The 142,836-nt window shown below is 45.6% G+C and overlaps 4 protein-coding genes across 5 annotated transcripts in view; 3 read left to right on the plus strand and 1 right to left on the minus strand.

Moving 5' to 3' along the window:
• Positions 1-4,191: 4,191 nt before the first annotated feature.
• PDLIM4 (PDZ and LIM domain 4) lies at positions 4,192-46,653 on the plus strand (the record flags this gene model as incomplete). The annotated part of the gene is made up of 7 exons (XM_082291332.1): positions 4,192-4,284; positions 17,958-18,109; positions 26,445-26,529; positions 38,726-38,904; positions 41,538-41,695; positions 45,414-45,534; positions 46,449-46,653. 7 exons carry the CDS (start codon positions 4,192-4,194, stop codon positions 46,651-46,653), a joined length of 993 nt encoding a protein of 330 aa, XP_082147458.1.
• A 10,178-nt stretch (positions 46,654-56,831) lies between these two features.
• On the plus strand, positions 56,832-78,835 carry SLC22A4 (solute carrier family 22 member 4; the record flags this gene model as incomplete). The annotated part of the gene is made up of 10 exons (XM_082291763.1): positions 56,832-57,224; positions 63,251-63,354; positions 64,993-65,147; positions 68,756-68,927; positions 70,863-70,989; positions 72,911-73,005; positions 73,991-74,205; positions 74,860-75,042; positions 77,451-77,586; positions 78,714-78,835. The coding sequence occupies 10 exons, from the start codon at positions 56,832-56,834 to the stop codon at positions 78,787-78,789; spliced, it is 1,656 nt and encodes a 551-aa protein (XP_082147889.1). The 3' UTR covers positions 78,790-78,835.
• A 3,873-nt stretch (positions 78,836-82,708) lies between these two features.
• Positions 82,709-110,017, plus strand: LOC309578518 (organic cation/carnitine transporter 2-like; the record flags this gene model as incomplete). Its single annotated transcript, XM_082291224.1, has 10 exons — positions 82,709-83,101; positions 91,598-91,701; positions 94,252-94,406; positions 95,758-95,929; positions 96,896-97,022; positions 100,555-100,655; positions 103,465-103,679; positions 104,942-105,124; positions 105,577-105,712; positions 106,280-110,017. 10 exons carry the CDS (start codon positions 82,709-82,711, stop codon positions 106,365-106,367), a joined length of 1,674 nt encoding a protein of 557 aa, XP_082147350.1. The 3' UTR covers positions 106,368-110,017.
• Positions 110,018-142,770: 32,753 nt separating this feature from the next.
• The window catches only part of IRF1 (interferon regulatory factor 1), a 6,813-nt gene continuing 6,747 nt past the window's right edge, over positions 142,771-142,836 (minus strand). For both annotated transcript variants that reach the window (XM_082291142.1, XM_082291143.1), the window contains exon 10: positions 142,771-142,836. This exon is cut by the window's right edge and continues 940 nt beyond it. The gene's annotated coding sequence lies outside the window, so the exon portion shown is untranslated.

The following is a 142,836-nucleotide window of genomic DNA, read 5'->3' on the forward strand; positions in this document are numbered from 1 at the left end:
GATGTTGAGGTTTTGGATTTTTTTTTTTTTTTTAACTATTAAGTAAAAGACTAAACTGGAACCCTTGAGAATCAGTTGTATGTGAATACTCTTGGGATAGGAAGGCACCAGAAGGGACTCATTCAGGCAATAGAAATGGAAATTAAGATGAAAAAAGTCAAGGATTACTGATTAATGTAAGAAAGGAAAAGAGGTTGTACTCTGAGAAACACTGACTATTGGGAGGGCAAATTGCACAAATGCCATGCAATATTGCTTGGAGTTTTTTACTCCCACAAGGATTTTGAATTCATGCGATCAGCATCACTTTCAGGGACCTTTTCTAATGACAAATATGAAGAGGAGTAACCAGCATTAAAACATACAAATGACCATTCACAACAAATGATTTTCAAACATAAACCATGAGCCTCTGACACACAATTTTAACAGGAGTGTGGCTGTTGGTCGGGCCAACCCACAGGCTAACAGCTATTTTGGTGCTTAAAGCTACTTTTAAATCATAGAACCACAAAATGGTTTGGGTTGGAAGGGATCTTAAAACTCGTTCCAATCCCCTGCCATTGGCAGGGATACCTTCCATTAGACCAGGTTGCTCTAAGCCCTGTCCCACCTGGCCTTGAACACTTCCAGGGATGGATAACTCATGACTAACTTCAGCCACTGAAATGGCTCTAAGCAGAAACAGCCAGAGCCCTGATGACAATTTGTACAAGCAAGACAATCTCCTGACCTGGAGAAGAACCATCAAGCCATAATGATGCTTTAAATCACTCTCATATGGACAGATGTTCAAAAAAAAGCATTGAAGGGTCATTATCAGGACTCTCAGATAAACACAGACCTCTGCTAGATATTGGGAGGGTGGCAGATGGAAAACGTGGATGTTCATTCAAAATGGGACACAAAGATCCTTAGTTTATCCAGTCGGTCTGTGATAACAAAGGAAGGAAACTGAGAGTGTCACTAGGGGCAAAGTAGAACCTGAATGGAATATTCAAAAAAAGAAACAAAGAGGTGATAAGGCTTTGGGGTGGAAAAACACTGGAAACAAACACCAAGGGAAATATCAGGGAGGGGAAAGATAAAGTGAATGGAGTGATGAGATTGAATTCATGAACATGTTTGACCTCTCTTTGAATAATGTGTGGTCTTAGAGCTTGCTATAGCACTCGGCTGAAGAATGAGCATGTTGGCAATACTTTACTTCAGCTGGATGTTAAGGCTTGCTCCCACAGCAAGGTTCAGCTGCTGTTAACTTCTCAGCCAGAAGTAGAATTCCAATTAGTTTTTGGAAATGACTTAAAGTAGAATTGAAAAATTCTCGCTGAGCAACCTGTTCTAGAGGAATGTGTCCCCGCCAATGGGCGTTGGAATAAGTTGATCTTTAAGGTCCCATCCAACCTAAGCCATTCTGTGACTGATTCTATCAAAGACAAAACCAGAAATTTATGAGCTCACTTTAGGTGGTTGAAGTGAGAGCTGACTGGGTTCTTTGTAGACTGCAGTTATGTTTGCTTTGCTCAAAGCAAGCATATATGAAAAGGTGTGTGAGCAGCTGTGAGAACATGGGCCACCTGTGAACTAAGGACCTCTTTAGCTAATGTTCTCATACTCTGCATCCTACGGAAAAACATCTATGACAGAGGGGTACAAAATTAGTTCCTGATACAGTTCTGAATCCTGAGGGCTGCTCTGCATGTGAACACTTTCCAGCAGGAGCAACTTAAATGCAGATAGTTTTATTCAGGGTAAAACTGCCTCCACACAGCATAGTGTATTCTGGAATATAGTCTCATTTGGAATAAGCACACCCACAAATTTATACCAATTTAGCTAATTTTGTTTTACTTGGGTTAAGTTTTAGATGAGCTGTCAGTTCTATGAGGGGTGATCTGGGCTGAGCATTCAAAAAGCCTTGAAGAGAAAGTCCCTCAGAGCCAGCAGTTTCCTGTCTGCTTTTGAAATGAATACTCTAGTGGAGGGGATTTCTGTGTTTTGATCATCTATTGCCTCTGCCAACGAATTACTTCGAACCCCTGAGGCTTTGCTGCACAACGGAGCTGCCCCTCACAGCAGGGTGCAGTTCAGAACCCAACCAGAGAATGGAGCTCCAGTGAATGGCAGTGGGAAATATTTGACTACAGAACTGCAGGTTTGTTTTTTTCTCTTCTTTTCTTCCATATTGTTTATTGTTGCTACTTTCCAGTAAACTTAGTGCCTTTCACAGAAAGAATTTTTTCTTTTCCCTTCCAAGAAGAAGGAGATGCTGGTGCTGACACGCTACATTTGTGCACATCTTTAACTCTGTCCTTCAGGGAATCCTCTTCATCATTTTGAACAGTGAAAGCAGGAGAGGTGGGACATCAGCCAGTCCTCCAGCTCTCTGTGAGAGAAATTTTGCTGTTTGGCTGGGTGGATTTTCTAACACAAGCAAGCAAACCTCAGACCAGCCTACTCCCAGGCTTCTGCAAGCTGGGTGATACCATGCAGGAATGAGGAGGTATGATTCATCACCCAGACCAAAGCCAGGCTTTGTAGCCTCTCTTGGTGGAGGCAGGCACTTACGAGGAACAAAGAGTAAGGGAAAGCTCCGCTGGTATGGGCTGCAGCTGGACCTCTCCTCCGCAGGCACCTTTCTAGCAAAGCAAACTAAGCTTATTGTGTTTCAGGTTCGTGACACAGCATGTAGACTGTACTCATGCTGCTAAATCCCAAAGCTGCAGGACAGCTCAGGAGCCTATTTAAAAGTCACATCTCCCATCCTTGTCCCAGACCAAAGCCCAGTAAATGGGCACAGCAATGAGCCAGTCACACAAACCTTCCTGGGTCACGAACAAAGAGACTTTGCAGCAAATGGCACATAAATCACACTTGCAGAAACCAGGCAGCGAGAAGGTGCTCAATGAAACTGGACTTTTAAAACAATGAATACTTTGTTAGGTCCTTTTTTTCAAGTGGGATATTCCAGTCCTTTTTTTTCAAGAGGGCCCTTTTCAGAAAGAAAAGGAAATTGTACAGACATTTTGAGATTTTTTCTCAGCTTCTGGGGGACATGCTGAGCAGCTCTACTGACCACTCACCCCACCTCCAACCCACTGCTCTGTGCCTGCAAACCATCCCATTAAACACCACTGGCAGCATGGACATCTCCATGGTGCTCCAACAGGTGCTGTACCACCAGGAAACTGAGATCCTCTGCAGTGCCAGGTGCTGCTCCAGAGACCCCTGCAAGGACACAGTGATGTTGGGGTGCAATGGCCATGAAGATGCTCTAATGGCTGGAGCACCTCTGCTGTGAGGCAGACTGAGAGACCTGGGAGTGTTCAGCCTGGAGAAGGCTCTGGGGACAAATTAGAACCTCTTCCAGTGCCTAAAGGGGCTCCAAGAAAGCTGGAGAGGGACTTGGAGCATGAGCCTGGAGAGGCAGAACAAGGGAGAATGGCTTCAAACTGACAGAGGGCAGAGGTAGACTGGATATTGGGAAGAAATTCCTCCCTGTCAGAAGAATTTCTGTGAGGCCGTGGCACAGGTTGCCCAGAGAAGCTGTGGATGCCCCGTCCCTGGAAGCGTTCAAGGACAGGTTTGATAGGGCTTGGATCAACCTGGTCTAGTGGAAGGTGTCCCTGCCTGTGGCAGGGGGTTGGAATGAGATGATGTTTCAGGACCGTCCCAAATGAAATCATTCTGTGATTCTGTGATTATTTTCTTCAAAGTTTATCTTTTGCCCAAGTGATGACCATGAAGGCTTCACAAAGTGCTTTAAACCAAATCTGGTTATTTTCTTGAACTTTTTTTCTCCTTCAAGAGACTTACTGTAATGAATAAAACAGTCACAATCAAACGTTTACTGACCTACTGCATTGTTTTCCTTCCACTGCAGAGGATGAAACTGCAGTGAGGGGGGCTTTGAGCACACCAAACGTATGCTTTACTACTAGTAAAGTACTGAGACTTTACCACAGCGAGCAGTCGCTCCGAACCCCACTTACAAAACGCTTCAGGAGGAAATCCGTGCTAAAGCTCCCCCAGCGACGGCCGGGAAGGGTCTATCCCTCCTCCCCGGCACGCCCTGCGGGCGGGACGTGCCGGGGAGGCGGGATCGGTCCGTCCCGGCATTTAGAAGTTGCGGCTGGTGATCGCGAGTGGGAGCTGGAGCCGCCCGTGGGTAGGGAGTGTTCCACTGCCGCTATGTCCCACTCGGTGGTCCTGCGTGGCCCTTCGCCGTGGGGTTTTCGTTTGGTGGGCGGTAAAGATTTCAGCGCCCCGCTGACCATCTCCAGGGTGAGCTCGGAGGGAGAGCGGAGAGGGGAACGGAACGGAGCGGAGAGGGGGCCGGCCGCAAGTGATGGGCGGCGGGGCGGGTGGTACCCGGAGTCGGGCGGACTGTACCCGGGGCCAGCGGGTAGCAGCGCTTGGACTCTTTTGAACTCCAGATTATTCTGTATACACCCAATACACTCAAATAAGTGCTTCCCTCTGAGCTTTGCACTGTTTCGGCTGCTTTTCCCAGTGTTACAGCGTTCTCCATGCTTTATTTTTTTGGATGTTAATTCATAAGGATCTGCTTTCAAAGCTTTTAGTGTTCATAGAGTTTGGATTCTTGCCCTGGACTGAGTTCATAGGCTGTTGGGGTTTTTAAAGAAGGCATGAGTTAAGTCAGCAAGAAGTTTCTCCATACAGGCTGCAGCGTTCTGGGGTCTCTGTGGGCTGGTAATAATTACTGTGTAAGTGTACTCACACTTGTGTTCGACCTCACAAGTATGTATTCTGGAAAATTCTTTGCTAAGACGCCGCAGATAGCTTAAAATAGGCGTTATGTGTAGATATATGTGAAAACAAACCATTCCCTGTGCAGGAAGGAGCGCAGCGAGGTGGTGTGGTGGGCTATGTGATGGATGAGGTGCTGTGTGTGAGCTGGACACATTCCCGTGGGCACTACTAGTGTTTCCATCATCGTCGGGCTGCTCCGGGAAAGGGCTGGATACCCCAAGCTGCTTTGCCTTCCCGGCATGTCAGGCTGTGTACGATTGCTGAGCTCCCCTGGGCAGCTGCCGGTTAAGTTCTGGAACAAACCCTGAGTGCATTTGAAAGGAGCTATAACTTAAAAATACTGTTGTAACGTACACAAGCTGTTTGCCATCTTTTCATTTGTGTGCCAAAGCTGTGACGGAAAAGAGAAAACACGTACCCTGAGTTTCAAAGAAATACTTATGGAAGAGAGCATGTTTTAAAGAGATTTAGTTTGTGTTCATATATGTCTATTGCATAGCTTTGTCTCTGTTTTTACTTAGGGCTGTCCCTTTCCAAGTGCTCCAGTGAGGGCTGTTTTGGAGGAGTAACTGGGGGGCTGTGCTGTGAGAGGGGGCACTTGGCTTTTGGGGCTCAGCCTGAACCGTCTGGGCATGGGAAGTTCTATTTCTCCCCTGGTTACATGGGATGTATCACAAATCACTTCCCAGCAACTGTAGAAATGTTCCTGTTGTGGAAATGAACATCTGAACTCAGTGGAGGGAGCCTGTTTTCCTGTTACTTTGGAAAAAAAACTGGTTTAATATTAAACAAGAAAAACCTAAATCTGCTTCTGCCTAGACAGGTGGCTTGCCAAATTTCTTGCTTGATTCAGCAAACCTGGGAGATGTGAGGAGGACGATTCTCATTAGGCCAGTCTTGCTGTGGATCACAAGGAGTTGTAATACAAGAAGCAGATGTAGGGTGTTATTCCATTTGGCAGCCTTTTAAATTGGATCCTTTTTAAAATCTGCTCCCACTGAAGGGTGGGGTGATGTGCCATACTCTAACGGCTGCTCCTGAATGATGGTAAACAACTTGCTAGGATGTAAGTGTAGGTTGCTCTGCTTGGGCTCTGGTCTCTAAACACAAGAGAAGACATGGCTCGCTTTACAAATAGTACCTGGAAATGTTATAGCTGGGGAAGAATTACCTTTTGCTACAGCTCCTGGCCATGGGGATGCAGGAAGGGGCTGCTGGAGGGCTCCCTGGGGAGCCTGAGCTTTGCTTGGTGGTAGGTCTGTGCAACCCTGCTACTGTGCAGAAGACTGATCATGGCTGTTGTATTCCCTCTTATTCTGTAATTGTCCAGGAAATCTATTCTTTCTGGCTTGAAACATGGGCAAGGGGGCTTCCTGTCTCCAGGAATGAGAAGCCTACATCCCCCTTGCCTCGGCTGGCTCACGGCAGGAGGGAGGTTCTTGCTAATTGTGGAGGCTTTCAGCTGACTTCTGCTTCCTTCAAAGTGCCTTTTTTCTTTACTTTCAATTTTATTTGTTTTATACTAAAATGCCATTAAATTACAAACATCTTTGTAACAGCAGAAATTCTGCCAGCAAATCATTTGTGGTTTGGGTTTTGAGACATCCAAAGCCACCCACATTCAGCTCTGGGTGCTGGAGGCTGGAAATAATGGAGCAGCTGGAAATAGCCAAAGAAGCTGCCAGGCTGAGCTGAGGAAGAGGCACAGTGATGCGGGGCAGAGAGGTGTCCAGCATGAGACAGGGGGCAAAGCTGAAGGTGGTCCACAAAAGTGTCTTGTGACAGTTTTGTCAAGAGATAAATGACAGTATATGGATTTGGTAGCATGAAACATGATGATGACCCCGTCCTGCTTTGGTATGGGACTTGCCTCGCTCACAAAGGTTTACTTTGGCCTTTAGCCCCTGTGAGATGGCTGTGTCTGTGCAGGTGCTGATGGTGTTCAGTCTATTCCTTGCAGCTGTCTCAAATAGGCTCATGACATTACGCAATGGCCTTTTTTTTCTTGAAAACAGGTCACTTCCCTCTGTGATTTGATCAGCTTTAAGTGACATGGGGTAAGGATCTGATTGCTCTGCTGAGCTCTGCCCTGGAGAGGCCAGGGCTCCAGGTGGAGTGTTGAATTCCTCAGTAGTAAAGATAAATGCAAATCCAGAAGGGCATGCTTAGGGCATCTCTCTCATGCAGTCAGATGAAAAATTAGGTATGCTATAGCTACCCTTTTATCCCCCATTTCTTCTTTTATATTCAGGAGGACCCAGATGAGCAGGGCTGGAGTTTGCTGGGCCAGTTTGGGGGCATGCAGCCCTGGAGGGTGATACTGGTGTGTTGTCAGCACTGTGTAGGGGATGGATTTGTAGCCCCAGCCTGTGCTCTTGGGGGGAAATGCAGTTTGTTTTATACCCACTGTTACAGTGAGCTAACACTAGGTGTAGGACATCACATCCTTAATATCCTAAGGATATTTATAGGGGTAGGGAATGATCTAAAAGATCTCCTTCAAGTTGGCCTTAATGACTTGACAGAAAGTGGTTTTAAGACTTAATTAAATTTCTGGTAGCAAACAGCTGCTTTTTCCTTGGTTGAGCAGGGTAATACTGAGTGCTGTGTTTGCCCTCTGTGGGAAAGGAGGTTCTGTGGCTCTTACTCCAGTGACAACATTCCTTTTGACCAGCAGCCATGGCTCAGGAACAGGAATGAAATAACTCACTCGGCTGTTCTCACTGTTGTGCTTGTAACCACATTAATGAGTGCTGTGGTTCTGTGCAGGATCACAGTTGATCTACCCCTTGCCCGGGATTAAAAGATAATCAGTCATTAGCGTAACTAGAGGAACTGAATGCATTTAATCACTTGAACTTGCTTGTTCAGCTTCCAGAGCAGCCGATGTCATCATCTGCCCAGTTCTGCCAGTGTTAATCCATGCACTTGCTGCTTTTGAAATCATAGCTAAATTACTTGGTTAAACAGACAATTGACAAATAAACCAATTCCAGGATTTTTTGAATGAGATTTTAATACAATTTTTCTTTTGTCTGCTGGCTTCAATATTGGTTTACCCACTGGTCTCTAGTCGAGCAGCAAAAATGTAATTTTCAGCATTGGCTTGGAACTGTAACACAAGAAAGGTGAGAAATAATTGGTCTGCAATCCATTACCCAGGTATTGTTTGAGTTAAGGTTGACTTTTAAACTTCAGCAGCTTTCACATTTGAGCAGAGATGTGTCCTGTTAAAGGTTAGGATACTCGAGAAAGAATTCTGCTGAGGAAGGAATTCCAGTAAAAGTGATTTTGTTGACTCTGTCAGGGCAGATCCAAGTCTATGGTGTGATCCTGTGTGAATGCAGAGAGAACCCACTCAGTGGTATAATATCTGGGGAGGCCTGTGAGATTTGTTCTTGTGTGGGTGGAGATGGCTGAGCAGAAGGGACTCCCCAGAGCTAGGGCTGGGAGTAACAGGTTTGGTTACCCCAGGAATTCCATGTGTGTTGGTGGAGAAGGTAAGAATCAGAGACAGCAGCAAAAGGAACAGGGCTTTTCACTTTGATTTCCATAAGGTTTCTATTGGTTTCACATAATTCTTTTGTATTTGATAGTTTATTAGATGGAAGTGATGCACTCTCTGGTCAGAGCTCCCAAATGGACTGAAGAAGCCACTCTGGATTGCTGAATTCCAGAACTATGCCCCCACCTGATTTCTGCTGACTTTGGTGGGTTTACTGCCTGTGTAGAGCTGAGTGACAAAAGCTGTCCTTCAGTTGGTTGCATAGTAATGTTTGTTATCGTATTTCAAGTGAGATAATTTTTTCAAGTGGAAGGAAATACTTCTGCTAGTCAGTTTTTGTTGTTCTCATCATTCCTGTAAACTCGGGGGCAAGAGGTCTGGGTGGTTACGTGTGAAGCTGTGCTGGTATAGAACAGTTAATCTGAGCTACAGATAAGAACTAACAGAAATATGTCACAAATGTATTTGATGCTGAAGTGTTTCTATCACTGAGGCTTTGCTTAATAACTGAAAGAGAAGAATAAATACTTGTGCTGGTTCAGGAGACAGTAATGGTGGAACATGCTGGAATGAAAACCTAATACTAATTACCGTAATTAAGCATACTGATAATCCCAAGTGGGAAAGCAGGTGGAAAGAATGATTCATGTAGATCTATTTAGGCAAGGTCTGACCTTGGGACAAGTTAACAAAATACACCCAGCACACCCTCGAAAACACGCCAGGCCTCTGCCAGGCTGGACGAAGCAGTATGGATTCAGTGTCCCTGGGTATTTGGGATTAGGGATTTGTGGGTTTGGGGTTTTTCTTCCTCCCCCCTTCTTTTTATTTAAATGGTGGTGATGTCAGTTTTCCTTGAAGATTGAAAGACTGCCTGTTGAGACAGGTATTCAAAATTATTTTGTAGAAGTGTGCACTTATATTCCACTTGATAAAGTGGGTTAAAGAAAATAGTTAAGATAACAGGCTTACTAGAACAGCCCTGTTGGTGTAAGAAGCATACAGGGGGAAATATGTGCAGTTATTCTTTTTTCCCTAAATTTTTTTTGCTATATAACACAACAGATATTTATAATCCTGGTCCTCCTGAAATTGGATAAATCCTTTAATTTTAATACAAATACGCCATTATGAATTGTGTGGAATTAATGCAGACCAATGCAATTTAATTTCATTTTTGGTAGCTTGGGGACAAAATACATGTCACAAGTTGACAAGAGTCACAGGAAATCCTAGAAGGAGCAATATAATATTTCTAACTGAATTTGTTGTCTGATTTCTGAGCTCACAAAATGCCTTGATGGTTTTCAGATACCCAAACGCTTAGTAAAAACATTTTTATTTTTTAAGTCGTATGTGACCACAGGTGCTAAAGTGTGAAAGAAAACAGTAGCTCTCTCAAGATCTAGCAGTGCTGATAAAAAAGGTTAAAACAAACAAGTTCACAGAAAAATACTCTGCTTGATTTGTTGTCAGTGCCAGATGTGTGCCAGAGCAAACCCCCTATCTTACCGAGCTTGATCATGTAGTGGGTTTGTACACAGCCCCTAACACCCCACTTACCCCAAGCCCTGGTAGATAAGGTTGTGTTTGGTTTCTACTTCAGAATTTACACAAAAACTTCAAACACAGTTTTCACTGTGTTACTTGAGCAACTGCAAAGATGTCAAGTCACAGTGTGGCATCTGAGGAGCTTTTACAGCCAAGAGAGACTCAAAACAAATCCCACTTTCTCCCCACAGAGAACACAGCTCTATTTGAAAAAAATAGAAAGTGGTGTTCAAGAGGATTTCAGCCAATGAGTTTTCCAAACACCATAAGGGATGCCTCACAGCCTGTACCACACTCAATCCTTCTTGTCAACCAGAACAACTTGCATTCACATCCATTAAGCTTTAAGTAGCTTTACATGTTGTGTGGATTAATAGCAGACTATGTGGCAATGACATTTTACAGCCCAAGCTTCAGAAAGAAAAATATACCAGATTAAAGAACATTATTTAAAGTTGTTATTCTTAATTATCAGATATGGGCAGTGCACAGCTAAAAGAGAAGCTGTCTTGAACAGTTGACTCCAGGACTGGTCAATAACACCAGAGGACACGGTCAGCTGGGAGGTTTGCAGGATGCTGACACTGCTCTGCATGCTGTTGTTTACCATAAGCAACAAAACATTTTAGAAGTCTTTAGCATGTGTAAAGCTTCTGGTTCAAAAGACCAAGCCCTGCAAAATACTTGACATTCACCATTAAAGTGGGAGAAAGCAACTGTGTAGCAAAGGCGCAAATCCCTGCAGTGTATGATTATTAACTCCTGAGTGTGCTGCAAGATTGAAACTACAGGTTTGCTCACCAACTATATTAAACTTTTTATGTTGAAGAATTGTCTTCTCTTTGGAGATCACTCTGTGTACACTTTCCTTTTGTTGGGAAGGAAAGTGTCGGCCTGCCTTCCTGGCCAAGAGTCAGATGGTTTGGAAGGCAAACTCCAAGCAGTTCCCCCATGTCTTCTGCACAGCGCTTAAGGCTTGCTCCTGAGAAGGGCTCGAGAAGCCCTGCTGCTTGTTGATGGGTGTCTGAGGGGGAAGGTCCTAAACCTCTGAAGGAGATGAAGCAATTCTGGTTGTGAAAAACGAGGTTCACTCTCCTGTGAGAATTTAAAGGGTTTAATATAAAGACAATAAGAGACACATAAAATAAAGCAAAGAGGTAACGGCCGGGTGTCTTGGCGCTCTGCCAAGAGCACACCTGCTGCTCGAGGTGAGTCCTTTTATACAATTTTTACTGTCCTTTATGCATATTCAAAGTTTTGCCGGAGCTGTTCTGCATGGCCACTCCTTGGTTCCGCCTTTTTAGAGCATGCGTATTCTTCTGCCTTGCGGTTTTATTTCTTTTGATTCTTGGACTTGGGCTCGCTAGGTGAGAGTTGATAGTAGAGTGGATCTCTCAATTCTCCAGACAGTCAGGGCTGATTGCAGCTTTGGGCCTTTTTGCCCCCCGGGCAGAGCGGTGATAGTGGCTCTCGGACTCTCCTGGCCGCCCGTTCTCGGGGCGGAGCAGCCTTTGGGGCCTTTTGTTCCCTGGACAAAGTGTTGATCAGCAGCTTCTCGGGCCTCATCCTCTGTTCGCTTGGAGGTTATCTTACCTGCTCACACTTGCTAATATTCTTGCTAAAAAGGAAGAAAACTACATCCACACAGCAAAAGCATTTCTAACATTATATAATATTCACCTTAATACTTGCGAGAAGCCAATATTACAATACATGTTTATAACATGGTCATAAACACTTCGTGTGATGCTGCTCAGTCTGGTTTGCGCAGAGGCGTGCAGTGGTGTGGTATGTGAGGGACTGGCAGTGCTCCGAGCACACCCACATCAAGGGCTCACTGGTGTCCCCAGGGCAGGCTGTCCCTCCCTGGCCTTGGTCCCTATATTATGGCAGAGTAAATATAAAGCAGATTTAAGTGTAGTAGCAGCTGTATTTGCTGAATTGGGCTGTTCTGTGCAGTAAAGCAGTACAGAATCTGTAACCTATCTTTGGAGTGGCCGTGACCAGGACAGGCAGCGTGGGGAGTGCTGCTGGAGTTGTGTGCCTGTAATAACCGCGTGTGCTGGCTCGAAGAGAAGCCTGGAGGTCTAGCCACGCAGCCTCTGATTTACAACAGCACACACAAAAGGATCAGCGGGGAGGCGCTCCTCACCTGAGGGAGCTGTCCCTTGAGCAGAGTGGGAGAGCTCGCAGGCTGAGGTGAAGAAGTGAGAGAGGGGAGACTCTCTGTGTAGGTTCCATGCAGAAGGTTTATTTAAGTGAAAGAATGTGAGGAGGAGACATAGAGCCAAAGATCTGAGGGTGTCCAGGGATTTTATAGTGGGGTTAGGAAAGGCAGGGATAAGGGATACAGCCAATGGGATACTTGACAGGAGGTGGGGTTGAGGCTGAGGGAACCAGTGGAAATAACACCAAGGAGGGACTTAGGGAAGGAACTAATGGGGTGTTAAGTATGATAGAACCTTCTAGAACTTATACATATTAAATTAAGGAAAATGAATATACAAAGAATTATACATAATATAGGGAGGAGAAAGCATTAACCAACCATACAAAAGTATGCAGATAACTGAACTGGGGGATTATGGGCTCTCACCCATACGAGCCGGGGGGGAGGATACAATTTAACAAGAACCAATGGGGGAAACCGGGAGGCGGGAGTTACGACAAGGAGCTAGTGAACAACCGAATAACAGAGAACTTTCTCGAACAGGGGGAGGCGGTTTGAACCTGGGTACTGCCCAGGGGGATGCGGCTTAGGCTTCTGTGCCGCCCACCAACCCACCCTCATTGTCACTGTCCTGGGTGGGGAAATTCACCCAAGGGAGAGCCCTGAATTGATTGGCATTCAGCTCTCCCAGCCCAACAGTGGGCTGGGTCACCGCAATGTGGTGGTGATGCTTGCAGTGCTGTCACCGAACCTTCTGTGGTGACAGAAGAGGGAGAGGACAGTGAAAGAAGGGCTGTTCACTGGGAGCTCTTTATTTAAAATTATCTTTTTCTTAAATAGAGGAACAATAGAGGGTGTTGAGATGGGCACCAATATTGGACTTCTGGTATTTTTTGAACCACAGTGCTATGTCGACGACATAGAAAGATATCACAAATGAGACATATCCTGAGGGGATTAGGAGGAATAATATGCTTATTAGAAAAGAGGGAAAAAAGTACATTCTGGCTTTCTAGGGGAACAAATCCCTGCAGGAAGCACCCGCCACAGGCATGCTGTGTGGGTAGGGGCTGCTCTCTGGGATCTCAGGGGTCTGGAGCTGCTCACCTGGGGCACGTGCTCTGCAAACAGCCCCTTATGCTCTGCTCTAGGGTATCATTCCTGGGCAAGTGGTTTGTTTCTTTTAGTGTTTTCTGTTTATAAGTGTTTCCAAGCATCTTCATTTTTTGAGAGAGAGAAGTGAGGAAGCAGCTGCTTGTTTTTGTGAAGGGGTTAAACACAGAACATTGTTCTCTCTTTATTTAATTTTGGGAGAGCAGTAAAGCTGTCAGGCATGCACACTGCGTTCCTGGAGCGGCGGCCGTGCTGTGTGTGCACGGCTGCCTTGGGCAGAGAACACACCAGTGCTTCTATGGGCATAAAAGGAGCTGTGAAACCACAAGTGCCAGTGACCTACCCAGTACATGAACTGGTTCTGTACATATTTCATGCTTGGTTCCTTCCTGCTGAAAATACAGCAGTGCTTAGGTGGTGGGTAGCACTGTGGGCTTTGCTTAACCGTCTCATGAAGAGCTCGACACCAGCTCACTCCAGCCCTGCCCTAGTCCCTGATGACAGGTCCACTGCACTGGACCCATTCTTCTGAGTTGCTTTGATTCACTCGCAGAAAACTTGGGGGAGTGGCCTTAAAGTGAAGCAAGAAAGACTTCGATTAGATAGGAGGAAGAAATTATTTCTGTGAGCGTGGTGAGGCATTGGGACAGGTTGCCCAGAGAAGCTGCAGCTGCTGCATCCCTGCAAGTGTTCAAGACCAGGTGGGATGGGGTTTGGAGCAACCTGATCTAGTGGAAGGTGTCCCTGCCCCTGGCAGGGGTTTGGAGCAAGAAGATCTTTAAGGTCTTTTCCATTCCAAACTATTCTGTGATTCTGTGAAACCATCAGCTCTTCTGGATTGCATCCCAGGCTGTGCCTCAGAACCTGCTGAGCACCAGGGATGGCACAAAGGAAGAGGCTGGATGGCACTCCTGGAGCAGGAAGATGCAGAGAGAAGGTCCTCTCCCCTTTCTGTGGGATTGGCTTGTCTGTGTTGGGCAACTTCATCCGAAGTCTCCATTAGTTGGCTTTGGATTTATGTTGTTGGGAAAATACCTTTGCATGCAGGACAGCATGAACCAGGAGTGTGAGTTAACTGATGGCTGGGCATTCACCTCAGTGCTGCTTCACTGCTTCCTGAAGTTATGTCTTCGGGGGCTCAGAGCTTCCAGAGGAGGTGGGGTTCTTGTCTGATTGAAAAATAAATACCTTTAGGGGAATTGTCATAAAAATATTGGTGTTTCTTTAAGCCTGTGGTGTTTGCTGTGGTTTTGGCTCTTGGTGCTGTGCACTTAACTGCTCTGAAGGTCTGTTGAGGTTGCTGTCACCCCATGGTATGACAGAGGTCTTTGGGAGCTACATGGCCTCACAGGGAGCAAGACCCTCCTGAGCTGCTGATGGTGTGAGGGCTAAGACCACCCTATCCACCCACAGAATTCCCCACCTGAAACACCAACACTAGCGTGGGGCCCCGCTGCCCTGGGGGTTAGCAGGGTGTGAGGGACTGGGCTGACTCATTGCTGATGTGTAATTGCCCTGCCCAAGCTGTTCACTGGAGAAAAGCACACAAGCAGCCCAAAATCCTGGCAGGCACCAAGCCCAGGCAGGATGAGGCATGGCACATACAGGGCGCAGTGGGCACCGTGGGACATAGCCTGCGTTAGGCCCTGGTGCATGAGATGGGACTTGGCTTTAGGGTACTCACTGCTGCCTGTGGTGGGTAGATCGTTCACACCACTCTGAGTTACCTATCTGTTGGTCTGGGCTTGGTCTGTGTACATTCAGCATTGATTTTTGAAATGGTTTGTTCTTGGCACAGATGGAGAACTTCAAAACCAAATAAAATCTTACCACTGTTTTTCTTAATCCTTTCCTGTCCTCAAACCTCAGCTCCTTTGGAGGCCCCTTTCAAGAACATGGGGCTGCAGTGGCTCAGTGCAGGTTTTCTTTGCAGTGTTTTTAACTTCATGACATACCTGATTATTCTCAGACTTGTGTGTGCTTCCTTGATGTCACACACACTGTGGTTCTGGCTCAGGGCAGACCCAAGGGCTCTCTGGAGAGAGGCACAGGTGAGTGCCACTGATACAAGCTCCATCCGAAAACCTCTGCGCACTGCCAGGCTCTAATGTCATACAATCACAGAATGCTTGGGTGGGAAAAGATTTTTAAGACCATTGAGTCTGGCTGTTAACCTGGCCCTGCTGAGGTCACCACTAACCATGTCCAAAGCAGGTAGAACCCCTGCACGAGGATTCAGGCACAGCACTGACCCATAACCAGACTTGTCCAGCTTTCTGTGGACTGTTTGGTGTCAATGGCTTTGCACAGCTGTGGGTTAGGAGAACTTAGTCTACAGTATTTTAAATATTATTCACTGAAATACAAACTTTGCGCCTGACAGGCATTACAATAATGATTCCTAAGCTGTTAAGACACCAATGCTGTATCTCAAATGGATTCTTGGTGTGCAGCTCTGTTTCAAGCCCTCGGTCATCTCCACAGCTAACATAAAATGCTAACATGAAAATACTGCCAAAATAATTTGAAATTTGAAAAGCAGAAGCTAAAAGTAGGAAACAGCTAAGAGTCCCATTTTTGGAGATCAGCTTATTCTTCAAGAAAGCTACAACCTGGTTAAGATCAGTGCAGGGGGAAGAATGCATCAGACATCTAGACAGCACTGAATAGACAAGAACAAAATACAGCTATCCTGGGTCAAGCTGAAGGTCTGTTAGTCTAAAAGCTAGCTGGCAGCCAGGGCTGTGGGGTGAACACTGAGGGAAGCAGATAACAGCAGGCAAGAGCATGGAGGTGCTTCCTTGGAGTTGCTGGTTGAGCTTCAGGCTCACTTTCTGATGAGTCTGGCAGCTTCTGTGGCTGTAGAAGGACCCTAATGCCCTGTGAATGGATACAGGGGTCCAAAAAACCCTAACGATGCCAGGGGAAAAATAATCCTGTCCTGCGTTGAAATGTCCTGTGTCAGAGCTAATCTAATGTGTGTGGAGCTGAAAGATATCTCCTGTTGTTTGCTCTGAGCTGAGTCATTGGGCAGCCCACGAGGGGTTGGCCTGGGCAGGTTTGTTAGATCCAAACAGCCCAGCTGAAACTATTGAAGAGCAAATAGCAAATACTGATTTACTCTGACAATGCAACAAAAGCTGTAACTTGGGCTGCCAGTTCTACTTAACTGTCAGAAGTGGTTTGGAGTTTCTCAAACACCTTCAGGTTCATGTTTCGGTGGTGCCAGTGGCTGTGGTCACTCAGGGAGCAGTGCAGCAGGCCCATGTTACACTGGGGACTGTCTGTTTCTCACCAGGGGCTGTTGTGGTAAGACTTACATCCTCTTGAATTCCCTACAAAAGTAGAACAAATTGTCCCTGGAAATACTCAAGGCTGGGTTGGATGGGGCTTGACGCAACCTGATCTAGTGGAAGGTGCCTCGGTGTTGGAACAAGATTATCTTTAAAGTCCCTTTGAACCCAAGCCATTGTAGGATTCTGTGAAATCAAGATGTAAGCTGGGATGTGTGCATGCCTTCTTTCTAAGAAACCACCTGTTTAATGATGGCTTGTGGTGGTTGGGGGGCTTCTGGACACTGGGGAACTGCCCCACTTGGTCTTACTGTCTGAAAAACTGTACCTGGTCTGTCTGGTTGCTGTCATGCACTGTAAGCCATGTCCAAGGGGAGGTGGTAGGTAGAGCAGTGCTCCTGTTGTCTGGATTTCTCAAGGAGGGTGGGACAGAGACCCACCACCTAAGACAGGGAGTTATATCTGTGTAAATCAAGAGTAAACAGAATCAAACCACCAGCTTGCTTTAATGCAGTGACACGTGAATAACCAAAAGTCAAGCTCGCCATGACTTCTCAGTTGATAAAATGTGTTTGGTTAGCAGATGCTCTGAAGGGGAAATTAGAGGGCAAACACATAGCTATTAAGAGTTTAACCAGACATGTTTACCTTTTCTGACTATACCTTGCATCATTTTATATTATTGTAAAAATTAAAACCACATTTGGGATGATGGAAGGATAAATGAAATGAAATTTCTCTAGAACCTCTTTTATGGGCTCCAGGATTGATCTTGTGGCTGACCACAAACAGTACCTGGACCTGTCATTAGTTCCTCAGGAAAAAAGTTAGAAGTTTTATAAGGTTCTGGCACGCCTACAAAACCAGAAGGAAAGAATTGTGGAGGCTTAAAGAGCCATGTGATATTTATAGAATAGAATCATGGAATCATTTAGGATGGAAAGGATCTTAAAGATCCTCGAGTCCAGCTGTTACCCCACCATTGCCAAGGCATGTTCCCAAGTGCCACATCTGCTAAATCCCTCTGGGGTTGGGATTGGTGACCATGCAGGACTAGAAAGAGACACGTCATTTGGATGACAGTCCAGGAAAAGTGGTGTCAAACACGACCTCTCCCCAGGCAGCAGTCAGGGAATGGCACTTCTCCATGGGTGGTTAATCGAAGGGGAGGGTTTCATGTGCTCCTTAGGGATTGACTCTTGCAGCGTCATGAAAGGTCTGCAAGCCAAAGGAGTGTGAAGCATGTCTCTGGAAAGAGCGTATTGCATTTATTTCAAGCACGAGACAAATGTGAGGAGGGGACCTCGTCACACAGTAGCTGGAGTTGACTGAAATCCCTTATTTCAGAGAATGTTGTTGCAGGGGATGGCCCTTGGAGAACTGGGGCATACCTGAGAGCTCTGACATCCAACCTCAGGTAGATGCCATTGGTGTAGATAAAACGTATTCTCCAGAAATAACTATTCCCTTTACCTGCATCTTATTCCAAGAAACTGGACTTCTTTTAAAAAAACCCCAGCATTCTTTTAAGTAACCCTTTTATTTTTCCCAGATTAACCCTGGAAGTAAAGCAGCCATGGCAGACCTATGCCCAGGAGACACTATTTTGGCAATTAATGGAGAGAACACGGACAACATGACACATCTAGAAGCACAAAACAAGATCAAAGCGTGTGTGGACCAGCTGCTGCTCTCTGTGAACAGGTTGGTTCTCTCTGATGTCCTCCTGCGTCAGTTTTGCTCGGAAGGCTTTTGGCTGGCCCTGGAGCAGATGTGCTCTCAGGCTGGGTTCTTGGAGCATCCCCATGGTCTGGATAATTGTCATGTGTTTTCAAAAACAGTAAAACAAAATTTTTTTTAATGGATTACTGATAGAAAAAGTGGCTTGTCCAGGCTGTGGCCTGAGTTGAATCTTTGAGGTTGTGTCAACTGAAGCAAGAGTAGCATGGGAATCATAATCTCCTCTGGACAAACCCTTCCACTTCATTAACATCCACCCATCATTTTAAGCATCTGTTCAATGAATACACTTTTGAAGGTCCTGCCAAATGAACTTTTTAGGGTATTTCAAAGCAAAATGAAAGCGTGAGTTTGGTATTGGGGGTTGGGGGTCTTCTGGTTGTTTTGGTTTTTTTTAAGTTGGAGCAAGTTTTTTTTGTGTGTGTTGTGGTTTTTTGTTTGTTTGTGGGGTTTTTTGTTTAGTTGGTTTGGTTTTCTTGGGGGTTTTTTGATTTCTGTTGGAATTAATTCTGTAGCAAAATCACAAATTACCCAGGCAAAATGAGTGCTCCTTATAAGGTTCACAAATGGCTAATATTATCTGTAATAAATTTAAATAAATGGATATAGTTTTCCACTTCAGATTAAGAAGTCATTTCCTGCTATAAAGAGCTATCATTTACTGTTTATACTTTTCTTGGAAAACCATGTAGTTCTGACTGGATGCCTGGGCAGCGGGGAAGGAGTGCTGCCATAAATGGAGCAAACCCTCTGTGATTCCTCATGGTTCCTCAGACAGGCATCTCTGAGCTGCCTGTCTAAAGCAAAGTCCTCTGAGCTCAGCCCATGGTGTACAGGTGATGTGGCTTCAGTATTACAACAGAAAGAAAATAAGGAAAGCAAGCAAAACCCCTTCACACAGGTGGAATTTCCCATAGCCAAGGAAGGTGGTTGTTTTGCTTTCCATCTGGAGCAGTTTTAGGGAGACTAGGTGATTTTCTACCTGCAAGAGGACCTGGGCCCAGGGCAGGACCAGGGTTCCTTTCCCGACTGTCTGCAGGCTGCTGGAGCTCTCCTTGGAAGAGGTGGAAATCCATATGTAGTGACAGGAGGTTTTGATGAGCCACCAGCTGCTGGGGTGGTCTGGCAGCAGAACAGCTTAATTGGGAGTTAGAACCAAGTTTTGCTGAAAACAGTTTTCACCTGCAGCGTGGCAATGTTTTATTCTTATGGATGAGGGTTTCTGCTGTGTGAATTGACAGACTGCATTCCACCTTTCCACTTCATTTTAGCCACTGGTATCAACTGGTGGGATTTTTTTTTTGGGTCAGATTGGACCCTTGAATATCTCTGTGAAAGTGCATCTCCTTTCCTAAGTGTTGATTCCTGCACAGGGCAGGGATTGTAGTCACAATGGTCTCACAACAGTGTTGGTATGTGCCTTGCTGGGTTTAGGGATGATGTCTTCTTGGTTTTCCTGAGACACAGAAATGTTCATTCATGACTTCTAGATGATCTGGAAGATGCTGTGTAGAGGGGCTGTGGCTTCAGGTTGTTTTTACCCAACTGTACTTACCAAGGTGTGGATATTTTTAACAGTGAGACCTTGTGTTACATCCAGAGAAGGTGAATTCTCTGATAGAGATGTGGCTGGTGGTGGCCCACAGCCTTGCAGTGGGTGGTCTTTGCTAAACAAGAGGATTGCAATGGTTTTGTCAGGCCTTAAAGTCTTCATAAATGCAGATTTTAAAGACTTTTTTATCTTACAGTCAGGCAAAAATAAATTCTCAGGGCTCTACAAGGCAGGAACAGATGGTGAGGGGAGGAGCTGTTCAGCATGGGGTGGCTCTTCTTGGATCAGTTTGGTGGCTTCTCCAAGGGCAGAACTCACCTTGGCTGTGCTCAGAGATGTCCATGAAAGTGGCACTTCTCTTGACAGAAAAACTGAATAGTTTGTTTTTTTATGCAGTGAGGACAGCAGCTCCAGTGATGCGCTATTAGGTCTATTTTTAGTTTGGACCAAAGTGAGTGCACAGTGACTTGGTTCTTGGATCTCTCTCTTGTCTCCCAAGTGACCTCTTGGATCCTGTTGCCTAATTGTTAGTCATTGCTGGAAGCACATCTGGTGTTCTCTCCTAGGTGTGAGTGGATGCCTGCTCCAGGATCTGCCTTCTGGAATGTGGGGTTACCTGGTCCTGCTCAGGGAGCCATGTCCTCTGGCAGTGATGAGGGGTTTTGTTGGTTTGTGTGCATGTCCAGCCACTGCTGTTTGTCACAGCTATGGATCAACACCCTGGACCCTGCTCTGAGGCTGAGCTCCAAGAAAGCCCTGCCTGTGGGCGTGTGGATTAGTATCTTTTCCCCTGGGGAGAGGATGGTCTTCAAGCAGCATCTTTTCTGTACACTGCCTTCAACAAAATACAGTTTGCAAGTCAACACAAGGAGATTTATTTTTAAATGTGTTTGTCTGAAATACATTTGAAATAACATGCCTGTTTGTTGTATGTCTTTAGTGGAGATACATGAAATTTGGTGTTAACTCTGTTTTGTCAAAGCAAGGTTCCTCCATCTGGGCATGCGTGGGGATGAAGAAGAGGGCAGGGAGGTGCACAGTGCTGGTGCTGTCTGGACTGCTGCATTCTGTGCCCTTTCTCCATCAACCCTTGACATTATATGTTACTGAGATAGAGAACAAGATGGGTTTTGTTTTCAGACTCTGGTCAGTAAGTGCCCTTAGACTAGGAAGTTCAGTAGGAAAGTCAGAATGTGGGAAAAACAAGAAGGGGGAGTTACTGAGTGGCCTGACCAAGACCAAGTATCATGCATCAAATAAAGGTAGCCATAAAATTGGGTTGGAGCTGTGTTTTGATGAAATCACTACTTGAAAGCAGAGGGTTGAGGACCTTGGGTGTGGGACGGTAGACCTTGTGGCATCGCTGTTCCTGCTGACACAGATTGCCGGGAAACCCTTGGCAGCTCTGTCTAGACAACCCATCTGTGCCAGAGGGCCAGGGTGAGTCCCACAGCTTTTTCTGAACCTTTTGTTGTCTGCCAACTGGGAGGGTAAAGGCTTGTGCTGCAGCTTTCCTGGAGAAACTGGCCCTATGCTGGCATTGGGAAAACTGCTGGCAAGGGGATGTCACAGCTTTTCAAGCATGTTGGGCTCCGTGGCTCTGCTGTGCCACTGGAGCCAACAGTCAGTGTCAGTATCTGTGAAGCTGCTGCTCTCAGGCTGGACTAGCAGATACTTCCTTTTTTTAAAATCTCTTTGTCTTTTATCAAGGACAAATCTCTTGAGGGGGTTTTCCCTCCTTCTTCACACCCTCCATTTTCTAAATCCTTTCTTGGCCAGACCCCGACCTCCCTGAAGTTAATGGGTGTTTTGTCCCTGGCTTTTCTGGGTCCTGCTTTGCCCCAACATGTGCAAGGCTGTCTTTGGGCAGTGAGGCTGTGAAAGGCAAAGCAGCACAGGGGCCTTACTGTTCTGAAACAAAGTGGTTGAAAGTCCTCATTGATGCCTATATGGGCACTGATGTGAGGTGTGAGGAATTACTTGGGCATCCCTGGAACAAGGGCTGGATGTTCAGGCTGTGGTTAATGGCTCCAAAATGGGAGGCCAGGAGTTCACATGGGCTTACTGAGGCTGTGGGGGAGGCAGCGATGGCACTGATTAAGATTTAGTGGGATGGTTCAGACTGCCCTGATGATAAATTAGGCAGCTGTTCCATCATCATCTTCCCAGCTGTTGAATCTCAAGCCAAGGTAGCATGGGATGTACTTTGCCTGCCTTAGTGCAGGAAGGGTCAGGCCAGTTATGTGGAAGCTGGTTGGAGAAGATCGGGGGTCTGGAGCAGCCCCATGAACTGCTACTCACAAACACCTGGCAAAATTTGTTCTTTTCACTCACTGTGAAGTTGCTTCCAAGTTACACAACAAATTCCTTAAGAGGCAAGAAGTGTGTTAGTGTGTTGTGCCAGGGGAGGTTTTGATTGGCTGTTAAGGAAAATTTCTTCGCTGAAAGGGTTGTCAAGCCCTGAAACAGGCTGCCTAGGGAACTCGTATCCCTGGAGGGATTTAAAAGACACATAGATGTGGCACCTGGGGACATGGTTTAGTGGTGGGCTTGGCAATGCTGGGGTGACAGTGGGGCTGGATGATCTAAGAGGGCTTTTTCAACCTTCACAATTTTATGATTTCCAGTCCAATCCAATTCCAGCCCTTTCTTTTGGTGATAGCACTAGGGCTGTTGTGCACAGGGTCAGGTTGATGCTGGAAGACTGGAAGCATCTGCCTGGCCCCAGGTGCAGCTAAGAACCCCAGGGTGGTTGAGTTGAATTTATTTCCTGACTGTGGTGTCAAAGAATTAATCCTCAAAGGTTTGGCTTTGATTCCTTCTATCTAAAATAAATCGTGGAAGCAGTTTCTTCCCCCTTTGTTTGGTGTGTATGCCAATGCTGAGTCTGCTTGGAGAATTGACTATGAAGATTCTCTGTCTATTCCTGCTCTTTGTACAGAGATGGACTTTCTCTGAAAGTTTCTGTGTGAGAAAGCCCAGCAATGAATCTGCTGGATGTGTAACCCTAACAGTCCCTGGAACATCACGTAGTTGATGTTCCTTCCGTCTCCCTCAGCTCCTGGGGATTTTGTTGGGGTCTGTTAGCTGTGAGCAGCACAGGCAAGCTGCTGGAAGATGGGAAGGATGACAATATATGTTCTCAAGTTTCCAGTAAAAGTACAACTGAAAAAATGAATCACAGCTTCCCCCTCTGGAGCTCCTTGAAGACTAATAGAGAGGAAAACCGGCAGCTTTCCAGAGCAATACACAGTGGTTTCAGCTGAGAGGAATGAAGGAGGAGAAATCCTGCAACTTCTTCACACAGTCTGGACGAGCTGGGTCCTTCGGGGTGCTCAGCAGAGCTCAGCTCCTGTACTGCTCACCTGCCTTGCAGAGGGTGGATCCAACGCCTTAAGGTTATCGTGGTGAGGTTCACGATCCTGGGAAGTTTGAAGCATCGGCTGTAGCTGCTTCTAGCCTGAATTAAGCTTCTAGAAGGCTAATGGTCATATCAGTGATAACAATCACTTGTGAGCATCATGATGCGCCATGGTGGGAGATGAAGAGCAGATGAAGACAGGACCGTGGAGTCACCCCCCAAAGAAAGCAGGTGAAATATAGCAACATGATTATTCTGGTGGTTTGCAGCTGCATGGTCACAGATGGCAGTGACCTGGATCCAGACTAGCACTTCCCAAGTGATAAATGTTAGTTTTTAAGGGGATGGAGAAATTAGAAATTTGGTAAGACACAGGAATTCTTGCAACTTAAAAGCAGCTCTACAAATGTTGAGAGTGAGACTTGCAGATCACTACCAGGTGAAAAAACATTCTGGTAAAATATGTGAGCATATGCAAGTAATCTTTTGAGAATGACTCTTAAACTTTCAGAAAACAAATGGTGGGATAAAAGGTGTCTGCAACTTTGTTTTTTTTAGTGATGTTCTGTTAATGGGTCCATTTCCCACGAAGCCCTGTGTGGAAGGCCTTGCACTAACCTAGGAGAAGGTATTTTTCTTGGGATTGTCCTAGCTGCCATTAAGAGAGCAAAGTGGTGTAAGTGCAGGGTAATGATTTTCACATAGCTGCCTTTAATCCCCTATAACACATCGGAGAACACTTTTCTTGTCCCTGAGCTGTAAATTAAGCAACTCGGAACATTTGAGTGATGCCTCATCTGTTGCCTGTGACGTATGAAAAGTGTGTTGGGGTTTTGCTGTTGCCTAAAAACAAAGCTCTGACTATTGGTAGGGCGACCCTGCTGCTGGGGGTCTCGGGGTGACTCTGCTGACCCCTAGGTACCCACTGCTCTGGGGCTTGTTCTGGGAGGTGCAGGGCACCCGTGTGCTGCTGGTCCTGCTGGAGCTGTGGGCATGGGGTGTTCCTGCAGCCAGGGCTGGAGCATGAGCTCCAAGCATCAGCCCCTCCTGTAGTAGCTGCCTGTAGCATTGTTCTCTCAGGCAGAGTCATCTCTTAATTATTTTGGATTATTTCAGATTACATGGTATTTTGCTGTTCCCAGGGAAAAGAGGAAGTCTCCCTGTGTAAACATAAATGCTCATCAAACTTACAACTTGACTTTCTTTTTGGTGAGGCTGGTGTTTCTCCCATTCACCTTTGCTTTGCCTTTCAAAGTGCCAAGTGGAGCCCAAATTGTGCTGTATCAGCTTGTTTGAGTATAGTTCAAGTGAAAGCTGGGTCTAATGTGAGCCTGGTTTTGTTCAGGCTGTCACTGGAAGCTCTCAGAATTGGTCTCCATTATACCAAGAACTTCTGGTCACTCTGCAGAACTGATGGTGAAGCCTTGAGTTCAGTCATTAAAGCATTAACTGTGAATGGGCTTCTCCATGCAAACTGAAGTCTGTCCATGTCTGTCATTAAGTGTAAATATACCCATAATGACTTTTAGAATGCACAAGTTTATCTGCTTTCTGGTACAGACAGTGTGATCTCTGTCAGGGATATGGAGAACTGGGAAGTGTGGGCAATACTGGTGACTGAATGCCCTACCTTCACACAGAATGAACTTACTGCTATCGCTCTTATCTTCTGCAATCAGAATCACTTTCTGAAGCTCTGTTCTTATTTACTGGCAGGTTGAAGTCTTTTGGGATGCTTTAAGCTGTGCTTGGCATGTGGGTTCCAGAGCTGAGTGGGGGGAAAGTTATCATGGACCCTTCTCGGGGCACCGCGAGCTCTCATCAGGCTGGCTCAGGAAAGCATGGAAATAATAATGGTGATCCCTGCCAATGTAATTAGGCATTTCCACTGTTCTGGGCCTCCAGATCTGATTTTCAGTGTGGAAGCAATATACACAGCAGTGGATCGTGGCAAAAAGCAAGTCAGGGTTGCTGGGAATGCTGATGTTCCTGGGAGGGACTGTTTCCTTTGTCCCACTTGGAAAGACCAATTTATAGTGAATTGTCCCAGCCTAAAATCAAATAACTACAGTAAAGATAAATTATCAGAACAAGATATCTAGCTATGAGAGAGAGTAATCATTCCCTGTTGAAAAGGCTATAATGGCAGTACTGAAAAAAAAAAAAGCTGAAATCCTCAGGGGTTGGATCCTAGATTTGGAAAGGCAGCTTTGTCTGCTGACTTGTGTAGTTGTGAAAAAGGTAAAAATCACATCAAGAATTCCTGGGTTAAAATCATGCTCCTTATTTTTCAAACTTAGACTCTGCAGATAATTAAAGTGAAAGTGAATGTGGTATGTGGCAGGGGTGAGAGTCCACAGTGGATGCTTGGATGCATCTGTGCCCACGGAGCAAGACCTATTTTGGTGAAGTGGTGCATATACAGACTGCGATGATAAACAAAATAGTTCGCATGTTGAAAGCTGTATCTTGAACTTAATGGAATTTCCATCTTCCAACTTAACCTTCTTGCATCCTGAAAAGCCTGTATATGAACCTGCTGGACCTTGCCTGGGCCCCTGCAGCTCCCTCATACCCTGAGTGTTGGAGATCTATGCTGGAGATATGTCTCAGCCATGCCCCCAGATGCCTTTGTGGGGAAAAAATTGGTCAGGCACATGGAAAATCTTTGGACAGTGACAGTACTGTGCTCTGCCTTGGCAGGACTGAAGATGCATTTCAGAATGGAAACTGTATTTTTAGGGCTTTTTCTGTCTGGCAACTATTAAAAGGGTCAAGATGATTCATACAGGGTGGTGTAAGCCTTGTCCCTGTTTATAGAATTCCTGATGTGGTCTAGTACACAGGCCTGCCAGGGATTGCATGTATGTATGTATACATTTATCTATACACACATGTAATCAGAATACCTTCTGGATTTGGGGGCAGAATAAAGGGACAAAGCCAGGAATATGAAAAACAGGAGCCACCAAGAGCCTGTCTTCTGATTTCTTGAACCAAAATAAGTTTGTCTCTTAAACCCCAAACTGAGACAGAGCCAGTAGTTCAAGGATGATTTTGAGCTTCGTGGTTTTCATAGCGTGAAACTGTCATCTTCTCTATTTACCATTGTACTGTTTCTGAGGATAATTTTGGACAAATGCATATATAATATAGGCCTGCCAGGGAATTAATATGTACTATATATGTGTTAGGCTTTTTTTTTTCTTTTGTGGTTTGTTTGTTTGGGTTTTTATTTAATTTGTTTTATTGCTTTTTTGTTTTGTTTAAGGAGCGTGTTTCTTTCTTTGGGATTTTTGTGGATTTTGTTTGTTTGGAGTGGAGTGCTTTAGTTAGGGCTTTTTTAAAAGCAATTTAAGTAGAGTTTACTTAATTTCCCACTGCAGAGCCGAAGGGAAGACGTGGTCACCCCCTGTCCTGGAAGATGGCAAGGCTCAAGCGTACCGGATCAACATCGAGCCAGACCCTCAGGTATGGCAGCTGCAGCCCTGCACACCTGCTGCTCTCCCAGCTTGATTTTGAGGAGAGGACATCCATGTCTGGAGTCTGGAAAGCCCTGTGCTCTGCCTACAGTCCTTCCAGAAGTGAAGGACTTTCCATGTGTGGCTTTAAAGTCCCATGCAGGTCTGTCTGTGCTTTGCTGGATCAGGTTGCCAAGGACACAAGGAGGCTGGGCAGCACTGACCCTCCTGAAGCCGTGACCAAGCTCAGAGTCAGTGTTATTTTGGATGGAGCTGTTGGGAGTCCTCTGACTGCCTGGTGCCTGCCTGTCCCGGGATACAGCATGCGCAGAGTCTGTCTGCATCTGCCTCAGCTGATGTGCCTCTTGGCTGCTTCCAAAATCTGTTGCACCATCTCAATCCCATGACAGTGATTCACCTCCCATGATGGTGGATTTCTTTTTTTTGGTTTTTTTTTTTTTTGTAATGTTCTCATCTTTTGCCTTGGTTTTTTTTCCTGTCTCACTCCTCTCTGCTTTGCAGCTTCTCTCTTCCCTCTGTCCTCAGCTCTGTTCCCTGGAACCTTCTGCCTATATCCTGCCCTGCCTTACTACCCCATCTCCTGCAGCAGCCAGGCGGTGAATGGAGCTGAGCAGGTCTCCCCAGCTTTCCTACCCATCTCTTGACTTACGGCTTGTTAGCAAGGTCAAAGGTGACTCTCACTCTCCTTTGGCTTTTTGATGGAAAGAGGCATGGGGTTTCTTTTCTTCTTCTCTGCTTATGAGGTACTGGATTGTCAATTTTTGCATGAGCTGGTCCACATTGTAGAGATATCTGGGGAACAAGGAGGAGACATGGGGGATAGATAGGCAGAGGGCAGCTCCTGCTGTCTGGCTGCCCCTTGAACGTGTGCTGAGCTGATGCACATGCTGCCAACTTTCCCAGGGCACCCGAGGTCAGGGATGGCAGGGCTGGAGCCTGCTGAGGCTTCTCACTGCTGTAGGTTGACCACCCCACCCAGGGCAGTTGCAGAGGTCCTGGGGCTGCCTGCAGCCCTCAGAACACCAAAGTAATGTCAGTTCAGGCAGACACAGTCCCCTGTGCCTGCCCCAGAAGCACTTGAGCGCTCTTTGGCTGACTCTGAATGTTCAAATATTGCTCAGATGGTCTCCTTCTCCACAGAGGTGGTTTATGTCGTATGCTATTCCATGCTTTTTCTTGAACCCTTACAAAATGCCTGTGTGCAGGATCTGCTGGTTTAGCTCAACTGCTCCTTTCCGGAGAGGCTTGTGTCCTGATGAGGGTGCCAGGGTGCCCCCTCAGCCCTCATGTGGCTCAGTCCAGAAAGAATGCAAGAGCTGCAGGGGTGGAAGAGAGGGAATGGCGCTACAAGGAATGGTGTTTCCTTCAGTGAGGAATGGGGAGAAAGCACTGGCAGCAGAGAGCCCACCGAGTGATCAGGATGGGGCGAGATCCTCCAATGAGAAATTGACCAAAGCGTGAGGCCATTGAGTCTGCTGGCTGTTCCAGCGTTGCGGAATTTGCAGATACTCTGCATTCCTGCTGGGTAGAGGCACAGCACAACAGCAGCACCGGCAGAGCTGCTCCAGTACCGGACACCAGTGACATGTGGGACTGTTTGTCTTTCCTGCCCTGACTTACAGCACAGGGTGATGTGTGAGCTTGGGCTTTGCATTCTGACCATGTTTGCTTCATTTATCAGTTATAGCCATCTTCTCTGACAGATATTTTTTCTTACTAGACTTTAATGTGCCCAAACCCTATGAATAATATTAAATGAGGAACAAATGTGCAGCAGTTCCACTGCCAGATACAACATTTCTGAGGTTTAATGCAGATTGGATTTGAATCTGACTATTAATATATGTTACATATGGATCTTTTTAAAAATTAGACAGTTTTGTAGAATATAATGAAGGGGATAGGGATGGACTATTCTGTATCTAGATGTACACTGAAAATATGTAAATCTGGGGAGTAGATGTGTAAAGCAGATGTGTTTGTGGTAGGGCACCGAGAGAGGTGTGTGAACAAGGGTACACAAGTACAGGCAGCAGATCCTTGCTCTTGCTCTTTTTTTTGGTGCCTGTTTCCATATGTTGTCTTCCTTAGTGGCTTTTTGGGTTTCCCAGAGAGAAGGTGAAGGTGGTTCCATGCACACCTCCAGGTTGTGGTGCTTGCACCCAAGATGTGCTGGTTGACTCTTCTCCCCAGATGGCCTGTGCCTCCAGTGTGGTTCATGTTGACAGCCTGGGACACATGCCAACAGCTGTGTGAACTCAAGTGTTGTCACTGATGTCCTCTGACCTGTGTGAGGCTGAGGTTGACCATCAGCACCCAAGAGAGCCAACCCTTGCTGCAGAGCTCCCAGGCATGGCTGGAGTCCCTGTGGAGCAATGCCGGGTGACCCAGGGCTGTCCTGTGCTGTGTTCATTCAGCCCCTCTAGCAAAGGCACTTACTAGATTGTGCGAAGGAAAAATCTCATTGTAAAGTAATAACTTTGCTCAATATGTGCAACCTTAGGTGCACTTCCTTGCATCTGGAAAAAAGCAATCTGCTTTGAAACACAGGGAAAAATTTCTACTGGAATTCTGCCCTCAAATCACAAAAAGAGGTTGGGGGTTGTCCGTGCAAAAGATTTTGAGAGTTTTACCCCAGTGGCCTTTGCAGTAATGTGGAGCACATATCCTTCCTTCCTCCAGGTTTTTACTCTGTATGCTTTTTCATCATCCTGAGCAAAGATCTGTTGAAAATCTTGACTTGTGACTACAGTAACTCTTGCTGGAGGCCCTGAAACGTGAGCTTAAGCAGAATGCCTCAGTCTGAGTGATTTGTTGGAAAATCTGTGTTTCTGTTATTACAATTTAGTTTGTTTAGGTATAATCTTTGTCTTGAAGGCAGTGAAATTTGTAGTTATCTTCTGTGCAAGAGAACTTGGAAGGTATGGAGTGGCCAGTGAGTTTTCCTCTCCCCTCTTTCTAAATCTGTTGTGGTTTCTCAGTTGAGTTTTGTGGAAAATCCCTACTCAGAGTCCAAGAATGTAATCAATCCTCCTTATTAAAACTTTGATTAATGCCATGACTGTGGGGAATAGCTGCCCTCAAACTGAAGAAGCTGGAACTGGAGAGCTGCTTTTTCATAATTAGCAGAAATAATACGGAACAGGATGAGTGAGTTACCTTCAGGAATTTTTTTTTTTACTCAGGCTTTGGTTGTCAGTTGGTTTCACTAGACAAATCTGTCCTTAACAGCAAGGATCTACAGAGGAGGCCACAAATGCAGTGACATTCAGACTTGCATCCTGTCCGCTGGACACGGAGATGGGTGGAGGTGGGACCCACAGGCATGCTGAGGGCAGCTCAGAGCTTTCCAGCCAGCAGTCAAGATTTCCATCATGCAGACATGACATCACTGCTGATGTGTTAGGATCCCCAGTCTCACTTGGCATGGTGTTTATGTCCTTGTGGGCATGGGCCCCAGCCACTTCTCCCCAGCAGATGGGGAGAGTGGGAGCACCTATCCGTCAGTTTCTGGAGATCCCACTGATTTTGCTTCCTGTAGCATCAACTTGCTAGTCAAAATACCCCTATGCAGTGCTAATAAAAAGAGAACATATTTATTTTCTTGTTCATTCTCAAACTGCCAGAATCAGCAGCTCTCTAGCCCAGGGGGGCTGGAAATGCAGGCTTTGGGCTATGGGGACCCTGTCAGTGCTGATTGACAGTAGATCAAGCGTGTGGGTGGGAGAATAATTGCAGCAGAAATTAAATTGGCAGCGCGTAGCCAGAGCTGGAATAGGATGCGAGTCCTCCCAAATCTGGATGCTTTGCTGAAATAGCTATGTGGGGTGAAAGGCTGGGTTTCCGCTGGCAGTGCAGACAGGGAGAGGCACTTCCCAGAGCAGTCTGTCAGGAATGGCATCCTGGTGCTACTCAGCTGGCAGAGCAGCCCCCATGTCATTCTCAGGGGATGGATGAGGGAGGTAGGTCAGTGCTCTTGGATGTCTCTTGTGCTGCGTCCTGAGCAGTGGCTTTCCCAGCCCGACCACCCGACTAGGGGATGAGCTCTGGGCAGTGGAGAAGAGCTGGTCTCTCCACAGCGTCAGGGGAGTTGCACAGGAATGATGAGAAGGCTGTTTCTGCTCATCACTTCCGAATTATTTTTCCTATGTGTTATCTGTTCTTGACACCCAGCTCTCAGTCCACAAAGATTTGTTGTTAGTTTGTCCTGACTAAAATCAGGTGCAAGGCGTGTGGCTTGCCATGTGAAAATGCCAGCCAGAAGGGGGTGAAGAGGAGGAACTGGGGCAAACTTGCATTTAGTGTAGCTGTTTGAGCAGCCTAATCCAGTCAGTGCAGGAAACCCAGTGCTGGGTGTGAGCCAGGCCAGTGGAAATGTGAATACACCTTTGTTTGTTCTTGCCAGAGGGGCTCAGATGTGTGTGGTTGCAGGACTGAGGAGCTGCTACCTTCTGTTGCACGTGGCATCCACCCAGCATGGGCTCTGCAGCATCATTCCTAGGAGTTTTTCATACTTGCCCTGACCTCACAAATAGTATCACTGCTGATCATGCTTGCTCCTAATTACACAAATAAAATTACATGTGGGCTTCAGGGGAGTCTGAGCCTCTGGTGCCCCAGCTCTGGGCACCTAGGGACAGCAGTGGTTGTCCCGCAGTAGAGCAGGGAGGGTACTTTGCTGCTAACATGTCCCTTAGCACTGATTTTAACATCTTTAAAAATGTCTTAAATATGCTCATATTTGCTTTTTGCTAGATCTTTTTTCTTTTTTTTACTAAGGGTGAATGTCTCCTCACTTAATTAACTGAGTAATGGATTTAGTTTAATTTAACTTTAATTAAATGGAGTATTTGTTTTAAGTTCTCAGTGGGTTGCTGCCGTGCAGGAAACTTAGACATAACTTATTTTCAAAAGCCTGGCATAGGCCATGCTGAGTTCTGTGAGCTGGGGGTTAAAGCCTCCTTGCTGAAGAGGTGGAATTTCCTTTCTCAAGGCAACTGACCTTCCTTCCTCTCCTGCTTGCAGGGCAGGATGGGCCGTGCCTGCTTCTGGGAAAGGTCTTGCTGGGACCCCCTGTCCCAACTGGCTGGGCATGAACCAGCACTCTCCTGATGGAAGGAGGGAAAATGTCTGCCTTGTGCTTTGGGAAAAACAAAGGATGAGCTAATGCCCTGGCACAAATGCGGGTTCCTTTCCATGGGAACTCGCAACTCGTTTTTGAGGACTGATTTAATAGCAGAAACATGCTTAATCCTGACAGCCATTGTGGGTGCATCAGCTGTGATCTCCGGGTGCTCAGGCAACATTTCACACCCAGATATTGGGGTTTTACACCACAAAATACCAGTGATCTAATTTACTGGGTGAAGAGGTTACACACTCATAGCTGTGCACTTGTGTTTACTTTTTCCTGTGATATAGTATTGCAGCATTTGAAAGCAGAGGATTTTTCTGAGTACCACTGTAACATCTTGAAGCTGTAATCTTTTATGTGAAATTCTTTGTGTATGTCTTATATAAATTAGCATCAAGTGAGTTTCGGTAGTCCTGGTATATGAAAGAGGCAAAACCACTATTAGGATAAAGGAGGGAAAAAATGGGACTGGAAACTTTAAAATGGTGTTTTCTTCTGTCCAGGTAACTTGAATAATTTGTTCTCATTGAAGGTACATAGGAATTATACTGAAATGATAACAGTGGGGGTTGGTTTAGGACAAAACAAAATGCTGTTGGATGAAGTGCTAACACAGACATACACTGTGTTATTTTACTTGGTAACATCAGTTTCAGTGATGACTCTGTTAACACAGGTAAGGAAACTGCTGCTTGTGTACTCAGAAGTGCTGAGTGTTTGGAAGCACAGGTGTAGCTCAGTATTTCTGTTCTTATCCATCAGGAAAAACAGCTTATCCCCTCTCATTTTTCCTTGTGTCTCACTTAAAAGGAATTAACTGCTCTTGGAGGTCACTTGAGTAACCGGCTGGGATGACAGATGTGGAGAGAGCCATTCCCAGTGGTGCAAGGGGGGATACTGGATGGTGGAAGGATGCTCACTGTGGTCCTTCGGGATGATCAGGCTGAAGCAGCTACTCCCATCCCCTAAAGCAGCTCATGCCACAGAGGGCTGGGAAAGGCTGAGACGTGTTTTTGAATCGACCTGAATTTATCTTTTTATATTAATGAGGAAAAAAAAGGTTGGGGCATTCCAAAATGAAAAAATATGTTAACCTATTGCTTTTGCTGTGTTTTCTGGTGTACCTTACCCTGGTTTTTACAGAAAGAGGTGTTCAGATAAGCCATTCTGGTGAAGTAGGCACCTTTTGGTTTTACGCATGTAATGTTTGTGTAGCCTGAAGCTTAGCTTGTTGCCAGTGAAGCTTTTAGTTTCAATTAGCTACTGATAATGATTATGGAAAGAAAATCAGAAAGTGTGATATGGTAACACCTGAAAATGCAACAATTCCCCAAATGAGGGAGAGGAGAGAGACAGTAAGCTGGAAAGCATGAAATCAGGACATAGTCCGTTAGTGTTAAGCTCACCAGCTTTGTCCTATAAGCCAAACACCAGATGGTGAGAAAAGTGATTCAGTGGAAGCATGGACTGAAATAGAAACAGTAGCATCTTCCCTGGGAGAAAGGGGGCAGGCAGGAGGGCGGGTGGACACTTGCTGTGGTGGTTTCAGGTATTTTTCCATCTGTAGTGGATATTATTTTCTGTCAGTGGGAAAGTTAATCCAACAGCAGTCTGTGCATGGTGGGGGCATCAGTCCAACACCTGCACTGAGCAATGTCCTCCTGTTCCTGAGCTTGGAAGGTGACCCTGAAGACTGGGAAGTAGAAGGAAAGTCCTCTCTAGGGTTTAGACTGTTGTTGAGCCTAGCACTAGTGAGGTAGTCACCTGGCAGGAGCTTGCTGCTGCTGCTGGGGAAAGGAGGAAATTTCAAGGCTCTTCTACCAAGACATTCATACAAAGCTCTCCTCTGGCTGCTGGGTAAATACCGCTCTCACATTTGATGTTAAAAATGTGCCTTCTGCACTGCTGCAGGCAAGATAAGTGCAAACACATTTTAATCTTGACAGGTAACTTTTTTCCATTGCTGTGGATTTTTAAGAGACTGTTGGGGAGCAAGGTAGCTTATGGGGTAAAATCCTTGCATTGCAGCTGGAGTCTCTCCTGAGCTCTTTAATTTGCATGGGGGTGGAGCTTTTCCCTGGAGCTGTGGGAGAAAACATCCATCAGAGCCCTGCTGGTGGCCATCCACATGGCCGCTCCAAGGTGGAGAAATGTTACTGCTCTTTGACTGTGAGAGATTTGCTCCTGGGTTAAATGTGTGCTGGCCTTGTGCTATACCTTGTGCTATACAGAATCACAGAATGGTTTGGGTTGAAAAGGACCTTAAAGCTAATCTTGTTCCATCCCCCTGCCATGGGCAGGGACACCTTCCACTAGACCAGGTTGCTCCAAGCCCCATCCAGCCTGGCCTTGAACACTTCCAGGGATGGGGCAGCCACAGCTTCTGTAGGCAACCTGTGCCAGGGCCTCACCACCTTCACAGGAAAGAACTTCTTCCTAATATCCCATCTAAACCTGTCCTCTGTCAGTGTGAAGGTGTTCCCCCTTGTCCTGTCACTGCATGCCTTTGTGCAGTACTGCCTGGGGATATGGGTGGGCTGGGGCTCCACCAGGCTCCAGCTTGAGTCATGTTCACATGAACATTGTCTTCAGCCTTTGTACGAAAAGACCATCTGATTTTAAGAGTTTGATCTCTTACTTTAAAAGATCTGAAAAACTAATTTGGTATTATGTGACAACTGTGAAAGGAGTGTAGTGAGAAGGATGTGATGGATAAGGTTTTCCTTCAGACTGTGGTATACATTGAAAGGGGAGCTTGGCAGAATATTTGAAATTTGTCTTGTAAAATAACCCACACACTCAGTTTATCCAGTCTCAGTAAATGAGACTCAACCTTTTTCCTTATCTCTTAATCTTCTGACCTGAGCGAAGTAATGGGATCATACTTACTGGAGCTTTTGAAAGTTAAATTGAAGGCTCCTTAGTCTGTAAAAGCAGCATATACACAGAACATCTGAACTGTGCTTATAGGGAAATACGTGTTAAAATGAGTGTAGCTTTTAAAATTTATCCTTTTCTCCAAGCTTTGGGAGCAGCCTTTGTTATAAGAGTTCCCCATGGGACTTCTCCTGAGGCTTTTGTTGGAGAATCAGTCCTGTTCCTGTGGCCATTGGCCACAGTGTAAATCACTTACTTGCATTGAAATTAAATCCATGCTGTCTGTCCCATGCACCCCTTCTGTGGGGTAATAATAAGATTTCTATTTCTGGGACTTTTGAACTGGTTTATCAGAGATGAAGCAGTATCTTTACTGTTGAAAACCTGGGGGAAGGAGAGGAGGGACTGCAGCATTACAGTTGTCTTCTGTGCAGAGGCCGAATCTTGGCTTGAGGGTGTCAGGATGTACTGGGATATGTCTTCAGGCTTAATTGCTTGGCACATTTGCATGATAGAGGACTTGAAATAATGAAGGCAGTAAAACTTCATCCTCAGAAAGCCCTCTGCCAGGAGAGGCCAGAATCAATTGGGACTCAATTACCTAAGCTTGGAGCAAGGGAGGAAGAAGCCAAAGGAGGAGCTGGAGCAGACAGGCTTGTCCTGCTGTTGCTGGATGATGGACACAGGTCACAAGAGGCACCTCTTCTGGGTGACTCTATGGCTGAAGGGTGCTTTATCTCCTGGTGTATAAATAGCATTGCTTGTGTCTGTAATTCAGCATTTTGGCAGCAGATATTCAGGTGACACTGGCCCATCGTGCTCTGTTTTTGAGAAGAGATCTGAAGACAATCAAACAGAAAACTGCTTTGGGCTGAGCCAAGCGTTAATGTCCTTCAGCTCTGTTTGAGTCTTATGTGTTGTGTGAGAACAGGACCAGCACGCCCAGGATTAGGAAAATAAACAAGGTTCAGGCAATTCCTGTGGGGATGAGCTCCCACATCACAGGGACAGAGCTGCTGCTGTTCCTGACTGGGCAAATCTCCCCACCACCATTGCACAAATGGGCAGATGGAGGGTAGATTTGGGGCTTGGAGGTGTAATCTAGGAGATGTTTCCAGCTCTGCAGCTGGTGAGTTTCAGTGCATCTAAGGTTTCTTAGATGCACTGAAACCATCATTGCTCAAAGCTCTTCCAAATCATGCTGTGGGTGGAGGGGCTTGCTTGGAGGTTCTAGGAGCCAATGTTGACCTCTCAAATTAGCAATCTTCAGTTTTAATCTCTGTCTGGTAGTCTAGAAAAAGGAGATTAATTATTTTGTTTGTACTTCTGGTCTTTTAAAAGTCTAATTTATAACACACTGAAGTGAATGAACTTTAAATGCTTTGGATTGGAATATGAAGTCTGATGTTCTCTAAATCTCTGTGGTCTCTACAGCTAAGGACTTGCAGTTGAAAAAAGGTGGAAGGACAAATAGGATATTTCGCAAAATGCATTTAAAAAAACCACCAAGCATGAGAAAACAAATTGGGAGTTTCTGGTTTGTAGGCTAAAAGAGTTGTCCTTGGTGAAAGTCCACAGGCCACCCTTAAGAAGGGTTTGTGAACTCAGTTTTTAAAAGGCCGTAAAAAGCAGGAAGAAAATTCAGCAAAGAAAAGCAAATTAGGTCCCAAAGGGGGGAAATTTGAACTGATCTTGAATTTGACAACTGAAAAGAAATCCATCTGGTTCTGGGTTTCTGAGGGTGAATGTGTGAGTGTTTTGCACAAAGCAACGTCTTGCAGAGGTCTCACAGCCTTTGAGGAAGAGGAGACTGAGCTCTGATCTGGGAACAGCTTTTTGTGCTACCGGAGAAGCCTCTTGATCCCTATGGATGCTGGTGGGTCACCTGTGGCTTTATAACATGACTGAGCAGAGGAAAGGTGAGCTACCACCACCATGAACATCCTCCTCCCACAGGGACGGAGAGCTAGTGGCAATTGGGGATGCCAAGCAGTGCAGGAAGGACTCTGTTTTTCTGTTACATCACTGGCCTTCCATGCCTTTTGGAGAGTGCCCAAGCAATAAGTTTTAGCTTTACAGCAACATTTGGTCTTGATGTACAAATTGCTGAGCTTAACAAGGACAAAGGGGCAAGGCTTTACAAACTGCCTTGGATTTAAGCAAGTCCATGGAGATGATGGTCTGGAGGTCCTTTGCTGGAGGTCCTTTGCTGGAAACAGCTGCCAGTCCCATGCTCCCCAGCAAATGTCTGGATGGCAACCAGTGTGCAGGAGCACATGAGGTCAGAGGAGAGGACCCTCTCCTTCAGCCACCCTGGACGGAGTGTGAATCTGAGCCATGTGGCACAGATAATTAAAGGTAATGGCTTTCATAGCTCTCAGTGCTGCCACCCATATGGACTATTGCTTTTTTCCCAAAAAATCTTTATGATCCTTCTTTTCCTATCTGTGTCATGGTTGAGTCTTTTCTTTATTTCCCTTGAAATAATAATGTAAATCTGGGAATTAGAAACCCATAGCCTGCTTGTATATATATTTGTTTTAAGCATATGAATTGAGGAACAGTTAAAATTATATTATTCCTGGCAGCAAAATTCCTTTTTTAATAGATAATTTGAAGTTATTATATTGGAAGCAGTTTTCCCCACGTGTGTGTGCATGTATGGTGTGGAGGGAACTGTGCCAAGAGGGCTCCAGGCAGTTTCTGAGCTGGGGAAGTTGCTGGGAGCTTGCTGGATTTCAGCTGATGGTAGGGAAAAAACCTCAAAGGCACCATCTTGCAGTTCTTAACTAAGCTTGGTTTTATCAGTGGGTGTTTTGCCTTAGGAAGAACTGAAGGATTGGACTTCCAAGACCGTTTTCTGGCAGGATCTGTTTTTTACTTCTCTTAGCTGTTCGTTTTTACAAGGTTTGGGAGTGCCAGTGTGTTGTCCTGTGCACCAGTGATAGACGTTTGTTTCCAATTAGTATTTATGGGATTATTTTAGTCAAAAGTAAGCTTTGTATCAGAGCCCCACAATATGCACTTTGTTGTTTGTTCACAGGATGGTGTTTTATTTCCCTGCTTGGTTTTTCATCAGCTTCAATCTACTGAGAAGATGATGGAAGGCAGCTCTGTTGGGGAGCTGCCCTAGAACAAATTAAACCAGATTAAACAGATTCCAGCTTTTTACACAGCATCTATGTCTTTCATCAGTCCAGGCATGTTTGTGACTCACATGGCTGGAAATAGCAGCCAGCGTGTATCCATGGGCTGTGTCCAGCTTCCTGCTGCTTTTCCCAATTGCTGGAATTAGCTCCTCTCCCCATAGTGAGTTTTTGCAGGTAAAGCCTGGCTCAGTTGACATTAGCAGTAGGTACTGCTTGGTTTATGGGTGTGGATGGGACTGACTAATAGCACACCCATATACATAGAATTCCATGTGTGTGGAATAACACATAGGTAATGTTTGACATTGGTAAAATGGTAAAGTAATGGGGAAAATTTGTAGTTTAATGGCATCTGAGTTCCTGAATTGAGGTTATATGACAAAAAGATTTCTACGGTTTACCTTGGGGACTTAAAAAGCAAATGGAAATATGAATACAAAGCTAAACCCTTGACTGATGTGTTGCTCATACTGTAAAAGGCTGATCTTATCTGGGGAGAAAACCTCCCTAAACGAACATGGATCTGTGTGGACATGGATAGCTGCAAGTGAAAATCCCAGGACTGGTCCCTTGGCCTCAGGTGTTGCCCAGCTTACAAGTGGAGCTGCCTAGCGTGGATTTATCCTGTTTTGCTGATGGAAATGGAAGTGATGGCCCTGAAGGCAGGAGCACAGCAAGTGCCCTCAGAGTGATGGAATGTGGAATAAGAAGTAGACTCACTTAAAGAGCCTTTCTTTTAAAGAAATAGCAAATACACTTTTACAGGAGAGTAAATGCAGAATATTTGGCAGTGGCTCACCATGGAGAAACAGCAAGTTCATTTGTTTGGGGACCAAGGGGAGCTGTGTAGATTCAGCGCAATTTAACTGAAGGTCAAGCCTGAATTTTCCTTTTCGTGCTGCACATGCCCGTTTTCCACAGCACACATAAAATGTTATTACTGCAAACTGCATGTCCCAACACAGCCCCTCCATGTACATCACACATTATAAATTTTAGGTTTTTCTGCTTTCTTTCTCTTCCAGGACAGTGGCCCTGCCCAGAGCAGGAGGTCAATTCCCCATGGATCTGGGGGCAGCCCCATGGACAACAAGCAGATGCTGAATGTGCAGCATCACCAACCAACCCGGCTCCATGTGAACAACAGCTCTGAGTCAGCGCTTCCAGGCCAGCTGAGTGGACTCCACATCACTCCTGCCCACAGGTAGGACCAGGGCAGGGCTTGCGTTCTGTGTCTGCTGCTGTTCCTGCAAACTCCAGTTCAGGGAGTGCACGGAAGCTGTGGTGCTCCTGAAGCTCCAGATATCATGGAATCTTAGACTCATTTCAGTTGGAAAGACCTTCAAGATCATCCTCACTAACCATTGACCTAACTTTGCCAAGTCCATCAAGATGCTGGGCTGGACCCCTGCTTCACTGATCAAGTGTAGGTGGGAGGAAAAAAAAAGAAACTAGCCAAATAAACAAAACAAAGGAAAAAAAAAAAGGTTTGGAAACACCAATTTCTGAACAAAACAGCCACATCTACCTAGGTAGCAACTGCAACATTGAATTGAGGCTTGTGATGCTGATGCAATGCTCAGGTATGCATCTTGGTGAAGGTGCTCATTCTCCAGATCTCTGTTAAGACCCTTCTATTGCTGATGTGAGTAGGTAGATTAGTGGCCCCTGGGTACTGGGATTAATGCTAGGGAAGACAAGAGGAGGAGAGGTTTAAATTGCATATTAGCAAAAATGTCACCAAAAAGGTTGTCAAACCCTGGCGCAGGCTGCCTGGAGCAATGGTGGAGTCGCCATACTTGGAGGGACTTAACAGACATGTGGATGTTTCTCTTGGGGACATGGTTTAGTGGTGGCCTTGGCAGTGCTGGGGGAATGATGTGGCTTGATGATCTTAGAGGGTTTTTCTAACCTAAACAATTCCATGGCTGTGAGTGTCACAGACAATAATGCACTGTTTATTAAAAGTGTATATCCAAGGCAGGATGGAAGGTGCTGCCCTCCTAGGAGTGGGGATCACCTTGCCACAGACCCAGGAGCCAACACTTGCCCTGGAAACTGGAGATACCGGCTGAAAAGATGAACTCCAGTAACTGGGATGTTTATATCTGTTCAGTACAGCTATCCGGGAGGCTGAGGAATAAATAATACTCCTAGGAAAGAAAAGGCTTTTGTGTAGCCAAGAATGGTTTGGGTGGATAACTCAGACTTTGAGACAAGCCAGGTTGTGGGCTGGGATGCTTTCACATGGCTTATGAGGATCTTGATTTATGTTCCTCCAAACTGGCAAAATATCCTGCAAGAAAGTAATGTCTGTATCACATGCAAAGAGAGTTTCTTTTCAGCTTGGGAACTCTGTGTCTGCATGAATCTGTATTTCAGCACAGCTTATTCCCTGTGCTGCTCCAGGAAAGTTAATGAAGTTGGAAAGAGGAGAACTGCACAAAAAATACAGAGAACAAAATCTGGTGTTATCTGCAAGTGAGCCGAAAGCCAGGACATTCACTTGGGTCTTTGAGTAGAATTGGGGCAGGAGTGCGTTTTCTTTGAATTGGTGTTTGATGAGGCTGGGCTGGCCAAAACCTGCCTTTTCCCATTGAAAATGTGTGAACTGATGTAGGAGTGAGCTGTAGCAGGGTAGACAAGCACTTGGAGCGCACATGCAGGGTTTGGACTGGCTGGGAGTCATGGGGATAAGTCCATGGCTCTGCCCCAGCGTGGCTCAGCCCCACCACCCAGGCTGGCCCTTACTTCCCACAGGGACCAGAGCTGCTGGGGAGTCACTCCCTGAATGTGGAGCTGTGGCCATTCTTTGAAAGTGACCTTTGTCTGCAGGTTTTTTTTCTCTTTCTTTCTTTCTTTCTTTCTTTCTTTCTTTCTTTCTTTCTTTCTTTCTTTCTAAGTGAATGTTATTTCTTTTGTTTATTTGTTTAAGCAGACGTGAATATAATACTGGTGGAGAAAATTATCCAGATGATGGCTAAAGTATGTGAAGCTGATGGATTTCAGGGCTCTTGCTATTTTTATTGGTTTTATAATGATCTTGATGACCTCTATAAAAAGGAGGAGGAGCCCCTTGCCCAGAGCTGTGCTGTGTGTTGGGGCCTCTGGAGCACAACAGCACTTTGATTCAGCTCTTCTCAGCAGGACATTTAAACATGTACCTGAAAATATTTTTGATTCCAGACCATGCTTTTCCTGTTTTGATGTATTGGACTGGAATAGTGGTTTAAATTGTTATTTGTTGTCTGTGCATCCCAAATTCTCCACATACAGACCAGGAGCAGCTCCAGTCTGAAGGCTGGAGGTGGGGGTTACAGGGCAGCCCCAGTGTCCCCCTCTCTGGTGGCATGGTTTTCTCAGTTAAGCTGTGGGCTGTGCTTGTGATGTACCTTTGGTAACACCAGCTTCACAAGAGGCACTTGTGGGTGGTGAGAGGGTTTGCTGTCCTGCCTGGTACACACTCTCCAAATGCCCTTACAAGGGGTGAGTGCATGCCCTGGCCCTGCATAGCTAATGAAATGCATGTTTTTCCCATTTTTTCAGTAAATTCCATGGGTGGCAAAGCAATTTACAGCATTTACAAGCAGCTGCCCTCTTTCCTGAAGGCATCTGGTAACTGGGCTAGCCCTTGTTGGAGCCCAACAAGGGAACAAGTTTAACCTCCTTGGTTCAGCAGCTGTTCCTGGGCCAGACATACGTCCAGGCAGGGAAACACATGGGAACAGAGGTGCTTAATTAAATCTGTGGGAATGTAGAGATTTCAATACCTGCCTGATGAGCTTACAGTAGCTGTTTCTGTTTGACTTGAGCCTTTCTTTCTTTGCTTTAAACCAGCATTGACCCCGTGAAGTCTCTCCCACGGAACAGAAATGGGATTGATGTGGAGTCAGATGTCTACAAAATGCTTCAGGATTATGAAAAGCCCATTTCAGAGCCAAAGCAGTCGGGATCCTTCCGATACTTACAGGGAATGTTGGAGGCCGGTGAGAATGGTAAGGAGGTTGGCACCCAAGCACCCTCCTGTGAGGAAACCACTGGGATGGCAGGTTTCAAATCAGGGTTTTGTGTACTCTGGCTTGCCAAATTTTGTGGCTGACTTGAGCACCGTGTGAAAGCTGGATTTGCAACCAGTGTGGCAGCTGTTTTTCCGAGATGGTTTATGAAATGTGAGGGCCTTACGCAGTTGTTTAAGATCACACTGTTGGAGAACCTGGTCTGGTTAAGTAAATGGCATTTGCATAAGGATGTGGGATGGTCCTCAGAAATGCAGGGATAGAGATCAGGAGTTCTTGGCTCACTTCTCAGGTCTGTCACAGCTTCCTGCCTGTGTCATTAACACATTAAATAATAAGCTTCCCAATCTATACATTTCACCTTTTCTTTTTGCCTTTCAACCTTAAGTCCATTGGGATTTTTATATTCAAACTTTTAGCCTTTGCTTTACAGTAATTAGGGCAAGACTTCTCTTTCTGCTTGCTTCCAAGGGCCCCATACTCCAATCATGTGAATCCAGGAACGTATGTTTTATGGGAAAATACCAACTACTGTAAATCTCATTATGAAGCTGTGAGAGGTAGGGAGCTGGGCTGTTGCACTTCAGTTTCTGTGTATCTAAAGTGCTGGAGAAGTCTGTTCTTTGACTAGAAGGATGTTGGTTCTTGCTTCACAAGAAGCACAATTGCAGGTAACTTCTGATCATCATGGAATTCTACCAGCATTGGTTTTCTCAGTGGAACTGAGCCATAGTTGCAAAGCATGAGACAGGACCAACCTCAGAAGCACTGGGTTTATTATTATATTTAGTATTAGTATTACAGCCCCTGGACTGGCAGAAAAACTGATGTTAAATACAGGCCCCAGTTGGACCTTCAAGTCCTTTACCAAGAGCAAGGACAAATCTGCTGCTCCCCCAGTCTCCTCATTAGGAAGAAGCAAATGGGAAGTGACTGTTAATCCCAATTAGTAACGCTGCTGACTGCCTCCCTTCTCTGTGCCAGGGAAAGGGAACAAAATTCAAGCTTTGCTCCTGCTTCTCCCTGCATCCCGCAGCCCTGGGCTGGCAGCAACCCACTGCTAGGAGGAAGGGAGAAAGAAAAGACTGTGGACTGGAGGAATGGGGAACAAAGAGGTGTCAGGACAAGTCCCCACATCGTGGGACTGTCCAGCCAGTCCTGGATGTGTGCTCATTAGCATTCTCTTGGCACTAGCCCATCACCAGTGCAACACCACCTGTTCAACTGGAGCCTGAGAGGCTGCTGTCGGGTACCAGCCAGCATGAGACAGGCTGGAGCAGTCATTGTCACCTCCTGGGCTCTACCATCCTCCCTCTCCCCCTCATTGGTGTGGAAGGAATGTGTGACTGCCTGCAGGCACAGCCCCACTCATGCCTTGGTCATTCATTTATTTCACAAGGGATGAAAAATTAAGTGAAAAGCATCTCTGCTTGGCATGAAGCTCTGTGATGTTCCAGCATGTTTTCAATCCCAAGTGTTCCTGCAGGGTTTGTTTTACAGCTGCCACCACTGCTTTTTCCTTAAGCCTAAAATTACACATTTTGACTTAAGCCTGCTCTGCATCGTCCTTTTAAAGTCAAGCTCTCCTCTCCTGAGGAGCTGCGTGTCTTGGACAACAATCTGTTTTATATGGAATGTGTTTCTACTGAAAGCATTTTAGCCCTATCCCACACCCTTAGGGAGCAATGCTTTGTGCTGAGGTGGAGGCTGGAGGGATGGCAGTGCCCACCTTCATAGGCACCCATGACCCAGGAACGACACCCTCCAGCCATAACGGGGATGGCATGGTTGAGGTTGTGGAGTTAAAGCATTTTCCTGCCCTGCTGAAGACTGTAAATCACTGTTAGACTGAGCTAGTAAATAGAAGAAAATGATCCACAGTTCAGGAAGATGGGAAGCAGCCTTCTCTGCAGGGTTCATTTTGCTGTAAAATCCCTTTTTTTCCCCCTTCCTTCCTTTTTTAAGCAGCTTATCAAGCACTCTGCATGAGAGGCAGTGTCAGCTTAACTGTTAAATGTTGGCAAAGGAGCATGTCTAGTCCAAGCATGCTGTGTCTCATGCTGGGGGAAGCCAACAGCTTGAGCAGTTGCTTCAGTTTATTCCCAGCAAGGCAGCAGAAGGATTCAGCAAGGGGCTTGGCTGGAGCCAGCTGAGCACTGGGGGAAACTCCTGGGGTGGAGTAGCCCTGCTCTGCTCTTGGGCAGGCACTCTTGCACGTATCAAAACTCTTGGCATTGCTAAACACTCTATTGTGTTTTGGGGAAGTGGGGTCTGGTGGGAAGTTGGTCCTTTAGGTTTTACCCACTTCGCTGGAACTGCTGGAAGCATTGGTCTCTGTGTCAGAGCCATGGCTGGAGAGGGGGGCTGTGGTGTGAAGGTGCCTGTGCACCCCAGGGGATGAGTCAGGTGTGCACCCTCCTTCCTGTCTGGGCCCAGGACAATAAGCACTCCTGAGACACACTGGATGGAGGAGCAGGGGTCCCTCCATGGAACAAAGCTTTTCTGAGCAATGCCCTTCAAACTGTATCTATTGTGTGACCCTGCCTGGGGTCAGTGAGCAACCAGCAGTGACAATGCATTGGCTCCAGATATTAGAAGTTCCCTTCAGGAAAGGCAGAGATGTTCCTGGAGCCACGGAAGGCACTTGCACTGGATTTTGCTCTGGAGTTGCCAAAACTGGCACAGAGTATATGCAGATAGCTCAGTCAGAAAGTGCTTGTACCCTACTGAGACCTTCTGGGAGTCAGGGCTTGAAGCATGTGTTTACAATGGACCCTGGACTGAAACATCTTGGAAGCTCAGGGAGTGTAGCAAATTAGAACTCTGGAGAATGACTTGTTCATCCAAGAGCTCCTTTGCTGCTTTTCCAAACTGTGAGCCAAATGGTCCTTCTTCATGAGCTTTTCCTTTCTATGAACTTAGGCCATCACAGAGGAACCATAGATCGATATATGCCAAACAGACCAGTCAGTTGTCAGCCGTGGAAAACCATGCAGTCACTACTGGAAGCTTTTAAGTATCCCAGGGGTTGGTAACAAACATGTTGGTGTTGTCCAGAATTGGAGGGCAGATGGTAGATCGTCTGTAGGGAGTGCAGTGCAGGCAGCAACACTGAAAACTCTGCTATGATACTGTTCACATGCACAAAATCTTCATTGCTTCCTTTCCCATTGTTGGATGTTTATGAAAGGAGGCCTGGTGCCTCAGAAGACCTTATCTTCTATCACAATATTTTGGTTTAGATTATTTGAGCTTAAATGCGTGCTCTAGGAAGAAAAGTGCATGTGATTCTATTATTGTTTGGTTCAGTTTGCCTCATTCTCTGAAAGGCTTTCATCTCCATCTCCTTGAGAGATGGTGGATCTACCAAGTGTACCTGAAATGTTGGTGTGATGGAACCTTTTTTTTTTTTGAGCTTCTCTGAGCTCTTCACTATTTATTATTCTTAACTTAGTAAGTAGTGTTACAGCCAAATTAACCTCACATCTCTAGATCACAGCTGCTTTATATTTTGACAAGGTCCATGTCTATTGAGCTAGTGCTATCCTGGAACTTCCAAGGAAGTTGCAGATCCTGTTATGACACACAGAGACTCATTGGACTCCTTAAGGGAAAAGAAAAAGAAAAGGAAGAAAAAGAGAAAAAAACAGCCCTGAGAGGCAGAGTTTTCAGTCTGTGTCTTTATAATTCTTGGCAGGTGAAAAACTCGACAAACTGAGCAACCCCCGAAACATCAAGCCCCCGGTGCCAAAGCTTGGTGGTCCCATGTCCGGGCTGCAGATGCTTCCCGAGTGCACCCGCTGTGGGAATGGGATTGTGTAAGTGTCTTGCCTCACCAAAGCCCCCTGTGCAGTGCGGATGGTGACACCGGAACACGGCTGGGTTGGGTCCTGCCAGGCACATGGGTTATAATTTATAGGAGAATACCTTGAATCCCTTTCTGGTTTTTTCTAACCATATCTAAACCTGAGCAATACAGTTTGGATTGCCCCTTTTAAGGGAGTCTTGCAAGGGATAGTTTATGGGATGGTGTGTGCCCTGCTTATCACAGTAGCTGCCCAGGGACTATGAATAGCACCACAGCACTGGCCCTCCTTCACTGCCTTACAAGGGCTGGGGGGAGAAACACCATGAGTGTTGAGAAGAAGAGAGCCGTGAGTTGGTTTTTTTGTTTGTTGAAGAGTTACTGTCTGACAGATGGATGTTTATTTCAGAATGTATAGGTGTTTTTCTGTTTGGTTCTGTTGTCATTTTTGACCTATTGTAACTTAGGTTTTGCTGTAATTTACATCCTGCTCAAGCCAGGTGTGCTGGCTGAGTGTGAGCTGTGCAAATGACTGTAACCATGTTCTTGGTGTTGTGAGTTGAGGGTCTCTGCTCCATAAGTCATAGTGCCTGTGAGTGTACAGTCCCAGTCCTTGCAGGATGCTTGCTCCTGATTTTCAGATCCAGGCTGACTGTAGATACTTAAGGCTCTGCTTTGCATCGAGCTGTGGAGCAGTGCTGCCGGGTGTGGAGCACTCCTTCTCGCAGAAGCATAGTGAAGCCATACCTGGAATGAGGTGGCAGCTTTGGGTGGGCTGAGATGTTGGGATGAGAACCCCTGATAACACCCTTACATGTCCCTGCATGCTGCTTTCCTCCACCTACTCTGTTTTACTTGAGGCAGCAGGAAAAGCTGTTCATGCACATTGTTTCTCCACCTCACCTAAGCTTTCCCCATCTCTCCCAGGGGCACCATCGTCAAGGCTCGGGACAAACTCTACCACCCCGAGTGCTTCATGTGCGACGACTGTGGCCTCAACCTGAAGCAGAGAGGGTATTTCTTCATTGAGGAGCAGCTGTACTGTGAGACGCACGCCAAGGAGAGGGTTAAACCCCCCGAGGGATATGACGTGGTGGCTGTTTATCCAAACGCTAAAGTTGAACTCGTCTAAGCCTGGGCTGTGCTCTGGAGAGGTCGGGTGTGCCCACCCACGTTCTCCTGCCAGCTGTGAGCAGCGGGGTTATAATCAACTCCGATTACCAAAGCCCAAGTTAAAATGCTTTTTCCAAGATAAAACCGTTTACACTTGGGATCTCTGGAGAATGGTGTTGAAAGCATTCAAACAGGTTTTCCCTTCTTTTTGGCACTCTGCTTTTTGCTGTGTTGGGTTATTAGTCTGTGCTATAGTCTTATCCAAGATCTGTGTAAATATTGATTAATTCTCTACTCTGTTTCATATAAAAACCTGTATTCCTTTTTTTTTTTTTTTTTTTTTGGTGCCCTCCTTCTACTGAAGATGTTTTAGAAGATGTTTTAAAAGCTCAAAGAAAATAAGGCACTTTAGCAAAAGAAGCTGTCTCTTACGTCCTGACCCTAATCTTCTGCCCTGTGGCTGCCCCAGTGATTAAAAACCAATCCCTGAGAGTCAGGACGATACCAGTAGGTGCCTCAGTCAGCTGCATCCCAGCAGATGTGTCAAGGAAGGGTGGTCTCTTAAAGCAGTAATTATAGTGAAACTCCCTGGACCAGGGCAGTGCAGTTTGAAGCTGACACGGACTGATTTGAGTTCCCCAAGAGATCTCCACACTGAGTGTGTGATGAGGTTTTTTTCTTCCTTCTTCTACTCCTAATTCTATTGTTCTGTCATCTAATCACTCAAGCACACCTTGAAAGGACACTGCAGTAGTCTGGAGCACCCTTTGATTATCCCTACTTCTGCCCACAGATGCCTTTGCTTTGGCCATTGTGACTGTTCCCCAGTTTTTGCTATAGTTTTGCAGTCCGTTATTTCTAGATCCTCAGATCACTGCTATCTGGGTCTGCCTCCCAGCAGGGAGGGGGTGATAAAATCCCTCCAGGCACTTAGGGAATAACTGGAGCTTGGGTGAGCCCCAAGTCCCAGGGCAGCAGGATTAGTTTTATACCCATCTCCCAAGGCTGTGCCTTCAGCCAGGTCCATCATCCACTTTATTTGACAGGGAAGAGATTTTGTGGATCTTGAAATGTTACTTTGTTAGAGAAATGTGGGTTTTTTCATGTTAATACGTGGAGGAAGGAGAGAGTTGAGTTGCTCAGCTGCTGAGTACTGCTGTGCAAGGTGATGGGAGCTGTGTTTTTGCTACCATGAGGTTACTTCTGCTTTGCAACAGCCTCACTTTGAGAGCCTCACCCCTTTCCCTCCTGGTTCTCCATAAGAGGGAAAATTGGGGATTGGAGGAGGGTTGGGAGCATGATCCTAGTTGGGGCTGAGCAGGTAATTTCTTCCTACAGGTTCTGCACCCCAGAAGGAATTTTAGGGTGTTACTGGTCTCCATCTAGATCTCTTCATGCAGTGCTTTACAGAGATGCAGCAGCTCCTGCCCTGTGTCCCGCAGCCTCCCAGCAGCCCTGGGCTCCCTCCAGCTGGGTACCACAGGGATGCTGGCTGTGTGCATTCCTGCTAGCAGCCGGACATCCACCTCCCCCTCCTCCTGCCATCAGGAATTTTTAATTATTAAATTACAAGAAACATGGAAATTTTTATCACAGAGCTGAACCATGTTTTTCTTGTATTTGCATGACCTTGCTTGGTCAGTTGGACTCTCTGAAGGGGAATGTTTGGGACAAGTGTAAATGAGGAGACTAATGGTAATCAGGTGGGAAGCATTACTGCCCTGGTTTGCAGGGCTCTACTTGGAGCTCCTTAGGTTGCCATTGTTGGAAACATTTATTCTGAATTCCTCTGTTATCCTTACACATTGCCAGTTCGAGCTCTGGTGCCTGTAGCTTGAGAGTTCGGGCTTCACCCAAATCCAGGATTGAATACAGCTCAGCTGCATGATGGAAAACTCAACATGAATGGCACAGGGTGCCTTTCCCCCTTTTCCAGGCAGACATTTGGACCTGCCAGTGGTGCTGTTTGTCACTCCCTGAGGCTCTTGTCCCCATTTGATTCCACCTGCATGGTGGCCATATCCTTCAGGATGCCAGGAGTCAGCAGCCCTGATACAGGGAATGCCAAGAAGTTCTTAAGTTGGTTCATTGCCCTCATTTTAAACACCCAGCTGAGCCAGGGCACCCTTGGTGGTCTTGCTTGGCTGGCACACCAGTACAACACTGGGAGTGCTGGGCATGGAGCCATTCTTTTAATTTGATCCCAAGTTCCCTCAAATGAGTATTTCCACATGGCCTCTCATGATACCCTTTCTTAGGAGTAATCAATTCACTTGATCCGCCTGCAGAGCTTGGAGCTGCCTCACACAGGCCCATCCCAGGGCACATGGTTTCTTGGCTTCAGGCCACCCCATTACTGTTGTGAGGCTTGCAGGAACAGCCACAGGCAAGTGTCACCTTCTGTGTCACCAGATAATGCTGTTAAACTCTGTAAAATATGGGGAGGGTGCTGTTTGTATGAAACAAAAAAATAAAATTGTATTATGGGTTTTGTCTGACATCACTTGGCCTTTGCCTGGTCTGTACGTGTGGGGTTCCCCTGGTATCCAGGTGAGGACAGCTGGATAAACTTCAAAAAGCATCTTGGAGTTATGAGTTGCATCTCTGTACGAATTGCAAATGTGAATTGCTTTTCACATTTCATTGAAAGCTCGTTTGAGGTTTGGCCTATGTTTTGGAGGGAGTTGGTGTGGGGTTTTTTTTAACTTGGTATCTTCCTGGGATCCTACATCCTATTGGGTGTGGAGATGGGAAAGGCCACTGTGTCTCTGCCTGTTACATGATCCCCCACTGGTGCCTGGCTCCTCTCCACCACTGTGACCCAGCTTGTCCTGTGATGGTCCAGAGCTTTGCTGCATCTGCCCCAAGGCCAATGCCAATGCACAAGGCCAGTGAATCAGTGGTTTTGGTGATGTTTGACCAGCTACGGTGACACTCCAAGGGAACCTTCTCCCACCTGATGTCCCAGGCTGTCATCAGACTGGGATCCACAGCTCTGCAGTGCTGGGGGTGTTAGTGCTGTCACTGCTGGAGTGATCTGGGCCTTCTTCCCAAGGAAAGGTTATTGCTGACCCTTGGAGTACAGAAGCCCACTGGGTGCTGGGAATGTGGGGGATTGGGAGGCAAGGGCAGGCTGGGGTTAGCAGCTGTGTCAGAGGGATGTTTGCTTCTGTAGCTCAGTCTCGATGGGGCTGGTTTTAATAGTTGATTGGGATTCAAATCACTGGTGTATGGGAAAGTCAGAAGGGACATGAGGTAAGTGCCTCCAATATTTAACCTAAACAGTTTTATTTGGCAAGTGTTCATATATGGAAATTGTCTGTATGTGCCTAAAACATTTAAAAGACACAATCTCTGAGGATCTGCATGTGGCAGGAAAGGTTTTCATAGTGTGGGTCTGTGTAACTCCATGTCTAATTAGTGCACATATTCAAATAATTAACATGCTTATGACTCTGCAGTTAGTGATTTTTCTGTTCACCCTTGAATGCACACCTGTTGGATGTATTTCTGTGGTTTAGCCACCACCATCCCTGGCCTCTCTGCCCTGGGCATTAATGGTGGGGGGCTTCAGCCCCTTGGGGTGATCCCCACTGTGAGACTGAAGGGTACAGAGGGCCTGGGCAGCACTGGGGCCCCCAGATCCTCTGCTGCCCATGCCGCTAGTCTGACTAGCCTAACACTGGGAGCCTCCTCTCTTCTTTAGAAAAAAAGAGGCGTAAGGTCCACCATGATGAAGCACAGCATTTATTAACTAAATGAGGTGGGACCAGGGCCAGACTGATTCAAGTTTTAATAATTTTAACTTTTTCCATGTATCATCATTAAAGTTCCCGCCAGGCATTATTTCCACCACCACACCCCTGTTCTGCTGCAGCTTTTGTTTGGAGTGGTTTACCTTTGCTTTTGTTACTGCCTGTCTGTCCCAGGGACTCAGTCTCAGTCCATCCGTTTCTCTGAGGATAAATGTCCTGTGCCATAGGAGGGGGATTGAGGGAAAGAGGCTCTTTGGGAAAGTTCCCTCTCTTCCCTTTCTCATTTGTGAAAGAACTATTTTAATTACTTCAGGGAGGAAAAAAATCTTCCCTACACATATAGTAAAACCCAGAAAACTGCTCCCAATTCTAAGGAAATTTATCTGCAAGTAGTTTTGCTTCTGTTTCTCTCCAGCAAACACTCTCAGAGCTCTTCCAGCCCAGGAATAGCTTCTCCACCAGGACACTTAAATATTCTGAATTTTTAAGTAGTTCTAAAGCAGTTCCTTTTGCAGGAAGCCCAGTGGGGAGGGCCTGGGCTGGGGTCAGTACTACTTTCAGGGCAGTTGATGTGCACAGGGTCGCACTTCACTCTGCAAAGATACTGCTCAAGCCTGGTTCAGGCTTTTGGCTTTATTAATGAGAATAACTGTTTTCTGAAGAAACATCTTAGTTCTTCACTCCCAAACCTGAAGGGTTCCAGGAGGCCAGTGATGAGTGTGTCCTCCCCAAGCTGCTGGCACTGTGGGACCATGGGTTGGGAGGACTTGGGCTCACCAGTGGGACATGGACACCACCACTGGAAAATCCGGCTGGAGGGGCTCTCGGGAGGCCACACACGCCTTGTCCATGTCCCTAGGCAGCACCAGCCACCCATGACCCTCCCAAGAGGTGTCTAATCTGTCCTTGGAATGGAGAATCCGAGCTTCCCCAGGCAGTATGTCCCCCAATATCTGGGGGAGTGGAGGGGGTATAAAGGAGGGCATTGGATGCATGATGTGCAGAGGAATGTATGGGATGTGTAGGGGAGACAGTGGTAAATGGCTGTGCCTGGGATGCAGGGGTCTATAGAGGATGTGGGGAGTGGATGAGGGGCAGAGGAGCTGTCTGGGTGCAGGGCCGTGGGGCAAGTTAGAGCTCCATCCAGGCGCTGTGGTGTCTCTTGCTCCATCTAGTGATGAAAACTGAAATATCCAGCGGCTTCCAGCAGGATGGGACAAGAGCCAGCTCTGTGAGGAGTCCCGGCGTGGTGAGGAGGTTCTCAAGAAAGAACATCCAAATCCACCCAGAGGGCAGTGCTTCGGGAAACCTCTGGCAATGATCGCTCCGGGAGAGGTCGTTTTACAACGTAGTGATGGGCTTGAGTATCTTGTCTTTTCTCTGGCAAGACCTCTGGCGATTCCTTGCTCTGATGCAGCCCTTGACCCACGTCACTGAGCTCTGACCCAAAGGCTGGGGGCCAGGGAAGCAGGACGCGTTTGCCTCGATGCACCTGCTGCTGCTGCAGAGGAAGTGTGTGCTGGTCCCCACCAGGGCCAAAGCAATATCTCTTCCCTGGCTGGAGTGACCTTACACCAAGGAAAATTACTGAAGTCCTTTGTGGGTGGTGGATAGCCTTGGGAAAGCTGACTGCACTTGAGTAGGTGGGCTTTGGGAGGGTTTATCCTAAATCCTCACACACATGCTAAAGACATCTCTTTAATCCATCTCTTTTACAGCATTCCTACCACAAATAAGATGAAAAATCATTCACACCAAATGTTTGTCTGCTGGGCTTTGTTTAGGAGGAGAGATGTTCATTCACCACTACCAAGAACTGGGAAGTTGTGGCCATAATGCTCCTAAGGGCTCCAAGTCCCACAAGTTGGATTCAAGTGAACATCAGGCAACTCTTGGCACTGCTCCAGGGGTACTTGCACTATATTGCTGAGAGAGCAGAAAGGCAGAGATAAGAGCCTTTTTAAAGGCTGCTAAAGATAACTTTTTCCCAGATGCTATTGGTCCAGTGGGATGTGACCCTGATGGATGTGATCACCAACTCCAGGGCAGGCAGGAGGGCAAGGCCAGGGCTTTGGGCAGAGCAGGGCTCTATCACACTCCAGCAGGGTGGCATGGGAGCTCCAGCATGTGGTACAGAGCCCCTCAGAGGACACATACAAAATGGGTCTTGCTTTGATAAGCAAGTTTCCACATGATCCAAGTGCTGTGCAATCCACAAAACTCTAAACTGTCATGTGCTTTCTAATTCCCAGCTCTCAAGGCAGCTACTGGGAGGGTGGCACAGCTATCCCACCACAGCAGAGGATCCCGTCAAAGGAGCTTTGCCCTAGCAGAAAAAGCAGAGCTGCTGTGAGCAGTACCACCCCACTCTGGAACAGAGCAGGAGCTCTGATGCCAGCAGTAGCACAGTGTCACACTAGGCGAGAGTAATGTGACTGCACTGGGCTGCTCCACAGCTAGGGGCAGCTTGTGGCATCCAGCAGCTATTGGTGCAGCTTTCTGCTTCCACAAGAACCAAGTGCCTGCACCAGAGGTGGTGTCTCAGCCATTCAAAGATTTGTTCCATCTCCCTCTATAATGAACTACTCCTTTGCTCTGCTGGCTCTTCAGTGTCTGAATTCAGTTTACAGGACTCTCCCTAACCTCATTTCCCATAAAATGCTCTTCATCTAATAGCTGAAAATGTCTTTTATAAGGCTGTGGTAAAATTATGGAATTGTTTTGGTGCAAAGAGCCCCCCAGCACTATCAAGCCCACCAATAAACCATGTCACCAAGTCACATATCTTCATGTGTGTTAAATCCCTCCAGGGATGGTGACTCCACCACTGCCCATGCCAGTGTCATGAACAAATTTTCCCTAATATCCAACCCAAACCTCCCCTGGTGCAACATGAGGCTGTTTCCTCTCATCCTATTGCTTCTTCCTTGGGAGAAGAGACCAACCCCCACCTCACTTCCTCCTCTTTTCAGGGAGTTGTAGAGAGCAAGATCTCCACTGAGCCTCCCATACTCCAGAGCCCCTCCTGCTTCCTCAGCTGCTCCTTGTCAGAATTATGCTCCAGCTCCTTCCCTAGCTCTGTTGCCCTTCTCTGGACACATGCACTGACTTGCTTCAGAAGGGTCAGTTGGAAGAACGAGGACTAGTCCTTCCCCTACAGTGAATTTGCTCCACAACTGTCCAAGCCATTCACTGGCCACTGTTTCCATGTGGTTTTCATAATTTCCATGCTTGGATCACAAGTGGGGTGTGCAAGCTGGGGAGCACTGTTATGAATGGATGATGTGGGTTTAAATAAGTCCCTGCCTTTTGTCCAGGCTTCTGGCAGCAGGCAGTTGCATTATTGAGGTGGCCAGAACCCCAAGACCCACTCTCATTTGCAAGTTCTTTAATAATGGCTGATTCAGTCTATTATAGAATGAATTATTTATTAATAGGCACAAAACTAACAGACATAAGACTTAAAACAGACTTTTACTACACAGGAATAAGACAAATGGAATAATACACTTGGGGTTAAAGGTACCATGAAATTTGCAGCTAGCTAAGAAATAGTATAACTTAGGATCCATTGTTTCTTACCACCAAATTGTTGAAGGGGCACACATCGAAATCCTTTCCCTCAATTTCCAGAAAAGTAACCACAAAGTTGCATCAAAGCTTCGGGAAGAAATCTTCTCACACGTTCCCAAGGAGTGTATAAGAGACTTCTGCCTCTGTGATAATTCATGTGGACTTTTATAGACATAAGGACCATGTCTTTTGGTCACCGATGTTTATTTTCTTTCATCTCTTTCCACATCTGCTCTCATACCACGATGTGTACTTGGGGCTGGGGCTCAGACTCTTGGCGCCTGGAGGTGACCCCTTACTGAGCTCTCTGACCCCTTGCTGGGCTATTAAACTGGCCTGAGTTATCTCTTCCAAATGCCCCAGCCATGAGAGAGAGGAGGATGTCCTGCCACAAGCACCCAGCAAAAACTCTGGGTTATGGTGATTGCAGCAGGAGCTTGTGGTGCTGTGGCAGAGCTTGTGTCTTAAGTTACAGTGCAAAATGTAACCAAAAGTATGTATTCTATCACCATCTTAACATGTTAAAACCAGGTGGAGCAGTGTTCTTTTATCTCTTCCATTACACATCCCTGATAACTCCCTCTGGGACATATCTGCTGTTAATGGGCTATCAAGCCTCACTGCATGACTCATAAAATTACATCATCCCATTGTGAGATGCTCTGCCTGGGGGAGGAACCAAGCATCCCAAACTGGATATAATCTGAGGTTTGGAACTCCGCACTCAACCCTTACCTCCTGGGTTCCCAGAGGAAAAGAGCTATGTAACCACCACTGGACCTTCAGAGGAAGAGCAGGCCCTTCTACAGGATCACCGCTTCACTAGAACCACATCCATCACTTCAGGAGGACTGCAGCCACCATTTAATTGGACTGCTACCACCACCCTGACCTACAGGGTGTCAGGTTGTATTCTGTCTCTGTCAGTGTTTCTGTACTACTGCATTTATTTTTAATTTTCCTATTAAATTGTAGTTCTGATTTAGAGTGTCTCACTGGTTTGCTTTCAAACTAGTACAGCTGGCTAGAACACAAGGGATTTCTATAACTGCTAATTTATGCAGGTTCACATTGTAAGAGAAAACACTGTGGTGTTTTCATGTCAGACACGTGAAATTTTAGTATGTTAAGGATACATCTGCAAACCAGATAAACCTAACTATGTCATCTACCACTTACTGAGTCAATGTCTACCACTTACTTTTGATATGCTAAATTTGCAGCCTAACCACAGTTATTTCTGAGCACTGCAAATTAGTCCTCTGTAATAAATTACTGTTGACTGAATAATTACTAAGATTGCATTAACATTAATGCTTAAGACAATACAGTCCACAACCCTAATCTCCCCATGGGAGCAGGCATGCATTGCATTTCTTTAGTATGGTTCTTGCACAGCCCCAGGGCACGGCAGGGCAGGTGGAGGGCTGCTGCCTGCTGTTGCCTGCTGCTGCCTGAGAACCCCTGATCTGTCCCAACTGGCCCCCACCCTCCTCTTATCACTGGGGACAGCTTAGACTGTTCAGTAGCCCAGGCCCAGCATGAGGATGTTCTCTCCAAACAGGAGATACCTGAATCTTCCCACGACATGGGTTCTTCATCCCACATCTGAAGCAGCAGCAGATCGCTGCCTGGCCAGATAAATGTTACCATCTGCTTCTCCTCCCCAAGCACCGCCGAGCCATCGCTCCCACTCCGTGCTTCCTTCCCACACTCCCGCGTCGCCCTCTGTGATCTCTGCTGGAGCAATGCTTTCCAGCCTGCTCTCGCCCATGAGGCTGGCACGGGAATCCTCGTCTGGGCTCGCCCTGCTCACAGCTTGCCCTGCTCACACTTCCAGGTAGTTTATTATCCAAGCAGGGCAAGCACTGTGCTTGTTTTAGACACCACTGGGTTTCTGAGTGCCCCCTGAGTTATTTCAGAAGATGACAGCGTTGTTCAGATTTCTGAAATGGCTTTGATAGCTATCCACGTATCCGACTGCAAGCAAAGCCAGAGTCACGTGTAGAGCAGGAATAGTAAACGGATAGGAGATGGGAATATAAAAAGCTCCTCTCCCCAGGCCAGAGCTGCTACAGGCTCCTTGAGCAGACATTGCTGACCTTGTCTGTTGCCGAGAGTAAACACTGCTGGGAAAAAGCACGGGGCTGCATTAGGGACAGGATTTCAGGGGCTGTGAGAGCGTTTGATTCCTAAAGCTGTGTCTGATCCTTGTTTTCCTCTGTGCCAGTGTGTAGGAGGGCTCACATAATTGCCGTCTCTACGTTTCGTGGAATGATCCGGGGAAAGAGACCCCGCCGGCCCCAGCTCCCAGCTGATGGCTCGCTGTTCTAGTTCTCTATTAACTGTCCTCGTGATGCCCGGCAGTGCCCCGCTGTGCATCCATCTTGAAGCAGCAATACAGAGGGTAGCGTGTTTTGGGTCCCCGAAGGGAGGGATTCGGGACTCGGGGAAGGCTGGGGGCGGCGGGGCTATCGCCGCGCTCCCACCGGGCGCTGATCTCGCACCGGCAGCTGCTGCCGAGGCAGCCGCCCGGTCTCGTCCTGTCGGTACCGGCACCGCCCGGTCCGCTCCGGCTGCGGCTGCCCAGGGAAATAAATGGAAAAAACCGGGACACGCCTCCTACGGAAAGCTCCGGAGCCGGCGGCGGGGCAGAAGCGATGGCCGGAGGAAGGCTCCAGGGATGCCGCGGGGAGGCGGGGCCGGCAGAGCCCGGGGCTGGCGCAGAGCCCCCACTCCCCTCCGGCCGGGACCGCCGGGACAGACGCACCGCCCTGCGGGGGCTGGGCCGGGCGGGGGCGGAGCTGCCCGCGCCGCCTCCGCGGAGCGCGGAGATCCCGCGGGAGGCACGCGGAGCTTCGCGCTCGTCATGCGCGACTACGATGCTGCCACCGCCTTCCTGGGCGAGTGGGGCCGCTTCCAGCGCCTCGTCTTCTTTCTGCTCAGCGCCAGCATCATTCCCAACGGCTTCAACGGGATGTCGGTTGTGTTCCTGGCCGGCACCCCCGAGCACCGGTGCGTCGTGCCCCGCGGGGCCAACCTGAGCGGCGAGTGGCGCAACGCCAGCATCCCGCTGGAGCTGCGGGGCGGGCAGGAGGCGCCGAGCCGCTGCCGCCGCTACCGCCTGGCCGCGCTCGCCAACTTCTCGGCGCTGGGGCTGCGACCCGGCTCCGACGTAGAGCTGGAGGCAGTGGAGCAGGAGCCGTGCCTGGACGGCTGGGAGTACAGCCGCGATGTCTATCGCTCCACCATCGTCACCGAGGTGCGCGGCCGCGGGAGCGGCAGCCCCTACCCCGGGCTCTGCTGGGGCCGGGGCATGTCATTCTGCCTGGGGGACGGCGAACAGGGAGCAGGAACCAGCGGGTGAAGTGCCTGTGGGAAAGGGTCCGGGTGGGCACGATGCTGCGGAGGAGCGGGAGGGATGCGAGATGTACGGTTTGCCAAAGGAGCTGCCCACCTTCGCCATCCCAGCTGTGTTTTCCAGCTTGTTTTACTCGAAGACAGGTTTGTGTGGAGGGGGAGGCAGAGGCTGAAAATAGAAGCCCCGTAGTTTCCTCCTGCCACACGCTGACCATCCCGGTAAATTTTCTGTGCGGTAGAATTGCTCGTTCTCAGTGCAGCGTTGAATGGGGACATGGACACGTTCAGGTAAACACACACCCAGCCTGGCTGGAGCTAGAGCACAGTGGACCCTCACTGGCCCCGCACCCTGGAATGCCATTGGCTTCCGTGGCCATCAGCGCTGGGATTGGTGCGGGGCAGGTGCCGTGGTCACTCCCAGGCTGTCCGGTGAGTTGTACAGAGTGTCATGTGGGAACATCAGCGGTGCCGGGTCATGTAAGCGCTTGTTTGGGTCTTCTAGCCGTGCCATGGTGTGGTCGCCGGGACGTGCTGTTCTGTAAAGCTGGAACGGAGTGTCAAACTCCGTTAGAGAAGGAAAATTATTCCTCTGAAGCTGTAAGAGTGCTGCTGCTGTTCTGCGTTGTGTAAGGGGTTTCAGGGAATAACGGGCTCACCCCTCATCCCAGGCAATGGCAGCTGGCATGCTCCGCGGTCCTTCAGCTGAGCGTGCCCTAGGTAGCCAAGGGCCACCCTCCTCATGCACTGATGGCTCACCCTCGGGGTTCATGGCAGGGAATGGGTGTGGAACCCTCCTCACAAGTCCCTGTGACTCAGCAGCAACATCTGCCACCAAAAAAACATCAATGGATGGCACAGCCAGGAAAGGTTCTGATGATGAGGCGAGGAGTCTGCCCTGAGGACACAGGAAGAGGGTCTGTGCTTGGGGTGTGCAGACATGGGCTCAGCCACATGCCAGGCAGGCAGGATGTGGGCAGGGGATGTCAGTCTCCTGTTACCTGCTCAAAGGGAAGTCACTGGCACACGTGACACTTGCCATTTGTGCTGACAGTTGTACTCAGTCGCTGGAGATCCCTTACAATATCAAATCAAGGCAGGGGTGCATGGAAAGCTTGCCCTGCTCCTGTCCATAGGCAAACTGAAGCAGCAGCCTGTGCTGCCCACTTTCCCGGCTGTGACCCATGGGCTAGCACAGCTGCGTGGTGGGTGCCTGGTGGCCACCGCTGGCACAGTCAATGCCACTCTCACTGCCAGAGGGAGGTCAGTTTATCCCGGGGTGTCTATGAACTTGTCATCTCTGTTTTGGAGTCAGTGCTTGCTCTGCAAGAATGAAGCAAAAGGAGGAGAAATGTGATTCTTCTTAATGAACAGTAAATAATTTATGTTGGCAGATGTCAAATAGAGCATTCTGTGCAGGATTCGGATGGGATGCAGCAGTGGGGTTTGCCATTGGGCCTGGGGCATGCCAGAGAGGCAATAGCACATTCAGAGATGGAAACCAAGTGCCAGGTTCCCATCTGTAAACCAGATGGAAAAGAAGGATACTTGTTTTGTTTCAAAATTGTCATGGACATTTGGAAAAAATGCAGAATTTGGTTTCACAACAAGGAAAACAGGCACTGTTGAAATGCTGGAAAGAGGCAGTTTAGATAAATTTGAGATGCTTATTTTTGTATCCAACATTTTTCTCTGTATTAGGAAAGACAAGCCAGGACATGCCATCAGAAGAGCTCAGTGAAGAAACAGCTTCAGTTCACAAACTCAGTTGAAGAGCAGAACTTAATGGTATAGGATTAAGCACTGGAGACTTTATTTGATCTGTTCAGTTGCATTAAATCCTGTTGTTATTGCTGCTTGAAGGGAAGTGGGAAATGCCAGCTCAGCACCTTGTGTTACTTGGTCTGTAAGGACATGCTGAACTCTGGGAACAGAGAATCCCAGACTGGGTCATTTGCATGGTCGTAAAATGGAGATGATGGGGAAAAGTGGATGTGTCCACAGGTGATCATCAGGCCAGGATGATATAAGAAAGGGGCTGTAAGTATAATGGTGAGCAAGTGGAAATGTGAGTCACTGTGGGGTCAAGAGTGATCCCTTGGCTGAGCTGAAGAGGCTGCAGGGTTTCCTTTTCCTCTTGGCAGGCTCCTGGGGTCTGTTACATTGGTATTCTTTTCTGGAACTTAATCTACTTCTCTTTTACTTCCAGATAACGATGCTCAGATCAAACATGAATTAGAGGCTCAAGGACAAGCACCAGTTTTGCCCTTAGGAGCAGGCATTAGGTTAGTTCCCTTGAGCAAGGTTGCCACCCAACACCACTTCCTGGGGACACACTGAGCTGCCCTCCACCACTGGGGTATGGTATGTACCCCAGACACCACTTCGAGGCCCCTGCCAAGGGCAGAGTGAGTGTCAGAGGCTCTACTGGGGCTACTGGTCTGTCACCTGTGTCACCCTGCTCAGTCCCTGTCCCAGCCCTGGCACTGATGTTAGTGAAAGCAGAAACCAGAAGCTTTTGGGGCTAGCAGAAGCAAGAGACTGGATAGGAATTGCTGAGGTTTGAAGGCATCTGAAGGCCTTTTCTGTTCTGTTATGGCTCTTTCCATCAGTGGAGATCAGCCCTACCCAGCCCTGGAAGCCCACCCTGTGCTCGGGCATGGAGGTGCCTGTGCTCGTCACTTGTGCACTGAGCAGAGCTGGTCTCATTGCTGGCCGTGGTTCCCAGAGAGCAGGATGGGGCCATCTGTGAATAATTAACACTTCTTGAGTTATTCATCGTCAGCTTTGCTCTTGGAAACAAGTTCAGATTTTCCTTGGTTTGCAGATCCACCCATTTACACAAGGCTCCACTAGTGTTTTCTCCTCTGATGTGAATAGGTTGTACTCAGGATGTTAATTAGTGATTTCTGATTGGCGGGGGGGGGGGGGGGGGGCGTACTTTGGGCAGTCAGGGCACCTTCTACAGCAATTTCAGTTTTTCAGAAAGCCTGTCCATCTACCAGCAGCACCCAGCAGAATTGGCTCTACCAGTAGCTGGGACCTTGTCAGAAAGGGTTGTAGGGATTTGATGGGAATAAAAGTGATTTAAAACAGTGTTCTTGAGCAGCTCCTATTCCTAGCATTCAGAGGCCTTGCTTGGAATCTTACATGAACTTTGCTCCCCAGTCTGCTTTGCCAGGGACATTACAGAATTACTTATTTTCTGGTTAATGTATAATTAGCCCAGTAGAGGCAGTTTGGAAGTTGTAGCTGTAGGCAGTTAAGCTGTGGCTGGGCTGTAGCTCCTGTAGTCATGGTGTGCTTGGTGCTGTCTGTGATGGATGCAGCCTCTGAGGAAGGGGTCAAATAAGCTACATTTCACTTTTCCCTATACACTGAAGCACTAATGAAACCTTACCATGTTGATATGTGCTTGATCACTCTGCAGTGCCATGGCATGAGCCTCAGTCAGAGCGAGTGCCTGTGGGGATGGGAGGTTGCAATCTGGGAGATGAGGTATACCTGTAGAGTAGGGCTGTATTGCTCAGGTACCATGTGGTATTGGAGCTAAAATAGGTGGATTGTTCACTCAGCAGCTTCAGGTATACTTAAAGTTAGATGGATTTGATGTATTTGTGTGTTTTCTGGTCAAATGCAGTGAGTTCCTGTACACAGTAACCCCTCTTTGGACAGCCAGCTGCTGTGTGCTGTTTACCACATCCCCCAAATCTTAAAGACTTGACCTTGTACAGTGAATTTTTGCTGGGTGTGCAATATGTCATGGAGCAAACACATGGATAGGAGGCATTTGGCACCAAGGAGGCAATGCAGTTTCATGAGCAAGTTATTATTTAGCTGGGTTTATTTTACAGCCAAAGTGCCTTTGGCACCATGGAGATATTTTGAAAACACTGATCCTTAACCTCGAGCAACTCAAGTCTGAAGGTCCGGGACCAGGCGCCGTGCTGGTGGCCCCAGGCCAGGGTGCTCAGCACCCGGATAATTAACAGTAGTTTGTATCAGGTGCAAATTCTGCCACACTGTTAGTCAAGAGCTTTCCCCAAGTGGGGATAGGGAGGTGCAGCAGGACGTGGTGAAAGACCTCTGCAGTGTACTTTTAATGCCATGGTTTTTGTAGCTGAATTTTGCTTTGTTTTAAATACTGGACTTCAACCTTCTTTACAGGAATCTGATTTCTTTGACAAGTGAAGCAGATCCCTGCATCGGTTTTTCACAATTAGCATCCTTGAACGTACCAGAGCCCCACTGACCCACATGCTAACCTCCACCTTCTCAAACACAGTGCAGATAAGCACAGATGTGTGCCCAGACAGGCCCAAACTTCATCACCTCTCCCTTCCCAGAAGGGACGAGAAAATACCTTACAGAAAATGCAGCCATAGGGTTCTTTTTGTTCTTAATCAGATTTAAGTCTTGGAGGCACGTCTTAGTAAGTCTCCTTGCTCCTGCATTGAAGACATGTGTGCTCCTAAGGAAGAGGCATGGGCTGTGTTTTTAACCTCAACTTATTTTTCTGTCATGTAGCTGGTGTTACTTTGCAGGCTGGCAAAGGGCAGAAGTACTTGACTCCCCTCTGCTGGCAGCATACTTCTGCCTGAACATAGGCATTGATTGCCTCTCTTTCCTAAATTACAGTCTAAAGCAAACTGCATCAAACCTTCCCCCTTGTTTTGGGGTTTGCGTGCCTGTTCTGCAGCAGCAGTGAAGCTCAGCCACCAATCCACCAGTGGTTCGTTTTTGGCAGGACTTGTGGTGCCATCAGACAGCACCTGGGTGTCTCTGTAACACAAGAGTTGCTTCTTGTTGCCTGCAACTGAGTGAGGAGCCTGAGCAGCTCTGAGGGCAGGTTTCTGCTCCATCACGAAGCCTTTGCCTGTGCTTGGCCTGTCCATTCTTCAAGCAGAGGGTGACTGCTTTTGCAAGCGACGGCCCCACTCTCTGATAGCATGGATGATTATTAAAATTATGCCATACTTTGATCTGTGATCTAATTAACTTACCATTGTGGTAGAATTATCTGATCTGAGAGTGACATGTTTGAAGCCTCTCCCTAAGTGTTCCTGGCAGGCATGCCTTAACCAGGAGATTAGTCACCAGGAAGGGAGCAAGCCTTGGCAGAGACATGCTTAGCTGTAACTTCAGTGGACAGAGGCTCATGATGCCATTTTTATTTTTTTTTAAATCTTGTCTGAGGTTATGAGTAGTTTTAGGTGGAAGTTTCCACACTGGCTACTGTCCTAAGTCTGCAGCCCCAGCCAGCTGCAGTCATGAGGCTGTGAGTGATGGGTGGCAAGTCAGTGGTGCAGGTTGTGGGGTGGAACAGAATTTGATAATATGTGAGTGCAAGAAAAGATATTTCATTCTGTGTGTCTTCTTACATATGTTTTGTCAGTGCCAGAATTTATAGAGATGCAGCACGTTTTGTGCTGGCAGAGGTAAACTGGAAGCTGTCCTTAGCTGGGACGGTTCTTTACCCTTCTCCATTGCTCTGTTTCACTGGTGGGAGCATCTTGGACCACAGGGAGCCAGGTCCAGGGGTCTGGTGTGTATGTTACGGGAGGATTGTGCTGGAAACAGGTCCAGGGCAGTACCTGAGCTGCACACACAGGTTCCCATCAGGTTTGGTTTTCCTGGCTACTCATCCCCTTCAGAGGCAATGGGGCTGTCAGACAGCTGCTGGTGTTTTGGCCTCATGGAGTTGCCTTGGGGAGGCAGTCACTTTCCCTTCTTTTTCCTGTGCTTTAAGCAGGGTGTTCCAACAGTGACCTTGACTAAGAAAACAGTGGCAGTGATAGGTGAAAGTGTGTATATGGGGAAAGAGAATTCCATTGCATGGAAATGTGTGTGTCTCCAACCAGCAGCTCCTGTGCTGGATGAGGCTCGGCACAGCACTGGGGCTGTATCTGAGCACAGGCCTTTCTCTTGCAGTGGAACCTGGTGTGTGAGGATGACTGGAAAGCCCCACTGACCACCTCCCTCTTCTTCGTGGGGGTCCTCATCGGCTCCTTCATCTCGGGGCAGCTCTCAGACAGGTAATGTCATGGACAGAGCAGGGCAGACCTGGGGCCACAGCTGGTGCATTTGTTTTTAAGAGACAAAAGGAATGAAATGGCTGATACTCTGAGTTCTGATCAAAATTATGTAACTGGCCTGGCTTCTTCCAAAAATCCCATCTTGGTCTATCCCAGGTGAAGGATTTCTGTCTTTTGGGCACTTCAGAGCCCGGGGACTGATCTCCAAAACGAACCCATGTGGCTGCTTTGCAGATTCATGCAATGGATTTCCCTTCACAACCCAGTTCCTATTTGTTTCTTTATCCAGCCTTTTGAGTAGTTTAAAAGATGCTGGGTTTTGTTGCACATTAACTGATAATCCCTTGTTAGAGCTGCAAGATAGAAATTTGCCCTTTGAATGGAATCTCTGCATAGGATAGAGGGTTTGCTATATGGTAGGATAGAGTAAGGATATATGAAAGCAAGGAAAAAAGATAACCTGAAAATGGATAGCAATTGTCATAGCATCTCACTAAGTAGATGTAAAATGTAAAAAAAAAATCCTTACAGACATTTGATAATTGTCTCAGCAGTGTTGAGGTTTTGGCCTTACAAGTACTGAATGTAGACTATTCCCTCTACAAGTCCCTGCTCCCCTCTCCCTACAGTCATGAGCCCTACTCTTATGCGATCTCTGATCCTGCTTTGACTGCTGTCTGAGAATGAGGATGTCATAAGGTAGCAGGAGTCCTCTGGGTGCTTATCAGAGGGGTTTCAAAACTCACTGGGAGTCTTAATCCTAAAGCCTCCAGCATTAAATTCCATGTGATCTGAATTTAATCTCCTGACTCCTGCCCCAGTGCAGAAGTCAGTTGGTGTTACTGTTTGAAAGGGAGATGAGATAATCACTAAATCCCAGTGGTGCCATTTGCGCAGTGGGAGCATTTGAGGAACTGTGTTTGCCCTGGTGGCAGCACAGCCACTGAGAGCCTGGCTCATGTCTTCCTGCATGAGCTTCCTTGGATTATTTGGGGGTTTTGTCAGTAAAGGGGTATGATCTGAACCTGTACCTGAGCAATTTCCCCGTGTCTGCTACAGAAGCCTTTCTCAAGGGTTGCTGCAGGCAGCAGGTGGTGCAGCCCATGCAGCATCTGTGCCCACAGGTATGAAAACCCATACATGAACTTGTTCTGCCTCTCCAGGACAACATGCCACGTAATCCTAATGCAGAGAAACAGGTGAGGGAAAGGGTGCAGTATGTGTGGCAACTCGGACTGAAACCAATTGACAAAGCTATTTAACACATTAAGGATAATGGTGTTGCAAAGTATAGATGCCAGTAGCCTAAAAGCCATCATTTCCTAACTTTCAGGTGTGTGGCTTGCAGCCTGCATGTGTCTCCCTATTGTACTGTTGCCTAGTCTCCTTAATCTCTGTCTAGTGCCTCCCTGAAGTTTCTGCTCATGGCTTTTCTTCTCTGTTTGTCTCGTGGGTCTTGGAAATTTTAATATTTTTTAGTGCATATGAAAATAATAAAATTCTTTAAGATGAACAGAACTTCAGGTTGTGCTAAGATGCATCACTTGAGGTTGAATATTTGTTGTGCCTTGTACCCTCCTACATAGCCCCCACCATAAATATATGCTATTTCAGTAATAATCTTTTTCTTTACCAAAGGTTTGGCAGGAAGAATATCCTTTTTTTGACAATGGCTGTGCAGACTGGCTTCAGCTTCCTGCAGATCTTTTCCACCAGCTGGGAGATGTTCACAGTGCTCTTTCTCATTGTGGGGATGGGACAGATCTCTAACTACGTGGTGGCCTTCATTTTGGGTATGAATATGTTTGCATTAGATTAAATGTTTGCTTAAGGTACTGTTACTTTTTTCCCCTCTGAACCTGGATCATTTAATTACACAGTGGTAAAATCTTCACTGGTAAAATTCCTACTTTAGGCCAGTATAATTTTTTTTTCTCTGCAATTCTTCAAGCCTGTACTTTCTATAGGTTTAGAGAGAAAGAGAGCAGGAAGAGTCTAAATAGACATCAATTTTATTCCTCTTTGGAGAAGACATTCAAGACAGCATTCAGGGTTTAGCAGTACCAGCAGGTCTGAGATAGAGAAGGCATTTGAGTTCATCCCTGCCTCCCTCTGCACCCTTTGCAGAGAGCTCAGTGCATACCTGAGTGCAAAGCCTTGGAGCAAACCAGCATTTCCAGGCACAATGAGTGCCAAGGGGACCAGAGCAGAGGAGCTGGGTGGGTGCCATTAGCCAAAAAGTCATTGCTCTCAGTGTTGAGATCAGTGATAAAGTCCTATGTTTTGGAGGCTAAGGTTTGTTTTCTTTTCTATGGGGAGTGTAGGAAGAAAGACGCAGCAGCTGCATGGCTACAGTTGCTGCCTGGGGACCCTGCAGGGAACGAGGCACCCCATGGGGAAGGGGACCCCACAGAGGCTCCCACTAGGCATGGGGGTTTCAGGAAAGGCAAATGCATGGGCAGATTATGGGGCGAGTGATGCAGGTCTCAGGGGGGAAACTGGGATTTTCAAGAGCGGTCTTTAACACATATATATATTTATGACTGTCTTTAAACCCCTGGTGTCAGCATTACAATTTGTAGATCGTAATGTGAGCTAGACCAAAATTGTATATTAATAGTTAATACTGGTCTTTCCTACCCCCATGAGGCTTTAACAGGGAAAAAATAGTTCAGAAGAGCATAATATGAAGTCAGTGCTATGAAGAGGACACAGCATTGTGTCCCCAAGCAGTCATGAGTCACTGCTGCTGTGGCAGGGAGGATTAAGGTCAGGCTGTCAGCAGGGAGATCCCTTGTTGCCATCACCATTGTCACTGTTCCTGCCATTGCTGTCGCCATTGCTGACACCACTGCCACTGCTCCCACTGTCCTGGTAGTTTAATTCTTGTGTGGAGCTGATGGAGCAGGAACAAATGCCTGCCATGGGAAGGCTGGGAGGTACAGCACTGGGTAAAGCTCAAAATCCTTATGGAAACATGGGTGTTGTGTTGCACAGAGGTGCAGGTTCTGATTGGGCAGGAATTTAGTTCCCAACTCCCCTGGGAATGTAAGGGCACAGCTGGATGTGGATTGAGATGCTGCCTTGGTGCTCAGCAGAAGCAAAGCTGGAAGGGAGGGCCAGAAACACCCCACTGGGCAAATGGTCCTACTGTTGAGCAGGGTCTGGGTCTCTCCAGGTATCATTAGGCTTGTTTAATTGCTTAGCTGTTGTTTGCTGGCCCTCACCCTATTGTGTTGTCTCTTCTGCCATCCTCTTCTTTGTAGAGTTGTCACAGCAGCAATGGATCCCAGGGAGCAGAGAGTCAGATGCCTGGGGCACTTGCCAGCAGTGCTGGCCATTCCCCAGCAGTCTTGAGGCTGGTTCTAAGGGGAGGATTAATCTAAACTAATTTAGATGTTAGCTTCCTCATTTAAGTGAGTCATTGACTGTCATGGGTAAGGAGGGAGGTACCTACGGAGGGTGGTCCTTCCCACCCTACACTCCATAGCCAGCATGTCCCCATAAGCACTGTGACTTCTGCCTGTGGCAAGGGAAACCCAGGAGCTTCCAGGAAGATGCACATGATAGAGGTGCTGAATAGGAGAATATACCCATAAAAAGAAAAGTGACTCCTTAAGAAAGCCCATCCTGATGACAGGATGTGCTGGAGATGCTCCTGTTCTTTCATCCAAGAGCAGGCAGGGCTGACCTGTGCTTGGGAGGGGAGCAGTGGCACCTATAAAGGCCCTGTTGATCCTGGCCATGCTGCAGCCCTGGCACCCTCCATCCCCAAGAGCAGTGGGGTTTTTTTTTCCCAAGTTCAGCGCAGGTTCCTCTTCTCATTCAAACTTGAAACATCCAAACCTGCGTTTCCTCACAATGTGTAGCTCAGACCCTCTTTCAGCATCCTTAGTCACCCAAGCTCATGCTGCCCTTTGCACTATTGCCCACCTTCATGGGAGTAGTTCCCTCCTGAGCTGTTGGTGAACTTCTGTAGTCAATGTTAGGGTTTTTTCAACCACATGCTGTGAAATTTCTTTCTTAGCTTTAGGCCTCAGTTGTTTTCTGTGCTCAAAACTGTTGTGTTCAGGTTCTAGGACTGTAAAACACTACAGAGGTTTGTGAAGGCATGTTGGTATTGTCCAAGAACTGTTACTCCATGGCTAAGAGAATGAGGGTAGAGGAAAGGCAGGAGACAAGGGAATTGTAGATGAAAGATGTCATTTCATATTGGCTTTGAATTGGCACAAATTATAATGTAACATTTAACAGGCATAAACCAATCTTTCAAGTATCAGACCTCTCCCAAGAAAGCCCCTCTAAACAAGAGCAAGTCAAGAGGAAGATGGTATCATTTATCCCCACACACTCATTTTAGCCTAGCAAATTCTTATTTTCAGGGTTTTTTACTGTGACTTTATTCAGTTACTCCAGGTTTCTGAAATGGGAATTCATGTAACTATCAAATAGTAGGAGTGTTTTCCAGTCTTGGGTGTTTTTTCCATCTTCTCTGCAATAATAAATGTTGGAGTTCTTGCCATGATACACAACCCAAGTACGCTCTCCATACTTTGTCACTCTCCTGTTCACTCAGTGTCGTTTGCGTTTTAATTGAATATCAAACTGTGGCAGTTACGGCCCTTGCAGTGTTCCTAATGTGAAGGAGAGCTCTGTAGACCAGGGGCTGAGAGCTCAAGGAGAAGTGAGGTGGGCCTGATGGCATCACTGGATTCTATTAAGCAGTGGCTGGGTGTTTTATTGTAAAAGAATTTAGCTGCTGTTGAAGGCTTAGAACAATCTCAGTTTTTATTACTCAATATTAGGTTGCTGCATGGTGCAGTGGCTGTAGGATGCTTTCCCCTGACTGCTGCCTGGCTACTGGTACAGTAACATTGCTAGAGGATGGCATCTTCCCTGGTTCTGTCCTTCAGCCCATGATGTGCCAATCCAACATTCCAACCTTTCTTCTCTTCCAAAAAATAGGTGGGAAATTTGTTCCCACCTCACCTCACTGTAAATTCACATCCTTCCATCCCACGTCAGTCTGCTGTGCTCAGACCTTTGCTCTTCCAGAAGTGCCCAGCAGTGAATTGCATCTTAAATCGTGATGGGTTAAGTGGGGGAGCAGGCTGTGTCCTAGGTGAGTGTGTGGGGGAGGCTTCTGGGAAGTCTGCTGACCGTCCCCCATGCCTGTCCTTATCTGCCTCTGCCAATGCATTAATCAAAGCAAACAGAAGTAGCTTCTTTATCTGAAGGTTCTCAATACTCCCAGCAGCTTTTCTGTAGAGGCGGGTCTGTGCTGTGCTGCTCTTTCAAGATTGTTTAGCTTATTTTTCTGTTCGTAAATGCAATAAAGTATTTAGTCATGCTTGAAAACAAAGAGTTAAAATGCTAATCCAACCTCCCTTGTTTTAAACAGGCACAGAAATTCTTGGCAAATCAGTTCGTATTCTATTCTCTACATTAGGAGTTTGCATATTTTTTGCAATTGGCTACATGTTGCTGCCACTGTTTGCTTACTTCATCAGAGACTGGCGGATGCTGCTGCTGGCGCTCACTGTCCCGGGGCTGTTCTGCATCCCGCTCTGGTGGTGAGTCCATGCCAAGGCCACACTTCCCACCTCCCCTCCCACCTGATGCTCTTCATGCTAGGTTCTGGGTAATGGCAGGAGGTCAGGGAGGAGGGGCACTTTTCTCTTCACCATGTGAGAAGGCTTTGCCTTGAGGGGGCATTTTTTATGTGGTTTTTCTTGCCAGTTTTAAGTCGAGTAAGTACCTGGAGAGCCTTTTGTGTGTGCTGTCTGTGTGCTTGAAGCCCTGCTCTTTTTAGCTGGACCAAAGCACTGAAGAAGGGCAGATAGCCCTGTTCTGTTGCTGCCTTGGGCATCTGCTGTGTTCTGAAGGGACAGGTGTTTGAAAATAAGAAAGGAAAAGGAAGGTATCACTCATACTCTTAAAATAAGGATAATTCACAACAGGAAGAGTTCTTTCATATTATTTAGGGAACTCCTTTTTTCTTGCTATCTTGAAAAAGTTATACCTATAAGTGAGCAATTAGCATCTTTATAACAGTTAAGTGATTTAGACACACTCTTCCGTAGTCTGAAAGACCTCCTGCATGTCCCAGTCTTGTTAGAAACATCTGCTGATGGTATATTGGTTAGTTGGGGTTTTTTTAACCATAGTCTTCAAACCAAACCTTTAAAATGGTTTTGAGCTCCACCTCTACTGTCATTGGATTTTAAAGACATTCTGATTCTGTTTAAGGGTCAGTTTGTTTATTTAACTTGATGTGTTTCAAACTCCTTCATCACAGCAGCATTTCCCTCTGTACCGAGCAGCTGTTCTTTGGGGAGGCTGGTTTTGGGTAGGAGCCTGTCACATGTCTGCTGTAGAACAGGCACTGTGAGGCACAGGAAATTTGTCCCCAAGGCATGACTTCAGAATCCTGCTTTGAAATCTGTGGAATGGGAATTCCCAGGCCTTTTAAAAGCTTACACTTAAAAATGCCAAAAACTTCCTCTGACGGCACTTTGTCTCGGGTCGATGTCGGGGTAGATGGGGACCAAGGTGAACTGGCAAAGCTCTGCCAAGGCAGGTTGGTGTTAGCTGGCATTTGGGCATGTGGACCCATTGCTTCCACGGGCCATGTGATGTGTACGTCCCTCTGCTCTGTGCCATTCTTGCTCTTTTATTCATTTCCCTTCCAAATTCTCCAGAAGGTTCCCAGCATTGTCTCTGCAGTCTCAAGATCCTCAGCTTTCCCAGTAAGAAGAGTGGTAGAGGCAGCTCATCTTACAGAAAGTCCCATTAGTGATTAATGGTCAGATATAAATCATCTGATGTTTGAAATTATTGACCTGGCTTTGAGTCAGTCTTTAGGGTTCATCAGAAAACAAGGTCTGACTTGCTTTTTTCCAAGGAGAGGAAAAAGTGCTGCTGGCTAAAGGGAGCAAGGTGACATCTGTTAAGACCAAAGGATTTAAGTAAGGAAAGTTAAAGTTTTCTGTCCTGTGTTTGGTGTTAGTTCACTCAACATGTGCCTGTAATTGATTAGAAAATGTCATCAGCTCTGCAAGGGGACACTGCCCCTGCCCTCTGCCTGGGAGAATCTGCCTCAGAGCTGTGGTAATATGGTGAGGTTTGTATATAAGGTTCCTAGGACACAGAACCTTTAAATACACCCTGTGCATATTTGAAGCATTTCTACGTTGTGTGCAGTTTCCTGAGAATATTTTTTGATTGGCACTGGCTAAGCTACCCCCATCCTTTCTGTCTATCTGGTGACATCTGGTGGACATCAATTATTCCTTAAAAAAAAACCACTGAGGACAAAGCATCTCCTTTAGCATGAGAATAAAACAGTCCCATATATTTGAATTACATTGCCCACATGCTTCTGTGCTGTCTCCTGCTCCAAGCAATCTGTGAGATCTGAGTGTAACTCATAGACACAATAAATATGTTATAAATAACTTTTTACTTTTGGGAAAACACTGAGTCATTTATTCTGAAACTTATTACAGGATCATTCCTGAGTCTCCTCGGTGGCTGATCTCCCAGGGAAGATACAAGGAGGCAGAAGCTATTATCCGAAAGGCTGCAAAAATAAATGGCATTCCAGCCCCGTCTGTGCTTTTTGGTACTGCAGAGGTATGTTTCATATATCCTGGTACTTTACCTTGCTTGCACTTCCCCATTTGGCTGGTTGACTTGTTGGGAAATGCCAGCAGAGAACTAGTTTGCACCAGCAGCTCTTGGGCTGGCAGTGACTGTTGGTCTGCAGTAAGCGCTGGGTTAGTGAGATCAAAGTAGAGCCCAGAGAGAGGCTTTATTGGTTTGCTTTTTACGTAAAATTCTCTTCCTCAGCAGTGGTTTGTTGTGGTTTTCAAAGCAAGGGTGACCCAGATTGCTTCATCCTTTTGGCACTGCAAAGATCCAAGGAAAATGTGTTTGTGCCCATTTCAGTTTGGTGCATTATTAGTGGTTTGCAGCTGAGCAACAGCCCTTTGCAGGGGGGCTGTGTAGGGGACCCTAAATCAGCACCCACGTGAGCTGGGGCTGCGTGGAGCCTGAGGGACTCTTCAGGTTGCACAGACCAGCCAAAGCACCTGAGTGCTACAAGGGGGCTTGAAAACCACGATGTGAATGAAGATGGTGAAGAACATGAAGCTCCTCTTCAAAACTGTGTTTTTCTTGTATTTCATAACTATTGGTTAAGAAAGTCTAGTGCAAAGCTGGCAGCCCAGCAGGGAGCAGTATAGCCACAGTGGGATGGCTGGTTCGTCTGCTCATCTCCCCCTCTGCTGGCTCTGCCCTCACTGGAGCACCTCCCAAAGAGGCACATTTTTCTTGTGCAGACTCTTCCAGCCTTGCATCATCAATGACCATGTGTATGCAGGTCAGATCTTCCTTTACTGCCTTATACTGGCACCTCAGTTTTGTGTCTCCTGATAGAGCAGAAAGCAAAGCACTATGTGCTCCTCTGCAGTGTCTGTGAGTTACCCCTCCCCTGGGCAGGATCTGTCACTTGACTGTCACATTTTGCCTGAAGATCTCTTTCCCAAGTGGGAGTTTTAGTGTAAATTGAAGTGCATGTTCCAATTATGGGAAGCTCATTCTGCACCAGCCATGGAAAAGCACTTCCCTTACTTCACAGCCAGGCCTCAGATGTCTTTCAAACTGGGCATGACTTTTTTGGGTTGCAGCATTTTCATTCCTGCATATTTTCTTAAATCAAGGAGACACCTGCTTAGTGGAAATTTTGTGTGCCAAAGCGTCTGTCCAAAAAAGCCTGGGGATGATGTCTGCATGCTAAGTCTCATGTTGGAAGTATTTTTCAAACATTACTAGAAAGACATTCCTTGGAAACCATCATCTATTCCTAGGAAAGGCTATCTCCTGGATAGTCCTGTAGGGAGAACCAGGGTGGTTTGTTCTTTGGGCCTGGGGGAAGCCTGGCCACAAGTGCTGGCTTTGCCCTAGCAAAGGCAAAGTGTGCAGGCAGAAAGGCACCCTAACTCCACCCAAAAGATTCCTGCTTCAAGCCTCAAACTAGACTCTTCATCTCCAATCTGAGGTGGTGGATGCTCCTATGATGTGCCCTGGCTACCTCACCAACCTCTCTCATCCGTTCCTCTCCCTGTCAGGGTGCTGGCAGGCAGCAAAACTGGATTATTTCCTACATCTATTTCACATCACTTAACGAAGGTTGAAGAGAGTTGAATGGACAGTGCACAGAATGGACAGAAAAATGCCTTTGGTAATGAGGTTGCTTCTGCAAGTACTGTGTGAGATCCTTAAGGAAACATTAACTTGTCTGTCTGGTCAGCTGGTACTCCTTTCTAATTAGTCATCGTGGTGCAGTGGAAACTCGCATGAATACAGTTGGTAGCAGAGATAAGTCCCACCTAAGGACCGCGCTCCCTGGTGCAGAAGTGGCCCTTGGGCTGACTAGTTATCCCCTGATAGTCATAACTTCGTAACTGCCCAGACTGTGGGTAGCAGCGGTTGTTTTGCTCTTAGGTGTGTGGGAATTTTTTTGGTTTTGTTTTCCTTTTTCCTTCAGATGCAGGATTCGAAGCCTCAGCAGCAGCAGAAGGCTATCCTTCTGGACCTGTTTCGAACCCGAAACATTGCAACTATTACTATTATGTCATTACTTTTGTGGTAAGGAAATGTGTATTCCTACAGTACCCAGGCAATAGAACAGTTTCTGATTTGAGGGCACATGCCACAGGTTTAGATGATAAATCTGAGCCTTGGAGCCCAGCTCCAATGGTCCTTGGCTGGTACATGGCCCTCAGTGTCCTCGCACCCACATTAATATGGGTGATTAATATGAATATGGAGACAGTAGCCTTGACTCAGATGTAAAATAGTTAGAAAACTATATGTAACAACTTGTGTATTTTGAAGTAGATTGCTTTTTTTTTTTTTAAATGCTTCCATCTCTGTAATTTCTATTTGAAGAGAAATGTTCTTCTTGAAGCAAAGGCAGCAACTCAGTAACATAACAGGAGCCAGACCCATGGCCAGCATTTTTGTTCTCTTTCTGTACTGTGCCCATCTCAGTGAGATCCTGGTCCCTGCCTGGGCAGCCACGAGAAATGAGGACCCAATAATGCCATATAGACAAACCAGGACCCTCTTCTGTCCATATTACCCTCAGCAGAAAGGAACTGGCTAGCACACTTGGCATGCCATAGTAAGGCACTCCTGAGATTTGAAACCTGAACATCCAGCTCTCTGTGAACATTAAATAAGATGTAATGGAACTGCTGAGGGTGGGAGATCCTGACACTGGCTACAGGTAGGAATGTAGTTGGCATGGGAAGCTTGCAAGAGTTTCATTGTGCCATTGAGACCATTGCAGTGAAAAGCCTTTGTGAATGACTTCCACAAAGCTTTTTACTTGGTGTAGTGTATGCAGGAAGGACAGAGAAATCTGAGGTGTCTTCAAGCTGCTGTGGATATGATCACTGAATGGGATGACAGAATTAGAAAGATGGGGTTGCCACTGAGACTTTTTTAAGCCATAATACCTGTGGCGGTGCTTTGCAAAATCCTATTTTTGTAACAACATCTGAGGCAACACTGGAGGCGTTCAGAGACTGCTGTTTCTGGAATAATTTGGTTTTATTGCTTTTCTCAGGTTTTTCACATCAGTTGGTTACTTTGGCCTGTCCCTGAGCACTCCAGACTGGCATGGAAATGCCTATGTCAACTGTTTCCTCTCAGCTGTTATTGAAGTTCCAGCTTATGTGATCGCCTGGCTTCTCCTCCGCTCCCTCCCACGGCGCTACTCCTTATCTGGCACCTTTTTTTTAGGTGGAAGTGTTGTCCTCTTCATTCAGCTGGTTCCTGCAGGTACAAAATTAAATGTGTGACTTAAGTATATGAAATACCCAAAATATTTTATGGTACTGTGTAATAGTTCTGCAAAATTACTGGAAGCCAGGATCAAATTTAGAATTTGAGGCTGAGTTACGCTGATCCTTTGCAGCCTTAGTTTTTTGTATTGCATATGCATATGCTGAGTCACACTTGACTCTCATTTATTGTGTCAAATTACTGAGCTTTATATAGTTCGGGGAACCAGCTTCTAAAATGAGAGCCAAAAGCGTACTGTGATTTATCTGGTTGTGCTTTCAGGCTACCAAAACCTGCATCCAGATTTCACTGTGTGTAAATCTTCATAGGATTTTGTGAAAAAGGGGTGGGTTCAAGCTTGTAATTTATTGCTGCATAACCCAGAGTTTTGTTCCATTTCAAAAACACTGTTTTACATGAAGACAACCAAAATCTGAAAAATACAAAATAACCTGAGCATTATGCTCAGTGGGGAATTTGGAGTCATCTAGGGATGGGGTTAATACTTTCTATAATTAAAAAAAACTAAAGCACCAAACTCACAACCTTTAGGAAAAACACAGCAATACAGTCTTTTGGATGTAGAAGTAATACAAGTAATAAGCACAGGGTGTTGTTTATTCACCTTGATTTAATTTTTTTCTTCTCCAGAACTTAATGTCCTCTCTGTTGGACTGGTGATGCTTGGGAAGTTTGGCATCACAGCTGCATTTTCAATGCTTTATGTCTACAATGTGGAGCTGTACCCAACAGTAGTGCGAAACATGGCAGTCGGAGCGACTTCCACAGCCTCCAGGCTGGGCAGCATCATTGCTCCTTACTTTGTTTACCTGGGTGAGTTATCTTGTCTTTCTTGCCTTGCGCCACACAACTGCCCAGAGAAGTTGTCTGAGCTTCTGCAGTGCAGGCTCAGCTTTAAGTCCCTTCACTTGTTGTCTTTTCAGTCCCTTCTCTCAGCTTGGGTGTGAGTTCACTGTCACACATGGTAGAAATTAAGTGGAGCTCCCTGGACTTCACAGAATGATCAAGCACTTCATTCCTTTGGGGACCATTCATATATCACTGAAGTGGGTTAGAGCTGGCCCAGTACAATGATGATGTTTATAAACTACAAATGGAGTGGCTGGTATGATAATCACATTTTGTTATGCCAGTTAGCTTCCCAGGATTGTGTGACAAGAAGTGGTCTTGAAAGTAAGGCAAGGTAACAGTAGGAAACTGATTGCATGATACTGTCCCTGTGCATCCCGAGATGGGTATGCTGGGAGATAAACCAGGTGGGAATCCAAACATTCCCAGGATTCGTGCTCTCTAAAGTAATACATGGAAAACATACAGGTTAAGTAGCATAAAAGTGTGTTTACTTGAAGTGATTTTTTTAAAAAACTTTTTTCAGTTTCTAAGCCAGTCACCTCAGCATTCATTCATTTTGCTTTTCCTTATTGCTTGATATTCCTGTAAGCGGAGTTATTGATTTCCTCATAGACTTTTTTTGATACTCAATGCCATCACATTCTGAGTGCGGCACATATATTAACTGACAAATATTGTTTGGTTTGGTTTTTTGTTTAATACATAAAAATGTTCCTCATGTTGCAGACAGGAAAGAGTGATAGAGATCAGGGGACTAAGGGTGGGTGTATCTGTGAATACCTACTGTTCAGTCTGGGGTGCTCAATCTCCTCTTTCTTTCATTCACATGATTTATTTCCTTCTGCCATCACTGGACCCATCTCAACTCTCTCTGCCCCTAACGAGTCTTGCTTCCTGCTGAGATCTTTGATACAACATGAGCATGACTTTTCTGGCTCTGGCAGAACATTTCTGATGTACTGCTGAGGGGTTAGTGCTGATTCTCCATGCCAGGAAAGGGGAGAGGAGATGACTATCTGTAACTAATCAGGGTTGATTCATGCTTGCATTCCAGTGTAACTGGAACACAATGTACCAAAAAATGATGAAAATACCTTGTCTTAGTTTCATACTTGTACAGTCCAAATGTAAAGTAAAAGGGTCAGCAGGACTGTTGACTCTCCTTAAGGCCTTCAGTCTCCATTGCAGCACTAAGAGAGAAATGTATACAAAATAAGATTTTTACTGATTGTTTTTTGTGGGTTTGTGTGGATTTTTTCTCCCAGGTATCCATAGGCTTAGTCTTTAAGAAATCTTGCTCCAGACATCAAAATAGTTTCTTAAACTTTAAGAGGTTTCAGGAGAAACTTGTCAGCTGCTGCTATTTGCTACAGCTAAATTAGGACCTTGCAGTTCATCCAGCTCAAAAACACAGAAGAGATCAGATCAAAACTTCATCTCTGTGAGACATACCCAGAGGTCCTCTCTTTAATCTGAGTTTATTCCATACATTATAAAGCATATTGCTCTATCCCAACTATAAAATAAAGCTGTCAAGTCCAGTTCGGTACTTTCTCTATCTTCAATACTTTAATTCCCTTTTCTGAAAGACCTTTTCATTGCTGTGCTGTTGTGACTAGAGGATCTTGCATCCTGCCTGAACGGTTGTGTGCCAGCTTTGGCTGCTGGCGGAGGCAGCTGCCTTCAAGTCCAAAATAATGTTCTGAGTAGACCAAGGTCAGAGCCTCATGTGCGTCTCGGGAAGCCCGATGTTCTCTCCCTTTGCAATAAAGAAGGCATTAAAGCATTTCCCCATTAATGAGCTGTTAGTCTGTAACTAAGCTGTTCAGCTGATTTAGTCTCTTCTCTTCTTTTGCATCAGTCCAGCAAGATACACGATCTCAGGCAGTGATGAGTGCTTCATTGCTTACAAGCAATTTTATTCCCTCATATTGTACTATTTAACAGAGGATTTGGTTCTTGATGACAGTGTGGCACTGAAGACTCCAGCAGAGCTATTGCCTTGCAAAGATGTTGATTATACCAGTTGAAAATGTAAAAGAAAAAAACCCCAAACAAATAAACAAACAAAAAACCCAAACAAACCAAAAAAAAGCAACCCAAACTTGTAGCTGCTATACAAACATGGGGGTTGGCGTGAAATTATGGTAGGTGCGGCTATCCAAGAGCACATGTTGAAGCTTTAAAATTTGACTGCTGGCAGATAATAGATGTGACTCAGCTTTGGATTCACCTTTGATATTGATGAATCTTCCAGCTAATTATTCCAAATTAATTCTGCATTACAGCAATGTCTGGAAAATGAATTTTACATGTGGGTTTGTCAGTTGTGGACATTAAGTACTGTTGGAATATTCTGTGTTCTCCAGGTGCCTACAACAGATTCCTACCATATATCCTGATGGGAAGCCTGACTGTGCTGATTGGGATCATTACCCTGTTTCTCCCGGAGAGCTACGGCAATCCACTGCCTGAGAGCTTTGAGCAGATGCTGAAGGTGAAATGGTAAGGCAGCTTTCATTCATCCTGTGCTTCACAGGAATTCAGAACACAATCGGGAAACATGTTTCTTCAGGTCCACTGCAAAACTTCAAAGCTTTCAAAGAGCCCTTCAGATTGTTTTCTTTAGGGTTGTTAATTTGACAGACAGTGACATCATACAATTTCTCCAGAATGTCTGAACCTGAGAGCTGATGTGTGCTGGCAAAGCAAGGCTGACCTTCAGCCTTTTGAGGCTGTTGCTTCAGATGTCCAAACACTTTCCATCCTATTACATCATTCACTCTCCTTAACTCTTTATTTAAACTATTCCTTTAAACTATTTATTTAGTAGGATTATATGCATTATGAGACTTTATTCTTCCAGTGTAAGTTCTTTAGGTACTTTTCAAAATTAAATGCAGGATTTCAACATTCTAGCCTCTTTCTGGGCAGCCAGAGACAGGCCAGGACAGCTTTTCCTCTGGTTTATATGATTTAGCTGTAAGCAATGACAGTTCTCTTCCCCACCAACATTTCTATTTAGGGTACCCTGAGCAAACATTTCTGCTCAAATCTATGCATATCCACTACAATGTGAGAGCGGCAGAGGAAAACTGAATTAACCAAAGAGCAGCTGCACAGCCACCATTCAGCTCAGTGAGAACTGGTGTTAGAACAGAATTTGCCCCTGTAAGCAGTAATGGCTTGAAAAAGCCAGAATTCCCTGTATTATCTGTCATTATGCTTTCAGAATAAGAAAAATTCCTAGGCCAGGTTCCTTGAGAAAGGACATGTTGCTCTTTATCACAGTTAGGGATTTCTTACATGTCTGACCTGTGGCTTTTCAGCTTTGCAGTTGACAAACTGTAGCTAGAAATCCTAAAGTCAAACCAGATTCCCCTCGGAGGCTTCTTGCATCAGGAGCCTGAAGTAACTGAATTATAGTTGCTGAATGACGTTCAGGATCCAAGCGTTGTTTGCTGCACTGCTGCTGCCATCCAGCAAGGCACACTGTACAGAGCATTAGATTTCATCTAATGTTGATATTAGCAGTGTAACATGGTTGTTGTAGTGGTGCTTATAGGAGAGGGAAGTGTCTGATGACACTCTGGAAAATGTTCTCTAGTTCTCAGTCTCTTACTTGCTTTCAGTTTCAGAAACAGGCAACAAACCATTGGCATTAGGAGTTCCAAGGAGAGTCCTAAAAGTCTGATAACACCTTTGTGAAGAAGGACACACCTCTCAGAGGGGCTGAAAGAAGAACAAGATCATCTCAAAATGCATTTTCTGCCAGAGGAAAATGAACAAAACCCAACAGCTACTGCAGCATAGTTGTTATCCCCTGTGCTATTGTCCTCAAATTACATAGTTTACTGACAAGATGCTGTCTACTCCTGTAGGACTTTTAGTCTGTAATTCAATGTCCTGATTCCTGGGTTTGTCAGCAGACACAGGTCCCCATTGAGAAACGGGGGTCTGCCTGTGCTAAACACAAGTCAAGCAGTAAGCTAGAAGTGAGCATTAGGAATAATAGAGGAGTGACTTGAGACACTCAGGTACTCAATGAAAGCTGCTGAAAGGAAAAAAAAAAACCAAACATAATGCTGGTGATTTTTCTCACTTTGTGTGTTACTGGAGGAAGGGGAGCTGGATGTCTGCCTTTCAAAACCTGAAAGAAAGATCCTGTCCTCCTGTGAAATCTGTGACCAAAGCCCATAGACTTAAGTGGAGTCAGAATTCATTCATGGCAGAGTAGGCATAGACTTCACTGTAAAGACATGGGTTTTAAACATCCGAGTGGCTTTAGATGTCACTTGCTTTTCCCAGGACCTGGGATCCCCCTGTTCCTGTAAAAGCTACTGCTTTTTCGTAAAGCCTGAGCCCACCCAAAACCCTTGGCTTTGTGAATCTTCAGTGTCTTTGGGGTACGGGGGAAATCTTGAACACGGGGTAAGAACTATAATTTGCTGACTTTCTGGTGGGCCACACCCACTTTCAGTAGAAAAGTGAGCTGTACCAAGTCAGTGATCCTGTCCAAACGCGCCATGCAGTTTTAGCTTTCAGGTTTTTCATGGTATATTGGCATAAGCAGTTCATTAGATCTCCTGAGGTGGTGTTTTTTCTTTTTCCCGAAGTATTTAATTTCTCCTTTGAATATATACTACTTCGTTCTACACCTTCAGAGAACACTCATGGCAGTTTCAAAAGCTTTTGCAAAACTTTTGTACTATTTACAGACTTAAAGGTGATTTGATGCTCACAAAAATCTGATATTCTGTACTGGATATGTTCACCTGCAGTTATTAAAAATTCAAAAGGACTAATTTGGGACCACAGGGTTTTTTTTAAAAAAAACCCAAACACCAACAAAACCAGTGTTTTGTTTTTCATATCCTACAGATTATGTATGTTTGGGTTTGTTGGTTTTTTTTTAAGTTTGGCAAAACTAGATTGGATGAAGATAAATGTAGAGCTTAGAGTTGTGCTGCTACTGTTTTATGAACACTACGTCGTTTGAAGATTGTAATTCCTTTTATTTTTATATTTATTGGCTGTATGTGCACTTCTTGGTCACATAAAGTCTATCAGACCCGGTAGACTGATTTTTATCCTCTATAAATAACAATGAGCCCTGATTCACCTTCTATAAGGGCCAACAAAAGCACTGTGTCTCATCTCTAATGCATGAGTTCAGGGTAGGTTGTCTTGTGCTGGCCCTTGGCACAAGAATGAGGCTCTCCCTGAAGTTCAAGCACAAATATTAAGCTTTATAACAAATACAATGAACTTGTGCAATTAACTCAAGCTGCTTTTGGGAGTGAAATACTATTTTCAATTTTTGCCATAAATGTAACGTGGCATGAGGGAACCGTTGTCCTGTGACTCCTGATCTTCTCATCCCTTCTCAGTCAATTTCTCTACTAACAGCAGTATTTAATCTTGTTTTTACTTTTACAGAGTTAATCTAAAGAATGACTGTTTAGAGGTAACTACATTTCTCAAGAAAGCCTTTTCATCAGCACAGGACAGGTTTGAGGACTTGGGTTGAATGTAGGAGGCCATATTTTTATGAAGATTTTTATTTTAAGTTGAGACTTATTTTATGTGATTGTGGGCTTGGGTATTTCTAAAAGGTAAATATTTTTGTACTCTTGAGCCTTTCAGTATCTTAAAACCTGTTTTTCCTTTTTTAAATAACAAAAAATGTCATGTTTTTTAAAATACCATGTTTCAACCAGTCTCATTTTTCTTATTTAAACCATTGATCTCGAGCTAGCATCATGTTTTAGTATTTTTTGCAGCAGATTTAATAATCTTTCAGAGGAGTGGAATGTCTTTCTTAAAGTATGTGATGTTGTTATAAGGCCTTATGGTGTCTGAGTGTAGTGGAAATGAGGGAAGCCCCAGCTGGATTGTTCTCACTGATGCAAGGGCCATCACACTGTGCCTCTGTCACCTTTACTGGGTTCTCTCTGTGCAACCTTTGATCCTCAGCTGGCTTACTGGATCTGCTAATGCCTATATGAACCTGTAGTAACTGTCAGTCATTGACCTCTGTCTTCATTGTAATAAAAATGTGCACTGGCATTGTTTCACCTGCTTCCTGTCTGGGTTCTCCTAATTGAAGAGCAAGTCTCCCAACTTAAACACTTGGTGCCAAGAAGTTTAAATAAATAAATAAATAAAGGTATTTAGCATGGATCAGGTATGAAAATAAAATTCTAAAATAAGCTCTTCCACCAATACATTCTTCCACACAGGAAGATTATGATGGTGTGGTACAGTTTTTCTGACTTTCACGTGGTTCAGTCCTGATCCTGCAAATCCCTGGAAGCTCACCCTGGCCAGACTCAAGGATGATTTTGTAATTTAACTCCTATTATGTCATTCATTTTCTACTTTTGAGTTTTTTCACAGCTGTGTGATTCCAACCCAGGATAAAAGATCATTTTAAATGCCAGTGTTCAAAAAATGCTATAAAAAGTATACTTTTGGGGGTTTTTTATCAGTTAGAGGTGGGAAAGAATATCACCCAGAAAAAGCCACTTGAAAATATGAATTAGCATTATGGAGAGCAAGACCAAATTTCTGCAGCGATACAATTCAACTTTTGAACTGACATCTATATGGGAGTCTGTGAACTTCCTGACAGTGCCACTAGGTACTGAGCTGGGATTTTTGGCCTAAGATTAGAATATTATTTATTAAATTTATTATTTGTCAAGCATGTAGTACACATTGCCTGAGAAAATAGGGTCAGCGTCAGGAAAGCTTTTTTACAGCCTGAGCTGATCCTGCTGAAGGGATGATGGCAGCTGTGGAAAGGTGCTACAGAGTGAAATGAGGAACTCTTTAACTCCTGAACTTACAGTAACTGCCTTGCTTTGATGAACAGAACAATCTATGAAGACTTCTGGTTCATATATGGTACTGATCCAAACAAGGTTTTATTGAAGAACCCCAAGCAGCTTCACATGTACGTAGGCAGCCCAATTACCACTCAGTGGGAATGGGCTGCCCAGGGAGGTGGTGGAGTCACTGTCCCTGTGTTTAAGGAAAGACTGGACGTGGCACTCGGTGACATGATGTTAAGTTACAAGGTGCTGTTCAATCACAGGTTGGATGCGATGATCTGAGAGGCCCTTTGCAACCTCACTGACTATAATTCATCCCCACCCTGATTTTTAAATTCTTTGGGCAGTAAATACGGGATCCGACGCCTATATTAATGGACCGCTCCTGACCACAAGTCACCAAGGGCAGGGGAGCTGTCCCCCAGCCCTGGGAGCTGGAAAGCGTCTCCAGGCCCGGAGCGGAGCCCCGCGTCGGGTGCCGATAGCAACTGCCGGAGCGGGCGGGCTCTGGGGCCGCCTAGAGCAGCCCGTGCGTGACACACGCCCGCCGCAGGTGCGTGCGCGGCCCGCCCAAGGCTCTCCCGCGGCCGCGGCTGCGGCCGGTGAGAGCCCGGCCGCGCCCCCGCCGCGCCTCCGGGCGGAGCGCGCCGGGCCCGCCTGCGCCGGGCCGGCGCCACCTGCGCGGCCTCCGCCTGCAAACCCCACCCCCGGCCTGGGTCATGGCGCGGGGTGGTTGCTTCCTGCCCGCGCCAGACCGTTCCGCGGGTCAGCGGTTGCAGTTCGGCTGCGCTATGCGCGACTACGACGCGGCCACCGCCTTCCTGGGTGAGTGGGGCCGCTTCCAGCGCCTCATCTTCTTTCTACTCAGCGCCAGCATCATTCCCAATGGCTTCAACGGCCTCTCCATCGTGTTCCTGGCCGGCACCCCCGAGCACCGGTGCGTCGTGCCCCGCGGGGCCAACCTGAGCGGCGAGTGGCGCAACGCCAGCATCCCGCTGGAGCTGCGGGGCGGGCAGGAGGCGCCGAGCCGCTGCCGCCGCTACCGCCTGGCCGCGCTCGCCAACTTCTCGGCGCTGGGGCTGCGACCCGGCTCCGACGTAGAGCTGGAGGCAGTGGAGCAGGAGCCGTGCCTGGACGGCTGGGAGTACAGCCGCGATGTCTATCGCTCCACCATCGTCACCGAGGTGCGCGGCCGCGGGAGCGGGAGGGGACTCTTGGGCAGCCCCGGGGTGCCGTGGAGAACCGTGGGGTTATCGCAGCGCCGGTGCAGCTCCGCCGCGTTCTGGGGTTTCTGCCGGCACACTGATCTGCTGTGAAACCTGCCATGCGGAGTTTATTTTGAGGTCTTTTGTTCGCTTTCGTTTGCATAAAAACGAGGAAGGAAATTTTTATAGTGAGGGTGGTGAGACCCTGGATTGCCCAGGGAGGTTGTGGATCCCCAGTGTTCAAGGCCAGCTTGGATAAGGCCTTGAGCAACCTGGTCTAGTGGGAGGTATCCCTGTCCATGGCAGGGACTAGATGGTCTTTAAGGTCCATTCTAATCCGTTAACATTCTTTGTTTCTATAATGAGCTTCGAAGTGCAGCCTGTTTCCTTACCCAGCGAGACTGGTCACCGTGTGTAACTGCTTATTGATTCATCAGGTATCTGTGCAACGGGCTGGAGCAGGGTCAGCACTGGGTTCCGCTTGCTTGATGTGACAGAGATGTCTCTTTGAACTGTGGAGATCAACAGCATTCGTGTTCTTCCTTTAAAAAAATAAAGGTGGTAGAACTCATAGAATCACAGAGTGGTTTGGGTTGGAAGGGGCCTTAAGAAACATCTAGTTCCAACCCCCTGGCCATGGGCAGGAACACCTTCCACTAGACCAGGTCGTTGCAAGCCCTGTCCAACACTGCCTTGAACACTTCCAGGGGTGGGGCATTCATAGTTTCTCTGGGCAGTCTGTGCCAATGTGTCACCACTCTCAGAGTTGAGAGTCATCCTGAGTTGTGCAAAATGCACAGGTTGGGGAGTCCTGGTTTGATGCTTTATTCAAAGGGCCCTGAACTTTGCCGTGTGCCCACAGTGCCTCTGCTTTGGTCTCTGTGCTGGGACAGGTCGTGTTTTTGTCTGTGCAGATACACCCCTTGAGTGTCAAGTCTGGGGTGTGGGCAGCCAACCAAAGGTGAAGCTGTGCTGATTGTCACTCTGTTTTCAGATGAAAGCTGTCCAGGCCCACAGCTGCAGGTTGACTTAAGGAGCAAGGAAATGGATTTTGAGGAGTACTTTTGAGGAATACTTGAATTTCAATACAAGTATAAGCCTTTTTCAGAAGGCTTACGAAGTTTGTACACTCCCATTGCCTGGACATAAGTTTTATGGAGCTGGAGCTCCATAAAAAATCTGCCATTTTTTCTTGCTTTGCAAATTGGATTGTGATCAGTGTTTGGATAGTGATGGGTGTGAGTACTAAGTGATCATAAGCTGATCTGGGCACAGAGGACTACGGGTGACTGGGGAACACAGAAGAGGAGCAATGGCAGCACAGGGAGGATTGGAAATGGGGACATTGGAGTTGTTGGAAACTCAGTCAAGGGTTTGAGCGATTCTGACAAGTGGCGCAAGGCATTGCCTCATCTGTTTCTAATGAACTGCTGTCTTCCTCGAGAGGAAAGCTGCTCAGAATTTCTAGTCTGCAGTCCTTGCTAAAATGCACTGTTGTGAAAGGCTGAGTGCTCTCAGGGCAGCGTAAGGCAGTTGGCATCTTCTCAGGCAGGCCTGTTCACAGGCGGACACACGGGTGTTGTTTTGAGTGTTGTGCTATGATGGTTATCCTGGCTTAGATGTGGTGCTTTGTTTTTGGAGCTTCACTCAGCTTTGGCTTGATATAAATTAAAATGTCTTGAGCTATTGGGGTATCATCCAGGAGTTTTACAATCTAAGAATAGGGAGCTGCTGGCATAGTGCTGAGACTCCCCCAGCCCTGGCCCGTTGTCTGTGTGACTTGGCAGATGTCCCGTGTCCGTGGGAGACAATGTTTGTCTGCCCAGGCATCGTGCACTGAGGCAGTATTTTTTTCTCCTTTAATATCAGTGCTTCTGAGGGAGTTTTGCAAGAGCTATGGCCTTTCACACACTTACAGGTTTTCAGTGTCAAACTTGTTTAATTTCTTTGCTTGGTGGTGCTGCTTTTATGATTAACTAATCTTGTGTTTAGTTGCATATCTCTGACTTGTTGAATAATCATGAGGACCTTTGTCCCAGATTTCTATAGCTGACGCTGGGAGGGGGAAGGGGGATTTTTTTTTAAAAGAGAGTTTTTTGCTGAATCTCTCATGAATTTAGAGAAACCTTGTTTATGGTTCTGCTTTTCAGGGGAGACTTAAAACATTCAGTTCTTTCTCACTTGAAGAGAGACTTTCTTTTCTAACAGACTAACAACAGAAGGTTGTTATTAGCCAGTCTGCAGTATTTAACCAGCTCCAGTGTAACAAAATCCCATTCTATCTTTTACTCTTTGAAATGCTGTAGCTCAGGGGACAAGAAGGGCTTTATTTTGGCTCAAGAAGCCAACTGTGTAATTCTAATTCCTCCACAAGTCCTGTAAAAATGAATGTAGGAGTAGTAAAAGTTCATACATGGTAGTAAAAGGATTAAACCAGGAGTAATTAAGGGAAAAGGTTAACTTCTGCCAGTCCTGGCTGTTATGGGGCTATACAGAATAACCTGGAGTAGAATTGAGCAGTGGAGTTAAGGGCATGAGTGCACTAGAAATATGATATAATGGGGTGTTAGATGATACATCAGTCTGAACATTTTAGTTCACACAAGAGTAATTCTTAAACAGTGAACCATAAACAGACACTGAATTTTGGATACACTTATTCATCCTCAGCTTCTAAAAAAGTTGTTATATTGGTCATCAGTTTGAAATCAGTGCAGGTGGTATATGCCAGATTTGCATGGTTTGTTTCTGTTTTGCTATTGGCAAACTTTAGGGACTGTTAGCTTTTGCAGAGGAAGGATGCACATGGTGGGAATTGCCAGGTGTTCAGAGGCTTAGTGCAGGGCTGGTGTTCCATCCTGTGTGGGTGTTCAGGGAGAGAAAGTTCTGTGCAGAGACAAGGGCCCAGAGGTTTCCATTCTCTACACCCCAGGGATTCAAGTGCCCTGCTGTGCTGTCAGACCCCACTCCCTGGAGATGAGTGGGTTATGCCGGGGCTTCAGGAAGCAAGGGGAGACTGCAGCAGTGATATGTGGACGACACAAATGGCCTCTGTGGCACAGATGGTTAACCAGAGGTTTCAATGTTCACTCTGTTGGAAGGCAGCAAGTGAAGGAAAGTGTTGTTTCACTTTGCCAAAATAAAAACACAGGCTTATGCTAGACATTGTAATTTATAGAGTCATAGAATCATAGAATGGTTTGGGTTGGGAGGGACCTTAAAGGTTATCCAATTCCAAACCCCCTGGCATGGACAGGGACACCTTCCACTAGACCAGGCTGTTGCAGGAGTGGAGCCAGCAGCTGAATTGTAAATCAACCCTGTGTCATCCAGGTTCAGTTCTCACCCAACTCTTCATTAACATTAGCCACCTCCATTATTTATCATCTTTTAAAACAGGTGCTTCTTTGTTATTGTTGTAGGTTAATATCTGCTTATCTTTGTGGCTGAAGTTCATACTGAGAACTTCTCAGCTCTGGGAGCTGGTCAAGCTGTGGGAAGACCTTTAGGTGATTTGCAGGTACAAAAGCTTAGTATTATTAGTCTTGTCAGAAGAAGGAAAAGAAAGTCTAGTTTTCATTTAATAGGTAAATATGAATGTCTGACAGATATACAAAGGTATTTGTAAAATGCTGTGTTTTTCAAGGTGTGATTTAAAAAGCACATCATGCAGTACTGTTCAGAATTGTACAAAGTGCAGGTATTTCTGACATTGCAATATAAAATAAGATTAGTATTATTAAAGAATGATAGGCCTGCAGTTGATATTGTTAAATGGAAACAGTGCTCTTTCAGAGGCACTGTGGACAGTTAATGACAAGGTAAAATTCCCTTTATGTCACCTTTACTTTTAAATTCAAGCTCACCTCAGGCTTCTCAGTTGCTGATGGCAGTGCCCCATTTCCTTTTTCTCCAGCCATCTCAAAAATGTGATGTATGGGGAACAGTTCAGTTTCTGCGCTGGAATTGTAAAATATTTGGCAATTTCCTTCATGTTCTATGCAAGTTTTATCTCTGTAAAAAAGTAAAACAACTAGAGGGGGGAAAAACAAGCAGAATATGTGTTTTGTAGATACAGACTTCTGTTTGCTTTAGATAATAAGCTTCAATGTAACATCTAGAACTTCTAAGTATCTGGAATATACAATAACACTCATCACTCTCAAGTAAGCAGAGAATACTTGTATGGATATAAACAAAACCACATTCAGAATCAAAGGTTGTCAGTACTTGATCGTGAGACTGAGATTTTTTTGAAGAATCTGCCTCTATTTGGTGAGAGGAGCAAGTGGAAGGAGAGAATACAGGGTATTGGCCTAGCTTCAAAAAGTCTTGCTAACATGTTGATTTTTAAAAAGAAAATATTAGTACATGGAACTACCCACCTAATTTTTCAATTATGCATGTTATTCTCAGGAAGACAGGAAAAGAGTTTAAAAAAATAAAATAAAGGAATGGGAAAACAGTATCTTATAGCTGTAAAATTTTTTTCCTATAAGGCTTTTCCTTGTAGGACAGGAGTATAACCAAGTAAGGCTCTTGAAGTTTTGTATTTGTCGTAGTCCAGCTTTGTTTAGGGTTCTTGTAATGGCATTAGGGAAGGGTCTTGAGTTTGTGGGAGGGAGGAGATCCGAGGGAGTAATTTATAGAGTTTTTATTTTTCTTAGTTTTGTCACTGGGCTTGCCTTTATAGCAAAGGATTTGGAGACATGGTTCCAGGCAGCTGGCATGTAAGGGATGAAGCAGAATTTGGAAAGTGCTCTCCTAGAGAGGTGTGTAAGTGATGACTGTAAGTGCCAGGGACTGTTTCATACTCAGGCCCCAAACCTGTGCTTGAGAAGCAACTGCTTCAGTCCCTCTCCTTTTGGTCCCCCTGCCTTCTAACCCAAACTGTCCACATTCCTGGCCATGTCCATAGCCTGTCTTCTTTTCTCCATCCCCTCTTCCCAGCTGTCTTCACCAGCGACTGTCATCAGCCAGGAATCTGCTTACGGAGGTGCATAAGCACACCCCAACTCCAGTGCACAAGTGATCATTTATGCTGAGTGTGAGGCTGCTGACAGACATCACCCAAACCTGATGAATTGCCTAGGAAGTACAAAAATCACAAAATATCTCTAAGATGAGTAAGAAGACAAGTTTAAACTGCAACAGAGGATGCCCTAGAGTTATAACAAAATAGAGCAAGAATGCTCTATTCCATTGGGTACCAGTGTTGAGCAGCTCGATGCTTCACAACATCAGCAGCTGCTCTTTGAAAACAGAGCGGAAATGTTTTCCTCCCATTTGAAGCCCAGATATCTTGCCAAGGTTAACCTTATCTTGTTCACTGGGGCAAAGGCTGTTACAGCTAGCAGGCTCGTTCAAAGGATACTAAGAAGTGAAAATAGCACATGATTTTAGAGCACTGGGTCACGTTATGCTGTGTCCAAACAGCACTGCCAGCAGCAGGGTTTAATTAGTAACTACTCCTGGGACACTTGCTCTTTTCCATGCTGGTCTTCCAGCAGTAATGCTTTGGTGACTTCCTCTTGGACAATGTGCAGTTGAGGGAAGGATATGGTTGCAAAATGATTCTGGAAGGCTGATGCCATCATCACTGACAAGCAATATAATAGACCTTATAGGTGTGTCATTAATAAGTTGAAGACTTTGACATTTATTTATGCGGCAAAGGGTAATGGACCTTAAAATCCCTTTGTTCTAATTGTTGTGCTTCTGTGGAGTCTGTAAATAACTGGTATTGAACAACCAACGTAGTTCTACTTGGAAGTTTGGTGTTGAAGTTCACTTTGGTGCCCGGTTCAAGTGGTCTTAAGCATGACAGCTCCTCACCGTGCTTTAACAAAGAGGCCAGAAAAACAATCTGGTAATCATTGCCACATTTGACTGCTCGGTATAATGCAAGAAGGTTTTGGCAGAGCTGTGCTAAACGTTTTAATACCATGAACTTTTCCAAGAAAGGTCTCCAGTGATCTGAAGAAAATGTTTGTTATAGAACACAAACATGCCAGTGTCTGGAAATCCCAGTGTTCTGCAAGCCTTGTGCCAAAGTGCAGGGTGTAGGACAGATGAAAGGAGATGGTGGACTCAAAGGCACAGGGTAATCAGCTGGAAAGTAATGACCTATTTAATAATCACAGACTAATCACCAAGAAAGATTTTAGTTGAGTTACTGAGGATGTCTGACTTCAGTAGTTGATACAAAGATAACTTTTTGTGACTAGGCAAGTCTTTGTAACAGCAGGATTTGTATTTGTGGTGTTTGTTTCTCTGGTAGGTGTTATCAATACAGAGGAATATTATAACCACTGAAACCTTTGGCCTGTATAAATTATAAATTTGATAACAATCATTTGCTGGTATTTCCAAGTTGCCATGTATATTTTACTTAAGCTTCCTAGCTGGTTTAGCCTCTGTGGTCATCACAGAAAGGCTCAAACTTTCTTTAATCTATAATGAAGTACAGCTTTTGTTGAATAATACAGATTTAACTATAAATGTTAATTATAGTTCATAATCTAAATGATATTGATAACTATAGTAAGTTCAGTTCCTTAACATGAGTGGGATACATTTGTTAACACATTAGAAAGCCACAGTTCTGGAAGGAGCTTCTGTAGTGATGCTTAATCGATGGTGTTGGTGGGATGTACTGGAGCACTGCTGGAGTGCTGGTACCTGAGCTTCAGGTGCTGTGAGGCTGGAAAGGTCTGCGGAAGAAATGTTGAGGGTTATGAAATCTGATAGAATGAGAGATTTTACAGACATAAAACCACAAACAGATTTATCAATGGAGAGATTATGAAATGACCTGAATATAGTTACAAATTGGAAAAAGGTGCATTTTGACCTTAAAAATAATAATTATGATGACTTTCTTATAAGATAGTGTAAGGACTGGCAGCTAAAGTTAGACAGCTGATGAGAGTGCAGCCTGTGTGAATGGCAATATTTCATCTCTGGAACAGTTCCCAGTTTTAATTCAAAATTGGATGCTATTCCATGAAATAAGTGATGGCTCAGTTGCATTTTGACACAGGGATCTGGCAGTGGAAGGCCATTGCTGGTATTGTTCATTCTCTGCATAGTTTTAAGTGATCCTCCAGCCTTAAAACATGGACTAGGATGTAGTTGTAGCATGACTGTTAACAGGCTGAGGGCTGTGAGATTCCTGGAGCCAAAGGCTTAGTGCTGAGGAGGTGGGGCTGGCAGACAGCAAAACATCAGCATTCCCACATGCGGGACTACGGATGAGATGGGTAGGGGAGCTGGGACACACAGCAGCTGCATTTCTTATGGAGCAGATCAAAGCATTGAAGGGTGTTCCAGTACAATTTGAAAAAAATATATACTGAATTATTTGCAATTGGGAGACAAGGCGGATTAATTATTAAGGTAAGGGTAAATATTTTCATTTAAGCCTTTTTAATACAGATTAAAATGTAAAATTTTCCATTGCTAAAACATCAGAAGGGAGCCGTTTGAATAACTAAGCTCAGGAGGGTTTGGTCTCACATCAGAAACATCTGCGGCCTCCCAGTTTCTCTCCTGCAGGGCTGCAGCACCTGCCCTCTGGCAGCAGGTACTGGGAGAGTTCTGGGAACTCCTCCAGTCACAGCATAGCTGTGAAGGAGGGGATGAGGGATCCCTGCTGGGTTTTGTCCTTTCTTCTAATATTTACACACTTTTTCCCCCCAGATAACCAAAACAGAACTAAGAATAATAGTGGTTTATGTAGATGGAAAAATAACAAGAGTGCTGTTTCAAAAGCATCTGACTGAACTGGGTAGGAGCTTGAAAACTATTGAAGACTTTATATAATAAATACTTTCTTTTATTCCTCATTTTTGTTTTAATTTTTGAAATCTTTGTTTGCTTGGTGTATATTTCAATTTGTATTCCAAAGATTCTAATTGAAGTTAGTTAGATTTCCAGTGAAGAATGAGCAGTCTCCTGTCTCTCAAAACCATATTAAAATGTAATAAAGAGGCTCCTTCTTTCTATATTCTTGTTTCAATAGTTCAATTTTTCTTAAATTTGTGAATTTTTAATAGGAAACATTACTATATGCAGGGAAATCAAGTTAGGGAACTGTTTGCAAGGTCATGCATTGACAAGACAAGGGGGAATGTCTTCATACTGACAGAGGGCAGGGTTATATTGGATATTAGGAAGAAATTCTTCCCTGTGAGGGTCATGAGGACCTGGCACAGGTTGCCCAGAGAAGCTGTGGCTGCCCCATCCCTGGAAGTGTTCAAGGCCAGGTTGGACGGGGCTTGGAGTAACCTGGGATAGTGGAAGGTGTCCCTGCCCATGACAAGGGGTTGGAATGAGATGTCTGTAAGGTCCCTTCCAGCCCAAACTATTCTGTAATTCTGTTCTCACTCCTTCCAAATCCAGCTCAGTAGAGTTTAGGAGGGAGGGGAAATCCTGTTGTTAATTAAAAGACTTTCCAATTCTCTCTCCCTGCAGTGGAATCTCGTATGTGCCAACGACTGGAAGGGACCTCTGAGCACCTCCCTGTTCTTTGTGGGTGTCCTGCTGGGATCTTTCATCTCAGGACAGCTCTCAGACAAGTAAAGTATATACCCCCAGAGCTGCTGTCTCTTTGATGCTCATTTGTAGGCAGTTCTTGTATGTCAGCTTTCCTACAAGTGTGTTTCTGCAACCACTAATGTGTCTTTGTTCTGTGAATGTCTAACCTGAGTGTATACAGAGTGTGTAGAGAAATGTCCTGAACTAGAACAGAATATTACAAAGATTGTTAGTAGGTGTTATCTATATCTGTTTGTTCTTGCAACAAAATCACTCTAGAGCAAACTGCTTTTATGCCAGAAAACAGGCATAGGAGATAAGTTTTGTCTGGAAAAACTGGATCAATGACATTCTCTTCTATTTTGGACTATGTTCAGAGGGATCCCTGAGGCTTGTTTTCCTTTTTTTTAGGTCAAATTGGGATTTCTCTTTTTATAAACAGCTATAGTTTCTCTTTCTCATCATGAAATACAGCATTGAAGTCCAGTGATCTGTGTTTGTGGAAGCTCCAAAGCATAAATGCTGTTCAGCTACTCCAGAGAAACAAAACTTTCTTGTTTATAGGTACAAACATTAGAAAAGAAGGAAGGCGCTATTAGTTTTTGTGATGCCACCAGTTGGTTCTATTTTGTATAGCTCAGTTTTTCTGATTCTCTCCCTGAGATTTGCTGTGCAATGCATTGTGTGCTGTCTTCGTGATTCCCTGAGAACAGTATGTGGTCCTCTAATTTGCTGATACTTGCAGAGTTTCTGTTTCATTGAAACATAATCTCTATGCCACAAATCTTGTGGCATCATTGAAGGCCTTTCCGTAGTTTCTTTCCTATCAGGTTGGACGAATCTTGAGCTCAGAGACAGTGATCTTTAAAAATTAGCCAGGCCTCCTGTAGTTCTCTCCAAAGCTATATGCCATGATTTTTTTCCAAAGAAGTCCCTGGGCAGGCCAGTGTTTGCTCTCTCTGTGAGCCTGCCTTCTGCTTTGTTCCTCCCCTCGTGATCCTGCTCTTCAGCACTGCATGGCCAGCAGGCTGCTGCCAGCCTTCACACCCCCAGACAGTGCTCCCTTGTTTGCTTGGAAGTCCAGCAGTGTCTCCCTTTTGTCAGCTCCTCAACCATCTGTGTTAGGAAGTCATCACTGGTGAGCTCCAGAAACCTCCTGGGTTTTGTCCTTCCAGCGTGTCCTGGAGTGATTGAAGCCCTTATGATGGCCAGTGCCTTTGGACATAAGGAGGGTTCCTGTGGTGCCCTGCAGCAGGCCCTATTTGCTTCTTTCTGATCAGGTGGCTGCAGCAGACACCCGCCACCCTGCTAATCCCAACCCATGATCTCAGCTGGCTTGTCACCCATCCCCAGGCAGAGCTCCATGCCTTCCTGCTGCCCTCCCATGTGAGGGGCGATTCCCCTCCTCCCTGTGGGGAATCTCTCACCACCTTTTCCTGGTCCTACTGCTTCAGAAGGTTCAGGTACTTCCTTCCAAAGAGGTCTTTGTCTGCTACAAGGATCCCGAGTGTCTCCCATAGTGACTACCCGGCAGGTGAAGCAGGAGTTGTTCCGGTGCTGGAATCCATGAGCTTCCTACCTTCACACTCCTGGCAGTCTTCTGCATCTCCTTCCCGTAGTAGCATAGATCCTCACCAGGTGCAGGTGAGGAGGCCATCGATGCAGCTCATCCAGTTACTTGTAGCCACTGAAGGACAGCAAGCTCCTGGTCAAGAGCTCCTTCTCTCCATGAGGAGAATGCTCCAGTGAGGCTGCCTACAGTGTTCTGCTGCCTGCGGTGAGCCTGAGACATGAAGGTTGACAAAGTATTTGGGGGGTTCAAGTAACAGTCTGTTCTTCATGCATTGTGACCCACCTGATGCCCATGGCACTAGCTGTAGACCTGCAGATCAACTTGGACTTTGGAGTTGTGAAACCTGCACTCACCATGTCCTGTCCCAGCAGCGTGGGGCTGCCTGGGCCAGGACATCAGCAACCACTCCTAGAGCAGCTTGATGGGTTGAGTTTAGTTGAATTTTTTTCTCTTTGTTTTTTGGGTTTGTTTTTTTAATACTTCATCAGGAGATCTTCTAGAATCCCTTAATTTTGTTCATTTTTAAACCAAATGGAATGAAGATTGTGGCATGGGGTCACTGACTGCCAATAGCATCTTCCAAATCTGAGTTTTACCTCTCTTCCAGAAGCCTTCATTTTTTTTTCTTTTTCAACATGTTGATCTGTGTCATGGACTCTGTGCTTCTTGGAGGAGAAGCATTGGATACTCATGCACTTTAAGTAACTTGTTCCTGATGATTTGTTTCCCGGCTCATCCTATCAGTAAGAAAGGAATAGTGTTCCAGCATATACTTAAAGACAGCTTAACTAGCAGCCCTTGGAATATTACTTTCTCTTGGCCAGTGATTTTTTTAATGTGTTTAGAATAGTTGTGCTTGTGTCACATTTCCTGAACCTCCGCTTTTTGCAGACATTTTATATCTCCTTAAGTATGCACGTAAGTAATTTTATTTTTCTGTTTCTGAAGATTTCATTCATTGTTGTTTAATCATATATTTTTTCCCCTTCTCTTTCTTTTTTTAATCTGTCCATGGAAGGTTTGGCAGGAAGAATGTGCTGTTTGCAACTCTGGCAATGCAGACTGGCTTCAGTTTCATACAGGTCTTCTCTACCAGCTGGGAGATGTTTTCAGTGTTGTTTGTGCTGGTTGGCATGGGACAGATATCTAACTACGTGGCAGCATTTGTTCTTGGTATGAAAGTCCTGCTGGGCACTGCATGTGTCCTTTCATCTTGTGCTTTTCCTGCTCCTTTTCGGTATTGTCTTAGGGTTGATTTGTTTTGCCAAGCAACGCTGTTAAGAGTGTGGTCTCACCATGCGTGGATAACTTGCCTTCTCCTTGGAAACTTCCAGCTGATAGAGGTGCAATTCGAATTATTTCTGTGGTTGACCACCCTAAAAGAGGCGAAGCCCCAGAACCTGACTATTTGAAATAAAGTCCATCTTCTAGTTGGAGAGATAAGACATATGAGACATGATTTTTTGGGGTTTGGAACTAGATGATCTTTAAGGTCCCTTCCAGCCCAAACCATTCCATGAGTCTATGATTTTTCAGGGATTTCTGATGTCCATTTTGGGGCCTAAATACCTGTTTAGTTTAAAGAGAACCAAGATAGGTAGAGTAATTTTTATAAACTCTTCTTTAAACAGCCTATAGTAAAAATTTAAATGTCGTCATGACTTTTCCTTTGTATTACTTTCAAGCTACCTAAGACCTTATTTAATCATGGGAATGTGAATTACCTCATGAATCTCAGATTTTTTAAAAAATAAATGATTAGTGTTATTTTCAGTGACCTCACTGTCCAAAGTACCAAATGGTGGCAATAAATTCCTTTTGAGGCAAGGAAGGCCAGTTCAGGAGTGAAAGCAGTGCTTAGCTAACCTCACTGCGCCCAGCCTTCTGCAACTGCTGGAATCTTCTTTGATTTCTGTGGAAACAAGAAAGATTGTATTTTTTTTTCTCTGTCTTTTGATTTGCAGGTCCCAAAACATTTCAGAGGGGGGCACTGACCCCTGTTTGTGCATTTAATTCCCCTGCCAATAGCCTGGTCTTTGTGACCAACATGACTTCCATATGTCTACCCAAAGACTGTGAGGTTTTTTGGTTAAATAGTCTTTTAGAGGGTGATACAGGTTGGGAACTTACTTTAGGCACCTTTGAATTATTCTTTAAAGAAGCTGGTTACTCTTCATAAGCTAGAGAGGATTCTGGAGATCAAGCTAAGGTTAACTGATAAGAATGTCAGGTGATTTCAGCTCCTCAGGTAAAATGTGAGATTCTAAAAAGATAAAATTACAGAAATATGACCTACATACTGAGCTACAGAAATGTTATGTGGCCCAGTTCTCATTCTTTTACTCGTGTAATTACCTCCATTGATGCAGGATCACAGCATGAAGCAGCTCTGTGGTGCTTCAGCAGAGTGCTATATCCTGCAACTCTGCAGTGCATTTCAAAGCCAATTGCCCGGGGTATTTTTGTTAAGTTACTTGGTTGCTATTAAGTTAAAATGTTAATATCCCTTTGCTGTTTTGAACAGGCACAGAAATCCTTGGCAAATCAATCCGTGTGCTGTTCTGCACACTGGGTGTGTGCATATTTTACGCATTTGGTTACATGTTGCTGCCACTGTTTGCTTTCTTCATCCGAGACTGGCGGATGCTGCTGCTGGCTCTTACCCTGCCTGGGCTGCTCTGTATCCCACTCTGGTGGTGAGTATTAACTAACTTACAAGACTTGAGTCTTTAGAAGGTCCTGTCTGCATATTTTTAAGATCACTTCAAGCTAATGAAATTCAGGAATGGGTGGGTGAAGAATGGATGTTGTGTCCTTTACTCTCCCAGTCATTTAGCTGTCAGTCCATGGTGTTGTATGTGATCTGACTGGTGCCCAAAAAACCTACTCTTCATTTTCTGTAGGCTTTTGTAAAATTAAGTCTTGTACATGCAAAGAAAGCAAAAAAAGGTCAATAAAACTCATACTTCTGCACCAACTGAAATTCACAGGCTTTTAAGTATAGGTCTGATCTAAGGGCAGAAGGAAAAACCAGTTGTTCTGGGCATTGGTAAGGTGACACAGATATGACAAACTACAAAACAGTACTTGCGCAGCTGTGGGGCTTCCGTGTTTTCTTCTGTAGTTGTTAAAATACTGCTTTTGGGTGGCATGTAAAGCTGAAATAGTCCACGTGGTGGTGGTGTTCCTTCACTTACAGTAGCAGTTGTGTTTGTGCTTCCATCCGGGTTCTTACACAATCGAATGGGTGGGGAATTCCGCTCTCTGACTTGCTTTTCTGTGGCAGAATTTCCAGTTACTAATTTTATATGTGTTAGCCTCTAAGGATATGCTTCTTAACATACAGCGTGCTGCTTGTGTGTTCACATTTCTGAATTTCTTTAATTAATGTTTTCCCTTACTTTGAATGTTTGGATTGCTCTTTTTTCTGAGTTGTTGCTAATTCCTTCAGCGCTTCTGAAATCCATAAGGGCATATTAGTCTGGTCTTGTTCCATTCACTAGTCTGCTCTTGTAAATCTGATTTCTGTTGTCACTGCACTAATTCCTGCAAGATGTGGCATGTTTGGAGATCTTCCTGCCTGCCTGGAACAATGTCTATTGGTGCCTTCAGCAGTGCTTTCTATGGAAATGCAGGCTTGTTATCCTGAACCTTCTCTGCAGGGTCATTCCGGAATCTCCACGGTGGTTGATCTCCCAGGGGAGGTTTCAGGAGGCAGAAGACATAATCCGAAAAGCTGCAAAAACTAATGGCATTACAGCCCCAGATGTAATACTTGACCCTAGTGAGGTAAGATTTGTTTGGCAGTCCAGTTGTTTGCTGGACTTTATGTAAAGCAATTAATTCCAGACAGATGAATGGAGTTATGCCTGCACTGTGTTATGTGCTTCTCAAGTGGGTGAAAGATCATCATTTTCTGCTGAAAAGCACAATACCCTTTCCCTTCATTGAGATTTGCAAAGCCTTTTCCCATGGGAATGCCAGCATGAATTCTAACGCAAACATCTTTTTCATCCAGTTTACAGCTGCCCTTTTTCCTTTAAAACTCTATTTTTCAGGGGAGGATAATGAATTTGAGGTGCCTATTGCTTAGTGATCTAAATACTTGCACCAAACAGATTCTGTACTTACTCAGTCTGTAATATAACTCTGTATAAGTCTAACACAGGGCTAATCCTGGCCAGTGACATTGGAAATACTGTTATTCTAGTTCATACTCAATTCCAATTTCTAATCCACGTTAAGGAAAGCAAAACTTGAGCCCCTTTCAGGTGAAGTAGTGACAGGTATCTTTCCCATCTCTTTCTTCCTACATGTCCCTGTTTTCTCTGGAAATCTTCCCTTTGTCTGAGCTGTTGGGTGCCCTTATGGTGTAGAAGCAGTTCCATACACATTCAAACATGACCTCCAAAAGTCAGACAAACCGTTTGCATATTCCAGGAGAGTGGGCACCTTCCTTGACAGATGTCCAGAATCTGTCTGGGCAGTTGATGGTTGACAATTGACAGTGTCTTGTCATTTAAGTGAGAATACTTATGATATATATATATATATATAACGAGTAGAATATACTTACTTGCTTTACAATGCCTCTATCCTGGGCTAAGGGGAATGGGAAGCCATTAGGCTATAGGTGTTTGCAACTGAGATTTGAAACAGGTTCCCTTGTGTTGAAGTCAGCTGAGGTGCAGACAAAGCTGTTTGTCCAGACTTATTAGTAGATAGTAGGGCAAACATCCTGATCTTACTGGAACAGAGTGAGAATGCCAGGAAAACACACTCCTGATACCTTTTTCTCTGGATCTTCATTAGAATACACCTCTTCCTTTTTTTTCTTTTTCTTTCTCATGCTGTAGCCATGAAAACTAATCTCCAGCACTGCAGCAGGAGAACAGAAAATAAGCTCTGGCTCCAACACCTGCCTAAGGTCACTGTTCCCGGAATCTTCACTTTCGTTCTTAGAAACACTGATATGTTTGCTGTCTCTGAATGGGGTTGGTTAGTGAAGCAGCAGAAGGCAGGGGCAAGAGTAGGGATTTTGTTCCAGAGAGTGCTGGACAAGGGGAAATGCTGATGTTGCAGCAGGGTGGGATGGAGAATGTAGTGCATATTTACAGACATTAGCACCTCAGCTCTCAAAAATGTACTAACTTTCTGACGATCAAAGGAAAATGAGCTTTCTAAGGTAAAAGTTGTGCTGTGGCCAAAAGATCTGTGCAAAACTCCTTTGCATCAGTGGTGTGTTTATGCTGTTCTTGTGTCGGCTATCTGAAGAGCTGGAAAGCAGAAGGCTTACAGCCTCTTGAGGGTTTAGGAAGCATGTTTATCCTGCAGAGGTGCTCAGAAATCTGGCTGGCCCTTTGCCTTCCTGCATTTGGGATGGAGGAGCCACCCGAGCTTATGTTTGGAGAGTCCCTTAAACACCGTGCAGCTGGAGAGAGGCAACTGCAGAATTTTGATTCCAGAGATTTCAAGACAGTTGAGGTCCAGGAGGTGACAAGTCACAAACCAGCTGCGGAGCACAAATAGGGCCTGGTTGGTTGAATTATACCTTAAGAGGGGGACAGAAATGTTTGGATGATAGGTTTCATTTCGAGCCATCATTTTGGCTTCCCTGCCCTTCTCTCATAGCTTCTTGTTTGAGCCTGTCCTGGTAAAGATTATGTTGTCTGCTTATCCAGCTCTTAAAAGGCAAGGGCCCTTTTTCTCATCAACTGACTCTGAGTTTTTCTCTTCCTGGTTTTGTTTTATGGTTTGCTTGTTTCTTCCTTTTTTTTTTTTTCCTTGTTTCTTGGCAACAAATAGTGGCAGAACTGGAGGATACTTAGGAAAGATCATGTGATTTATGAGAAAGGGCTATGAGCTGTGAAGTGACTACAGTTTGTGTGATGTAAGTTTGCCTGCAGGCAGTAAAGGTAAAGGACTTTGCCTTTTGTAGAAAATGGGATTTATGAAAGCAAATACACTGAAATTTGGCATGTACCAGACTGCTATTTCATTATCCAGATCTTCAGAACCAGCTGTCACTTAGAAAAATTACTGCAGAGGTTACACAAACTCCAGATTGCTTTATCAGAGCTGATAGTTTTAATCAACGGAATTTATCCTCTTAAATCACCTTTTCCATATTTTGAAAAATCTCTCCCTTGGTCCCCCTCTTTAGGAGTCTAAATTAAAGTCCTAATTAAAAAAAAAACAAACCTTTCTTTTTTTACAGTCTTACCAAGCACAAAACTTGTTCTCATACTTCATGGATGATTACCCTTGCATTGTTTACATGGAAGTGATTTTATATTGAAGGGCTGGAAAGTTTAATGGGAAAAGAAGAAGTTTGTTGTCTTTTTGTTTATATTCTTAGAAGATGATCTCAAAAACAGACTAGATAATGATGGGCACTCTTCAGCTTGTTAGCCAGTTTGTCTCAGTTTAAATACATTACTCTTAGGTCCAGCTTGAGGAGTCATTTACTAGTTCTGCCCAGCTGCAGTTTAATCTTGTTGACTGTTGCTGTGTCTCCAATGGACATAGAGAACAGTTTATCACTTTTTTTCCTGGTGTTTGAAGACTATTCTGGGTCTTTTAAGATGTCCTTGGTCTTCTGGCCCTTAGGCTAAAGAAACCCTCTACTTTTTTTCAAAAGTCTCATCATCCTTATTACTCTCTTCCAGTATGAGTGCAGTTGATTCACCTGATTCTTAAGGTGCACTGCTCAAAACTGGACATAAGAACCCTTCCAGTAGTGACATACAAATCATGAATTAATGCTGTTGCTTTATAATTCAAGTAACAAAATGCAGTTGTTTTGTGAAGCCTCAGGCAAAGAAAATTATTGCTATAGAATCATAGAATGTGCTGAGCTGGAAGGGACCCACACAGATCATCAAGTCCAACTCCTGGCCCTGCACAAGACACCCCAAGAGTCACATCATGTGCCTGAGAGCATTGTCCAAATGCTTCCTGGGCTGTGTCAGGCTTGGTGCTGTGACCACTTTCTTGGGGAGCCTGTTCCAGTGCCCAACCACCCTCTGGGTGAAGAACCTTTTCCTGATACCCAGCCTAAACATTCCCTGACTCAGCATCACGCAGTTTCTTTGAGTCCTGTCACTGGTCACGGGAATTAAGAGTTTCAGTCTAAATTTTAAGTGACTTTAAATTAGAGAGGAGCTTCTACTTTCACAAGTAGTTGGCTCTTACATGTGTTTTGTTAGAAGTCGGGCACCTGTTTCAGCAGATCAAAATACTGAGGTATAAGTTGGTTTCATAATTATTTTTTCAGGAAGTTAAAGTTCCCGTGTTTTGTTTGTTGTTTGCTCTTTTACAGCTACAAGATGTGAATTCCCAGAAGCAGCAGACATACACCATTTTGGATCTAATGAAAACCCGAAATATCCTAACTATCACAATTATGTCGGTGCTTCTTTGGTAAGCAAGTGTGATTCAGGAGTATGTAACTTTAAATACTAAGGTATTCTGAAGAGATACGGACAAAACAGCTCAAAAATCAATGACTAGCTGGCTGAAACAACAAAATTCCGGTTACATAGGTTCTTCATTTTGGTGACAGTGTAGAAACACATCTGGATTGGTGTTCCTTTCTGAAGCAGTCAGGCTTATCCTGAAGTGAACAAGAATCCGATCCGCTGGCAATGGATGTGTGGGAATGCTGCCTGATCCTGGGCCTTGGGGAATGTTCTTCTGACGGTAACAAAGTCTTTTTAGAGGAGTGAGTCATGCCCTACCCCCAGTGAGACTACTTCTGCCCAGAGAACTTTTGCCCAGGGATCTGAACATAATGCCTGACTTAGGGGAGAATCTTTCCATTTCTTTTGTTTTGGCTCTTAAAGGGATAATGCTGCCTTTTAAGTTCTCATATGAGTTTTCCCTATATTTTCCTGCTGTCTGCTTTGTCTACTTGTCATCTTCAGCTTGGTTTTCACTAGCTGAAGCCATACTTAATGCTCGATTTGATTAAATGGTTGTTATTTTCCTTTACTAGAAATCTCAGTAAAGCTGTAAACAGAGAGGGTAACTTACAACCTGCCAGAGGCTCTACAAGTGAGGTTTAATTAGTACATGTACCTAGTGACCAAACCAAGAAGGTCCCTCAAGTGCTTTGGACCCAACTAAGTTCATATGCTGCCTTTTTTGAACAAAGTTCCTGCGCCTTAGTGAGGCAGAGCCTTGGAGTTCAGTCCACTGACCTGCCAGCACATACAAGATGATGTGGCATCTTGGGTCAGAGGATGATTTGGCTAATATTTAAGCCAGATTCTCTGGTCCATCACCAAGCACAAAGCCACAAGCACTGAGAAGGGAACCTGTGCAAAAAACAGCTCAAAAAGTAGAGTAATGTTTGTTCCTTGCAGAAATGTCAGTAAGGTGTCTATATAATGTCTTACCTCTCAAGTCCAGTCACTGACTCTCATGTTTAATCGGAAGTGAGACTACCCTACTTCTCATGTCCTTGATGTGGGGCAGTAGCTCCTGGGCACAGCCAGTTTTGTTTGTGTGGTTGTAGAAATCAAAGGTAAAACCTGTTTGAACAGCATTTTTGGTAGGATGAACCAGCTGAGAGAAACACTGACATGACAATTGTAATACATTCTATTGGATTCAGTAACCCACACTGAAGGGCTTTTTACCACATCAAAAATCAAGTTTTATGATAGGCAGGAAGAGTCAAACAGGTACTACAGTTGACTTGCACAATCTTACCTCATCTTGCAGAAAAGTATTCGGTTAGGTGGGGCAATTTTTTCGCTATTCTAATTTGCATGTCAGTGACCTGATCTCCTTTAAATTAATTTCCCAAAAAAGAAAGATATAATATCCTGTGCTTCCTCACAGCACATGGTTTTCCAACCCATGGTGGAAATATACTGATGGTATATTCTGTGTCATTAATTAAAAGTTCTCACAAAAAAGGGCTATAAAAGAGGACGATTGCAGACAGCAGTATATCACCTTTACATAGTGCTGAGTGTTTCGTTAATTTTGACTAAGTAACAGGCCATTAAACTATACCCTTTGCAGGGTTTGTACCAGGGATGAGGAAGTTTGGCTTCTTGGCACCCTGGGATGTGTAACTACCACTAAAGTTTTCCTACAAAATATATAACTATATAAAGGTTTGCCAGTGTGATAAGCTAAGGCAAACTGCTACCAAAAGGGAGTCCCAGCATTACAGTTTGTATATAAAAATAACTCCAAGGAGCACAGGGTGTGAAAAACACTGCAGAACTACTTCTGAGAAGAACAGCTTAGGGCAGGGCACCACAGCAGCAGGGAGGGGGTTACTCTCAGCTGTGTCACTTCATACCTTCCCAGGTACATTAAGCAACTTTATTTTAAGCAACTGGACCATGAAGGCTCTTCCAATATGCAGTGAGGAGGAGGAAGAGCTAATCTTTTGTCAGTAGTGCACTTGGTGCTGTGCCAGTGATTTTGCTCCAGGTTCTGTTATAAGGTAGATGCTGGAGGAGATGAAGTGCCAAGTGTTCTGTGCTTCGTGTTTGCACCTAGACATGTCCTGATCCACTGCCCATTGTTTCCTTGTTTACCACGTTATACTTGTTGGTGAAGCTTAACCTTCTCTACCCGGCATCTCGCAAGACATGACAGGGTTTGTCTCCAAGGCCAGTTGTGTATTTCCCTGGATCACATGAAAGCCAGCTCTCATCTGTCAGGAAATTAAGATGGCAGTGGTCCAGTCACCAAGCTCTGTCCTGCTGCACTGACCAGCCCAGGCACCCAGCCATGCCAATGTGATTTGGATGCTGCCCGGCCCACTTGGGGCATGGCAGAGAAAATCATGGGCTGTTTGGGCCTGCCAGGATGCCATACTCCTCTTCTCTGACTTCATATGGAAAGCTGCTGTAGGCCTCAGCAGCAGTAAAATTCAGCAGCTCAGACTTTCAGATTAAGGCTATAAACTATAGGAATGGTAACTGCTGCATTACTGCAGTGTGAATGACCATCGCTTTCCTCCCAGGGTAATGTATTTTTTTTCTTTGAAATCAAGAGCAGTCTGAAAGATCAAAAGCATCTGCATGGTTTAATTGTTAACTTGCTGTTTCTGAAGTCAGCACTTCAGCTGCTTCAGAGGTGAACAAGTCTGCCAGATGCTGAATTTGCCTTACACAGCCATTTCTGTGCTTGATGGAAATGTGGAAGAGGTTCTTGCCAACCTGAGGAAGAAGAGAGATTTGTTTGACCCTATTGTTTCTTTCAGGATGATAATATCAGTTGGCTATTTTGGACTTTCTCTTGACACACCTAACTTGCATGGAGATGTGTATGTGAACTGCTTCCTCTCAGCAGTGATTGAAGTCCCAGCCTACATCATTTCCTGGCTGCTGCTTCGCAGTCTGCCCCGACGGTACTCAATGGCTGCTGCGTTATTCTTGGGAGGCTGTGTTCTTCTCTTCATTCAGCTGGTGCCTTCACGTATGGAATCGTTAGTTGATCTCACATATGTATGATAGGTGACGTGCAGTACCGTGCACAGGGCGGATGTGGAGGAAAAGTGTCCTCAGGGAAGTAAATACAGATACTAATGTCCTATCTTTGCCCCTCTTCCTTGGTTCTCAGTGCTCTACACAAGGAACTCCCACAACATGTCATTCAGATACAGTTTGAAAGGTGGGGCATTGGCTTTGTGATCTGTTGGGATTAGAGTTGTAGTCCAGTTTTGCCTCTAAAGTAACATCTCTGTAGTCCTGGTAAGGTCCAGGTGTAAAACCAGGACTAGACTAATCAGAATTTGGTAAGTGGAAGTTACCAAGAGGCTGCCAAACTCACTTCCCAAACAGCTATTGATGACTTTAGAGCTTGTTTAAAGTGTTACATTCAATGAAGTCATTGTGGAAGCATTTTTGATAAGCAGAGATGCTTGTACTGAATTACTGTTAATAGTTAAAATAATGTGTAGCAACTGAAAAGGAGGGCCAAGTAACATTTATTGGATCTCAAACTGTATGTATCTTTAGTCCAGTTAGATTAATAGGGCTGTGGAGTCATTACTGATAATAATGTTGAATATAAGGGGAGGTGTTGTTGCCTAGGACTCATTTACAAATCAAAGAATATACAAAGGAGAACTTGCAAGAGCTACCTTGTTTATTTTATACAGGTAGTATGTGTGCTGCATTCTCAGGTTTGGTTTTCTTTCCCCTGTTCTTCGAGTCAATTGGACACTGATATGATCTGTTTTGATTTTCAAATCTTAACTGTCCCAGTTAGTCAACCCAAATTCCTATAATTAAATTACTATTGCTAAGAATTTTAATGAAACTAAGAATGTAGCTAAGAATGTTAATGAAAAAACAGGTTTTTAGGAAACCTAAAATAAAATTATTTGTTTCAAATGTTTTACTTCATTCACTTTATTTAAAAGGGATATACGGCTTTTTTTGCAACAGCAGAGGTCTGACCCCTGAAACCTGAGAGGATCTCAGCAGTTCTGGCTCTGTTCTTCTTATTTTTTACTTGGCAGGAAGCCCCATTCTCAAGAGAAAATGGAAATGTTGACTTCTAGTTATTTAAAAAATAAAAAATTAAAAAAGAACATTGCTTATGTTTGTGGATATGTACAGGGAAAAAAGACACCAGATACTGCAGTTAATTAGGCAGGAGTTACACAAACACAAAGGAATTAAGGAATACCATGAATTGCGAGAGCTAAAGTCCTTACTGTGTTTGGAATTCAGATATTCGTGCGCTGTCTATTCTACTGGTGATGTTGGGGAAGTTTGGAATCACATCTGCCTTCTCAATGGTTTATGTTTACACGGCTGAGCTCTACCCAACAGTAGTAAGAAACATGGGAGTTGGAGCAAGTTCCATGGCCTCCAGACTGGGCAGCATCCTCTCGCCTTACTTTGTTTACCTTGGTGAGTTAACTGGTCTGCTGGAGAGATGCTCTGGAGACTCAATTCTCTTGCCTCAATAAGGACACTTCTTACAGCTATTTATTTCCGCTCTCTTGAGTTCCTACAACGACATTTATAACAACATATACTTTGAATGTCAGGCTGTGATGGGGGTTGGTTGGTTTTGTTTTTACTGAAAGCACAAATCTTGCACTGGTAAAGCCCTGTACCTTGGTACAAACATTATCACGCTACCCCAGAATGGTTTGGGTTGGAAGGGACCTTAAAGATCATCTCATTCCACTCCCCTGCCATAGGCAGGGACACCTTCCACTAGACTAGGTTGCTCCATGCCCTGTCCAACCTGGTCTTGAACACTTCAGGGATGGGGCATCCACAGCTTCTCTGGGCAATTATCAGAGACTTAGAGCTGATGCTACTTTTTTTTTTCGTGTGTGTGTGTGTTTTCCTAGGTGCCTATGATCGATTCCTGCCTTATATTCTGATGGGCAGCCTGACTGTGTTGTCAGGAATTCTGACACTATTTCTGCCTGAAAGCTACGGTATGCCCCTTCCTGACACCATTGATCAAATGCTGCTGGTGAAAGGGTAAGTGCTGTCTGATCTTAACACGGCTCTGCTCTGGGGAGTGGACTCGCCTAGGTATGATCAGAGGGAGAGGCTGGTTTTGGCAGCAAAGGTAGTATTCTGTTGAACAAAAGCTTGGCTGAAGTCTTGGTCCTTCTTCCCAAGTATAAATGTTCATGTGTACATCTCTCAGCTCCAAATTTATCATTTGACTCTGATGACTTAATAGAAGTACATCTGAGGAATGCATTTTAAAAATGTGTTGCTTTATCAAGGTATAGGGACACATTGTGGGTTATAATCTATTATTTTAGGTCCTGAAAGTGTCCTAAGTGCTGGGGAAGAGCTGAACTTTTCCAGTTTAGTTCAGCTAATCTAAGAGGCACTGAGAGCGCTTGGCCTTTTGTCATGGCTCTGGTTGAAGATGACACATGAGCGTAGATGTAGTAGTATAAGACCTGTTCAACTGAAGTCAACAGGATATTAAAATTAGGAGGCTGTAATGTCAGACAGGATTCCGATTTTTTTTTTCTAAGTTCTCTGATCTGTTTTTAAAGTTATTTTCTTTTTTCTTTCTTTGACCCCCAGATTAGAATACAGGCCTCCATCTAGTAGCACAAGGGATTCCAAGGAGGAAGAAGAAAATCCGGGTATTTTTAAAAGCACAGCTTTTTGATGGAACTCCTATGTACTTCCTGGTGGACTGAAAGTTAAATGGACTTTTCTTCTGAAATTCATTCTAGAAAGGGCTAGTGGCAACACTTTGTTTTCTGTAATTTTAACCTTATTTATTAATTTAAACACTGTGTTCCCAACATTCTCTTTTTATATGAACATAAATACTTTTGTAGCCTTCAATGAGATTTTTCAGCCACAGTTGTGTTCCTGCAGTACTACCATGGAGCAAAATCTGATCAATGCTTTGTAACTTTACATGTATAGTTCAGCTGAAAGATACTTGAAAATGAGTTCAAGGGCTGGCAAGGTGCCTGGATTATTCAGTGAACCTTCCCCCGAGGTAATGCTTACATCAAGAGGTAAAAATTGCCTGAAAAAGCTGCTCATTGCTTTTGGTTCCTTGACTTCTGTTTCTGGACAGGAAACTTATTTATTATAGTGAAGGTTATGAGAATGCGCCTCTCTGTGATCTTCCTCAAATGACTTTGCATGTGCTGAATTTGTTACCAAATTGAGAAAGATGCAAAGAAAGGTTAGAGTTAATTCTCAAAATCTGATGTGTTTTTATTCAGCGTAGACTGAAAGGATTGTCTTGCTCAAAGTATTTAGCACTGAAATTTTGTTCACAAAATTCACTTGATTAGAGTGCTGGATTTCAGCTGTACCTTCTTGGTGAAGTTGTTTACATCTGACCTTGGATGTGGCCTGTTTTCAGGCTGGATTTATTCTAAATAATGCAAATGGTTTCACCTGTGTATTGAGGGAGTGGTGTTAGTTTGGGCTTCTCCCCTTTCAGTGTGTGGTAGAAGTTTTATGTGTAAATTGTTTTAATGTTTTCTGTGCAATTTGGATGACGGAAACAATTCTCCTGTCCTATGTTTTTCCCACTTGTGCATATACACACTCACACAATTAATATATTCAGTTGTAAATTTTTTGTGTTAATCATGCCACTGCATTGACCTCATCGTGGAATGTACTGAGAACAAAACTCCAAATATATTTCTGACCACTGGTTCTCGATCCTCAAGCATCAACTGTATGATTGCTGTGAGGTCTGTTGTTCCATTTAACTTGTGGAATCACTGAATTGCTTTTAAATCGTTTTTTAAAAACCCAGCAAACCCACAGATCTTGTTGACAGTCTGCCAAGATATTGTTCTTTGTGCTGTGGAGTTTGGCATTACCTGTGTTTTGTTAAATATACATTATATCTGTTCACACAGTCTCTATTTGTGCTGTGCTGGTTATAGTGTGACAGGTGTGAGCGGTGAAAGGTTTCTTTCTCATGGCGCTTGTGTTTTGTTCTGTCTTGTTAAATTAAGACAATAACAATAAACAGCCTAAACCTTTGTAGCCTAAACTCTCAGGGTCCTTACTCTACTGCAGTGGCTGGTTGGGGAAGTTTTGCATTTTCCTATGGTATTTAAATATGTAGGTAGCGTTGGCTGATTCCAGTCTTTCATTAATCAATATCCCAAATTCTGGCCTTGGTAACAGATTCCAGCAATGGGACTGATGTGTGCCTTGGACTGCTTGTCAGAGGAAGAAAGCAGAAATGCTGTATAGACTATATTGGTTTGGTTTGGTTAAATTCTTCCTACCAGTGTCTTGAGCTCTAGGGTTTGCTTCACTTTTCCTGCATTTTCTCACCTCTTTATTTAGGATTTTAATGTCTGAATGCAGCAGGAAGCTGACCGATATCACCGGGCCAGAGAATGATACTGGCAAACATAGTGTTGTCAGCTTTTCCAAGGAAAGAAATCCAAAGCTTGGGTCAGGTTGTGTCACTCCTATTTAGTAGGTTGACAAGCCCTGAGCAGGCAGGTTTAAAATGCAGCGTGTGATTTGAGGCTACTGCCAAAACTGAGAATCTGGATTTTACAAGCCTCACTGCACATCACAGAACAGCCTTGACATGAGCAAATACATGTCAGGGGAGTGCATGTAACAGCCAGTTCCCCTTGCCCAAAAATATGTCCTGATTTGTAAGGCTTACAGCCTTAACTCATTGCAAACATAAGAGTATGTTGTAAAACGTACACATATTTTCCTTTGTAAACCTTATGTCTAGGAACTGGAACATTGAGAAGCAGCATTTTTTGTGTGTGTGTAGAACAGTCTGATAACCACAGGAATCTGAGGCAAAACACATTCAGTTGCAACTTCCTTGTAATGAATTTGCCAATGTAAACAACCATGTCCCATAACTCTCTTCCTGTAAACAGCTTCAGAAAATACCCTGAAATGTAAGATACATGCTTGCCTGATACATGATTTAGTCTGGAAATTCCAGTCCTAAAGTGCAATGTCCATTTAACATCTGTTTCAGGTGTAATTTCTTACCCACTGTTTTATCAAAGTATGTGCCTTGAAAGAGAGACTTTTGCTCCTGAATATTTAAATATTTTAATGTTTACTGAAGTTCTTTGTGAGGTTTTCTGATGTTATTGTTGGTTTGTTTGGTTTTTTTTAATCTAGAAAAATCAGGGAATTTCCTGGTTGTGATTAATACTACAAAACTCAATGGCAATCACTTTGTGTCAACAAAAGGTTTTTTCCCTTGCTTATGTTTTTAAAAACATAAAGTCTGAGTCAGAAATGTAGAACATAACTGATACAGCAGACTGGGTTATTTTGTACTTACTGTTTTATCCTACTCTTTTCAAGTTCAGCTCTAAACCGAGGATCTTGTTCTAGTGGGTAGATAGAATCCAGCTAACAGGCATCTCCAAAAGAAACTGAGGAAATATTTTAATAGACAAGATATAGATAAAAGGACCTGATACAGTCATGGGCAAATTTTAGAGTGGCAGCCGTGCTGGCAACAGATATGATTTGCAGCATAGAGTGTGACGACAGATACACCTGCAGAATAGGGAGAAAGGTCAGAATTGACCTTTGGAAGAGGAGTTGTGACAAACCTGTGTGCTTATGCTGTGGAGGAGGAAGATGAAATAGACTTTGACATCTAGACTGACCTTAACCTGGGAAATCCTGCATGGTTTGGGTGCCTAAAACCTGTACCACAGCAGCAATCCATGTTATAGTTACCTAGCTAGGTAGGATTCCTGTTGCCAGAGAACAATCACAATGCAGTTATCTTCACCAAGGGAAATAGTGTATGGCCTCAAGTTGGGGACAAGGATCTCTTCCTTTCCAGATCTCAGGCTGACTCCTGTCATCACCGCAGGCATGTCAGATAATCCTGTGACTTCGGTTTCTTTGCTTGCAAGTGGAAATGCCATTAACTCAAAAGGTACCACAACTGCTTGTGATGTTTGTGTTCCACAGTCAATAATTGTTAGAATCTCTGACTCTCCTGACAGTGAATGTAATTGCTCCCATGAGCATCATTTAGTATTTCATCTTCCACAATGAGGCAACTTTGGCTGACTTCTGACATTATTTTGTGAAGAGGTGTGAACCTTTCCCCCCTTTCCAAGTGAGCATTTGGGGTGGGTGGGTACACAGGAAGGGGGTGCATTGCCTAGGGAGCTGGACTGCAATACCTGTTTCAGTATTTGTAAAATAGAACCTTACCCCTGGCAGTTGTAAATGATTTTCTAGAAGCATGGAATCTGCTCAGGACCATAAAGCCTTACTTAGAAATGTCTTTGGGAGTACCTTAAACTGGTAATGGCCACAGCCTTGTATATAGAAAGATATATAAATTTCTTCTAAGAATGTAAATATTCCTAGCTGTACCTACATTGATTCTTACCCTAGTTTTTTTATAGAGAAATGCTTGTTATTTGTAAAATTCAGAATAAAATATCTGGAATTATCTTTAAAATTACATATTCTTTCTGTTTTTTCATCTTCATGTTTAGAAATATATCCTAATATCTATTGAAAGGCTATTGGTGTGAAGTTTCATTGTTTAACAGCCAGTCTGAGATCTCTTGGACTGTCTGTACCCTGGATCCTTGTGTAAGAGGTCACTGTGTGCATCCAAATAGCAACAGTCCTGCAGTGCCCAGGAGCCCATCAGCCCAGAGCCCAGCCAGAGGTGCCAGCAAGCACTTGTGCAACTCAGATGTGCTGCCTGGGATCTGAGCAAAATGAAACAAGCCCTTTTAGGATAACCAGCAGGTCGAAAGAGGAGATTCTGCCCCTCTACTCTGCTCGTGTGACTGCACCTGCAGTGCTCTGTCCAGCTCTGGGGCCCCCAACATCAAAAGGATGTGGTGCTGCTGGAACAAGTCCAGAGGAGGCCACAGAGATGCTCTGATGGCTCTGGAGCCAGGCTGAGAGAGCTGGGGTTGTTCAGCCTGGAGAAGAGAAGACTCCAGGGAGACCTTAGAGCCCCTTCCAGTGCCTAAAGGGGCTCCAGGAGCGCAGGAGAGGGGCTTTGGACAAGGGCCTGGAGTGACAGGATAAGGGGGAATGGCTTTAAATTGACAGAAGGCAGGATTAGATTAGAGATTGAAAAGAAATTCTTGACTGTGGAGGGGCAAGTACCTACTGGAATAGGTTGCCCAGAGAAGCTGTAGCTAGACCATCTCTAGAAATGTTGAAGGCCAGGTTGGAAGGGCTTAAAGCAACCTGTTCTAGTGGAAGATGTCCCTACCCATGGCAGGGGTTGGAATGAGATCACCTTTAACGTCTCTTCCAACCCAAACCAGTCTGTGGCTTCTTGTAAAATCCCTGGTGCCTCTAGCAGCCTGTGTGCTGTGGTTTTTCTTACATTTGGGGTCATTCTTCTGAGCAGAGCCTGGGAGCAGCATTCCAGAAATCCTTGTGCAGAAACAAGTACTTCTGAGAAGAGAAAGAAAAAAAAAACCAGAGACTGCACTGTGTAGAGCCAGTAGTTTCTGGAGATGAATGTCCATAGCTGCAGGGAAACAGTTTTCCTGCCTCACTTGCCTGTATGTCTTTCACCTCTCAGGCCAGCAAGTCTTACCTCCCTCACTTGACTCTCTAGATCAGCTTTACTTCGAGGCAAGGTAAATAATGAGTGATAAGCAGCAGCTGCCCAAGAACATCAGGTAATTGATTAAATTCCTGAAGAAAATGCCTTTAAAGCCTACAGTCATTGAGTGAGCATTCCTGGTAGCAGCTGTTGCCTCTTGGAGTGAGCAGCTGTGCAGGAGAGGTATTGCAGACCAGCTGAGGAGGATGTTCTTTGTTCCTACTAAGCACCTCTGAGAGCCCCAGCCTTTCTCCCCTTTGCTGTGTCGGTATTGGCTTTCTGCTAGAAGTGAGACTTCTTGAAGCATCTTAATTGTAACCATCTGGAGGGCTCTTTGCCCCTGGAGTGAGCCAACTTAATTTCCTTTTGATTAATTTAATTCATTAATTTTCTTAGCCATCAGAACTCTTCAGAGCTCTGATAGCTTTATCTAAGCCACCAGAGTTCATGTAGCTCCTGCTCTCAGTTGCAGAGAGGGTATTGGTCAGAGGGAGCTCTCCTGTTACGGGACTGCTGCTTTCCCATGAAGAACAACGCTCCCACCATCCCAACTGCCTCCACTTCAAGTCCCAAGAGATAAATGACCCTTTGGGAGCTGGGTCTGCCATATCTACAGGGACTCATAGAATCGTACAGGTGGGGAAAGCCCTCTAAAATCATTGAGTCCAACCATTTCCCCAGCACTGCCAAGCCCGCCACTAAACCTTGTCCCCAAGTGCCACATCTACATGTCTGTTAAACCCCTCTGGTCCCTTCGGTGACGAATCGAAGTGCTTCTTCACCTCTCCTACTCCAGGTCAGGGGAATATTGCGATCAGGCGTCTGGGGAAGAGATAAACTCGCTGTGTAGGAGGCAGGCTGGGGGAGTCCCTTTGCCCGCAGCCCAGGCGTGCCCCCGGCTCCAGGCCGGTCCCCCTGGGCTCCCCCCGCCCCGGCTCCCCCAGACCCTTCCCCGAGGGCGGCCGGCAGCCGAGGCCGCCCCTCCTTCGCCAGGAAAGGGAAAGCGAAAGCGGAGCGCGGTGTCACACGGAGGAGCGGGGCCGCGGCTGGAGTGGGGCTGGGGGCGACGGGCGACCCCGCGGGAGGTGAGCGGAGCCGGGAGCGGGCCGGGAGCGGAGCGGGCCGGGGAGTCCTGGGAAGGGTGCCGACCCCGACGGGTCTGGCAGCGGGGACGGAGGGAGCGGCTGCAGCCGGGTCCCTTCGCGGCCCCTCGGCGCTCCCCTTCTCCTCATCCTCCTCATCGGCCTCCTCATCCTCCCGCTCCTCCTCTCTGCGGGCAGGTACAAGCTCGGGAGCGGTACCTGCCCGTTCAGGGATGACCCCCCCTCCGCCCCCCACCCGCACCGGTCTGGCCGCTGCCGGGTCCCGTCGTCTTCTGCGCCCCAGGGACTGGGTGTTGTGAGCTCCCGCTGAACTCGAAGGTAGTAAAATACTGGCTTCGATGTCCTAGACAAGCTGTGGATGCCTGTTCAAGGCCAGGTTGAATCGGGCTCGGAGCAACTTGGTCTAGGAGGTGTTCCTGCCCATGGCAGGGGGTTGGGACTGAACAAGCTTTAAGGTCCTGATCAACCCACACACCATTCTGTGGTTCTATGATTCTGCTTTTGGGGTTTCTTTGGTGCATGTGTTCCCCAAACTGCTGGAGAGCTGGTCACTGCTGTCTAATGCTCTGATGATTCAGTTTATCCCACAGCAAATTCCTATCTTCGAGTTTCTAGTTGCTTGTAATTCTGCCAGCTTTAGTTGTTTGAGCTGAAAATGTTCTGACCTGGGTGACTGCCTCAGCTTGGCTTTCCTTTCTATATTCATTTATTTTCTTCCATCCAAGAAGGAGGCAGGGACTGACCCTTGGCTCTCAGATGGCCATAGTTCTGGTGCCCTTTCCTTGGAACAGCACTGCCTGCCCAGCATCCTTCTTAACTCCAGCAAGGAATTTATATCTGGGAAGGGAGAACAGATTTTGCAAAGATCTGTTGCCCAAGCATAAGCTGATTTGCACAAATTACAATAAACTATAAATTTAATTTCCTTCTGTTCTGTCATGTATTGATTGTAGTTCTGGTACACACTGCTGCTGGTGGAGCCAGAGTGTGAAGAAAAGGTCAGGAATCTGAAGAGAGTGAGTAATTAATGTGGGTTTAGCTCACACCATGGCATTGTGTGAGCTGGGGACTGGGATAAGGGGATAATGTTGAGGTTGAACTAAGACTACACTATAAGTTGCTGAGGATGGAGACCAGTGAGGACAGGGTCTCCCCACAGGTAGCTGCTGTGGAGCTCAGTGCCCCAGGCTTTACCCTGGCCTTGGCAGATGAAATTAAGTTTGTTCGTCTAGCAACTGCTGTGATCTTTGTTTTCCTTTTGAGAGCAGAGCCTTCAATATGTAGCAGCTGAGGCCATGCTTAAGACTTGCCTTTGCACCAGCCCAGCTTTAAGTTAGTGAAGAGCAAGTAACATCCTTCAGCTTCCCCTGCAAAGGGCTGCTGGAGCAGGCAAAAATCGGTGGTGCAGCTGGGGAGCATATCCACTACAGCTAAGGATGTGTTTGGAAAGGCAGGCTGTGTTCAGCCCATACTCATGCTGCTATATTTGCTTGTTTTTAAACTGAGTGTGTGGTGGCCTCAGGCATGCACCTGGCCCAGGTAACCTGCAGGCACTGAGAGGGCTGGAGCCAAGCTATAGGGCCAGACAAACACTTTGGGCAGTGGCTGGGTGAAAGATGCTCAGGCATCCCTGTCCTAGGCTTGTGCGTATTGCTCAGGAGCTGGGATGGAGGGTGCTCTAGAAGCAGCAGTTGGAGAACTTGGCTGTCTCCAGAGCCGAGCCTGGTTGCAGGGTGCTTGGTGGTGATGGTGCAGGCAGGAGCAACACCTGAGGAGAAGCTCTTTCAGAACTGCTGAGTGGTCAGAGCAGCCACAGAGCTGATCTTTGGGTGTGTAAAGTGCTTGTTGATATCTTTTGGAAATTAGGTGGTGTAGGTCAGTCAGTAGAACTGGAAAATATTATTGTTACTGTGCTGTCTCAGATCAGGAAATGAGACTGCCGTGCCCAGCCCTGGCATTGCACAAGAAGTATTCTGGCAGTGTGTATCTTGGAAGAGCTGGTGAGATGATGCAGTTTGTCTCTGAGCAGGGTTTTACCAGCACAGAGAAATCACCAGGCTTGGGCAGTTCAGAGAAACAGTGTAAGCAAGTGAGCACCCTTTGGCTGCTGCAGGGAATGCGGCAAGGAACAGCACAGACACATTGATGTTGCCTGTGTGTCTTGTAATGATCATTGGGGGATTTCAATGTTCAGAGTCTGTGTTTGTGACCATGGATGGTTCTGTTGTTTCTCCATCAAAACCTTGCTCCCAAGGGAAACTACTTGAGCCCATTATGATTCTGTACCTAAAGATACAATTTCATCACTGGGAAAAGTGCATGAGCTCTGAGACTGGAAACGCTGGCTAAGTATGGCCCATGGGTGCTTGTTCAGCTTATCAAGTCTTGGACACTGACACCAGTTTATGCTACGGAGAGCTGAGCACGCTGCACCGGGATCAGGGCATGCTGGTGAAGAGCTAAATTTTCAGCTCTGTGAAGGAGCATCCTTCCTCCACTTCTCCCCCAGGAATAAGTCCAGACTTGCAGTCTCTTTCCCTTGCTGTATTTGTAACAGCAGTATTATCAGGGCTTTCAAAATTGCCCTGGGTACAGTAGGGGGGACAGTGCATAGGAGTCGTGGGTGGGGTTTAGTCTCTGTGTTGAAAACACCCAGGTGCCAGAACCCTCACCACAAATGCCCTTTCTTATCTTCTGCTTTCTGTTTTGCAAACATGCCACAGACTGGACTGCTTTTATGATTAACTTGCTGCTTCAAAGCAAATACTGTGTGCTAATACACACATAAAACTGGCTCTGTTTCTGCTTTTTGCATTGAGGTGTAGATTTTTTGTGTAATAATCCGACTGGGTTACTTCAGAAAAGCCTTCAGAGCAGAAATATTTATTCAAAACCACAGCTCCCAGCACACCAGCATGAACAACCTCTGTCCTGGCTGGCAGCCTGCAAGGGGGCCAGGCAGGAGTTCCCAGGACACCTCCAAAATAGGTCCCATGCAGCCAGCAGACTCTATGAGGATTTCTCCTGGTCCCTCCGTGCAGGCTGGGGAGGAGCAGGGACTCTGGAATTGTCCCAACGGCTCACAGCTCTCTGCCTCTAGAGCAATGCATCTCCATGGGTGGCTGCAGAAGTGCTGGCTCCCTCTGGGCTGTCACTCCCTGCCCTCTGCCAGATCCTGATCCAGCCATATCTCAGTGATCTAGAAAACTTCAAGGACCTTTATGCAAGTTGTAAAAACGTTTATCTTTGGTGATTATCCTTGTAATGTGTCCTCTCCTGGTGCTGCTCTCTGCCTACCCACCGCAACTGCTTCAACATCCACTTTGAGCTCAAGCTGAGTGTGCTATGCTCCACTGAGTCTTCACTGAGTCTAAATCAGCTTCAAGTATCCCATTTAGCCCACAATACCTATGCAGAGTCAAGCGTGCCCCAAACTGTGTGACTGAAGGCAGCGTGTAGCCACAGCTCCACTCTCGGATGTGCAGGGCACCTTTAGCCATGTTCTCAGGGCTGAGGTAAGGTATCGGGTTTCCCGCAAAAGGGCATGGGAGGCGAGATTAGTGTGGGACAATGTGCTTTCTGCTCTGGGCTTTTGGCCATTCCTCAGCACATTCTACAAGAACCTCAGTTCTGCTGGGGAGTCCCGAGGTGTGGGGATGCACAGGACAGGGACCTTCCTGCCCCCCAGTGCTGATTCCAGTGCTCCCGCTGCAGGTAAATGCTTCTTTTCTTTTCTTTTCTTTTCTTTTCTTTTCTTTTCTTTTCTTTTCTTTTCTTTTCTTTTCTTTTCTTTTCTTTTCTTTTCTTTTCTTTTCTTTTCTTTTCTTTTCTTTTCTTTTCTTTTCTTTTCTTTTCTTTTCTTTTCTTTTCTTTTCTTTTCTTTTCTTTTCTGGATGACTTCTCTTCTGGCCTGGAATTTCATAGGGAAGCCCACGTGAGGTGAGGCTGGAAGGAGGGGGTGGAAGGTATGTCCTGTGTGGAGGCGAGCTGTGCATTCCTCTGGGGACTGCAGAGGGCAGTGGCGCCCACGGGACCTGCAGGTGGCCCTGGGTGCTGGAGGAGCTGCCCCAAAGCAACCCCAGGCAAGCCGGGAGGAGTTCCCAAACCTCCACCTGTCAGCCCCTTCCTCACCCCCACCCTAGTTCCCAAAACCTAGACATGGGTCCATTTTGGTTTTGTCCATTTTTTTTTCCTCTGGAAGCCAAAATCATCCTCCAGCAGTGGCTTTGAGCTGTTGGATGGGTGTTACATCTCCCAAGTTGGGGCCTTTCCACGGGTTGCAAGTCAAACCATTGGATTTACCCCTGTGTTGAGTTTATCCCCAGGGTTCTAGGTCAAGTTCAGGTCTGTGGTGTGACAGCAAAGACTGCAACATGGCTGAAACGAGAGATCTATAAAGACAGGAAAAACAGAACCGGCTTTGTCTCTGTGTCATTCTGGGAACAATGATGTGTGCCAGGCAGCTCTGCAGGGGTTCCTTTCATTCATGGCCCTGGAGGTCTGTGGACATCTTTGTCAGTGGCTCTGGTTCACCAGGAGTTTCAGTCTCCTGCCTCATGTTTGTCATGGCTTGTTCTCACTCTGACACCCATCCCACCCTTTCCTGTCCCATTTTGAGCTGCAGCGGCTGCTGCACTTATCACTTCACAGCAGCTATGGAGACCTGCCAGACACAGCCCTATCCTGGAGGCAGCTCAGCTACAACAGCTAAAAAAAGCAAATACAGTAATTTTTTTGAATGCTCCAGGTTTTTCAATGAGTGTTATGGACCATTGTGGGAAAATCACTGTACACTGAGTGTAGGTAGTAACGTGTGGCCTGGAGGACCAGAGGAAACCTGGAGGAGGATTATTTGTAGAAGAGAGATGCAAACGAGGGGTTTGCAGGAGAGCAGAAGTGGGCTGGGTCTGGTAGAGAAACTGCAGGTGGATTTGATTGAAGAAACAGGCAAAGGAGATGTGAGGTGTCCTCCCTTGCGGAGCAGTTAAGCTGCTGCTAAAAGCACTCCGTTACTTCAGAGGAGTTTGAGTCAGTCCCGTTTGCCTTATAGAGCCTTTGCATTTATTTTAGCAAAATGTCCACAGCTTATTCTGCCCAAGTAAACCTCTTGTAGCTGAAACCTTGTCGCTGGAGAAAAGGGAACGCCTTGTGTGACTTTGTTGACCTTCATGGTTGTGGTGAAGAGCCTCAGGGCAGCCCCTCCTCTCTTTTTACCTCTTCCAGCTATTAGGAGGGACACTTTTGGAGAGAAAGTGGTTTCATGGCTGAGATGCTCTTGTTCTAAGTGAAGCCTGCTTAAGGAGACTTGTACACTAGTTATACAACTTAAATGGTGCTCATCTCCTATACAATTAATACAGTGATTAAGCTGAGTAAAGCCCACATAACTGGCTTTCCCTTACAAACACCTAGTTTTCCGTCAGCAAATTAGCATGACTGAAGGGCTGCAAAACCAGTTTTCCCAGTCTGTTTCAGGGAAGGGATCGTCTTGAATACCATATTTTCATAGCATTGTTGAGTGGATCAGAGGTGGCTGCTGACTCCTGGACATGGCTCAGTAGCTTTGTCTGCTCATGGCTCCACAGATGAAACAGATTTTTCCTTTGCACCATCTGATGGTGGAAGGCACAGAACAGGAAGATTTGGAGCTGAAAAACTTTAAACTTCTGCTTTCTTTCCTCTGGGTTTCCCATAAGACCTATTGAAATGCCACCTAAAGCATTTACCTGGTGACCTCCATGTCCTGCAAATTTAAAAAAATGTCCTTCCTGGAGACAATTAAAATATTGCTCCTTCCTGGGGAATGTGGGCTGTGAGCCTTGGAAATTAAAGATGCACGGGTCCTGGGCTTCATCCTTCCCCAGTCCTGCTGAGCCATAATGCTGAGGGACAGGCTGCATGGTCCTGCCAGCATCAGTGTGTGGGCCTGGGCGGCCTGCTAATTACAGCCTGCTAGTTACCTGCTTGTCATTATTGAGGCAGTGACGCCTGCTGATGGGAAGAACTGAACTGGCCTTTCTGGAAGCCTGAAATTGATTTTAATGTGGTGTCAATATGCCTTTAATTTATTAGACTATCACTATCCTTGCCTGTCTGGACCAAGCCTGTGAAAAGCTGCAGGAATATGTGTCCTCAGGAGCCCAAATTCTGCTGCCATCCTTTATTTCTTGAGGGGTGATGTAATATTGTCATGGCATGAGGTTAGTGATGATGGAGGTGGCTGGAGCCGATAAAGCTGAACTGGTTCTATGCCCCTGAATGAGAAGGGTAACTGCAAGCTCCAGAAAAGAAAGCAGGCAGGCATTTTAATTCCAAGTGAGTTATTTGCATGGGGCAATGTTCCTTTGCTGGGAGAGTGTTGCCACGTCTTCCAGCAAAGTCAGTGGAGGATGGACCAGTTCCCCCAGCCCTGTTTGCATCCTAGGCAATGCCGTGGCTGCTGCTCCCTCCAAGGGAATTTAACTGAGCAGTGGAGAAAACAACTGTGTTTGTGCTAAGATAATGCAATGGACAAGAGATAAGATAGAGAAATGAATTGTCTTATCTGCTCAACCCTTGGAATTCAGCCCCCGGAAGAAGCCAGAATGGGTGCAGAGGAGGAGCCCGAGTCAGGGACAGTCCTGCTTGATTTCTCCTCTTCACTACCATACGCCAATTTTCTCATGCTCGTATTTTTCCCTCCCTTAGAGGAAAGAAAAGGCACAGCCAAAAGCCTTCTTGAGGAGGTCAGTAAACATGGCTGCAACCACTCCATTCTAAAAGTTGCTTTTTTGAAACAATAAACAGCACTGCATAAAATAGCTGACACTTCCCATGCAGCTGTTGCATCATCTTCCTCTGGACAAGTGTTGTGGTTGATAAAATTGTAGTTTGGGACAGCCTGATGATAACAAGCATCAATATGGGAGGTCCCTCAGCACATAAAGGAGCTTTGGAGGAGCTGTCTCAAACAGAGCTTTAATTTATATCAAATACACAGTGCAGATAAAACCAGGTCCTGCTGTGCAGAAATCAGGGCAGTGACTGTCCCCCTGGGCTGGGCACTGGTGAGGCCACACCCCAAACCCTGGGTTCAGTTTTGGGCCCCTTGTGACAAGAAGGACATTGAGGGGCTGAAGTGTTTCCAGAGAAGGGCAACAGAGCTGGGGAAGGGCCTGGAGCATAAGTCTGATGAGGAGCAGCTGAGGGAGCTGTGGTGGGCTCAGCCTGGATAAAAAGAGGCTCAGGGGGGACCTTCTCACTCTCCACAACTCCCTGACAGGAGGTTGGAGCCATGTGGGGATCGGTCTCTGCTCCCAGGTAACAAGTGATAGAACAAGAGGAAATAGCCTCAAACTTGGGGAGGTTTAGGTTGGATATTAGGAAAAATGTCTTCACAGAGAGGACTACCAAGCCCTCTTTGGGCTCCTGAGGACACGCATTCCTGCAGCTTTTCATGGGCTTAGTTCAGACAGGCAAGGATAGTGATAGTCTAATAAATTAAAGGCCTGCATCCCTGGTGCTCATCCCTCCCATGCATCCAGCATTTGGAGCAGCCACTGTTTGCGGTGCCGAGTCACGGCTGCTATTTTAAGGCACTGACACCCCAAGTGAATTTCACAGCTGGGAAATTACTTTTATGTTTGCAGAGAGGTTTGAGTGGTGAGCCATCCCTTCTGTCTTTGAAATCCCCTCTTTCCTGGTTGGGTGTAGCCTAAAGGAGATAGAGCAAAGTCCTGGTTTCACCCAGGTGGAGAGGAGCTTTGCCGCTGCAGTACAGCCCTCCCTGTGGCTTCCTCTGCAGGAAGCACTCAAGATGACCCATAAGCTTTCCTCTTTTCTTTTGTGAGAAAAACATTCCCTAAGTGCTTTTCCTCCTGTTCAGCAGATTATTTAACTTGTTGATTCTTAGCCCATTTTACATGAGGTTTTGAGTTCTGCCCTAAGTACAGCATTCAGTGCCTGCTCCAGCAAAACCAGGCCTGTTTTTGATTGCAGAAAGCATCAGTAGCCCAGGGTTTGTTTGTTGTTTGAGGAGAATGGAGGGTGCTGTTTCCCAGCCAGTATAAACTGGATTGAGACAGTTTTAGGAAAAAAGAAGTATATCTATTTGTTCAAGTATATCTTCCTCTGTAATTTATCTTGTCTGCTGTCCTTTGTTTAGAACTAAGAATTTACATGGAAAAAGGGACAAAAAAGACTATGTGAGTGTTCAGTGGTAGGATATTTCTCTTTTATAGTCATCAAACCTGCTTGATAATGTCTGTTCTTTTGCCTTGGAAACATCATGGGAAAGAGAAAAAAAATCCCTGGTGGCTAACACTATTTTTTGTGCAAGTAATACAGTTGGAGTATACATAAGATTTTTGGATTGGGAGTTGTGTCTGTAACTGTTGCTCACTGTACACTGTGGGCTGTAGGAGTCCTGGTCCTGGGTCTCCATGTCAAGGCAGAGGTACACTGTTCCCCTTCTCCCTGTGCCTTGCTTTCCATTAGAGGGCATTTGAGCTGAACAGGAGCATCCAGCTCTTCATGACAGCTAGAGACACAGAGTCAGGCTTGCTAGACCACCTTGTAAATACACTCAAGCTTAAGGCTGGATGACTTGGCAGACCTATGTGTTTCTGACCCTGAGCATATCTAGGATGAGTTCTGCCTTCCCAATGTGCTGTACTGGCCCCATCACTGGAGTCAGGCTGGTGCTGCTGGTGCAGGTTGGGCACAGGTGTTGGCTGCACTGGGCTGGGGACTCTTGGGCTATTTTGAGCCTGATGAAGGTGAGCCCAAGAACATGACTGTATTATGGCCTTGAGCAGGAAGGATTGTAGCTTTCAAGTGAGTTTTTTGTTTGTTAGGGCTTGTAATGTTGACATATTTGATTTGGACCTATTTGCAAAAGTGTCTGGTTTCCTCCTGGCACTAGCATTTCTAAGGACAGATTGCATTGCAGTGCAGAGATAGCCCTGAGGACCCGAGTCTGTGTTAGCAGAAGCTTTCCTTTGTTAGTGTTGTGTTCTTGGAAGACACACCCTGCTAAGGAAAGAAAAATCGAAGATTAAAAAAATAGGAGCAGTATTCTGTGTTGCCTTTAGTTCTGGTTTGAAGCTGATCAGCAAATGTAAAAGTTGGAGAGGGTCTCTTGACAAGGGCCTGGAGTAACAGGACAAGGGGCAAAATGGCTTCAAACTGGCAGAGGGCAGAGTTATATTGAATATATACAACAAATTCTTCCTTGAGAGGGTAGTGAGGCATTGGCACAGGTTGCTCAGAGAAGCTTGGAAGTTCTCAAGGCCAGGCTGTATGGGGCTTGGAGCAATCAGGTCTAGTGGAAGGTGTCCCTGCCTATGGAAGGGGGGTTGGAACATGATGAGCTTTAAGATCCCTTCCAACCCAAACCATTCTGTGTTTATGCCACTTTGATGATGATGAAAGCACAGAGAGCTGGCAGGAGGCAGGTGAGGTGATAAACCTGAGGTTACTGCTGCTGGGTCATTGATTCCTGCTCTCATGATCTGGTTGTTACTGGGCTGTATCTTCAAGTATGTAATCAAATCCTCTATAGTTTCAGTGTAACTTGGGAAACCTAGCAATAAGGGAATGAGAAATAACTCAGTGCATGCAGGGTGCTGGCACTATTTGTTTGTGCCTGTAACACAACAGGCCAGCAGAACCCCACTGTCACACCAGCTGTGCTGTGGAAGCCTGGACACAGAGGCTGCTTTAAGCAAGAATGAGACACCCCAGGAATAAATCCTGTAGTGTGAAGGAACAAACCCAACCTCAAGGATCAGGGTTACTGTGTTGGGGAGTGTCCATGGTGGCTTTAAACCTGCCGGGGTGGGGAGCCATGCAAAGGGTCACTGTGCCATAAATAGGGAACTACGATGTGCTGTGTGAACCTTGAGTCATCAGAATGTAAAATATTGCTTCCCGTAGATCAGGGTGAAGTAGCAGAGACATGCAGAGCTGAGGGGTGAACAGGCTGGGGCAGGGAGGGCACTGTTTTGGTGTGGTCTGGATAAAGAAACAACTCAGCCCAAAGCGAGGTACAAATGTGTACCCATGTGCAAGAAAATGGCAAAGCTAAAGTACTTTACTACTCACAGAAAGCTGCAGCAGTGTTTAACCCACTGAAAATTAAAAATACCACCAAGGGAACTCTTCTGAAATGAAAATAATGGCTGCAAGTAAACAGCTTCATCAAAAACTCGGGTTTTTGCTAAAAATCCCCCAGATTGGCAGGAAAGTTTTGGCTTGTCCTTGTGCTTACACAGTGAAGTGAGCAGAGTGCTTCATAGCTGATTAGTTGCAGCCTGAAAGCAATCATAATTTTGGCTTCTGGACTGCATACAAAAAAACTTACTCTGATATCCAGGTATTATAAAATAGACTCATAAAAATTTGAACCATTTTGCTAAATGAATTGTGTTCTAAAGCGTGATAAGTTGCTAATGGAGATGTATTTGATTTAATTATGATTATTTAACAAACCTGGCTAGCACTTTAGGTTTGCAGTTGTGTTACAGCCAATATTTCCTAGAGTTATTTAAATAAATTAGCTTTAATTTAATTTTACTAGTTTAACCCTGTAATAACCATTCCAGTTGCCATGTGAAGCATCTTTTCTGTCCCAGACTCCAGTGACAGGAAGCAATGATCCAAGAAATTCTGACTTCTAGGCAGTGAGGGGGAAATAAAGCCCACTGTTTTAAGTCTCTAACAACCTGTGCAACATAATAAATTCGAAAAGGGATATTCATCTGGGACACCTCCTGAGGTACTTAGCTGTCGATTTTTGCCTCTCTCATTTTTTTCCAGAGCATCACTCTTTCCTGGTTTGGTGCTTATTTTGCATCAAGCAGTGTCTGCAGAGGAATTCTGCAGCCAACACTCACACTTGGCACCTAAGTGCTTCCCACGGTTCCAGCTCTCCTGAACCACTCACAACCTTTGTGGTTTCACATCTTCAGCCCTTTTCACCTGAACCTCTCCATAATTGTTAATGTGCAACTGTAGGCTAGGAAAAATGTCAGTATTACTGATTTAGAGGTAATGGATGTACAGGAGAGAGAGGAAAAACAAATAGTGGCACATTTCCTGATCCTAATCTGCCTTAAGCACCATTTGTGCTTCCTGTTCATGCACAGCAGTTGCCCTAATGACCTTGGTGGTATTATTGATTCAGATGATTAAGGTGAATCAAATTATCAGAGTTTCTTAGGTAGATAGCCAAGCAGCTGAGGTTTTTCTATACTCTCAGCCTTGGTTTGTTGTTTTAATTTAACTGCTTGAATAAATCAAAGCTCAATTAAGGTGATAATAGATATTCAGGTGTTCCTGAGATGAAGCATTATTCCTACAGGAATTCTCAGAGTTGAAAAGAAGTGCTATGTGACATGGGAAGAATGGGATGGGAAGCTTTTGGGCATGCAGACATACACGTGCTCCACAAATGGGAACTGCTAGCTGCTCGTCCAGCAACCCCAAGGAACAAGCTGTTGCCCATCATGTCTTGCCTGCAGATGTGGCAACTGTTTGGAAACTTCTGGGAGTTGTTGGGAATTTCTAACAGGAGCTGATGCTGAGCGCATCAGAGGAAGCGCAAGAAATGCCTGGGGTTCTTCAGAATCAGGAGTTTGGGCCATGTTGGTGCCACCGAAACTGTGGGAAAAAACCAAAAAAGCCCTCCAACAACATTTTTAATGTTAGAGAGTCAAGGCATTACTTTATTCTCTGGCCAGGATATTGTTCTGGCCAGGATGTACCACAGAGATCATCTCATCCACACATAGCTGGGGTGTGCAGAGAGAATCATTCCATGACACATAACATTACTAGGTTTTTCAGATCTTTTATACAGGCAAAACTCATAGAAACTAATTGGGTCAGTGTTCATTGGTCTCAAGTTGTGTAGTTCTTAGTATTTGATTTCCTATTGGATCCGGATTTCTTCGCTTCTGATGTTAATTAGAATTAGATTCCTTGATTTTCTTATCTCTATTTCCTCCTCTTTTCCAGAGGAGATGTCTCCAGTTCTGCCAGAGTCTGGAGTAAATGTTCATAGATGGCCGCTGATGTTCTGTTGATGTTCCACCGATGGCCTTATCTCGTTGGGGCTACTCCAGTCTGTTGAAATGCTAATCCCATCAGGCCTCACCTAGAGAAACAATGCCCTAGAAAGAAGCTTCAGTTCCCTTCCCCTAGGGCAAATGTGAACAAACCTGGCTAAAGTCACATATAAAAATTTTTAAACTGGTATGTTTTCCAACACTGGCACACACAAGGATTGTAAGCTTCTAGATCCACCAAAAATAGAAACAAGCCTGCTAGGGATGCAGGAAAACGTCCGTATGGGTGTTGGATCAAGCCCATATGGCAAAGTGCTACAGATAAAGGAGCAAATGCTGTGAAGCTGGTGGAGGCTTCCAGCAGTGCACTGATTCCCTAACTCATTTATTGGCATTTGTAATCCTGGCAGGTAGCACCAAAGGCATGTTTCTGTGGTTAACTCCTTTTATGTGTGCCATTTCCCGTTTCTGATTAATTGTTCTCATGGCACTGCCTGGGAATCGCCTCTTAATTTCTTCTGTGCCTTCAGAACTTCACAGCTGAGGTCACACTGCTTGTGTGGTGCTCTCTCTGAGCAATGGCTTCATCTCATCCTTACTGCCATCTGTACGCTCACCAGGTGTCTGGGCTTTTCTAGAAAACAGGAACTTTGGAATTGTGTTTGCTCTTGAAAAATGCTGCAATTAACATTTTAAGGTCACCAGATAGTAAGGGAGAAGCATGGAGTTTACTCCAAATGATAAAAATCCATTTGGAGCTTTCCTGTGAGAGCATGGCATCATGTGATTTCTCCACAGCTGCATTTTGATTAAAACCAAAGAAACCGAAAATATGAGTCAACAGTTTATCATGTATTAGGGCTGACTCAGCTGTTTCTAAGGACTGCAATAACTGCTGGCTGTGCCCTGTCCTTCTTGCAGCCCTGCCCTGCCTGGGGGCAGCAGGAGCTCACCAGGAACTGAACCTGAGTCAGTAACTTGAGGGGCCAAAATGTGACTGAATATTGTTCCCTCAGGGTGGTGAGGCACTGGCACAGGTTGTCCCAGCTGCACCGGTGCCTCCAGCCTGCCCCCAGCCTACACTTGGTGCTTTGTTAGTGAACAAGAGTGGACGATTAAAGAGGTCAGCTGTCCCCTGTTGTAAAGCAAGCATGGACAATGTGATATTTGCACTCGTTTGACTTGCACTCAGGACCCTTGTGTACCACAGGGTTCACACTGGGGATCTGTAGGGCTGTCGGTGAATGGAGCCTTCTGTGCTTGGGAGGATGTTGTTGGTGTATGGGGGGTTGTCTGCTCACAGCACCTCTGCACTAACCTCCCACAGTGTCATTTCCTCTGCCTTCCCCTCCACATTCAATAACTCAGAGCCTTGGCATGCATCAGGTGCTGGGTGAAGTCCTCAGCAGGAGGGAACCCAGCACAAGCTCAACAATGAGTGTAAAAAACAGGGATGGGAAGAAAAATAGAATCCTAAAGTCCCATATTGAAAGGGATCCCAAGAATCATCTGGTCCAACCTTTCTTGGCAAAAGCACTTTCTAGACAAAATAACCCAGCACCCTGTCCAGCTGAATAGTAGACATGTCCAACGTTGGAGAATCCATTGCTCCCCTGGGGACATTATTCCAATGGCTGATTGTTGTTATTGTGAAATGTTTTCCTCCTCTGACTAATAAGAATCTCCCCAGGAGTAACTTGTACCCTTTGTCTTTTCCATGTGACTCTTTGTAAAAAGGGAGTCTCCATCTCCTTTGTAGCCACTCTTGAAATACTGAAGTATGGTGCTAAATTCTCCTCTGGGATCTTCTTTTCTCAAGGCTGAATAACCACAGTTGTCTCAGCCTTTCCTCTTGCAGCAACTTTCCAGTACTTGGGTCATCTTAGTGGCCCTTTTCTGGACCCTCTCCAGCTTGTCCACATCTTTGTGGTGACCACACTGAAGAGAGTGTTCCACATGTGGTCTGGCATGCATTGAGTAGAATGGGTTAATGACTTTTTCTTCTGTTTTGGTGATGCCCTTGACCCCAAGACCTTGCCTTCAGTCCACAAAGCAGGTACCCAGCAGAAAGCTGCCTGCGAACTGCCTTCCTATGGGGATGCACCCAAATCCATGCCCTTTTAGCTCCGGAGGGGCTAAGTTTGCTCTGTAGAGTTTTTGATGGGCTCTTAGTAAATACAGCGGGTCCCCCCTCCCTCCCACCCTGCTCCACCCACCTGGGAACTGGCACCAGTCATAAGAACTGCTGCAACTGGCCCAGGCAGATAGGAATGATGCCAAGGCTAGATGCCTGCTGGTTGACCCAGGAAGAATAAAAATGTTGAGTCAGGATGGAGAAAAAAAACCCAAACACTTAGTTGGAAGAAGTTCTGAAGAATCACGCAAATAAGGTCTGAGAACTTGGCCACTGCACAGCAGCAGTGCCAAAAATAGCTGTGAATGCAGGGCTGGTGGTGAGCAAAGCTGCAGAGAACTGTGGCGGATGCTGCTGCTGCAGTGTGAAGAGCAGGGGGTGACAGGAAGAAAATGATGGCACAGTTCTTGGTGAGGGCTCAGTTTGCCTTGAGGAATTAACCAATTTTAACATTTTGCATGTTTGAAAGTCTACTTGCATTTGTTGGCTTGTATTTAGATGGACTTAAAAGGAGTTTCCATCAATTTTAAAAAGAAACAATACCATAAGAAAATGAAACACAATCTTCACAGGAAATTTCAACATAGTGACTGTGACTCAACTTATTAATATTAGCCATGTTATGTCACTGTTGGTCTCGATGCTTTCTCTTTATCTTGCCTTATGAGTGTGCTACTGGGCATTAATGGAGAGAAAAGAATTTGTCAGGTACAAAGCTGAAAATCCAAATGGTTAGTGGTCACCGTTTCCATATACAGCAAAAAAAGGGTCTCCACTGAGTCCTGCTCTGGGAGCAGTCACCCACCTTAATATTGAAACGGGGAAGGGTGCCTTGGGAATCAGGGGTTCATCCCTTGGCAACAGTCTCACTAGTGATCAGGAATGTCCACGGGGTAGCTCCAAGATTAATTAAAGGTTAAATAGATTGTGTTATGAGTGATGTAGCCTGGGTAAGGACTGTGGCCACAGAAGCAGGGTCAGGAAGTGCAAAAATTACTTAGAAGGTTCATGGCTTGATGGTAGCTCAGATGGACACAGGTCATGGTCAGGCTGAGCAAAAATTAAATATATTCATTCATTTCAATAAGACAGCTGTCCTTTGTGCTGTTTGTTGGGTTGTTTTGTGTTGTGTTTTTTTTTTTTTTTTAATAAACACAACTGAAATGTTTTATTTTGATTTTATATTTATATGGGGTGATTTAAGCAAAATTCAAATGTACTTGTGGGGAATTTCCTTTTGATTGAATTCATGTTTTCTAGGCCAAAAATGCTGAGATGAGAAAGTTCCAAACAAGTCCCGTTTCAAAATTTGTTTTAGTTATTTGAGACAAATAATGCTCTGCACATTGAAGTATTTGATTTCAACTTGTTCAATGACATAACTGAGTGACTCCTGTATGTTCATGTGTTTTTCACTGTCACCAGCCCTGGCAGGTTACGAGGTGCAGGTGACAGAGACCATGAGAATTATGCTGTTTATATAATTTTCTATGCCACCAGCCACCCCTGTTGTCCAGAGAAATTCAGCCTAAGTATGGTCTGAAGCCTTGTAAATACAGGATACCAGTGCAGCTCTTCCCAGGACAATGCATGAGTCAGTCCCAGGGGATCATAACTGGCTGAGAAGCAATCAGGCTTCTGCAAGGGCTTTCCTGGAGTTGACATCAGCTATTTCCAGCCTCCTTGTTTTGTAACTGAAAGAAGAACTACTTTAACCGGGAAAAAATAATAGTTAAAAAGAAACTATACTATATACTTTGTTCACCCTGTGGCTGAGAAAAGTCCATCTGCTGTCATCAGCCATTTTTACAGGTCCAAGTCTTGAAGGCTGTCCTTTCTATGGCAGGCGTATTGACTTGCAACTCTAAACATTTTGTGTAGATAAATAAGTTATTAAATAAGAATATGGGTCATTCTGATATGGCCAGAATAAGGTTGTGAGATGGGAGGGTGTAGACAGACATGCCAGTGGCAGAAATGCTTTATAAAGTATATCACAGGTGAAGTGCTATCAGGTGCCTTGAAGTCAGTGTTTTAAAAACAGATAAGATACAGATTCAGATACACACACAACACTTGCAGGGAGACTGAGTATAAGCACATGAAGAAATAGATACACTTTGTTGAAGAAGGAATACTTTCTATAAGCTGATCTAGAAATACAGTGATAATCAATATGTTAACGTTGTCCTTTTCCTTACAGCTCTTGATACATGGATTATAGTTGGAAGAGGCAGGGGATGAAGGCAAGGCTGGGAAATCCCCCCTCTTGGAAGCAGGGATGTGCTTCTCATGGAGCAGCAGTTGACTGTCTCCACACCCAGCAGCTCTGGCTACAGATGGCCATGGGAGAACTCTCACTGGGGTGTCTGAGGTGACAAGAGGACACCACAGGGAAAAGTGGAATAAAGATGTTTGAGTTAGTTCTGAATTTTAGTGGAGGTTTACAGCCATGGCTTTGCAACTGGTGAAGATTAAGATCTTAATTTCCTGTGCATTCTGCAGCCAGAATACAACCCGTGTCTGCTCTGTAAGAGCTCTGGAAATGCCAGCATGCCGGGTGTGTGAGAAGTGGATTCATTTTGACGGAACCAGCCATCCACCTTGATACTCAGCTGTGCTGGGGTGGGATGAAGTACACTTTACACCTTACATCATCTCGCTCTTGGAGATTTTGGCCTTGCTCGCACTCCTGTTACCACTTGATTTATCTTCACTGATGTGCAGACACCAACCCTACCAAGACCATTATCAGACAATCTCTGGATTCCACTGGCCAAATGCTTGAAGGCAGGAGTCTGCAGCAAGGGCTTCCCTCTACCTGATAGTAAATAAAGCCCAACCTCTGCTGAATTAATTCATCTCAGTTTAATCCCTGTGTTGAGAAGGTCTCTGCCTTCCTGGAACCACCTGATGCATTAGAAATTGGATTTTTTATTAATTAGAAAAATAGATCATATATTCCCATAGGCACATGGGGACATGAGTGTCTACATTGTGTCTTAATTATCTAGCCTTCTGGGGCTGTTACATTTTTTTAAGGAGGTTTGAACCAGGGATCAGTTCTCACACCAGGCTTTGGTTCTTCACTTAACTATCTGTGCAAGTCCATATACATTTATTATCCTAAAAATAGAGTACTATACCCTAGTCGGATATTATCTAGAGATTATTTGGCTGCTGCACTGAAAATTAAATTAAGGGTGTTAAAAAGGAATTTAAATAAAACAAGTTTTGGAAAAGGAGAATACCTATTTTAGTAATTAAAGTGTCCTCAAAGATGTTGGCAGGAGTCATTTCTCCTTTGTACATGTAACACATTGGTTCACATATGCCATTATAACATATGCTCCTTTCAAGCTGAGTATTATACTGGGATACGGCAAAAGTCACATTTAAGATAGTAAACTGAAGGAAACCCTATTTTGTATTGCATGAAATGCACCTCTGGAATTTTGAGTTCTTCTTTTCTACATCTATAAAATACCTTTATAGAAGGTAAGATGGCTGATGAGCTAAAAAAACCCCAAAGAACTAAGAAAAGGGAAAAAAAACAAGAAAAACCCCTGTGGCTGTGGTATGTTCATTTCATGTTTGTAGTTAATATTTCCCAGGCTGCTTCAAAGTGAGGGTAAGCTCAGTCATCACACCACCTCTTGCCAGAGTCCACTGGTGTTTCTAAATTATTCTGATAAAAGACTGTGAAAAATGAACCTGTGGTAAATTGCATCATCCTTGTGTTTTCAGATGGGGACACAACACAGAACCTGTGTGTTCAGGTCACCCTCCGTTGTACCCCCACGGTGGATGCAATCCCATGTGTTCTGCTGTGATTTACCTGAATGTCCCTGCATTTCCAGCTGTGCGGCTTTCCTCCTTTGCACTAGAAATCTTGCATCAGCTCATTGTTATGGAGATACAAGATTTCTCTTTGATGGAAGGAAAAAAGCTGCTCAGGGTGGAAATCCCCAGCCACTGATCATAGGACCCCCAGTGGTTCCCAGTGTTCCAGTGGTGTGAGGCTTTGAATGGGAGACTTTGAAGTGTTCGAGGCCTGGTTGGACAGGGCTCTGAATCAACCTGGTCTAGTGGAAGGTGTCCCTGCCCATGGTGGCGGGGTTGGAATGAGATGGTCTTTAAGGTCCCTTCCAGCCCAAACCATTCTGTGGTTCTATGAAGCAGCTGATGGCTGAAAATGTGAGTTACAAATTGGTACTGAGGAAACATTTGCAATAGAACAGCCTCTCCAACCATGTCTTCAAACAAAGTACATCACCACAAGTTACTATAGGAAGAAGTGGGGAGTCCCTGCTTGGCAGAATTGTTAGAAATTAAACCAAGCCCAGACTCCGTGGGTGTAGCTGGGTTTGCTGGCTGTTGTGGTTCTGGGGTATATTTAAGTGGTTTGTTTATATGTAAATATAAGAAAGCAGAAACATAAACCCATCTTTGTATTTGGCTATTCTAAAATAAACCCACAACCACATAGTTTGAGGGAGGTAATGCAGATGCTACAACCACATCAAGCATGAGTATCCCTGCTGGCAGCCTTCTGGTTTTGCATGGGAGGGAAAATTCTCTCTTAAATCAGAAGTGCCTCATAAATCAGCCCCCCACATGATGGCGTGTTTCCATCAGCCCCATACCCTGGGCAATCTGGGGTTTGGCTCCAAACTCTCACTTTCCCACCCATTATAAAGCAGGAGTGATCGTGCATGAAAGGAGGTGCCTGGATGTGAAACCAGCTGAGAAATATCCCAGTCACTTCTCTTTTCCCATCAGTAGATATTGCTTCAGTTCCTGTTTCCTAATACTGCCTCTTTCACTGTCTCCATGTCCTCTTCCCAGTTGCTTGTCAAGGATTTCTGAGCCTTGGACAAAGACATGCTTGAGCTATTTTAAATGAATCTTTGTTGTTCCTATTGCATTTTGTCTTCAAAAGGGTTTTTATTACCCTTTCTACATAAGTTTTCTCTCTTTTATGACTACAAGCAATACAAGCTAGACTAAGATATTTACACCATGCTATCTGCAGAGCTCTGGCCATAGTTCCTAAAGGGCTTTTCCACCCTAAGTGATGATCCCACGGAAGTGGTGGATCTGTGGTACATGGCTCCTGAGTACTCAGCCAGTCCCGCAGCAGCCTGATTACAAGCAGCTGTCCCCAAAAACCCCACTGACTTCTGCAGCTATTATTTTCAGAGCTGTAAGGAAAATGAAATAGGAAGTAATGCTGCTGTAATGCGTTTTTGCATGCTCCATTGTGGTGCTGTTTACTTTGTGAATGTTCTTTTTAATTCCATTTGCATTTGAGTGTTGTAACCACCAGCTGCAGCTCTTCAGCTGAGCTCAGCACTGGGGTTTTCCATGGTGCAATTGACCCAGGAACACTTCTCAGTGGCTGCATCCTGCCATCAGCCAGGGCTTTGCAGTGATGTTATTTAGCACAGGGGGAAGGGAAAGGAGCCAATAGATCCATTTATCTGGAAGCAGGGCTCCCAAGGGCAGCAGAGCCAGGCTGGGAGCTGGCAGCACATCAGCTCCTCTCTGCAAAGGTACTCCAATATAATTTGAAATTTTTATTGCTTGTTACCCAAGGTTAGAAGTGGTTGAGAGATACCAGAAGTGCAGTCCTGATAGTGGGGATACACTGGTTTGCCAGTATCCTGGGGTTGGAGAGAAGACCCCAAACTAATTTACTGGGACACTGGGAGAAGAATTAAGGGCAGGTAAACCCAGACCCTGTAGTTTTAATAACTCTTGATCGGGCAATTCCAGTGCTGTTTTAGAAATACATATAAGGAAGTTTGTATCTTGTTTGAACTGCAAGTGGCTTAAAGCTGCTGCAGTCATTCTTGGATTTGATTCTGTTTTACCCTCTGAGTATCAGTAAAACTGGTTTCCATTCAGTGGGTGCTGCAGGCTATCATGGGTTGTCATGAATCAAACTGATTTAGGAGCAGTACTGAGTGCTCTGAAAAGTAGAGGGAAATGAGGAAAATGTTCTAGTGGAGCTGCCTGCACAAATGTGTCGCTGGCACAATAAGTGTTGCATTTTTGAAATGAAACTGTTTTGGTTAGGTTTTGTTTTGGTGTTTGTTCATTCATAGTGGAAGCCAAATTCTACTGATTCTCAACTTTCCTTTTCTATTTTTTGTTTCTTCCATATTTCCGGTTTTCCCTGTCTTTCCCTGCATGTGTTCTTTTTTTTTCTGTGCTTATTTTTTGTGTTCCTCTCTTCCAGTGGAGCATGAGGGCAGGCAATGTCTGCCGTGTGTGAATAGGAATATCATGCAAAAAAGGAAGGAACTTCCAAGCACCAACTGCCTCTTTCTAACTCATCTGTGCCAATTACCCTCCACTCCTGTATACTTCACTAAGAAATGAGGAATTGTGTACTGTGACTTATTCTAGCAATAATGCACATTAAAATTGCCTTCACATTTTATAGAGGGCAAGGGGCCTCCTGTGCTTTAGTTCTTGCATCTAGATCTTTTGAGAAATTAAATTCTGGAGAAATTGAAAGCACTTGTGAGCCCAGCTGTGATACATCAGAGCCCAGGACAGGTTGGGCTTCTTAGAGCTCTGCAGAATTACTGGTTGTGCTCTCTTCATTGTCCATCTGGAGCCAGAAACAGGGCAGCAGATGGACCTCTGCATCTTCCAACAGCAGTCTCAGCTTGTGAAGGTAATTCCCCCTTTCCAATTCAGTGAGAGCTTTTGGTCCAGTATTTCTTGGTTTGGGGAAGGAGAGTGTTTTTGTTATTGATGTTTCATCTTTCCTTGGATAATAAGTTCAGAATCCTTGGGTTTTTTTGGAGTGTGATAAAGCAAATATTAAGCCAGCACTTCAGTGTACAGAATGCCATAGCTGGTGTGGAAGGCTTTGATAGAAATGCCATGTACAGTCTGTTGGGATTCACTTCTGCTTTTGGAGCTGATACGGATGGGTTCGCCTGGGAGCTTTATGATGTTGAACTTGTGCAGCAGAGAAACATAACAAGTGGGGGAATGGCTACTGATAGCAGTATTCCTGTGGCTGGCAGGAGTGGAAGAACAGGAGGCTTACCATAAACCTTAACTGAAATATTATCAAAATTGAACAGAAAAATAGTTCCTCTGTAAGTGTGGTCTGAAGCTGGCTGCTGATTAAAGAAAGATGATAAACAGGTGGTAAATCAGTGCACTAAGTAGGAGGGGGAAAGCAGAGAGCTTCTGGTGGGCTGCACCACTTGCAAAGATCTGGTTTCTATATGAAGAACATGGCAGAATTAGTCCTGTAAGATAATTTGTCTGGGAAGGGACCTCGGGAGGGCTGTACTCCAGCATCCTGCTTGTGGTCAGCCACAAGGTTAGACTAAGTTGCCCTGAGCTGTTTCCAATCTGAGAAACCTCTCTGGATGAGCTGTCCCACTGTTTGGCTGACCTTGCAGGAAGAAACATCCCCTGATGTCCTGGCTTAATCTGTTATTTCAGCTTTTGTCCCAGGGAGAGTCTGGGTCTGCTCTCTCAATAAACCCCTGGCAGGAGTGTGTTATGAGCCTGCAAAGCCTCTCCTTCTCCAGCAGAACAACTCCCCTTGTCCCCTCCTCTCTCAACCAGGGCTCAGTGCCCTGGTTGTGCTGGTGGCTTCAGGCTTTGGGGGCTTATTTCTCCATTTTGTCAGTGTCTTCCTTGTACTGGAAGGACGCAAAACTGGGCGCAGTGTTCTAGGCATGGTCTGCTGTATTCTAGGTAGAGGGGAGAATCCCTTTCTTCCATCTTCTGGGTGTGCTTCTCTTGGTGTATATCCATATGGAGGCCTGAAGAGAAAAGGCTGTGTGAACTGGAGACCCAAGCAGGAGCTGACATGGTGGCCCCAGACCACACTGGCTGCTGGCACTTTTGGGTATGGAATTGGTGGGATAATCAATGAGGGCCTGGAGGGATAATGACAAAAATAAATGCTTCTGCAGAGATCAGCCTGCCAGATCCATCAGCTCATGAGTTACAGCTGAGTCACCTCCCATTGGTGAGATGTGGAGTGGAAGGAATGGATAAATGGGGGAAAGGAAGCATGTTCTTGGTGTTTCAGACATGGCCTTACCTGATGCCCACAGGTACTTCTGGCAGTGCTCCTGCAGCAGCAGCATGAGACTGCACACTATAGAGACTCTTGGCCAGAAAGTCATTTGGGCTAAATCTACACTGGCTACACAAGCATTTTTGCTGCTGCCTCCCCAAGCAAGACAGCAAGTTTTCAATTACAGAATCACAAACAGACACACAGGACACGCCCTGATTTATGCATTAAATACCAGGAAAGGCTGAAGTTCTGTTTGTCACTTAGCAGACGGTGACGGTTGCTCCAGTATGTGAAATATTTCATGCCTGACAGTTCAGGAAATGGTGGTTTGCTCAGCAGAGGTGCAGGAGGCTGTAAGTTGTTATCGAGTGTACCATGAGCCTTTCTCCTAGTTTTTCTCAATTTTCTGAGTTTGTTTTCCAGAGCAGAAAGCTGTGCAGGGCTCTTCATGGCACACAGTGGGGTACCCCAGCAGGCACTTGTGAGCTTGGGGTGCCTGCAGCAGCGGAAGTGTCCTGTGTGCCAAGTTCTTGAATTTTTTATTGACTTTTTGACACTGTAGCAAGTTCATTTTCCTCATTTTCCTGCAGAGCTGGGCTCACATCCCGCAGATCTCAGTGGCTGAGGTTCCTATTCCCCAGACACAAGGTGCCTGAGGTTTGCTGAACTGCAGTGAGTTCATTGTGAAACTGTGCCACAGAGGTGGCTCAGCTGCCCTTGCATTGTTGTTCTGCAAAGGGGTTGAAGATGAGCCCTTGCAGGCCATTTCCAATCAGTAGGAACAGGTCTGTGCCGAGTGGGTGCTGTGCTCATCCTGTGTGTGGGAGGGCTCTAGTAGGTTTCCCGCACATCTTCTCCACTTTGAGGAGAGTGCTGTGGTAAGGGCACACCTCGGTCCTTCCACTCACATCTCACCAGGTCCTGCTCTGAAAGCAAAAAGAAACAAACTGGAGGACCAGCGTCTTCCTCCTTGTCATTTCAAGGGCCATGTGAATAAGTCATGGAGATGATGAGCTGGCTCCTTCCAGCCGAGGCTGTGGGAGGTGGGAGCGCAGCCCCTGCCACCCGTCACCCTGGTGGCTCCCAATGCTTCTGCAAATACCTCCTAATTTCTAAAACAGGGAAACACCTCTGCTCCAATATGACCCCTCAACTTTTAAACATGGCTTAGGGAGCAAGTTGTTCCTCTTCACAACAAGGACCTTCCTCAGGGAAATAAGCTGTTTCCCCTGAAATACAGAAATTTTGTCTCTACTTGGATCTGTAAGGTTCTATGCAATGTGTTTGTGGCACAGCATCAGTGCTCCAGCCTTGGCATGGGGAATGATCAAATGTCAGCCACGTGCAGCTCCCCTGACCCCAGCAGGGTCCTGCCTCCATCCTACTGTGGGGGTCTGTAGCTACAGAATCCCAGAATCATTTAGGCTGGAAAATCCTCTGAGATCATCGAGTCCAACCATTCCCCCAGCACTGCCAGGCGCACCACTAAACCGTCTCCCCAAGTGCCTGTTTTTTAAATCCCTCCAGGGATAGTGACTCTGCTTCTGCCCTGGGCAGCCCATTCCAGGGCTCGGCAACATTTTCCATGAAGAAATTGTTCCTAATATCCAATCTAAACCTCCCCCTGCACAACTTGAGGCCATTTCCTCTTGTCCTATCACTTATTACCTGGGAGAACAAGCTGATTCCCACCTGGCTCTACCCTCCTGTCAGGGAGTTACAGAGAGCAATGAGGTTCCCCCTGAGCCTCCTTTTCTCCAGACCATTTTAGTCCCTGCAAAATCTGCCAGAGCAGAGTCATTCCTGTTCCTGGAGACACTGCCTTGGCAGGACGCCCACTCAGCCTGGCTGTGCTCCTTGGTGGTGGAAGGAGATGTCACCTGCTGTGGAACCCAGAAAAATGTTATTTCAAGGCTTCCTCATACCTGTGAGCACTTCAAGGGCTGTTCCCACTCTTTAACCCCTGGATGCTCCTGTTACCTAAAGGTGTGTGTGTTGTAATCAAACACCTTGGTCGCCTGCTTGTCTCAGGATGCTGATTAGGTAGAACATTTGTTACCTGTTTAACACAAGTGAAATACTGAAGGGAAGTGAGGTGAGCTCTTCATTAGGAATGGGACTGAGGGGCTCAGCCCGTGCTTCCAGCAAAGTTCCTCATGTTTGTTTCTCTGTGGGAAGCCTGTTTGGGGCCTTCCAGAAGCATGGGGTGAAACAGGCTAGGCAGGAGAAATCCAGTGAGGATCCTCTAAAGCTGATGGTGAAGGATTGCCCTGCGTAGGAATGACAGCTGCTGGATATAACACAGAATTATTATTTGTGTGAAATGTAGATGTCTAAATGGTTCACTTGCTGATTTTAAGTATTGCCACTAGTAATCTATGCGACATCCCTCCAGAATTGATAAAAATATGCTAAGAACTAGCCACAAGGCTGGAACAGGCCAGTACAGTCTCCACTCTGCTCCCTGCTTTCTTCAGCAATAAAGCTGGTGAAAACAAAGTTGTACCTGTCTGGACTTGTCTTCTCAGTTAGTTTCTGCTGTCTGAAGACTGTTGGTGAAATCTTTGTAGTATTAAGCTGATGAAAGAACAAACTCAGTGAAACATATTCTTGCAATGGAGATATGGGAACTGGGCATATTTAATGGATATGCTGTGGTTCACCTGGCTCTTGTTATTTAATAGCCCTGCTCACAAATAGCTGTTATGTGTAATGCTTGTGCTAGATTCAGCTTGAATTAGGGCCAGCATCCTTATGCTGTTTTCTGTCCTTCATTCTCTGTGTTATCAACGCCAAACCACCCATGCTTTGAAGGGAGCAAAACCTCCAGCTACTTTCTGATTGCCCAGAGTTCCTCAGACCCTTCTCCTTCCTCCTGCCTTTGAGAACCTGCCTTTTACCACTCCCTTGTTTTTGTGTTTTCAACCATTGATCCATACAAATAGAACAAACAAAGTCCTTGCCTATGCCTGTGGTGGGCAGGCAGCTGTTTCTGCTCAGGCTCTCGTGTAATGCTGTTGACGTTGAATTCCCCTGGAAGGTCCCCAGAAGATGCTGGACACATCTTGGCTTGCCCCAGCTTTGATGCTGTGACCATGTGCCCACAGTGTGTCGTGTGATGGGGAACAAGCACAATAGGCAGGAGTCCTTGCTTGAAGTGTGACACTATTACCCCAAAATAGGTGGTGAGCTGTGACAACTGAGCACCCACCCTCTCATCACAGCTCAGGATGCTCATGTGGTAATGTATGTTGCTGCTGTTTTGGACCAGGAGCTGGGTGCCCCAGAAGCCTGGTGGGCCACCAACTCAACACTTCCTCCCTACTGGTTTTTGGCTGCTGGGAGACACTGGTGAGCTGTGAGAGGCTGGTCTATGCTGTGTTGTGTCTATGCTGAGTAGGCTGTGACAACATCTCACCCCTCATCCCATCTGACATCTCAGGCTGGTCGGGTGCTGACTGCCAGGCTCTTCAGTAAGCTTCATGGTGAGGTTTCTGTATGAATCATGAGCAAAATGAAGGTAGTAGATCATTCTGAAGTTAAAAAGGCTGAGAACAGCTGCACTGTTTGTGTCAGCTGTCAGAGAGCAAGGAGAGAGGCTGGATTTGCTGTCCTGTTTCCTCTGCAGATCAGATTCCTTATTCCTGGATATCTCCTGCTAACGGTTTCCCAGTGCCTATTTCATCTATGTGTTTGTCTTGACTTAGTTTTCCAGCCTCATACACCAGAATGGATGGTAACTGCCTTGGTGTTCATGCAGAGACAGACTTCTGTCTGTAACTTCTGTCACAGAGGTCTTGGATGGGCGGGTCATCTGATCTGCTCCTTGCTCAGTCCCTGGCCCTCCTTATCTCTGAGCCCTGTGGCTACAGATCCTCCTGGCTACCCCATCTTCCTGTCATGCTGCCTGTGATCTGGCACTGCCCTTCCACCATGGTCAGCAAGGCAGTCAGTGGCTGAGAATGTTCATGCCTGGCAGCCCTGAGTCCTTCATACTGTATGTGACATCTCTGCTTATATCAAGTTGGTGACTAAATACAGCAGGATGAGCAGATTTTCTAGGTTTTAGGCAATTTATGACTTCTGCTGGCTTGGGCTGATATGCCTTTGAGAGTTCAGCTGATGGTAGTGCATGCCATGCTCTTGTTGAAACTCTGGAAGGGGACATGGGAAGTTTTCCCATCCCTTCCCAGCTCCTCCCTTCTCTGGGGAAGCTGTGCTAGGACAGAGTGCATGGCAGGGAACCACACTGGCTGAATTCACGTCCTGACCTTATCAGAACAAATGAGACCAAAGGTTAGTGGTAGTGCAAGTTAACTGGAGCTACCTGCACCATGCAGCTGCACCAATGAGCTTTTATTGTTGCTTTTGCACATAGAAGGGCTTGGGGGGGGGGGAGGGGAGAGCGGGAGGAGGGGGGCAGGGATGAGTTAACAGTGAGAGAAATATTAAAGGGGGTAGAAAAATGTGGGAGAAAAATCAGCTCTGAAGTGCAGCGCTGTGGTGGGAGAGGGTACAGGCAGTGGACTGAAGCAACCGGTGAAAGGGATACGACTTAGATACAATTGGTCCATGAAAAATGTGACTTTCCTCCCTATCTCCCTTTCTAGGGAAGATGTTTCCCCATCTAAGCTCTAGAAAAGTTAGTTACAGATAACACTTCTTTCCTTGGCCCTCCCAAGTCTCTGAGAGAGGCTTTTGCCCTTAGAAAGTTTCTGTCTTCCTTGTGTTATGTTTACAAATATGGGGGGGGGATGGGCCCTTGCGGAACTGGAGAGGAGGAATGATCCTCGACAGCAGAGAAATGTTTGAAGTCCAAGACATTTGGTTGCTTTCTAAGCAACCAAATAAATATCCCACTGTTTTTTTCAGTTATAAATTCATACCTATGACCTGAAGCACTGCTATCCATTCCAGGTGTAATACTGTAAATTGTGTGACTGCCTGGAAATGTGTCTGATTATCAGGATTCAATCACCACAGCAAACAAAGGTGAAAGAACTGCAGGCTCTGCTGCCTAGTGGGTAAAGCTTATATGAGGTGCCACTGCTCTGGGCAGCCAAGAGCCAGAGGCTTCTCCAGGCACCAGTGGTTCCTAGTGAGCCACTCACTAAGAATCCATTTGGACAAAGACTGGGGGGAAAGCAACAACTCCTTGTTTACTGATGTGTTATTTTCAGGAAGTTTTGTACTGTTAATGGTCTAAGGCTCTAAAGCTAAATAAAGAGATTTTTTTAGTTTGTTTTTGAATGGTTTCAAGGCTTACAAGTGAGCTGCAGCTAGTGATGGTGTAAGGATGGTGCAGGTAATGGAAAGCCTCTGCTGGAGCAGCCTTCCAAGCCTGCAGCAATAGCTCCATTCATTTCCTAAATGACCAGTGATTGCGCAACGATTCCTTTTTGTTTTCCACCATAGAGAAGTTATCTTTTTTTTTTTTACAACAGCTTCACTGCCTTTAGATCTTTCTCTCCATCATGCAAGGTTCATAGCATAGAGCTTGCCCTTTGAGCTCTACCCATAGGAACTTGCCTTTATTGCTCTCACTGGGTTTGAAAGGGCTGAGGAGCTCTCCCCAGGGACCTGATCTCCTGTGATGTGAATACTTCCCAGTTGAATTTAATGACAGGTGAAAACAACTCTTATTCCAACAGAAGTTTACTGGGTTTATGAAGAGCTTGATTAGGATAGGCAAGTTCAGAAAAATCCAGTGTCAAGGTTTAAAACTCTTTCTATCACATAGTCTATGCAGGGAGTTTATCCTAAAGAGCTGATGATGCTCCTCTGTGTACAAGCAGCCTAAAAGTCTCTTTAGTCTGTTGCTCCTACAAGTCCCACCTGCCCTGGAGGTGATGGAGGAGCCAGTCAGACATCAGCTCAGAGTAGCAGCCTCCAAGTCACCCCACTCATGAGCTGGAGAGCACCACTCTGGTTTTTTCCCCTTCCCAAAGAGTTCAAAACAACAAAATACCTGGGGTGGAATTTATCCATCCAGATGCCTCAATGGCTGAATAACTACCAAATTCTGTCATGGGACCTTACCACTTTTCACTTGTAAAATACCAAACATGCAGTCATATGTGCAGGTACCTTGGGAGGTAACAAGGGAAAGCATTTCCAACGTCCTGATAAAATAGTTTTGGAGTCTGGTCCCTGGGTGTGAGGCACTTGCTGCTGCTTTCTTCTATTCCCAGATCTTGATCTAACCTTTTATCTGTAAGCATTTCAATGCTGGGGGGTTTTTTTGTATCTGAGCATGTTTGTGAAAAGCATGCCCCTTTTAAGGCATGAATGGGTGAATTAATCTCTACTTTATTTTTAGCAGTGTTTGCATCATAGAAAGTTTCCCTTCTCTCTCCTCCCCCCACGTGTGGTAAACTGGGGAGGTAAAGGGCTCTTAAAACTGATTTCCTCCTTGTGTTGGTGATGCTGAGCTGGTGTCCTGTCCCAGGGCTACAGGTAGCTCTAGGTCCTGCAGGCCTGCATTCTTTCTCTGGTAGAAGCTGCTGCTGCAGCTGACCAGGACACAAATCTGGTCATGGAAACATAGAACCATCAAATGGTTTGGGCTGGAAGGGACCTTAAAGCTCATTTTGCTCCAACCTGCTATGGGCACCTTCCACCAGACCAGGTTGCTCCAAGCCCCTCTTAACGTGGCCTTGAACACCTCCAGGGATTGGGCAGCCCCAGTTTCTCTGGGCACCCTCCAGAGTCAAGAATTTCTTCCTAATATCTATTCAATCCAACCCTGCCCTGTTTGTAGCCATACCCCCTTGTCCTGTCACTGTCTGCCTGAGATAAAAGTTGCTCTCTGTCTCTTTTATAATAAGCTCACTTTAAGTACTGGAAGGCTGAGAATCTGGTGGGTGATTTCTTTGCTTGTGCACAAAATGTTCCTGCTCTAGATCTGCAGGACTTCAGGTGTGTGTGATTCAAGGCAGCCCAGGTACCTGGGGATTCCCAGCTGGATGGGATTCCCAAGATGTGAACCTTCAGGCCAGATACCCTGCAAGGGAGTGTGACAGCTTTGGGGGGACAGCACAGTCCCCACACACACTGCCACCCCTGCAGGGCCAGGATGAGGTCATCAGAAGCTGCTCTCTGCCCCCGTCACCTGGTAGGTGCTTCCTGAGCTTGCCTGCCTCAGGCTGTGCCAGGGAGGGGTGGTTAATGACTAACAGGACAAAGGGACCCTGCCCAGCCTCCCCCTCCCCAGGCTGCCCCTCCACCTTGCTGTGCTGGATTTAAGACCCCCAACCTGGCACTCAATTTTCCCTCTTCCCTCAGTAAGCCCCACATCTGTCCCTGCCCTGCAGGTCAGACTGCAGTAGAGCCTGTGCCAAACGCAGTAGGAAATGTCTTCTTTGTTCCGGCCCTTTGGGCTGGGTCTTCCTCTCCTGTAGCCCAATATTCTCCTCAGCTCTGGCCCAGAAAATGAAGTTATTCTCCAAAGGCCAGAACAGCACAGGGGTTTTCCAGGCAGTGTCAATGGCTGCGGCTCTCACACATTGCCTCAGCTTCACTTGTATCCCACTACATGTGATGCAATAACATTAGACCTTTACAGCATGAAGTATAGCAAATGCATTAAATGTTCAGGGGAAAACCAGCTTGCTTTCCCCTTGCCTTTTGAATTGTGCCTGTGCTTTCTTTTTAGGCAAACCTGAGGTATTTAACTGGGGCTTCACTGCTGATTTAATCCCAGAAGCCAATGGTATTGCTGATAGGAACATCCATAGCAGGGACTTGCTGTACAGGATTTTTTTAGTGTTGCCTGTAACCTTGCTCTGAGTCAGGTCTGACTTGCAGATGATGACAAATACAAACCAACTACCCCACAATGCACAGCACCAGTGCTCCCCTTCCCTGACATGTAGGATTGCACCCATCAGCTGCACTTGGAAGAGGCTGGGGGGTAGAAAATGAGAGCAAACTAAATTCCTTGTGCTTTCATGAGTCATGAAAAAACCCCTCCGTCTCTGTTAACAGTGCATCTGTTTGGGTATTTTCAAGGATGCTGGAATTCATCCTCAGAGCTTTTCTATGAGAAAAAGTAAACATGTCATATATAAAACATTTTATTAAAACAAATATACAACACTTTATATACAAAAATAAAATGTACAAGAAAATAGTCTGTTACAGCTTAGTGATTTGATTCCTATCTATTACACACACACACACACACATTAGAACCTCTTCCGTC

The sequence above is a fragment of the Coloeus monedula genome (genome assembly GCF_965178545.1).
Source record: "Coloeus monedula genome assembly, chromosome: 15".
Taxonomy (NCBI): domain Eukaryota; kingdom Metazoa; phylum Chordata; class Aves; order Passeriformes; family Corvidae; genus Coloeus; species Coloeus monedula.